This window comes from Ochotona curzoniae, unplaced genomic scaffold, assembly GCF_017591425.1.
Source record: "Ochotona curzoniae isolate NIBS_2020 unplaced genomic scaffold, NIBS_Ocur_1.0 contig_2404, whole genome shotgun sequence".
Classification (NCBI taxonomy): Eukaryota; Metazoa; Chordata; class Mammalia; order Lagomorpha; family Ochotonidae; genus Ochotona; species Ochotona curzoniae.
Window position 1 is genome coordinate 6,070,403 of NW_024465451.1, and position 143,557 is coordinate 6,213,959.

The 143,557-nt window shown below is 43.4% G+C and overlaps 5 protein-coding genes across 5 annotated transcripts; 3 read left to right on the forward strand and 2 right to left on the reverse strand.

Moving 5' to 3' along the window:
* The first annotated feature begins 4,165 nt into the window (after nucleotides 1–4,165).
* On the forward strand, nucleotides 4,166–107,278 carry AGO3 (argonaute RISC catalytic component 3). Its single transcript, XM_040974199.1, has 19 exons — nucleotides 4,166–4,518; nucleotides 19,747–19,918; nucleotides 32,813–32,933; nucleotides 39,099–39,307; nucleotides 40,454–40,590; nucleotides 67,842–67,976; nucleotides 72,854–72,941; nucleotides 73,060–73,207; nucleotides 73,612–73,731; nucleotides 76,801–76,923; nucleotides 77,241–77,374; nucleotides 78,299–78,483; nucleotides 83,043–83,202; nucleotides 85,115–85,205; nucleotides 88,873–89,067; nucleotides 89,378–89,512; nucleotides 94,026–94,127; nucleotides 99,745–99,944; nucleotides 100,769–107,278. The coding sequence occupies exons 1-19, from the start codon at nucleotides 4,500–4,502 to the stop codon at nucleotides 100,875–100,877; spliced, it is 2,583 nt and encodes an 860-aa protein (XP_040830133.1). The 5' UTR covers nucleotides 4,166–4,499; the 3' UTR covers nucleotides 100,878–107,278.
* A 14,458-nt stretch (nucleotides 107,279–121,736) lies between these two features.
* Nucleotides 121,737–124,575, reverse strand: LOC121152361 (magnesium transporter protein 1-like). Its single transcript, XM_040974415.1, has 2 exons — nucleotides 124,522–124,575; nucleotides 121,737–122,856 (listed from the first exon to the last, which is right to left on the reverse strand). The coding sequence occupies exon 2, from the start codon at nucleotides 122,839–122,841 to the stop codon at nucleotides 121,840–121,842; it is 1,002 nt and encodes a 333-aa protein (XP_040830349.1). The 5' UTR covers nucleotides 122,842–122,856; nucleotides 124,522–124,575; the 3' UTR covers nucleotides 121,737–121,839.
* A 695-nt stretch (nucleotides 124,576–125,270) lies between these two features.
* Nucleotides 125,271–128,915, forward strand: TEKT2 (tektin 2). Its single transcript, XM_040974416.1, has 9 exons — nucleotides 125,271–125,505; nucleotides 125,592–125,717; nucleotides 125,869–126,074; nucleotides 127,156–127,299; nucleotides 127,640–127,754; nucleotides 127,946–128,053; nucleotides 128,171–128,314; nucleotides 128,477–128,556; nucleotides 128,702–128,915. Exons 1-9 carry the CDS (start codon nucleotides 125,350–125,352, stop codon nucleotides 128,913–128,915), a joined length of 1,293 nt encoding a protein of 430 aa, XP_040830350.1. The 5' UTR covers nucleotides 125,271–125,349.
* Nucleotides 128,916–128,934: 19 nt separating this feature from the next.
* ADPRS (ADP-ribosylserine hydrolase) lies at nucleotides 128,935–134,667 on the forward strand. The gene is made up of 7 exons (XM_040974041.1): nucleotides 128,935–128,960; nucleotides 129,311–129,723; nucleotides 131,567–131,663; nucleotides 132,572–132,779; nucleotides 132,863–133,047; nucleotides 133,237–133,337; nucleotides 133,791–134,667. The coding sequence occupies exons 1-7, from the start codon at nucleotides 128,935–128,937 to the stop codon at nucleotides 134,081–134,083; spliced, it is 1,323 nt and encodes a 440-aa protein (XP_040829975.1). The 3' UTR covers nucleotides 134,084–134,667.
* Nucleotides 134,668–137,557: 2,890 nt separating this feature from the next.
* Nucleotides 137,558–139,572, reverse strand: COL8A2 (collagen type VIII alpha 2 chain). The gene has a single exon (XM_040974417.1). It carries the CDS (start codon nucleotides 139,568–139,570, stop codon nucleotides 137,654–137,656), a length of 1,917 nt encoding a protein of 638 aa, XP_040830351.1. The 5' UTR covers nucleotides 139,571–139,572; the 3' UTR covers nucleotides 137,558–137,653.
* Nucleotides 139,573–143,557: the final 3,985 nt, after the last annotated feature.

Genomic DNA, 143,557 nt, shown 5'->3' on the forward strand with positions numbered 1-143,557 from the left:
TATGGGATCCCAGGCGTGCAAGGCGAGGACCTTAACTACTGTGCCATCGCGCCGAGCCTTACCCTATCTTTTTAAACGCACTTGGTGTTTGGTAAACCATTGTGCTTCTCCTTAATGACAGTGCTCACTGTCCTTTTGCTTTCTCCATATCTTCTTTTTGTTTTTTCTTAAGATTTATTTATTTTTATTACAAAGATATATAGAGAGGAGGAGAGACAGAGGAAAATTTTCTGTCTGATGATTCACTCCCCAAGTGAGCGCAACAGCCAGTGCTGCGCCGATCCAAAGCCAGGAACCAGGAACCTCTTCCAGGTCTCCCATGCAGGTACAGGTTACCAAATCTTTGGGCTGTCTTCGACTGCTTTCCCAGGCCACAAACAGCGAGCTGGATGGGAAGTGGAGCTGCCGGGATTAGAACCGGCGCCCATATGGGATCCCGGCACATTCAAGGTGAGGACTTTAGCCGCTAGGCCATGGCGCTGGGCCCCCTCCATATCTTCTTTATATCATGTTCCCTTTTTTTTTTTTTAATTAAAGATTTATACAAAGAAAAGGAGAGCCAGAGAGAGCTTTCCATCCACTGGTTCACTTCTTAAATGGCCATAATGGCCAGGGCTTGGTCAGGCCAGAGCCAGGAGCTTCTTCCATTTCCCCATGAGGGTGACAGACCATCCTGTGTTGCTTTCCGAGGTACATGCACAGGGAGCTGGGTTGGAAGTGGAGCAGCCAGTGCTCATATGGAATGTTATTGCAGGCAGCTTCATCCGTATTAGTATGCCAACCCCACTTGCCCATTATAAATTTTTGTTGTCTTACTGATATGTAAAATCTCATAAGTTTTGGACACAAGACGTTTATTTGATATATGTGGTGCAAATATATTCTCCCAGCCTGAATTTTAAATTTTGATATCCAGTTTAAAAATTTTGATTGAAAAACAAAGATCTTTCTGCTGGTTGAGCCAAAGCCAGGCTCCTTGGACTCCCCTGTGTATGGCAGTGACACAAATACTTGAGCTGACTTGTAGATGTGCATTAGCAGCAGGCTGGAAGTGAAGCCAGGCACTGCAACTTGGGATGCAGGTGGTATTTGCATCTGTGCAAACACCTGCCTCCTGGACCACTGTAGTTCTTCCTTCTCCAGTGTTAACAGGAATGAGAACAGTTTTATCCTGCCTGCTAAGTTCTGTTCCTGAACCCCATTCTGTATTTATGCATGCAAAAGATAGTCATTAGGTGCTGCCATGTGTTGGACACTAGTACTGCTTTATTTTTATCTGAAGCAGATTCAGAGAGAAGAAAAGAGAGTGCTTCCATCCATTGGCTCACTGCTCAAGTAGCTGTAATGGCTGGAGTTGAGATGGTCCCTAGTGAGAAGCCAGGAGCTTCTGGGTACAAGAATCTGAACCATCCTGGGCCCGGCGCGGTGGCGCTGTGGTTAAGGTCCTCCCCTTGCACGCCCGGGATCCCATATGGGCACCGGTTCTATCCCCGGCAGCCCCACTTCCCATCCAGCTCCCCACCTGTGGCTCGGGAAAGCAGTCGAGGACTGCCCAAAGCTTTGGGACCCTGCACCCACGTGGGAGACCCAGAAGAGGCTCCTGGCTTTGGATCGGCATAGTATTGGCCGTTGCGCTCATTTGGGGAGTGAATCATCGGACGGAAGATCTTCCTCTGTGTCTCTCCTCTCTGTATATCTGCCTTTCCAATAAAAAATAATAAAAATAAATCTTTAAAAAAAAACTCTGAGCCATCCTCTACTGCTTTTCTGCGCCATAAGCAGGTAGCTGGATCCAAAATGGAGCAGCTGTGCCCTGAAGCACCTTGGAGGCAGAAGATGGTGGCCAAGTGCTTGGGTTCCTGCTACTCAACCTGGCATTGTGCATGGAATTCCCCTCCTTGTGTCTGCCTCTCCCAGCTCTAGATGTTGTGAGCATTTGGACAGTGAACCAGCAGATGGAAGGCCTTTTCTCTGTCACTTTACCTTTAAATCTGTTTTTTAAAATTTATTTATTTTTATCGCAAATCAGATATATATACAGAGGAGGAGAGACAGAGAGAAATATCTTCTAATTCACACCCCAAGTGACTACAACGGCTGGTGCTGCACCAATCCAAAGCCAGGAGCTCTTCCTCCAGGTCTCCGATGCAGGTGCAGGGTCCCAAGGCTTTGGGCTGTCCTCAACTGCTTTCCCAGGCCACAAGCAGGGAGCTGGATGGAAAGCGGGACTGCCAGGATTAGAGCGACATCCACATGGGATTTCAGAGCGTTCAAGGTGAGGACTTAAGCTGCTGGGCTACCGTGCAGAGCCAACCTTTAAATCTTTTACAAAATGTGTTGAATGGGGTTGAATCAGAGGGTTCAAATTCTGCTCCATCCATACCAGAAGGGCCATCATTGTGGCTTCTGGGGAAAGCCAGAGGAGCCTGCATTTGTTTTGGGGAGCAAGTTTCAGGACTGGGAATTAAGGACGTGATAGACCGTTTCATCATGTTGGTATTTACCCTGTATGGTGCTGCTACCAAGATTTGGGTTAGTACAGATTGAAAATGACCTTTATGATGCTTTTGGTGACATTTGAGATTTTTTTTTTACTATAAAGTCAGATATACAGAGAGGAGGAGTGACAGAGAGGAAGATCTTCTGTCTGATGATTCACTCCCCAAGTAATTCCAACGGCCGGTGCTGTGCCGATGCCAGGAGCCAGGAACATCCTCCAGGTCTCCCACACGGGTGCAGGGTCCCAAAGCATTGGGCCATCCTCGACTGCTTTCCCAGGCCATAAGCAGGGAGCTGGATGGGAAGTGGAACGGCCGGGATTAGAACTGGCGCCCATATGGGATCCCAGCGCGTTCAAGGCAAGGACCCCAGCCGCCAGGCCACTGTGCTGGGCCCGACATTTGAGATTTTTTAAATGGGCAAGGGGAGGTATTTGCAGTCACGGAACTAGGGATGTGAGGGGAAAAGAGACGAAATTGGAGTCGGGGTTTTCAGTTTCCTCCCAATTTTATGGATTTATTTTATGGCAGATTGTATTTAATAAGTGCTTCCAGTTTAAGGCTAAATAATTTCGTTACTTCTAACATTTAGGAAGAGTTTTCTTTGGTGTTTATTCCCCAATCTCTTATGTAGGGTACCTCTGTTCTTTCCCTTTTTTTCAGATGAGGAAACTTAAATCTCAAAAGGTCACATGATCCAAAGTTTCACAGTGAATGGAGGGAAAGAGGATGGAGTTAGGTACTCCCTCGCTTTTTTTCCTTTTAAAAGACATTAAGTGTTGGCTAAACAAAGTCTGAGCAGTATTGATGCTTAGGGATGCTTGGAAAAATCGTCAGTCATTGCTTAGTATCGGATTTCATTAACGGCATGATATTAACGATCATTTGCCAGCAATGGACAGACCTGGTTTCCTTATAAAGCACATTTTAATGCGGCAAGGGAGGAGCTCAGGATAAGGTGAGCCAATCACCGAGTAGGGGGAAGCGTTGCCAAGGTGATACTGGGACTGAGTGAGAGGGGTGTTCCAGGTGAGGAGCTGCAGTGACCGCGGGTGGCAGGGCAGGGGACAGAGAAGCCAGAGGCTCCAAGACAGACGAAAAGCAGCGCCCGATCCCACTGAGGAGCCGGAAGCCGACGTGTAGCTACTGCCTATCACCAGGCTGAGTTCCGGCAGAACGGAGTTTTACCCCCGGAAAGGAGCTTAGGTCACACAGTGTGACGAGGCTTTAATAAAGAGGTTTAAACACGGAAATTATGTAATAGCTTCTTACTCATTTTTTCCCCCCAAACTACCGTACCCGCCCCCTTTTTAAAAAACTGAGGGATGCCTGCGGGCTTAGACATCAGTCTCGCAGGTCACTTGGCCGCCCGTGAGGCGGCCGGCTCCTCGGCGGGCGTGGCGGGAGGGTGGCCCCGCAGCTGCAGGCAAAGGGCTTCAGTCGGCCGGGCAAGGCGGCATCCAGGTGGGCAGGCGAGCCTCAGGTCAGCTCGGGGCCGCCGCATCGCCTCAGCCCGGGAGGCGACCTCCCGAGGGCAGCGCGTCCGCACCCGGACACACCCTCGGAGGCGTCCTCCGCGCCGTCCGCTTCCCCGTACCGCTCGGGTCCCGGAGGCGAGGCGAGGCGTGGACGTGGGGCGAGGCGGGCAGCGGAACTGACGCCGGCGGGCTTCCGGGGCGGCCCCCGCGGAGGTCGGCAGCTGCCCGCAGTTGTGGAGGGGCGGTGGGAGCGTCGGCGGCTGCGGGCGACGCCAGTTCCGGACGGGGCTCCTCTCAGCTGTCCAGAAGCGTCTCCTGCCTCGCATCTAGCCCCGGGCCGCCTTCCGACAGCGGCTGTTCCGACTGACAACCTAAGGAGTGCGGGCGCTGAGGGGAAGCCGTCGCCGCCCCCGCCTCGGGGCCGAGGAAGGGTGCCTGTGGCGCCGCGTCGCCCAGCTGCGCCGCCTCCTAGCCCTCAGTGGCGGCCCGGTTCTCGCTGGAAGCACTCCCCCCAGCTCCATGAATGGAAATCGGCTCCGCAGGTGAGTGAGTCAGAGCCTCCGGGCAGACTGGGGACCGATGTCCCTCCACTGCCCTAGCCGAGGTGCGCCAGGTGAGCGCGGGGCCGGTGTCTCCTGTGCAATCCCTCCGGGGCCGCCGAGTTGGCGGCTGCGCTTGGAGCATTTGAGAGCGGGGCTCGGTGACTCCTTAAGTCCACAGAGACTTTCCTCTGGGCTCCAGAAGGCTTGGCCATAGCGGTCACTGTTCAAGCTGACAGTTGATCGGCATGCGTGTCCCGTCCCCGGCGTCCCCTTACGTGCCCCTGAAGGTGGTTGGCAGGGCGCAGTGGGATGACCTGGGAGAGTTGGGTTTGCAGTTGAGTGCAGCCGCCAGCGCAAGGTGGCATTGCAGGCATCCACGGTTTCCCTGCCGCTGTGGGCGGCAGCACCAAGGGGAGTTTGCCAGGAGCCTGGGTCGCTGCTTGTGTGAGGACACGGAGCTTAAAATTGCTGACAGGATGTTTTCCCCCTTCAGTTCTCCATTACCTGGAGATGCGCTTATCATATTGTCAGAAATTGGAATTTTAGGAAAACTGCTTTCTCTCCCAGGGGGAAAGCCGGCACTCTGGAGGGAAAATTGTAACAAGGGTGTTCCTTTTAAAAAGCAAAAAGCACTCTCCAAGGTTCTAAAGTAACTAATTAGGAGTATAAAGGAGGTATTACATAACGGTTTGTTTACCAAATGATCACGCTTTGGGATGCCAGTTTTACATGCATGCTTCATCCAGATGATAGGTTTATAAATTAATGTTCAGAAGAGTATCTTGAATTTCACGTTTCTTTTTTGCCAATTTGAGAAGTACCTGCATACTTACATAAAAGGAACCAGTGACATAAAGACACATGAAGCGCTTTTATGAATAGGTCATGTAGTACTAGTGGCAAAAGGTTGTAGTGGGACTGGGAGAGCTTGTTGTAACTTTGAATAAATGGAGTTTTCTTCATATCTTCTTGAGAAGAGAAAATTTGTTCTGGCTTCTCACTCATTTATTGTTGATTTGCTCCTGAGCCTGTGTACCTCTCTTGATTTGAAATTTTCTTCTGCAGTATTGGTTTTACCGTGCATGAAATGTGATTGGGGCCTAGAGCAGATTTTTCCATGACTGTCCAGTTGTCAAGCCTTTAGAAAAAAATGAAAGTTAAACACTATTAATTTTCCTAAAACTTTTTAATATTAAAGCATTTTTGTCGTGTTTTCCGTTTTTTTTTTTTATTTGTATGAAATTTTGCACAAATAACATGGCAACATCTTGGGAGACACTGCTGTCAAACCACCTACATGACTGGCTGAGCCTTCTAGAAATGACTCTGAAAATAAGTTTTGCCTCTTTTTTGGGGGGGAGGGGGAATGTCCCCTTGCTAAAATAGGTATCCATATAGCTATCCCAGAAAACAGAGTCAGGTTGATTAGCCATATGCTCCACCATCCTGAAATGTAAACTTTATTCTTCAGTGCAGTTTATATGTTATCCACTGCATAATCTGATAAGGAAGATAAGCTTTGGTGTGGCTCAAGAGTACCTTTTTTTTTGTTTTTGAAACTTATGTGTAACTGCTTTCACAAATGGAAAATTCTTAGCATACTGAACAAAAACATATAGCTAACTTACTTTTAAAAAAGGTTTATTTTTACAGAGAAGAGAGACAGAGACATCTTATATCTACCACTTCACTCCCTGAATGACCACAGTGGCTGGAGCTGAGAGAGCTTCTTCTGGGTCTCCCATGCCAGTGCAGGGTCCCAGGTTGCAGGTTTTGGGCTGTCCTCCATAGCTTTACCAGACCACAGAGAGCTGATTAGGAAATGGAGAATCTGGGACTCAAACCAGCACCCATATGGAATGCTGAATATCACAGGCCGAGAATTAACCTGCTATGTTATGGTACCGGCCTCACCAAAACTTTTAAATCTGGAATTTGACAGATACATATTTAGTGTAAAATTTTTTAGATGTAAATGTGTTCTAATAGGATGTTGGTTAGTATTAAATCTTGGTGGCTTTTGGTGTGTGGAAATTTTCAGATATGATAATAGGATATTTTAAATTGTAGTTGTTACATTGATACATAGAAAAGTATTTAGCACATTGGGGGACTTTAGATACAAGTACCATGTAATTGTTTCCTTGTTTATTTGAAAAACAGAGTTACAGAGAGAAAGCGAGAGAGAGGTTTTCTCCAGGCTAGTTGACTCCCATATGGCTGCAACAGGCAGAGTTGAATCAGGGCAAAACCAGGGATCTGCAGCTCCATCTGTCTCCCACACCGGCAATAGGCCTCAGGCTCTTGGACCATCTTTTTTCGTTTGTTTGTTTTCTTTTTTCTTGGACCATCTTGTACTGCTTTCCTAGGCACCTGAGCAGGGAGCTGGATCAGAGAAGGAGCTGCTGGGACTCTAACTGGTGCTTACAGTGGGGGGATCCTGTTACCCAGGCCATGGCTTAACAGTGAGCCACAACATGGAGCCCCATGTGATGTGTTTTGGTAATCATTTCTGACTAAAAGTTAATTCTTGTGTGTTCTTCCGTTTGAAATATTTTAAATGATTTTTTGAAAGATGTACTTGTGGGGGGCCTGGTACGATAGCTTTAGTGTTAACATCTTCGCCTTTTATGCACCGGAATCCCATATGGGTGCTGGATCTAATCCCAGTGGCCCTACTTCCCCATGGTCTTACATCCAGCTCCCTGCCTGTGGCCTGGGAAAGCAGTCAAGGATGGTCCAAAGCCTTGGGACCCTGCACCCACGTGGGAGACCTGGAGGAAGAGCTCTTGACTCCTGGCTTCAGATTGGCTCAGCTCCAGTTATTGCGGCCACTTGGGGAGTGAACCATAGGATGGAAGATCTTCCTCTCTGTTTCTCCTCCTCTCTGTATATCTGATTTTCCAATAAAAAATAAAATACACATAAAAAAAAAAGATGTACTTGTGGGGGCCCTGTGCAAAGCCTAGTGGGTAAAGTCCTCACCTTGAACATGCCGGGATCCCATATGGGCACTGGTTCTAATCCCAGTGGCCGTACTTCCCATCCAGCTCCCTGCCTGAGGCCTGGGAAAGCAGTCAAGGACGGCCCAAAGCCTGGGACCCTGCACCCATGTGGGAGACATGAAAGAACTCCTGATTCCTGACTTCAGATTGACTCAGCTCCAGCCATTGCAGCCACTTGTAGTCAATCAGCGTGTAAATCTTTTTTTTTAAATATTTATTTTTTGTAATTGCAAAGTCATGTATACAGAAAGGAGGAGAGACAGAGAGGAAGATGTTCGGTCCGATGATTCACTCCCCAAGTGACAGCAGGATTAGCAACAGCAGAAATGTTCTTGGAGATGCGTGTCTACATAACTTTTCTAGAACCATACTGTTAAATAAGGTTAAATAAGACTGGTTAAGGATGGAAGGAGTTATGTTTAATAAAAAAAAGACAATATTTTTGCTCTAAATTAATGAAAGAATTGATTTGACATTTGATGCTTGAAAAAGATAAAAATGTTTATTTGGAAGAGATCTTCCATCTGCTGGTTGCTCCATAAATGGTAGCAATGGCTGGGACTAGACCAGGCTGATACCTGAAGGCTGGAACGCCTTCTGGGACTTCCAGGATCTGAAGTGAAGCAATTACATTCCAATGGAGAGTCCTGTGGAATGCTGGTGTGGCAGGCAGTGGCTTAACCCACTGTGCCATATTGGCCCCTTTGATAGTTGTTTCACACATGGTCATACAAAAGTAAATTAGACAGTTTCTTTAAGGTTTGTTTTATTTTTGTTTGAAAGGCAGAGTTACAGATCTCCTGATTTAGTTCCGAAATGACTGCAACAGCCAGAGCTGAGCCAATCCAAAGTTAGGTGCCAAGAGCTTTTTCTGAGTCTTCCACATGGGTGCAGAGGTCTAAGGGCTTGAGTCTTCTTCCACTGCTTTCCTAGACCATAAACAGGGAGCTTGGTTGAAAGTGGAGCAGCTTTACCCAATACTATGTCAATTAATTCCATAATGTTGTATATTGATACTGAGGTTTTGTTGGGGCTTTTAACTGACCGGATCTTTACTCTGTTAGCCCTATCTTCAGACTAGAGAAGGTCTCCCCAAGAGGCCACTGAACTTATCTGGACAATAAGACGCTGGACTTTATGCTAGATATGTGTTTGCAAGGAACGAATCTCAACTGAACTTGAACTGTGGTTATGCAACAAGGTGGAGGAATCCACCATGGGGGGAGGGGTATGGGAGGGGTGGGGGGAATCCCCAGTGCCTATAAAACTGTATCACATAATACAATGTTAACAACAATAAAAAAAAAAAAAAAGAAAGTGGAGCAGCTGAGACTTGAACTAGCACCCATGTGGGATGCTGGCACTGCAGGTAGGGGTCTAGCCTACTATCCATGGCTCCAGCCTCAATTTTATCATTGGAAAGGCAGATTTACAGAGAGAAGGAGAGACAGAGAAAAATTCATCCACTGGTTAACTCCCAAGTGTCTGCAACAGCCAGAGCTGAGCCAATCCAAAGCCAGGAGCTTCTGGGTCGTCTTTGCTGGCACAGGGTCTCAAGGCCTTGGGTCTTTCACTCTGCTTTCCCAGGCCGTAAGCAGGGAGCTGGATGGTAAGTGGAACAGTCCCAAATGGGCTCCTGATGCTTACAAGGCGAGGATTAAACTACTAGAGTATTGCACTGGGCCTAGTTTTTAAAATACTTATTTATTTTTATTTGAAAGGCAAATTCACAGAGAACAGGAGAATCGAATTGAGATCTTCCAGCCATGAGTTCAGTTCCCAAATGGCTGCAATGGCTGGAGCTGAGGTGTCTTGAAGCCAGGAGCTTCTTCCAGGTCTCCCACATGGGTGCAGAGTCCCAAGGATTTGAGCCATTCTCAACTGCTTTCATAGGCATAAGCAGGAAGTTGGATTACAAGTGGAGCAGTCAGGGCTAGAACTGGCATCCATATGGGATGCCAGCACTGCAGATAGATGAGTTGATGTTGAGACACTGCGCCAACCTCCTTTTCCAGTCATGTCTGTAGTCATGTTTCAGTATAGTTGTATTACAGCTTGCATTTCTTTAATATCAACTGAAAAGGTCATTTGGGATCAAGTTTCAAAAGGATAGAAATTTCTTGTGTGGGAAACTAGAAGTATTGAATGAAATGGAGAAGTTTTTGTTTCATAATGCTGAAATATACATAGCATATGTTTATTATTTAAAATAATCACTAGCCATTTTAGGAAATGTCTATTGTTAATTTTTTTGTTTGTTTTTATATTAAGGGAAAAATGTCACATACTGCTTTGCCTTGTGGGCTTGAATTTTGAGAATAGTGAAATTTTTCTGCTGAGTTATTTCTTACAATTTTACTTGTGCTGCTCTGGAGTGATCATTGTAAACTTTTTTTTTTTTTTTGCAGTTGCCACTTGTGACTGACAGACTTAAAGTGTGCCAGACTATTTTGATTTTTTTTTGTCAGTGATGGAACACCCTGGGAAACACCAGGGACAAAAAAATTTATTCCTCCTGTAAACAAAGAGCTAAAAGTGAAGAAAAGAAAAAGCACATATGTAACTTTTAAATATAATTTGATTGATGTGACAAAGACATTTAAAACATCACCCTTCATTCCATCACCCTGATATAACCATTCGTTACATTTTAAACCTAAAGAAATGTTAATTGTTTTTTTCAAAAACTAAGTTATTTTGGAAATCAGTAAAATGAGGAGGTATTTAGAAACTACTTTCTTTTGCTTTTTTGGAGAACTTTATAGATAATACATTGATAATCTAGAATTACTTTTTATTACTTTGTGTTTTCCAAAGGGAACACTGCGTTTGTATGTGTAAGCCTGGCCCGACAGCATGTGGAGAAGCCTGGGGCCCTGCAAAGGGGACATTTCCTGGAAGAATACTCTTTTGTATATGGAAAAACCCTGGCTCAGAGTCGATATCCTGCCAACTTGTCATAAGCTGTTGAATTATAGTTGAATACCATTTGGGGTTGTAACAGAATCATCTAGTTTCACATTGGAGTCCATGTTCTTAAAATATTTATGGGTTTACATAAAAAACAAATATAAAACCATTGTTTTAGCCTTACAAAACACAGTCTCTTATGGTACTTATATCTTAAAAAGTAATGTATTCAATTTATGGCAGCTATTTCATAAGGAAAAAAAGGCCAAAGTGATAGCTTTGTTTTCAAGGATATAAAAGTGAAAAGATTATTTTAAAACATCAGTATCCTTTCTTGTCCTGTTTAGTCTCAGAATGTAGGGATGAACAGTCTCCACCAGACAGTCCTACTTGCTAATTCAGTTGTCTAGGATACTCAATAGGCCCTCATTCTTGGCTTATTAACAAAACAGATATGAGAAAGAATCATGTGTGGTTTTTCAACCATAATGGTTATGCTGTTAGGACTCATGAACAACCTTTCTGTATTTAGAGCTTCTGTGGTTTTCTGTCATTATCTGTGTTAATATTAATGACTTTTCTGGCTAATCATGGCTGAAAGGGAAAAAAAAGCTGAGCTTTAGCAAAACCTTGTCACACAACTGATGGTTTCTAAATGGGGACTTTTGGTGGTTACAATAAAAAAATTATGTGCACTTCAGTATCATAATGAAATATTCAGTTTGATGAAATATTCCAGAATAATTCTGTTTTACATTAGCCAGTTACTTAATGCACTTCCTAGTTGTTAAAATCCTAGAAAATTTTTAAAATTATTAAATATAGGTGAAATGTTTTTAGATTTTTCATTTGCAAAGAATTTTTGCAAAAATATTCTTAATATAGGATTATGTAATACCATTTTTGAGTCATTACTAATCCTTGATATTTAAAATTATTTAAAAATCTTCGAACAATGCAAGAGATACATAGTGTTTCTCTAGATTTTCAAAATGGTAGAAGGGAGACTGGCATTGTGATAGAGTGGGTTTAGCTGCTGTCTGTGACAGCATGTTGCTGTCTGCTTCCCGTATGACACTCATTCGTGTCCAAGCTGCCCCACTTATAATCCAGCATCTTTGCTGATGTGCCTGGGAAGGCAATGGAGGATGGCCCAGATGCTTGGGGTGCTACCACCTGTGTGAAAGACCCAAGTGAAGCTCCTGGCTTCTAGCTTTGGTCTGACTAGGCTGGTGGGGCTATTTGGAGAGTGAACCAACGGGTGAAGATCTCCGTCTCTCCTTTTCTCTGTAACTGTTTTGAATAAATAAATAAATTTTTTAAAAAATAAATAAATAAAAATGATTTAAGACTAGATTACAAAATGAGCTACTTTAGGCAATGCCCACTTTTTATTATTTATGTTAATTTATAAGTATTTAATATTTATGAAATTTTAGTTAGTTGATAGTAGCCAGTTTAAGTATAGCTGCTTACAGAAAAGTTTGAGCTGGAGAGAAATTCTAAACAGTGCTTTGTATTTTATATGTAATTAAACTTCTGGTTCTAGTGATCAGTGTACATATTTGTTTTTTGTTTTGTTTTTTTTTAAGGGTTTATTTCTTTTCATTGATAAAGCAGATATACTGAGAGAAGGAAATACAGAGAGAAAGATCTTCCAAGAGAAGGAAATACAGAGAAAAGCATCTTGTGTCCTCTGGTTCACTCTCCAAGTGGCCACAATGGCTGGAGTTGAAGTGATCCAAAGCCAGGAAACAGAAACTTGCTCCCAGTCTCTCACGTGGGTACAGGGTCCCAAGGCTTTGGACCATCCCCTACTGCCCTCCCATGTCACAAACGGGGAGCTGGATGGAAAGTAGAGCAGCCGGGATTAGGACTGGCACCCCTGTGGGAGTCTGGGCATGCAAGGTGAGGATTTAACTCTAGCCCATCCTGAGGGTCCCATCCATATTTGTTAAGCAGCAGTATGTTTCATTGGAAGTATCCATTTGTTGATAAAATTGCTTAATCTACTTGTAACTGTGGAGTTCTGCTCATTACTAATTCATTAATTTTGCTTTAATCAGCTTGAATAAAAAGCAGAAGGCAAAATAATTATTATGGAGGAAAGAATTGGCACTATGAAATAGTGTTTAAAAATGTGGGTTTTGGAGACAGATTCTGGTTCTTAAATTAACTGAGATATATTAATGAGTTAGTAAATTTAATTGTAGCAAATAAATTATTTTGGTGAGATATGCTATAGGTATATAGGGGCAGAGAAGAGTATATGAGAAACCCCTACCATTTGTTTATTTTACCTTTTTGAAAAAAAATTTCAAACTTTCTTTTTGTTACATCGTCCTAGTCCACTGGCTTACTTTCCAGGTGTCCAATGTGCCAGGAGTCAGAACGCCAGCCTGAAATAGACGTCAGGAATCCAGCCCCAGGGACCATTACCTCTGCATCTCAGGATCTGTGTTAGCAGGAAGCTGGAATGGAATGCAGGCATCCTGGTGTGGGATGTGGGCGTCTAGATTGCTAGGCAAACACCTACACTATGTACTCTGTTTACATTTTTACTTGTCATTATTTTATTTGAAAGGCAGAGAGAGAAAGATCTTCCATCCACTGCTTCACTCCCCACATGCCCACAACAGCTAAGGTGAAGCCAGGCTGGAGCCAGAAGGCCCATCTTTCCTTGAGGTTGCAGGGAACCAACCAGCTATGTGATTCATCATTGCTGCCTCTGAGCATGCACGTTTACAAGAAACTGGAATCGCAAGTGGAGCCAGAACTGTAGCCCAGATACTCCAGTATAAGGGCATGTTCCCAGTCAGCATGTTAACTGCTGCCCCAAATGCCCCTGCCAGGTTATTTTGAAATGTAGACACAGTGCTATTATCATAGCAAAAATAATCTAAGCAGTACTTTCTATTAAATACCTAGTCATTGTTTAAATTTCTACTTATCATCTTCAAATACACTTTAGCAGTTTTCCGTTTTTCCCCATGTTTTAAGAAAAAAAAAATGTTTTTATTTGAAAGGCATTGCTACAACGGAGAGAGAAGGAGAAACCAATCTTACATCCACTAGTCACTCAATGGCCAGAGTTGGGCCAGTCCTAACTCAGAAGCCAGGAGGTTCATCTGGATCTCGCATGTCGGGGGCAGCCCCGAGGACTTAGGCCCTCTTCCACTGCTTTTCCAGGCTGCTCGCAGGAAGCTGGATCAGAAGTGGGGCCACCAGGACTCAAACTAGCAGCCCTATGGGATGCCAGTGCTGTGACACCAGCCCCAATTTTTTTGACTCAGGAGTCAAATAAATTTTAAACCTTGTGCTCAACTGATATGTTTTTCCAGTGTGTGTTAATCTATGAATTTCTTCTTTTTGTCATTTATAAGTTGTTTATTCTTTTGAAGTTTCTCAGTTTGGGTTTTACTGATTCCATCTTCACAATGCAGCATGTTCTGGAGTTTCTCTGTAAACTGCTAGTGAATATAAGGCTTGTTGAGGTTCAGGCCATTTGCTTTGAACTTCAGTTGAGTTTTTGACCTATGTGCCTCACTGAAATTGTTTCTATTAAGATCACTGAAGACTTCCCTGAATCCAACAGTCGTTTCCTGGATCTTCGTTTGACATTTTAGCCTCATCCGATTTTGTTACTGTATTCCTGAAACAGTATTTTTAAATTGGTTTTTCGGATACCCCTCCCTCTAGGTCCTCCTCCAATCATGTTGGCCATTACTTTCCTCATTCTTTTGCTTCATTCTCTAAACGCTAGAAGTGTCTCAGGGTTTAGTGTTCTTCTGTATCCGTGTCTTGTTCTGAGTGATCTCCCCTAAGCAAGGGGCTTTAAACGCTATTTACATGCTGAGCGTCCCTGCGTTTGTGTCTCCAGCCTGTACCTCTCCTGTGAACTCCTCCACACCAGTCTAATTGTCTGTTAGAAACCTGTGTTTATAGAGATTTCAAATTTAACATATCTTAAAAACCTTGTTGAATTCCTGCTCAAGTCTGATGCTCTCACTGAGTCTTTCCTATCTCAGGAAATGACACTTTCAGTTTTTTCAGCTATGTAGACCAAAAAGCCTTGAGAACCCTCTCATACTAACATCTAGTCACTAGCAGTTTCTTTCAGGCCTACTTTGTAATATTTTGTCACAACCACTTTGTTACTTTAGTCCTAGTCAACTTTATGTTTTGTCTGTACTGCCAAATAACCTGCTAACTGGACTTTCTGCTAGTTCTTACGTGTTTAATATTTCATAGAGCAGCTAGAGTGATCCTCTAAAATTTTTTTAAAACTTTAATTTAATTGGGTGTTTGAAAGGCAGAGAAATAAGAAGATAAAGATCTACTTGTGCATTCCTTAAGTGCCTGCAACAATTAGGGCTGAGCTAGGCAGTAACCTGAAGCCAGAAACAAACTGTGTGAGTTGGGCCCCATGGTAGCCTAGCAGCTAAAGTCCTTGCCTTGTGTGTGCTGGGATCCCATACCAGTGCTGGTTCTAATCCTGGTGGCCCCACTTCCCATCCAGCTCCCTGTTATGGCCTGGGAAAGCAGTCGAGTACAGCCCACGTGGGAGACCTGGAGGAGGCTCCTGGATCCTGGCTTTGGATTGGCTCAGCTCTGGCTGTGGCGGTCACTTGGGGAGTGAGTCATTGTCTTCTTCTTTGTCTCTCCTCCTCTCTGTATATTGGCCTTTCCAATAAAAAAAAAATAAATCTTTAAAAAAAATGTGTGTGGCAGGGACTTAACTAGTTGAGCCATGACTGCTGCCTCCGGGGGTGCAGACTAACAATAATCAGGATTAGAAGTGGAGGTGAAACTCGAACCCAAGCACTTTGTTGTAGGATACAGGCATCCAGAATTGTGTTTTAAGCATTGCATTGAACACCTACTTCCCCTTAAAAAAAAAAGTCAGGTTGTAATACTTATTGATTTAGTTCCCAGAAAACTTTGAGGACTGATAGTTCCTGACTTTAAGACTTACTTACTAATAAGCTATAATCATCAAGACAGTATAGTTTTGTTGAACCAATAGGTAAACAGATCAGTGGAACAGAATAGAGTTCTACCATGGTGGGTAAAAATATGAGTTCTGCTAGTTATGAAATTTTAGGCAGGTTCCCCATCTGTAAAATGAAATTTTTTTTGAAGATTAGGTGTCTGCCGTTGTCCCTACCTGCAATGTCAAGATGCACTTAAATAACGGAATGATGGACTTCTGACTGTTTCATGAAGGACCATGCTATTGTAATAATATAGGAATAATATAGGGGAAACCAGCTGGGGGAGGGGATTTGAGGCGGTGGTAAGAAAAATCCCAGAGCCTATGGAACTGTATCGTTAAAAAAAAGAAGAAAAGAAAAGAAAGATTTCTTTTATTTGAAAGTCAGGGATACCAGAGAGAGAGAAAGGAAAAAGGAGAAATGGAGGGAGACAGAGAGATCCTCCATCTGATGATTTACTCCCTAGGTGGCCTCAATGACTAGTGCTGGACCAGGTTAAAGCCAGGAGCCAGGGGCTTCTTATGGATCTCAGACATGGGTGGCAGGGTGGCAGGGTCCCAAACACATGGGCCATTTTCTGCTACTCTTTCCCAGGCCATGAGCAGGGAGCTGGATTAGAAATAGAAAAACTGGGACACAAACCAGCATCCATATGAGATGCTAGCATTGCAGGCAGCAGTTTTATCTGATGTAGTATAACTCTGGTCTCATGATTATTTTCAAGTGTACAGCTCAGTTTTGCTAAGTACATCCACATCATTCTTCAACAGATCCCCTAAATTCTTACCTTACAAAATTGAAGCTATATCCATTGAACAATTTAACACTTGTTCCTTACCTCTGCTGGCAACCATACTTCTACTTTCTGTCTTTTACTAAATTGACTAGAAACTTTATATAAATGGAATGACACAGTGTTTGTTTGTTTTTCCATTGATTTGTTTTACTCAGCATGTTGTATCTTAGGTTTAATTCATGTTGTAACCTGTATCAGAATCTCCTTTTAACACTGAATAATAATCCATTGTGTGTGTATACTACATTTTATTTATTTTTTTTAAGATTTATTTTATTTTTATTGCAAAGTCTGATGTACAGAGAGCAGGAGAGACAGAGAGGAAGATCTTCCATCCGATGATTCACTCCCCAAGTGACCACAACGGCTGGTGCTGAGCCGATCCAAAGCCTGGAGCCAGGAGCTTCTTCCGGGTCTCCCACGTGGGTGCAGGGTCCCAAGGCTTTGGGCTGTCCTCGACTGCTTTTCCAGGCCACAAGCAGGAAACTGGATGGGAAGTGGGGCTGCTGGAATTAGAACCGGCACCCGTATGGGATCCTGGGAGTGCAAGGTGAGGACTTTAACCGCTACGCTATCGCACCAGGCCCTACATTTTATTTATCAGTGTATATTTAGGTTGCTTTTACCTATTTATAGTTATAATTGTGCTGTGAGCACTCATGCACCAATATTTCCCTTTTTCAGTTCTTTCTGTATATACTCACAAATAGAATTATAGATCATAAGTCAGTCTTTCTCAGGGGTCTCTCTAGTGGGGACCAGGACTTGAGGTGTGATGGCCACGCCCAGAAAAATTGGGACGCAGGGGATGCAGAGGCAAGAGGCAAAGGCATACTTTATTGAATTTTTCTGGGCAACTTATACCAATTTTGCAGGGCAAGCAGGTAGAGAAAAGTTACTCATTAACTAAACAATATCATACAAGCTATTCAAATTGTGGATCATAAGGGATTAGGGGAACAATCACCAGGTCTCAGGCAGCAGGATAAGTAAACGTGAGTTACAGGAACCAATAGCAATAAACAAACAGATCTAACTAGAAATGGAAACTAACAGAACTTTGTACTCAGTGACGTTCAGGCCACAGTCACTAAAGGAAGAGGAAGACGATAATGAAGATGTTTCGTGCCTCCCCAGGCACGCTTTGTCAACAAATCTCAGCAGAAAGTCTGCCTTCTGCAAAATTCTCAGTCTGCTGAGAACGTGTGAGATTTGGGGTCCGTTGGACATTTGGTGGTCTGGGTCAGCAGGCAGTTTACACAATTAATAAACCTCACAAGTCTTAATTTTTTTGAGAAGTCACCATGCTATTTTTCAAAGCTGCTGTATCATTTCATATTCCCATCAGCAAAGGACTTTTTATACTTCCTTCTCTCTTTCTTATTTATTTATTAGTAGTAGTAGTGTGATAGTATTTTACTTTGAGATATAGAGAGACAAAAAACAGAGAGGTCTTTCATTTCTTGGTTACTTCCCGAAAGCATGTGGAAACTTGGGGTGGGATCAGGTTTCTCATGTGAGTGGCAGAAACCCAACTACTTCAGCAGTCACCACCAGCCCCTATATCAACAGGAAACTGGAATTGGAAGTGGAGCAGGTACTCAAACCCAGGCCCTTTGACAGGGGATGTGGCCGTCCCAGGCAGTGTCTGAACTGCTGTGCCAAACACCCGTCCCCAGATTGTCCATACTTTTGTGTTTCAGTAAGTCATATCTCTTGGAATTTATCTGCTTAAAATTCATTAACATAATGAAATTGGTATCTATAATGAAATTTTTTCACTTCTGATATTGGTTATTTAAAGCCTTTTTCTCCTTTTTAAAGCCAACAGTGTTCTATGATTTTTTTTTTCCTTATAGAATAAATAACTTTTCTTCAAGAAGGTTTTTGATTTCAGGCCTGGTGTGGTGGCCTAGCAGCTAAAGTCCTCACCTTGTACGTGCCGGGATCCCATATGGGCGGCAGTTCGTATCCTAGCGAACCCACTTCCCATCCAGTTCCCTGCTTGTGGCCTGGAAAAGCAGTCGGGGACAACCCCAAGCCTTGGGACCCTGCACCCACGTGACCTGGAGGAAGCTCCTGGCTCCGGGCTTTGGATCGGCTCAGCACCGGCCGTTGCGCTCACTTGGGGAGTGAATCATCGGATGGAAGATCTTCCTCTCTCTCTCTCCTCCTCTATGTATATCTGACTTTGCAATAAAAATAAACCTTAAAAAAAAAAAAAGCAAGTTTTTGATTTTGATTTCTTCAGTGACACATTGGTCGTTCAGTAGCATGTTATTTAACTTCATGATGTAAATTTTCTATTTTTCTTCCTATTGATTTTGTTTTGTGGCTTTTCACTTAAAGAGATGTATAGTAACTGTATGATAGAAACTGTCGTATCCAGATATGAAGATAAAATGCAGTATTCAACTCTACTTCCAAATTAAAGATGGACTGCCAGTGAAACTGTTAAATATATATCTTAACAATAGGATGCTGGACTCTTTGCCATTGTCCATACCTGCAGTGTCAGGATACACTTAAATTACAGAATGATGGGCTTATGTCTGTTTATGAAGGACTATACTGCTATAATAATATAAGGGAAATCAGTGGGTGGGGGAGGATTTGAGGAGATGGGAAGGGAAATCCCAGAGTTTATGGAACTGTATCATAAAGTCATCAAAGTAAAATATTTTAAAATGGCAGGAGAAAAGATTCTAAAAGGTAAGAGTTGAGGAAATTAGGTACAGAAGAAAACAATGTATGCCGAGTAGTGGTTGGAGTGCCAGTGACAGCAATGTTAGTTGGTGCACTAGTGAAGACAGTGCTTGAGATGCCTGCGTCCAGTATCAGAGTACCTAGGTTCAAACCTCTATGCCACTGCCACCTTCAACCCCAGCTTCCTGCTAACGTATGCCCTTGAAGGCAGCAGGTGGTGGCTCAAGCACTGAATCCGTGCCACCCACAGGAAACACCCACATGGAGCTCTAGTCAACTTTGGATATTGCAGGCTTTTGTTGAGTGATTAAACAGACAGGAATTCATCTGTTTGTCTGACCCCGTGTGTTTCAAACATATGAAATCAGTCAATAGAAATTTGAAGATATAAAGAAAGCTAAAAATAAATTTTGAAAAGTAGCAATGTTGCCTAGAGCTCATCAGTTTTATCTTTTCAAATAATTGCGTTTTTGCTTAACTGATTGTGGTTTTCATTGTATATCACTTTTTATCTTGTTAATTTTTGTTCTTTATTTTGGTGTTGATCTTGCGCTCTTTGACTCATCATGCTTACCTGGGTTTGATTTCCCCTATCTTTTTCTCTTGCAGAAATTTATACATTTTAAAATTTTTAATGAAAAAAGGAAGTTGGGATGAAGGAAGATAAAGTACTAAATGTGTTTAAGTTGAAATTTGTCATCTTTCAGTAGTAGGCTTTAGACACTAGTATCTGTGCTTAGAGTTTTAATATGCTCTAGTTGAAAAGATTATTAAGTGTGGTTTATAATAGTGTGACTCTTTTTGTTTTCCTTGGCAGGACCTGTTGGGGCCCAGCCCCTACTCATGGTGCCCAGAAGACCCGGCTATGGCACCATGGGCAAACCCATTAAACTGCTAGCTAACTGTTTTCAAGTTGAAATCCCAAAGATCGATGTCTACCTCTATGAGGTAGATATTAAACCAGACAAGTGTCCTAGGAGAGTGAACAGGTAAGAGTGGTGAATCCGGCCGCATCTTTGACCGTTTGTCTTTGCTATAGTTATTGCGTTATATTTACTTTGTATCTCTGAATAATGTGACAGCACATAACAGTGTGACCAAGAACATGTGGTAATTTGTTTTTAAACTGATTCCTTCAGACACATGGTAGTGGGGAAAATCTGCAAACAGCCTTGAAATTATAACATTGTAGCATGAGCTCACTTAGTTTCTCTGTGATAATAGAAAGGACCCAAGTCATTTTTTATATACTTTGAAACAAAGTTGAGCATCCTGAGCATATCTTTTTCCTTGCTCTTGGGTGGTACATCTGTTTCTTTGTTCTCCCCACCCCACCTTAGCTGCTACTCTCGTATTTCCTTTAAGGTGATGATGATCATGGTAGACTATGATGCTGATTGTCATTCTTTGTGATCTTGTCCTCAACTCCTGAGTGTTTTTTATTGTTACGTAGAAGTTGTTATATATTCATGTAGTAAGTTTCTCTCCCCTCCCCCAAGTGACACATTTGTAACTGGTGGTGGTTTAGATAATACAGAAAATAGAAGAGAAATTTATGAAGTAACATATATATTCTGATTTTTAGAAAGACATTAAAAAAAAGAACAAAGTGGTATTCAGTATAGCATTTGGGCTTGTGTTAATCCCAGACTTTTCCTATTTGATCAGTATTTTTCCCACACTTTATTTGGAAGGCAGAAAGAGACAGAGACTGAGCACTGCTTAACCATTGTTTTGCTCCTTAAATGCCTATGATAATCAGGGCTAGACTAGGTCTAGATCTTCCACATGGGTGGCAGAGACCCAACTAGTTGAGCCACTGTCTCCTGTATTCCAGGACACACCTTACCAGAAAGCTGGATTTGAAGTGAGAATCTGCATCCCAGACCAGGAATTTTGATATGAGATGTGAAAATTCCAAGTATCAACTTATTCCTGAGCCATATGTCTACCCTTTAGATAGCTATTATTAAGGGGCTCCATTTAAGACAGATGCAGGCATTTGGCCTACTGGTTAAGATGTGCTGGATCCACTGTTGGAGCGCCTGGATTCAGTACCACCTCCAGCTACTGATGGATTGAGTTCCCAATTCCTTGCTTTGACCAACTGAAATACGTAAATGGTTCTTATCATTTAGTAAAAGATCATTGAAAAAAATATGAAGGCCTAGTAATGTTTTCTTGGATTTAATAGCATAATTGTTAACATCTGTTATACTTGAGATTGAAGCACTATGAAATTTTGTGGTAATATGTTTGAAAAGCAGGAATAACTATTTGAATGCTATATTTAAAGTATCATAAAGAGTTCTGTAAAAGGTCAAGAAAAACTGTTAAAATTCAAGGAACCTTTGAAGAGTAGTCTAATCCAGTATCTCCTTTATAAAGAAAATAGCAGACCCAGCATGGTAGCCTACTTGCTAAAGTCATCCCCTCACACAGCCAGAGCAGCTGAACACAATCTGGTGCCCATATGGGATACTGGCAAATGCAAGGTGAGGACTTCAGCCACTAGGCTACTGCATTGAGCTCTAAAGACATATTTTTTACTTGAGTCAGATGGTAGCTTATTTTTCTGTGACCCACAGTACTTCATATACATTTCTATTACAATATTTATAGTACATTGTGGTAATTTATTGTGCCTCCTTCTCCCCAATATATACCTTCATGAAAAGGAATGTTCTTTTTCATAATTTGTAGCCATGGTCTCAGTCCAGTGATTAACACAGAATACACAGTACAATGAACTTTAAAAGTAAATAGAATGAGTATGACGATAGAAGGAAGTGAAGAGAACTAGGTAAGTGGATTAAGCCACTGCTTGGAATGCCAATATCCCATGTTGGAGAGCTGGTTTGACTCCTGAGTCCCCTGCTTCTGATCCAGCTTCTTGCTAATGTGTCTGGGAAGGCAGTGGGTGGTGGCTTACGTACTGGGATTCTGTCTCTCATACAGGAGACCCTTATGAATGTGTAGGTTTGTGGTTTGAACCTGGCCCAGGCCTATCTGTTGGGGGCATTTGCAGAAGAAACCCAGGAGGTAGAAGATCTCTGTTTTTCCTTCTCTCTCTGTCACTCTGCTTTTCAAATAAATAAAAATTTTTAAGATGAGTACTGGGTTTGTGAATCTTAGGAAAGCACTTACCTGTTGGGATGTCTAATGTAGCTCTTTCTGAGCTGGACTGCTTATTGCTACCTCTCCAGCTTACCTGTGTGAAAGAATTAATTGTTATCCTTGCAATACATAGTGGAGAATTATTATGTGTTGCTGAATAGGAGAATTATATTACAACAATGTCAGCAAACAAAATCGCTTGAAACAAAATGGTTTAGAATCGAGGAATGGTGGTCAACTGAAGCATGAAGTATGCCCTTTAAGATGTCTTTAATATTTCTGATCTTATGAAGGACTAATATAGTGACAGCAATTTAGGTGAAAAAGAACTGAATTGTTCATTATATTTGTTTTTTCTCCTACCTGTTTATTTTTGGTGGACTTTAGGAGGTTAAGGGAGAATTTGTGTTTCATATATGTGTATATAAAGTTTTGTAACATAATTTCACAGGCTCAGTATATTGCATTTGAGATAAATATATTTAATAATGAAGTGTGGTATATTTTGGATTTCACTTGTGATTTTGTTGACATTTGGTCTTTAGAATATTTTGTTTTCTAGCATGTGTAATTTAGATGTTTTCAAGTGGAAAGTTCTCTTGTATTTTCTACTTGAGTTTTGATAGGAACTATCAGAGTTGGGACACTTAGGAAAAGCGTAAGTCAGCTTGATGTAGTCATTCCCCAGAATAAGTGTGGGGTTTAGCTCCAGGACACCCTGTAGATACCAAATTCTTAGATGTTCAGTTCTTTTATATAAAATGACATAGTATCTTAATATAACCTCCATATACTTCAAATCATCTCTAGATTACATATAGTATCTAGCACAATTTAAATAGCTATTGTTCTGTATTTTTTAGAGAGTGATGATAAGAAAAAGGTATTCATGTGTCCAGTGCATACAGGATTTTTTCCTGAAGGTTTTTAATCCATAGTTGGTTAAATCTACAAATGTAGACCCATGGATAAGAGAGCATCAATCATATGTTTAATAATATTTTCTTGATTTAATGTCAATATCTGCAGAACTTATTTCCTTTATTTTTTTCAAACAGGCTTGTATTATGTAACTATTCAGTTAAAACAGTTTGTGGCCTTCCAAAATTGGCAATTCAGGTGCTTTACTTCAACAACTAGAATTGTAGAAATTAGAAAGAACTAGGTAAAATTTTACAATTCCTTTTGAGTAAAACTTTGAGTACCAAAATGAAGCAGTTCAGAAAAATGTAATTTGTGCCAAATATTAGAACTGTGAGAAATTTTTTTATTAGTGTACAAGCTTTTGTCATTGTTTTCTGTATAGTCATGGTGATTGTATTCTAGCAACTTATAATATTTGGATCACCATGAGTGATGTTTCTCTTGTCCAAATGCCACATGAGCAAATATTTGGCATTGAGCATAATAATGGAGTATGTATTACAGTGATGTGTGTTTCCACTTTAGTCAGAAGAGTTTTCTTGGACAAATTATCAGAAAATGTTTTGAATCATTTTTTGAGTCAGCCTCTATATGGATTTACTCTAGATTTTATGCCTGCTGCTTTTTTTTGTCTTTTGATCACACGATCACACGCCACTTTTTAGTGGAGAGATCCTTTTATTTTTTTTCCCTATTAAGTGCTTTTGATTGCAAATGATAATTTGGTAAAAAATTATGTTACTAAGCAGATTTCCAATGTTATTCTTTTAGGATTTTTTTTTTTTTTTTTTTACTGAGTGAATGATCTCAAAGCCAAGTGTTTTTTTTTTTTTTTTTTTTTTTATTGTTGCTTACATTGTATTATGTAGTACAGTTTTATAGGCGCTGGGGATTCCCTCCACCCCTCCCATACCCCTCCCCCCATGGTGGATTCCTCCACCTTGTTGCATAACCATAGTTCAAGTTCAGTTGAGATTCATTGCTTGCAAACACATGCCTAGCATAAAGTTCAGCGTCTTATTGTCAATAGTTTTTGAAACTATTCTGTCATAGAACATAAATTTGTATCTTAAGATTTTATGCTAATTTATTTACTGCTAAATATACATGGGGTTAAAACCATCAGAATGTTAGTGATTTATACAAAATCATTAAATGATGGAATAGATACTGGTGAAAAAGTTATATGGACCACATGATTATAACTACAAATCTATTTTATACATCAATAAATATTTTTAGGGAATTTTGAAATAGTTGGTGATAGGTTGAGAGATCTTGCTGCAATGACCAGGCCCCAGAGTGAAACCGGGAGCCTGGAACTTCAATTGGGTTTCTCACTTGGGTAGCAGGGGCACAAGTACTCATGCTGTCTCATGCTGCTTTCCCAGGCACATTAGCAGGGAGCTGGATCAGAAGTGGACAGCTAAGACTAAAACCTTGCTCCAAAATGGGATTCCAGTGCTGTAGGTGGTGGCTTAACTTGCTGTGCCATAATGCCAACCAACCCCAATAAAAAAATCTTCTACCAAAAGTAATTTAAATCTAAGACAGCATTTACATTATGGTAATTTTTACTATTATTGCTGTTACATTTCTATAATGATTAATAGCATAGTGCATAATCATGTAATACTAAAGATTGGATTTTAAAAAGGGAAGAAATCTAAGTAAGTACTATTGTGGCTTTTTAAATGGGAATCTTAGATCAGCAGAATATTTGAAAAAGATCTATGCTGCATTAGGAATATTGTTGGTACAGTGTTACTTCATAATTGCTGAAGTATATTTCTATAATTATGACATATAATTTCTATAATTATATAATTTGTATAATTATGAGATAAAAAATAGTATCACACATTTGCTCCTTTATCCAGTTACTATTACACTAGTTTTCCATTTGATCCCTGAGACCATTTTCCTAAAATTGAAGTCGAAACACTGAATAACTTGCATTAACAAGTTAGTGAAGAATGAGGCTAAAAGCTCATGTCTACTTATTTATTTCTTACCTGCTTCGCCGCATATTTAAAAGTTTTTCAAGTTTGCACTTTCCCAATTCTAACTTTGTTCATAATACAGTAATACTTTTGCTGCTATAGAAGATAAATTAACTGGGTATGTTATTGTTGCAGAGTTGTCTCTCAGGTTTCTATGCCTGGCTGATAAACTACCCTTTGCCCTAGTATCTTCTTAGATAAGGAATAAGAACGTGGGATCCGTGCAGTCGTGTGGTGAGTTAAGCATCTGCCTGCAATGCTAACATCCCATGTGTATGCCAGTTGGAGTCCAGCTGCTCCATTTCTGATCCTGCTCCCTGCTTATGGCCTGAGAAAGCATCAGAGGCTGATCCAAGTCCGTGGGCCCTTACACGTAGGTGGGACCCCAAAGAAGCTCCTGGGCTCTTAGCTTTAGACCTGCCCAACTCTAGCCATTGCAGCCATTTGGGGAGTGAACCAACAAATGGAAAATTTCTTTTTTTCTCTCTGTTTCCTTCTGTCTCTTTCCAATAAAATTTTTGAAAAAAAACTTAAAAAAAAACACAAAAAACAAAACATGCAATGCCAAGATTTGTCATTTTGTTGATTTGCATACTCAAAGTTCACTAAAATTTTAAATGTGTCGGATAATGTCGTTATCTCAGCTAGGAGATTAGAGTGAAGGCATGCAGTGATAACCACTGATCTTCTGAAAGTTTGCTCACCTTGTAGCTGAGTGATAAAATTGTCCAGTATATTACAGAGTTCTATTGCCATCCCCCTAAGGCTCTGAAGTAAATTATCATCAAATATATTCATAAAAATGTTTGTGTATCTAATGTGCTCATCTATAGTTTTTCATTAGTTGTTATTCACTTATTTAATTTGACTGTCAGAGAGGATTGCAGAGATTATCCAGTTCAGTCTTAAACTTACGTCCTTCCAGGGCTGGTGTTGTGGCATAGTGGGTAAAGCTGCCATCAGTATCACAAATGACTTGAAAGAAGCCCCTGCCTTCTGGTTGAAGCTGTCTGGGGAATGAACCAGCAGGTGGAAAAATCTCTCTCCCTCTCTCTGTGTAATTCTTCCAGATAAAGTTTTTACAGTCTTAAGCATAACGCTTACATTCCCTGACATTGGTCACATAGCAGCTCCTGAATTATTCTAGGAAGAATGAACTCAGGTTCTCTCTAAGGCATACATTTTTCTATAAGGCATACACAATAATTTTTTTCTGTATACTTTTTAATAACTGGCTGTTAGAAAACTCAGAAGGCTTTGCTTGAAATTATAGTTCCCTATATTTTTGAAACTATTTTATCATTTTAAAAGATTTATTTAAAAAAAAATTTATTTGAAAGAGACAAAGAGGAGAGACAGCGTGAGAGATAGAGAGATGTTGATTCTGCTGGTTTTACTCCCCAAATGGCTAGAATAGCCAGAGCTGAGCTGATCCAATGCCAAGAGCCAGGAGCTTCTTCCTTGTCTGCCATGTTGCTATATGGGCCCAATAACTTGGACCATCATTCTCTATCTTCCCAAGTACACCAGCAGGAAGCTGGACTGGAAATGTAGCATCTGGTACTCAAACCAGCAGCTAAATGGGATGCCAGCATTGCAGACAATTGCTTAGACTGCTTTGCCAACTACACCAGCCCACTAGTTTTATCCTGAATACATGATAGATTTTCTACTGAATTCTTCATAGCAATCCATAAAAGTGGCTGAAGATTTCCATAATTTCTGTTGATTCTCTCCTATTCCAGGCTAAAAGTTACACACACAAAGAAAGAATGTTTCATCACTGGTTCATTCCCTGATGTCCAGAACAGCCAGAGCTGAACCAATCTGAAGCCAGGAGTTTCCTTTGAGTCTCCTGTGTTGATTCAGGGTCCCAAGTAGCTGAGCCATCTTTTGCTGCTTTCCCAGGCACAGTAACAGGGAACTGGATCAGAAGTGGAACAGCCAGGACATGAAATCACCCGTTAATGACACTGGTGCCACAGTCAGAGTATGCCCTAACACCAAGCCCTTCTGATCCAATATTCTGATAATGCACCTGAGGTGTGGCAGATGAAAGCTCAGTTACTTGGGTTCAACCATGCATATAAGAGACCAGAGTTCTTGTTTCCTGGCTCTAGCTTGATCTAGCCCGGGCTACTGTAGGAATTTGAAAAGTCTCTTGCCTTTCAAAATTTTTGTTTGTATACAAATGGACATGGACATATAAAACATGGACATTTTGGTAGAAATTACTTGTAAAAGCTAAACTACCAGTGAATTAATATCTTGACTAGACTATAACATCTTCAGTAAAGCAGAAAGACTGGAATACCAAAGAAAAATGGGCAAAGAGGGGTCTATTGCTGGGAGCATGTATGGCCCATATGGTGTGCCCATTCAAGTTCCCAGCCGTTTTGCTTCTGATTCAGCTTCCTGCTAATGCACTTAGGAAGGCAGCTGATGAGAGTTCCGTTATTTGGGCCCTAGCACCCATGTAAGAGATCCAGATGAAGTTCCCTGGCTCCTAGCTTCAGCTTTACTCCGCCCCAACTGCTGCAGCCATCTGCAGAGAGAACCCAGGGATGAAGGATCTCTTTCTTACCCTCTATTTGTCACTCTGCATTTCAAAAAAAAGTAAATGTTCTTGAAAATATTTTTAAGTATTAAGATAAATCTAAATTAAAATAAGCTTTTAGGAGGTCAGTATCATGGCAAAGCAGGCTAAGGCTTTTCCTGCAGTACCAGTATCCCATATGGGTGCCAGTTCAAGTCCCACCTGCTCTACTTCTTATCCTGCTCTCTGCTGCTAATGGCCTGGGACTGCAGTCGAGGCCCCGTATGGGAGGAGCCAGAAGAAGTTCCTGGTTCTTGGCTCCTGGCTAATAATGGCCCAGCTCCAGCTATTGTGGCCATTTGGGGAGTAAACCAGCAGATGAAGACTTGTCCTTAATTGTTCTCTCTGTTAAGTGTGCCTTTCAAATAAAAATAAATTAAAATAAAACAAGGCCCTGGCACAGTAGCCTAACACCTAGCGTCCTCACCTTGCAAATGCCAGGACCCCCTATGGGCCGGTTCTAATCCTGGCTGCTCTACTTCCAATCCAGTTCCCTGCCTGTGGCCTTGGAAGGCAGTACAAAATGGCCCAAAGCCTTGGGACCCTGTATCCTCCCTGCCTGTGGCCCGGGAAAGCAGTTGAGGACGGCCCAAAGCTTTGGGACCCTGCACCTGCGTGGGAGACCCAGAAGAGTCTCCTGGCTTTGGACCGGCATAGCATCGGCCGTTGTGCTCACTTGGGGAGTGAATCATTGGACGGCAGATCTTCCTCTCTGTCTCTCCTCTCTGTATATCCGCCTTTCCAATAAAAAAAATAATAATAAAAAATAAATCTTTAAAAAAAATTTTAAATGAAGTAGAAATAAATACTTTAAAAATTAAGCTTTTGGGCCCGGCGCAATGGCGCAGTGGTTAAGGTCCTCCCCTTGTACGCCCGGGATCCCATATGGGCGCCGGTTCTATCCCAGCAGCTGCGCTTCCCATCCAGCTCCTTGCTTGTGGCCTGGGAAAGCAGTCAAGGACAGCCCAAAGTCTAGAGACCCTGCACCCACGTGGGAGACCCAAAAGAGGCTCCTGGCTTCAGATTGGCTCAGTTCCAGCCGTTGCGGCTGCCTGGGGAGTGAATCATTGGATGGAAGATCTTCCTCTCTGTCTCTCCTCTCTGTATATCCACCTTTTCCAATAAAAATAAATCTTTAAAAAAAAATCAAGTTTTCAGTTTTTGCCTAGTAGGGTACTAAATTTAGCCAATTTGGTAATGCCAACTCTTTCTTGGGATTTAGGGAAATCAGAACTTCAAGGAACATGGATTAGTGTAGTACTTCTAGAGAGAAGCTTAGCTGTTTATCATCTAGCTAATAAGATTCATTTTGACTTAAGTCTGTTTCTGAGGCTGTAACCAGAAATTAATTCTCCTGCAGGCTCATAAGAGGTTGTGTAAGACCGATAATGACATTGTAACATTGTTTTTCTAATTGGAAGTTAAAGATACTCTGAATGTGCATTGCTAGGAGAATGGATAGGCAGATTATGGAGATCTTTATATCAGAAACCATAAACCATTTTTTTTTTTTAATTTGAGAGGTGGAGACAGACAGCTCTCATCAACTAGTTCAGTCCCCAGACAGTGGCTGGGGCTAGGGCTGAACTAGGCTGAAGCCAACATCCAGGAAGTCTGTACAGGCCTCCAGCATGGATGTCCAGATCTAACTACTGCTTAAGCTGTCACCTGCCACTCCAAGTGTCTGCTTTTATGGAGAAGTTGCAGTCCAGAGCAGGAGCTGGGACTTAAACCCAGGGCATTCTGATACTGGATACATGCATCTTAACATCTTAACTGCTAGAATAAACACTAGCCTGTTAAGTTACTTCTAAATTGTATACAGGGTTTAATGTTGAGCTCAGTGATTAAGATGTACTTATCCCATATTGGAATATTTGGGTTCAGTACCCAGCTCCAATTCCTGAGTTCAACTTGCTGCTAATGCAGCCCTGGGGAGTGATGGTGAAGGTGCAGTGAGTACCTGCATTGTATCATGGCTGTGGATTCCGTTCCATGCTCCTCTTTTGGCCCCATCCCTGCCCCCCAGCTGTTGTGAACATCTAGGTAAAATAAAGACTTTTTTTAAGCAGTAAAAAATATTTTTTAAAAAAGAAACAAGGAAGTAAGCATGCTATAGCAACATGATTAGATTCTAAAATAGTAGTGCAGAGAGTAAAGGTAGGAATACAAACATGTTATTCACTAAACGTATTACATGGATTAACTTCCTGGCAAGGGGATTGGGCATAATGGCAATGGAAGGAAAGAAATCTGTTACAAGGGGTGCTGTATATATTCCTTTAGTGCCTGAGGAATAGAAGTTGATTTGTGGAGTCTGTGGCAGTGATGTATAAGTTGGTTGGTGAGGGGGAAAAAAGCTAGGAACATTAAAATAAAAAAGAAACTAAAAAAACTGAAGGTAATGGGGGAATGGAGGGGAAACTAGTTTAAGAAAAACACTGCAGGGAGATGGAGTCAGCAATTTACTTGAGAGAAGAAATGAGTTAGGTTTTGAATATGGGTAACTGGGAATATGGAGGCACCATTACAGTAAAGTAAGAAGCGGAAGATAACCAGGTTTAACTAGGGAAGGTATGTTGAATTTAGCTTTAGATCCATGTTCTGTTGGAGTTCTAACAGTTCATTGAGATAGACTATCCACAGTTATCAACAGGGCATACTGTGTGCTAGGCATCAAAGCAGGTATTTTTATCCTTAGATTGATTTAGCTGACTTTCCAAGAATTGCTAAGCTTGTGGGGAGATACTGTGATACAGTTGCTTATGCTGCCACTGGCATCTCAATCTGGTGTCAGTTTCAATGAAATAAAGCAATAGTCAAAATATTATGGCCAATTTGATCTGTAAAATGTCACCTGAGAAATTGGATTTAGAAGAAATTGCCACAAAAGGAAACTTTGAACTGGTAGAAAATCATTAAGATTATTTTAAATACAAAAATTAAAGGAGGGCCCGGCGCAGTGGCGCAAGTGGTTAAGGTCCTCACCTTACACGCCCGGGATCCCATATGGGCGCCGGTTCTAATCCCGGCAGCCCCGCTTCCCTTCCAGCTCCCTGCCTGTGGCCCGGGAAAGCAGCAGAGGACGGCCCAAAGCCTTGGGACCCTGCACCCACGTGGGAGACCCGGAAGAGGCTCCTGGCTTCGGACCGGCATAGCATCGGCCGTTGCACTCACTTGGGGAGTGAATCATCGGACGGAAGATCTTCCTCTCTGTCTCTCCTCTCTGTATATCCACCTTTCCAATAAAAAAATAATAAAAATAAATCTTTAAAAAAAATTAAAGGAGAATTAAATATTTCCTATTAAATTTACTCTAAAAAATTTGCAGTTAGTTTCAGCAAAACAAAATTTAAAAGGAAAAGTAGAAATTTTGTATCATATAGAAAAAAATTGCTCTGAGTTTGACACATTAGCTAGAAAGTGCTGGTTTATTTTTTTAGTCTTCCTCAAATGGCTGGGCTTAATTTGGATTTATTTATGGGGCCCAGCATGATAACCTAGTGGCTAAAGTCCTCGCCGTGCATGGGCCGGGATCCCATATGGGTCCCAGTTTGTATCCCGGATGCTCTACTTCCCATCCAGCTTCCTGCTTGTAGACCCAGAAAGAAGTCCAGGTCAGCCTAAAGCTTTGAGACCCTGCACCGCATGGAAGACTTAGAAGAAGCTTCTGGCTCCTAGCTTCAGCTCAGCTCAGCTCCAGCCCTTGCAACTACCTAGAGAATAAACCGGTGGATGGAAGATTGTTGTCTCCGTCTGTCCTCTGAAAATCTGCCTTTCCAAAAATAAATAAATACATAAATAAATCTTTTTCTTAAGATTTATTTAATTTTTCTTGAAAAGATTTACAGAGAGAAGGAAAGACAGGGATCTTCTGTTCGCTGCTTCATTCCCCCATGTAGCTGCAACAGCCAGAGCCTAGCTACTCTGAAGCCAGGAGCCAGGAGCTTCCCTTGAGTCTCACTCGCAGGTGTAGGATCCCAAGGCTTTGAACCATCCTTTACTGTTTTCCCAGGCCATAAGCAAGAAGCTGGATGGGAAGTGGAGCAGCCGGGACACAAGCTGATGCACATTTGAAACCCCAGCATTTGCAAAGTGAGGATTTATCCACTAGGCCATCATGCTGTGCCCAATTCTAATGCCTTAAGTATATTTTAAATTATATTAGTGAGTTACTCTTTTTGTGTTATATTTAGATTTCAGAAACAAAAGTCACCCTGTGACCCCATTACTTTCCTCTCCAGAGATGACAATGTACCTGTTTAGTACATGTTTTATAGATATCTTGTTTTAAAATATGATTTATGGAAATTTGGGGTCATTCTCTACATAATCTATAACTTTTAAAAAATATTTTAGTTTCAAAGGCAGAATTATAGAGCAAGGGAAAAGTAGAGAGAGAAATCTTCTATCCAGTGGTTCACTCCCCAAATGGCTACAATGGCTAGAGCCGAGCCAATTAGGAACCAGGAGCTTCTTCTGTGAGTGCACAAGGAGCCCAAGAACTTGTGCAATCCTCCACTGCTTTTCAAGCCATAAATGTGAAGCTGGATAGAAGTAGAGCAACCAGGACATGGACTAGCACCCATGTTGGACACTGAGACCTAGCCCAACAAACCATGATGTTAACACCACAGTCTATAATTTTTTTAAAAAAATGTGTAAATCTTGGCTGTCTTTCCATATTTGCTGGGTAAATGGAAGATTCATAAATATCCTTACTGGCTGGTTGCCATGGAAAGGACAGAGAAATCTGGAGATTTCTGGTGTGTGGATTGCTTTGCAGAAGCTTACTGATAGTAGAGATGAAGGGTATCAGAATTCACTGGACTGAGTTTTTAATGGCGATAACATGCTAGGTACTATTTTAGTTAAATGGAAAAAATATCTCTAAGAGAGGTAAACATGTCATGGCGTAATCCAAGAGGGTGAATGGGGATTTTGGATCAGTTTCTTAAGGGAATATGAGTACCTTTGTACACAGCTGAGTACCAGCTGTGTCCTGCAATAGTTAAGTTAATACACTAGTTTATTCTCTTGGGTGACACTCCTTTCGTCATTTGACAGTTATCAATATTTTTGGTAACCTGTGCCATGACTGTGAGGACAAAAGACTTCATCATATAGGAACAAATGCCTTTTAGATTTTTGATGGCTTTAAGTAGTGCTAGGATTACTTTAGTTAATATTTTTGTATTCCATCTTGCAGAAGGTTATATGAATGTATTTTTCCCCTACTTTAGGGAGGTGGTTGACTCAATGGTTCAGCATTTTAAAGTAACTATTTTTGGAGACCGTAGACCAGTTTATGATGGGAAAAGAAGCCTTTATACAGCCAATCCACTTCCTGTGGCAACTACTGGGGTAAGATATGACATTCTATCATACTTTTACATTGTCATCTTTTAAATGAATTTGTTATTTTAAATTGTGCATGTTATGAAACTCATAAAAATCTGTTTTCTAAATAAAAAAGACTATATACATGTGTATGTATGTGATGAAAGCTATTTCAGAGCTTTTGTGGAAAAATGTAATGTTTATTTTGGTGTGAAAAAATTGAAAACCATGTGATTTTCCATAGCTCACATTTTCATAAACTGTTTAAAAAAGATTATTTATTTGTATTGGAAATGCAGATTTACAGAGAAAAAGACAGAGAACAAGATCTTTCATCCACTGGCTCACTCCCCAAGTGGCTGCAACAGCCAGAGCTGAACCAGTCTGAAGCCAAGAGCCAAGAGCCTCTTATGGGTCTCCCATGTGGTTTCAGGGTCCCAAGGTCTTGGGCCATCCTCCATTGATTTTCCAGAGGCAGAGTTACTGAGAGAGGAGGAGAGACATATCTTCTGGTTTACTCTTTAGGTGGCCACAGTGGCTGGGCTGAGCCAGGCTAAAACCGGAAGCCTGAAATTCTGTGGGTATCTCGCCTGGGTGGCAGGAGCCCAAGCATTCTTCTGCTGCTTTCCCAAGTTCGTTAGCAGGAAGCTACATCAGAAGTGGAGCTGCCAGACTTGAACCAGTGCCCACATGGAATTGCAGATGGTGGTATTACCCACCGTGCTACAGTGCCAGCCCTAATGTTTAGTGTTTTAATGTTTTTTAGTAACAAGTATAAGAAGAGTTTATCAACTTCATTATCAATATTGATACAGTATTTCTATCTGGTCAGTCTATATTCTAATTGTCACTTTTTGCAATTGTGTTCTTGAAGGTTTTTCCTCTCTGATAAAAAAAATCAAGTCCAGGATTAAAGCAATAAATATCATGTCTTTTTAGTCTTTAATTGAGAACAGCTCCACAATCTATTTTTTCTCCTTTCATGATAGTAACATGATTATAGGCAAACTATTTTGTAAATTGAACCCCCATCTGAGTTTGTCTGGTATATCCCCGTGATTATATTCTGGTTATTTGTTTTTGACAGGAATATTACTTAAGTTTTCTTTCCTTACTAGTACATGGGGTCAAGAGGCATGTAATATGTATTTGTTTCAGGAGTGGTGATGTTAACTTTAAGCATTTAGTTCAGTTGGTATTTGCCAAGTATTTTTTTATCCTGCCAAGATATTTTTCTTTCTCTAGATAATATACACACAACATACACACAAAATTTTCCATCTTAACTACATTTGATGTACAATTGAGTGGTGCTAAACACATTCACATTATTGCATAGTCATTACCACTTTCCATCTCTAGAAATGTCTTTAACTTGCAAAACTGTAACTCCTTGTCTATTAAGCAATAATTCTCATTGCCTCCTCTTTTCACTCTGAAAACCACCTTCCTTGCTTCTGTCTTTGTGATTAGAGTTACTCTGGATACCTTATGGTGGAATCATACATTTGTTTTTTGTGTGTGTGATTAACTTATTTATTTTTGCATAATGTCCTCAAGGCTTTTCCATATTATAACAGTATCTTAAGAGTTTCTTTCTTCAGAACTGGATAATTTCCTGTTGTGTTTATACAAAATTGTATATGTTCATTCATCTGACAACAGATACCTTTTGGCTATTGCAAATAATCCTACTATGAATTGGGTATACATACTCTGGTTTCTCTTCAAATCGTTTAAATCTTTCGCCTAATGAGTTGAGTATACAAATATCTCAGAAACTCTGCTTGCAATTTTTTGAGTATATATCCAGAAGTGAAATTAGTTCATCATATGAATTAATGTTTGCTTTTTGTGTTTTTTAAAGATTTGTTCAATTATTTGAGATCAGATTTATAGAGAGACAGAGAAGGAGACGTCTTCCATCTGCTGGTTCATTGCCTAGATGACTGCAAGGGTCAGATCTGAGCCAGGCCAAATCTAGGAGCCAGATGCTTCATTCAGGTCTCCCACATGGGTAGCACAGGATCAAATGCTCGGGCCATCCTCCTCCGCTTTTCCTAATCAATTAGCAGGGAAATGGGTCAGGAGTAGAGCGCCTGGAACACAAAGTGCTACTTACGTGCAATGCTGTCCTGCAGGCACTGGCTTTACCACTGTTTTCGTTACAAATTTATTTATTTATTTGAAAGGCAGAGTTAGAAAAAGAGGTCAATCATTAAGGTCACTCCCCAGATGGCAACAACAGCTGGGACTGAACTCGGCCAAAGCCGGAGTCTGAAACTTCATCTGGTGCTCCCACATGAGTGGCTCTCACTGCCATCCCAGGAACATTAGCACTGAGCTGATCTAGAGTGGAACAGCCAAGACTGTAACCAGCACTCATATGGGAATATGAGGTGGCTTAACAAGTTGTGCCACACCACCAGCCCCAGAATTGCTGTTCAGAATTTTTTTAGGAATCCACCATACTTTTTTGCAAAATGGCTGCACCGTTTTACATTCCCATCAGTAGTGTGAAGTGGTTCCAGTTTTTCGGTATCCATTGCCAGCACTTGTCTTTTTTCCTTCATAGTGGCTGTCTTAATGGATGTTAGATGATATTTCATTATAGCTTTGATTTGTGTTCCCCCAGTGATTAGTGATTTTGAACATTTTTATGCATTTATTATTTGTCTTTAGAATATGTAAACTCATGTCCTTTTTCCATTTTTTTTAATTTTTAGAATTTTTCTAATATTTGTTTGATTTTTATTTAAAAGGCAGTTATAGAGAGAGGGAGAGACAGTTTTCTATTCATTAGTCCACTCCCCAAGTAGCCTAAGGGTTGGAGCTGAGCTGATCCAAAGTCCCCTTTTCACATTTTTCAATTGGACTCATTTTTATTGTTATTGACTTGTAGTTCTTTATATATTCTACTTATTAACCCTTTATCAAATATATGATTTGCAAACATTTTTCACACTTTTCTGAGTGCCTTCTCTCTCTTGATTGTGACTTTTGATGCATAGAATTTTTTGAATTTTTTTAAAAGTCTTTAATGAGTGGAACAAAAAATATATCTAAAATAGCATCTTCTGGAAGAACCACCTGTTTTTGCCAATCTTGTACCTCTCCTCAAACTTGATCTTGGCCTCCCCCCGGGCCTTGCATTTCAAAACTGGGTCTCTGAAGACATCCTTGTCCACCACAGTTTTGTCCAAGGGAATATCTACGGAGTACCTTGTGGGCGTGAGGTAGTTGTAGTTATAAACCTTCCCAAAGGACTTGATCTTAGAGCGCTTGGCAATCTTCTTCTTGCCCATGACGGCCGTCACTTAACGGGGATGGTGTGTTTATTTTCATCTTGAAAGAGCAACAGAAACAAAGAAAGCTAGATTTTCCATCTGCTAGATGGAACTCTATCCAGGCTGCTACATGGATGGCAGAGGCCCAAGCACTTTTAGTCGTGATTTTCTGTCTCCAGCATTCATTAGCAGGAAAGCGTATCAGAAGTGGAGATCCTAGAACTCAGACTAACACTTGGATATAGAATGTGAGCATCCCAAGTGCAGATTAACCTGATGTACCTCCACATATGCCCATCACAGGAAGTTTTAAATTTTTATATAAAAGATATTTTTAGGCATCCTGTGTCTCATTGGACTTTTTATAGCAGCTGACTCTTAAAGGAATCATCACTACTATGTATTAGTGCTGATTTTCTAATGGTGTCATTTTGACTACATTTTTAAAGTTGGTATTCTGCTATAAGGGAGAACATTTTCTTCTGCCTTATTTATTGAGCTGACTGCCCAAGTTGTGTCAATTTTGACCAGTAGGACCACTTTAAGCTGTCTCCTGGGTTTCATATGACCCATTTTCCCCACAAACAATTCATTACTTTCTGGCATTATAAGCTACCCCAGGCTAATCTTATTTCCCTTGCTGTAGCCCTGCAATAGCCATTTCTTTCTTTTTTTTTTTAAGATTTACTTATTTTTATTTGAAAGTCAGATTTACAGAGGAAGCGAAACAGAGAGGAAGATCTTCCATCCTATGGTTCATTTCCCAAGTGACCACCACAGCTGGAGCTGAGCCAGTCAATCTGAAGCCAAGAGCCAGACACTTCCTCTGGGTCTCCCACGCGGGTGCAGGGTCCCAAGGCTTTGGGCCATCCTCGACTGCTCTCCCAGGCCACAGGCAGGGAGCTGGATGGGAAGCAGGGCTGCCGGCATACGAAATGGCACCCATATGGGATCCCCAGCACATTCAAGGCAAGAACTTTAACCACTATGTTATGCTGTCGTACCGTGCCCGCAGTCATTTCTCAGAGGGGTCTTGGTTTCAGTTAGTTGGAGAAGCAATTTTGAAACCAGGCATGTTCGTTGCCACTAGAGTATGTGTATATGTAAGCCATCTCAAAGGTCTGAAGCCAAAAAGATAAATAAGTAAACATAATAGAAATAATACTTTTTAAAAAACATTTATTTTTATTAAAAAGGCATATCCATAGACAGAAGGAGAAACAGAAAAATTTTCCGATCGCTGATTCACTCTCCAAGTGCCCACAACAACCAGAGCTGAGCCAATCCGAAGCCAGGAGCCAGGAGCTCCTTCTGGGTCTCCCATGCTGGTGCAGGTTCCTAAGCCTTTGAGCCATCCTCAGTTGCTTTCCCAAAGCCACAAGCAAAGCGCTCGATGGGAAGCAGGGTCGCTGGGATAAGAACCAGCGCCCAAGTGGACTCAGCGTGTGCAAGGCGAGCATTTAGCTGCCGGCCTACCACACCAGGCCAGAAACAACACTTTCTATATTAAGAGTTATTTATATTTCTTGGAAACCTGAATTTATATTTTTTCTTCTAATTTTGATTTATATCCCCAGAATTCTTTCTTTCCTCATCCTTATTTGTGTCTTCTTTATTCTTTACTCAGTTTCCTGGTACCTCAGGAACATTCATTTTTTTTCTCATTTGCTCATTCATACAGTGCATATGAGGGGGTCCTCAAAAGTTCATGGAAAGTGTGTGTTGTGAAAAAAATGCATGAGTTTCAAGAATTTTCAACCCAAATAAACCATACCTTTTAATTCAGTTTTCACAAACTTTTTGGGATATGCTAACATAAATACTTTCTGGATTACTTTATACTACTGCATAAGACAGATCTACTGTTAAAAGTTTAAGGTTTTGTTTTTAATGTAGTTCTTCAAAACATGCCTTTTCTTCATCTACATCCCATAAATTGAGGGTAGAGAATTCAAGAATTTCTTGCATTATTTTTTTCTTCATCTGAAATACATTTTTGGTTCATTTGATTCTGTCTATATTCAGTTACAATTTTTCCTTCCATTCTTGCGATTATTTAAAAATGTCGATATGAAGTTAACTTTACTATGCTTACTAACATTAAAACTGTACCAAAGATATACTCAATATTGTTCCCCCTTATTTCTTCTAATCCATTTCTTCCCATTTTTTGAAAGTAACCCACTTTCTTTGTTTCCACTTCATACTTCCTGTTTGTCAAAATAGATAAGTGTGCTTTCTTATTACCCCCTTCTTTCCCAAACAGAAGATGTCATAATATTGGTAATCTTTTATGCTGATACATTGTATATTTAACAATATGGCTTAGAAATTATTTCATGGAATCTCCAAGAGATCTTCCTCATTCCTTTTTAAATTTTTATAAACGGGGCCTAGCACAAGATGGTTCAATGGCTAAAATCCTCACCTTGTATATACTGGGATCCCAAATGGGCACCAGTTAGTATCATTGCTGCTCCATGCTTGTGGCCTGGAAAGCAGTAGAGGATGGCCAAAAGCCTTGGAACTCTGCATCCACATGAGAGGCCCTAGAAGAAGCTCCTGGCTCCTGGCTTTGTATCAGCTTAGCTCTGGCCATTGCGGGTGCTTGGAGAGTGAATCAGTGGGAGGAGGCTCTTTCTCTCTTTTTCTTTGCACATTGCTTTCTAATAAAAATAAATAAATCTTTAAAAAAAAGTTGATTAGCCAGGACTTACTCCTGCGCCGTAAGGGATGGCAGGGCTGCAGGCAAAGGTTTACTGTGCTATAACCCAGCACCAGCCCTTGCCTTATTTTTCTTCAAACTTTTTGCTTAAATCTTAGATCTCTCTATAAGTTAAACTTGAAGTTATTGTGTTTGTCTTTTTCAACATTTACCAATTGACTGTTCTCCCACCAACAGGTAGATTTAGATGTTACATTACCTGGGGAAGGTGGAAAAGATCGACCTTTCAAAGTGTCAATCAAATTTGTCTCTCGGGTGAGTTGGCACCTACTGCATGAAGTACTGACAGGACGGACCTTGCCTGAGCCACTGGAGTTAGACAAGCCAATCAGCACTAACCCTGTCCATGCCGTTGATGTGGTGCTACGACATCTGCCCTCCATGAAGTGGGTTCTTTTGGCTTTTATTCCTCTTTAGATTCTAAATATGAAGATTTTCCTTTTAAGAATGAGTTGTACAGACCTCCCTTGGATAAATTTTTTTTTTGGTATTTTGATTATATCAGTTGAACAAGAATAGCATGCATCTATAAATTCATTGAGAGAAGTTGCAGAGTAGTTCTCTAACATCTGCAAATAGATACACATTATCGGCTTATTCTAATTAGCATATTCAAAGAAAAATGTCTGACCCTTTCTCTTAGTAGCTATAAAATTTGGTTGACTGGTATGTTTTCACATATTTTCCTCTAGATGAATCACCTTGCTTTTTAGTAAATGTGCTGCGGAAGCAAGCACAATCACCTTGCTTTTTAAAAGTAATTTTACTATTTGTATAGCAATCTCAAATTATTTTGAAGTCGCTACTCTTAATCACACTGTTAGCTCACATGTGTATGTGTTTACATGTGTATGTATACTCATATTTATACAGAGCGAGTGTATCTTTTTAAAGAAAAATACTGTGTCTTACAAACATACTTACAGAAATATTTTTTTTATAATGTTTATTTCTTTTTTTGAAACAATTATAGAAAGAGAGATAGAGAAAGAGAGAGATCTTCCATCAGCTTGTTCAGTTCCCACATGGCTACAGAGGCCAGAACTGGACTGATCCAAAGCCAGGAACAAGGAAATTCTTCCAGGTCTTCCACTGCTTTCCCAAATGATTAGCAGGGAGCTGGATTGGAAGTAGAACAGCTAGGAATCAAGTCAGCACCCATATGAGATACTAGCATTATAGGTGACAGCTTTACCTGCTATGCCATTATGTTAGTCCGAGAAGTAGAATTTTGATTGATAATTACATGTTCTTAAACTGGTGCTGTTGACATTTTTCAGTCTATTTGTAGGGAAGTGTTTTAAATTACTCTTATGCAAACTAACATTAGTTTTGCAAACCGAGACTTTCGGTGAAAGATACTGAGGGATGATTAATTTATGAAGGCTACTTCATGCCTTCACAGGTTTGAGAACTATGTGGGTTTCTAGAGTCATAATGGTAAACTGTCTGTGATTTAGTCCTCCCTGTTCTTCAGATTTAAATGTGGTATGAGACAGAAAGAATTAAACATGCTGTTTTAATTTTTGTAGATACACACCTGTGGGGCGCTCCTTTTTCTCAGCTCCAGAAGGATATGACCACCCTCTAGGAGGGGGCAGGGAAGTATGGTTTGGATTCCATCAATCTGTTCGGCCCGCCATGTGGAAAATGATGCTTAATATTGATGGTAAGAAAACTAAAGCCATATTCCATATTGGTCAGCTGATTGCTATATGGCCTATGAAAATGTTATACATAATTGCATGTACTGGTATCCTGTCATAATACTTTTCATTTTAAAAGCCTCTATATAGAACTTGCTCTGGGATGCTACTGAACCTGAAAAAGTACCTAAAAACAAATTTAAAAGACTTGACATAGTCATCTACACAGTTTTCTGCTTTAACTCATTCTTGTTACTTTAACTCTACAAATCATCATTTCATTTGAAATTTAAAGAAAGAACAGTCTTTTGGTCACAGAAACCTGACACCAGGTATTGTGTCTGCTGCTAGTGTGTGATGTGGTACCAGAAGCAATTGTTTTTAATGTGCTTTTTTTTAAACCAATATTTATATAAGTAGAGAGAATGATATGACATGTTGCTACATGTGTAGCCATTATTCAGATTGCCACAATTTTTCCACCTTTAATTTAGTGACATTTCTTCCCCAAATGGCTGGAGATGAATCCCAGACAGCATGCTGTTTTTCTCTGTTACTCCTCTATGTACTTCTTTTAATGCAGATGTTTTCTTACACAACAATGTCATTTTCGTATCAGAAAATTAAAGATATTTGGACCCTCTGACGTTCTCTTTATAATTGAAGTTCCCTGTTTGTGTCAAATGTCTTTTTTTCTTAATTGTTTGGGTCTAACTAGACTCTAAGTCTAAAACAAGCTTCACATCTTAAAACAAGTCTCATCTTCAGTTATAATTGCATTTTAAAATCTAGTCATTCCATTTTCTTCTCTACTGTTTATTGCTCTCTTTTCCTTTGGTATGCGGAACTGGCTTATTGCGGAAACTTTTGGTAACTCCACATTAAGAATATACTCAAATCTGAATTTTTCTTTTGTGTGTGTGTGTGTGTTGTTATTGTGTACCTCTATCACCTATATTTCCTTAGAAAATAGAAGTTGGGATTTAGAGGCTTGATTGACATCCGTTTTAAAATAATTCTAAAATGTTTTGTATTATTTTATGTTAGGAAGTATAGTATGCAGTATCTAGTGGTCCCAAATTTAAAAGGAATGCATAGGTTCAGACAATCAATAAATATAGGGATCTCTCCTGCAAATTTTGCAATCTTTTATTTATTCATGTTCTATTTAACAATCATTGTATTCCAAATAAACTTTCTTTTTTAAAATTTTATTTTTATTATTTTGAAAGGTAGAGTTATAGGGCAAGTATGGGAGCTAGGCAGACAGAGAGAAAGACCTTCCATCTGCTGGTTCACTCCCCAGATGACCACAGTGACCAAGACTGTATCAGGCTGAAACTAGGAATTTCTTTCAGATCTCCCATGTGGATAATGGGGTCCAAGTACTTTGGCCAGCCTCTACTGCTCTCCCAGGCCACTAGCAGGAACTTAGATCAAAATAGGGCAGCCAGGACTTAGAATGGCACCCACAGGGATGCTGACACTGCAGGCAGCCAGCCCTCAAATAATTGATTTAAATATGGATTATCAAAGGATAATTTTTCAGTTCATTAATGTTTGAAAGTTGATTTATGGCACAAGAGGATATTCCAGACTTGTCTTATGTTTCCTGCCTGACAGACACTCTGAACAAGCCATTCCTTTGCGGATCCTTGAATCTTTCCCATCAGTATATAATATGCTCATTGTATTCAGCTGTATCTGCCAGTGTGGAAATATTTTCAAGGTGGAGGGATATGCACTTCAAAAATTTGTTTTTAAAAGATTTATTTTATTTTTATTACAAAGGCAGATATACAGAGAGGAGGAGAGACAGAGAGGAAGATCTTCCGTCCGATGATTCACTCCCCAAGTGAGCCACAACGGCCAGTACTGCGCTGATCCTAAGCCGGGAACCAGGAACCTCTTCCGGGTCTTCCACGTGGGTGCAGGGTCCCAAAGCATTGAGCCGTCCTTGACTTTCCCAGGCCACAAGCAGGGAGCTGGATGGGAAGTAGAGCTGCTGGGATTAGAACTGGAGCCCATATGGGATCCCGGCACATTCAAGGCGAGGACTTTAACCGCTAGGCCACGCTGCCAGACTCTGTTTTTAACTTTTCTCTCTTAATTTCAGAGAACTTATATACAGTTCACTTTCCCAAATGGCTGGCTGAATCCTGGAGCAAGGAACTAATCCAGATCTCCCACACAGGTAGCAAGAACCCAGGCACTTGAGTTATCACCACTGCTTCCCAGGGTCTGTATTAGTGGGAAGCTGGTTTCAGGAGCTAAAGCTGGAGCTAAATGTCAAACTCAGGCACTCTATGGGAAGTGGATGTCTTAACAATTTAGCCAAATGCTCACACAAGGAGGGAGTATTTACCAGTCCCTAGATACAAATACTAGGACTGTTTAATCATTTTTTCACATCAGAACATATATATATATATGTTATATACATATATTTAGATATATTTAGATATATCTAACATAATTTCTTTGAAGTGAGATTGATGGGTTAGGGATAAAAGTAACTTTGTTATTGATGTTGTTGTTTTGAGAGACAGAGTAAAGACAAAAAGAGAAATGTTCTGTCTGCTCATTTACTCTCAAATGCACCAACACCCAGTGCAGGGCCAAGTCACATCTTGGAACAAGGAATTTATCCAGGTCTTCCATGTGGACAGCAAAGATCAAAGTGCTTGAATCATTACCTGCTGTCTCCCAGGGAATACATTTGCAGGAAGCTGGAGACAATAAAAGAGCAGGACCTGGGGCCTGGCGCGATGACGCAGTGGTTAAAGTCCTCCCTTTCACACCCGGGATCCTATATGGGCACCGGTTCTAATCCCAGCAGCCGCGCTTCCCATCCAACTCCCTGCTTGTGGCCTGGGAAAGCAGTCGAGGATGGCCCAACGATTTGGGACCCTGCACTCGTGTGGGAGATCCATAAGAGGTTCCTGGCTATGGATTGGTTCAGCTCCAGCCGTTGCGGCTGCCTTGGGAGTGAATCATCGGACGGAAGATCTTCCTCTCTGTGTTTCCTCTCTGCATATCCGCCTTTCCAATAAAAATAAAATAAATCTTTATTAAAAGAAAAAAAAGAGCAGGACCTGAACCCAGGCACTCCTACAGTAGGATGCAGATATGCCAAGTGTATACCACCACAACAGCTTCCAAGATTTATTTTATTTATTTGAATGTCAGAGTGACGGAGGAGAGAGAGTGTGTTCAGGCGTGAACTAGCTTTCATCTGCTGATTCACTGCCCAAATGAGCACAGCAGCCAGAGCTAGCCTAGCGCAAGAACTCCATCTAGGTCTCCCTTGGGGATGGCAGAATCCGTCTTCCACTACCTCCCTAGTGCATTATAGGGAGCAGAGCACCTGATAATGCAAGCAGCACTCCAATATTGGGCATAGGTATCATTGGCAAGGACTTTCACAGGCCCCTTAGGGTACAGTCTGAATTGGGCGATTACATGAGTTACAGATATAACACTTAAGTTGTTGTTTGTCTTTTGACCTTTGGCTCTGCGGAGTTTGGTTTATTTTACCATGCAGAAGTTTATCTGTTGTCACACACATATACACATATGTGTTAGTCGCTGACTTTTGTTGTGACTTTTTAAGATTTGGTAGGGCTAATCTCATTTTCTTTTTCCAGAATTTTCAAGGCCTCTCATACTGTAGCTTATGTATGTTAGAAACCCCTAAAGAGAATAGGTTGTTATTTTTATTTAAAAGTCATTAAATTTATAAATCAACTTAGAAATAAGAGACATTGTTAAGGTATTGAGTCTATCCAGAAACATATTTGTTCAAAATTATTTTTATTTCCTTAAGGCATTTTATTTATTTATTTATTTATTTATTTATTTATAAAGCTAGATTTATAGAGAAAAGTAGAGACAGAAAGAACTTCCATCCACTGGTTCACTCTCCAAATAGCTACAGTGGCTAGAGCTGAGCCTATCTGAAGCCAGGAGCTTCCTTTGGATCTCCCATCTGAAGGCAGGGTTCCAAGGCTTTGGACCATCCTCTGCTGCTTTCCCAAGCCAAAAGCAAGGAGCTGAATGGAAAATGGAGCAGCCAGGACTTGAACTGGAATCGCTATGGGATCCCATTGCTTGCAGACAAAGGATTAGCCAATTGAGCCACCTTGCACTGGGCCCTAAGGAATTTTTTTTTTTTAATGTATACGTGTATTTATTTGAAAAGCAGAGTTACAAATAGAGGAGGAGAAACAGAGAGAGTGTACTGTCATTCATTTGGTTCACTTCTTAAATGGCCCAGTGGAGCTTCTTCCAAGTCTCCCACTTGAATGCAAGGGCCCAAGTACTTGGGCCATCCTCAGCTGCTTTCCCAGGCATGTTAACAGAGTGATAAATGACAAGTCTCTCCCCTTTGTAAATCAATCTTTCCAATAAGAATAAATAAATATTTTTAAAAATTGTACTTTTGGGCCGGGCGCCATGGCCTAGCAGCTAAAGTCCTTGCCTTGAACGCCCAGGATCCCTTATGGGTGCCGGTTCTAATGCCGGCAGCTCCACTTCCCATCCAGCTCCCTGTTTGTGGCCTGGGAAAGCAGGTGAGGACGGCCCAAAGATTTGGGACCCTGCACTTGTGTGGGAGATCCAGAAGAGGTTCCTGGTCCTGGTTTCAGATCGGCATAGCATCGGTCATTGCACTCACTTGGGGAGTGAATCATCAGGTGGAGGATCTTTTCTCTGTCTTCCCTCCTCTCTGTATATCTGACTTTTTAATAAAAATAAATAAATCTTTAAAAAATTGTACTCTTGTATTTTAAAATTTTTTCTATCCACTGTTCCCCTCAATGTATCCTTTGTGGCTTTATTTTACAGTGCTCACTACAGTTTTTAAAAAAAAAAAAAAAAAAAAAAAAAAAACATTGTGATTTATTTCAGAGGCAGAGAGAAAGCAATCTTCCATTCTACTAGCTCACTTCACAAATGACCATAGCAGCCAATGTTGGGCCAGGCCAAAGCCAGGGGCCAGGAACTCCAACCTGATCTCTCACATGGATGTCAGGGGCCAAGTTCTTGGGACATTATCTGGTTTATTAGCAGAAAGCTACATTGAAGCAAGCGCCTGGTACTCAGAGGTGCCATGCTAATGTGAAATGCTGGCTTTGCAAGCAATGCCGTAGCCCACTACACCACAATGCTAGCCTCATAGTCTTTATTTTTAGATTTTAAAAAGTCCTTTTCATTCATCTTTTTCCTGCAAAGATGTTTCACTTCCTCCTGTTTACTGTATTTCTTCCGTGAGTTATTAAATTTCTGCTCTGAGATTTTCTTGTTTTGTGGTGCTAGTGTCTGTTGAGTTCTCTGTCAGAGATTTTGCCCTGCTTTTCTACATTTTGTTGTGGTATCTTTCTTTGGATACTTAACTACCTTTTTGCTCCAATTTGAATGAGATGTGTTTTACAAAAACTATTAGAAGGGACTTTAGGGCTATGACAGGAATAATAGGAAGTCTTTTTTAAAAAATGTTTTATTGTTTTTATTATCATTTTATGATACAGTTCCATATTTCCTTATCCCCTCACCAATTCCCTCCCCCCACTTAGTTCCTCTATATCATTACTAACATATAGTTCTTCATACTCAGTCATATGTCCATCATTGCGGGCATGGACAGTGGCAGAGAGTCCAGAATCCTATTGTCAAGATACAGTAAACAGTTTCATTGTAAGTTCATCTTTGGAAGCAAAAATGCATACTACACTGCATCCTCACATCTGGATGTTAGTCTCCATTTCACAGCTACTGTACATACCCTTAAATGCAAAGTCATGATACAAAATTAACAATAGAAAGAAAAATAGAAATTTACAATGCCATGAAGTTAAATAACATGACAGTCTCCATTACACAGCTACTATACATCCCCTTAAATGAAGAGCCACAAAACAAAATCAACATCAGGGAGAAAAAAGAAATTAACAACACCAAGAAGATAAATAACATGCTATTAAATGACTAACGTGTAGCTGAAGAAATGAAAATCAAGAACCTTCTTGAAGAAAATGATGCCACTGCATGATCTACGAGTCATTGAATGATTTAATCAGAAGAAAGTGTTTTGAAGAGATGAAACTAACAGAAAACAACAAAACCCATGTGATAGAGTTTCCGCTGATCTTTGTTGGAGTGTGTCTCCTCCAGACCATAAACAGATGGGTTTTGTTTTTTAATCCAGTCTACTAATCTATGACATTTGATTGAGCTTAAGCCATTTACATTCAGAGTTTAATGTGTATGGTGGAACTTTGGTCCTACATTTTAGGAATGGGTTGTTCATTGGTTTAGTCTTCTGTTGTCATTTTACTGGGATGTTCTTCCCGTTTGCCTTTGGTTTTGGTAGGTGCTGTTCTTCTTTGTCGAGAACATCTTGAAGTATCATTTGTATGGCAGGTTTGGAAGAGGCAAATTGTTTTAACTTTCCTTTACTATGGAAGAATTTTATTTCATTTTTGAAGACAAAGGAAAGCTTTGCTGGATATGTTATCCTAGGCCAACAATTTTTTTTTCTTTTAGAATCTGGAATATGTCACTCCATTCTCTTCTTGCCCGTAGAGTTTCCTGTGAGAGATCTCCTGTGAGTTTGTTTGGCATTCCTTTATATGTCAATTGATTTTTGTCACATGCACATTTAAGGATCTTTTCCTTATGTTCAATTGAAGAGAGCTTGATGATCATGTGTCTGGTGAAGATCGCTTTTGATCAAGCCTGTTGGGAATTCTGTGCCCCTCCTGCATCTTGTTTCCCAATTCTTTCTCTATATTAGGGAAATTTTCCTTTATTATTTCATTAAATACATTTGCAGACTCAGCTTCTCTTTTCTGTACCTTCTGGGACTCCCATAACTCTATATTTGGCCTCTTAATAGTGTCTTTCAATTCTTGAATACTTTCTTTGGCCTGATCCAGCTCTGCTTCCAGCTTTTTGTTTGCTTCCCCCTGATGACAGGAAATATCTTTCAATTCTGAGATTCTTTCTTCTGCTTGCTACATTCTAGTTTGGAGACTCTCCGCTGTACTTGTAATTTGCTCTACTGTGTTCTTAATTTCTGATATATCAGCTTTGATTTGCTTTATTGGTTGCTTAAATTCTTTGAACTCTTGCATGTGCTTCTCATTTTTGACCAGAATCTTTAAAATGAGTCTTATGGATTCTGTGTCCCCCAATTTCTCCATGTCTTCCTCAGTTAACTCTGAGGTTGGCATAGGATTTTGCTCCTTTGCAGGGGCGTTTTCAGTAATACTCATTGTGCCTTTGTTCTTCTTTTGCTCTTGGTCATTGCACTTCTGGTTAGCAGAGTCTTCTCCTTGGGACAGGTTTCAGAAGCTGTGTCACCCACAGGTCTACAATGTGATTTTACTTATTGCAGTTGATACACAACTTTTTGCTTGCAGCCACTTGTGCCACAACCTCCAGCGAGTTCCAGGTGTGGGTTCTTATGTCAGATTTCCACCGTGGTCTCCACAGCCCCAGCTCTCGGCTCACCACTCTCCACCCCCTGTGATACTGTGCTGAGGCTGCACCGTTGTTTCTGCAACCTTTCTCCCACTTCTGGTCGGAGCAGGTCCCAGGATTAGAGAGGCATCAGGTAGCCTATATAGCTAGGTTGTTGGTGGCGTTGATCTTGTCGGAATCTGTTGGACGTTATGTCTGGGTGCCACACGCACCTATTTTGACTTGCAGGATGCGACAGTTGGTATTATTTTCCTGCAGGACCAGTGCAGTCCATGGGACTCAGCAAGTTCGGATGAAAGATCTTCCTCTCAGTCTCGCTTCCTCTCTGTATATCTGCCTTTCCAATAAAAATAAGTAAATCTTTAAAAATAATAATAATAAAAGAATATCTCTAACACTTAACAAAATACAAAACATGAATGTAAAATATCAGTGAGCTTACTACATAAATTTGTTTGGTACAAGATGCCATAAAGTTAAAATACTAGAAGAAAGAACATTTCATACTGACAAAATCGAGGGCTTTGCAAAATTAATATATGAATAGAAAAATCGGTGGTTCTTAGAAGAGGGAACTTAAATAACCAAAAAATATGTGATAAGATTTCACGGACTCAGTAGTGTATAAGTAATGAAATCAGCAAGAAACCACTTCATGTATATAGCATTTATAAAAATGAAAGACTTATAAAGTACCAAATGCTGGTGAGGATGAAACAAAAGAATCTCACAAATCACTATTGGAAGAAGTGTAATTTGGCACAGATGTTTTGGAGAACAGTTTCCATTATATTGAAAAAGTGACATAACTTTTTTTTTTATTGGAAAGGCAGACATACAGAGAAAAGGAGATACAGAAAGATCTTTTGTCCGCTGGTTCATTCCCCAAGTGGCCACAACAGCCAGAACTGAGCCAATCCAAAGCCAGGAGCCTGGAGCTTCCTCTGTGTCTCCCATACTGGTGCAGGATCCCAACACTTTAGGCCATCCTCTACTGCTTTCCCAGGCCCCAAGCTGGGAGCTGGATGGGAAGTGGAATAGCTGGGACACAAACCTGCACCCATATGGGATTCCAAAAGAAGCAAAGCAAGGATTTAGTCATGAGGCTATTGCACCGGGCCTGAAACTTCACATAATTTATAACTCATATTTTAGACATACTTTAGTAGGTGCCTGAGGCACTTCATGTGTAGCAGAAATTTAGAAATAAACTCGCTTCATAGAAATAAGAGAATGAATACATAGTACATAAATTGCTACATAGCACTGTGCAGTGTACTTTAAATGGATGAACCAGATCTCTGTATCAGTATGGCTTATTAAAATAGTATTAGGGGGGAGAGTAAAGAACAAAAGGATACATTATTGTTTACATAAATTTAAAACAAAAAAATTATATACTTATTATAAAATCAGTGAAGTTATAAAAACATAGAGGAGGTAATACTGAAAATTATTTCATAATTCTAGTTCCCTTTGTGAAAATGGAGGGAGTTGGCTGATATAAGGAACAGAGATGAACAAAAAGGGTGGGTGTTGAAGAAAACTATCAAAGTATTTGTATGCACAGTGATTTGTGCTATTTTGAAGGAAACAAATAAGATCTTCTATTCAAAAGATGAGATAATGAAATGAAATTATAGTCTGAAATGTTTAGATGGGTATTTTTTCCCACTTTTGTTGGATATTATTGACACTTAAAACTGTGTATATTTAAGGTATACAGCATGACATTTAATAATATGTATACATTGAAAAAAATTACTACCATCAGGTTAGTCAAATGTATCACTTCACATAGTTACCTCTGAGTTGCTTTTGGTATGCATATGAGATAGGAATGCTTGAGATGTTGCTCTCAGCAAATAGCTAGTATTCAAAACATCAGTTATTCATTTTATTCATCTTGTTGTGCACTACGTCTCCAGAACTTAGAATGAAAAGTGTGTTCCCTTTCCCCAGCATCTCCCCATTTTGTACCTTCCAATGGCTTGTGACTACCACTCTTCTCTGTTTCTACAAGCTCAGCTTTTGTAGATATCTTAAAAGTGACATTATGAAGCATTTATTTTTCTTTATGTGCTTAGTTCACCTAACACAATGCAAATTCATTCATGCTGTCACAAATCGCAGAACCATTTTTTCCCCCACACTAATATCATTTTTCCCCTGTATCTGGGATAAGGGAAGAAACAAAGGGAAAAGCCCCACCCAGCCTTCCACCCATCCCTGGTCTCCTAGTCCCCTGTGTGGGCCATGCTCCAAGGGTCCTGCTCAAGCAATTTTGATAGTTCAACACTTCTGAATTGCTGTCAGTCTCGCTGTTCCAAGCACGATGAAATCTCTTCAGAATCCATTGGCTGACATAGTCTCTTCATGGTTGGGTTTCTGAGATCAGCAGTTCAGTTGAAGGTTCTCCAAAGAAACTTCGTCTGAGGTGATCCCAGAACTGATTCTTATATGTGCTTGCCAGTACATGGTCCGGCACAGCCCGTTGCCCCAATCACCTTATACACTTGCTCGTCATAGCAATTGCTGGGTCAGTTCTGTTTCCATCCCTGTCTTCCACTGGTACCAATGGATATTGCAGTCCAGCCCAATCCTGACCACTTCATACTGGGCCCTCACACAAACCAGTGGGAGCTACACCCTAGTCGGAGCGACACTCCCCAAATCAACCACCAGGCCAGCCCCCTGTCCTGGTTCCCATGCTTGCCACTATGTACTGCAGACTTGTTCAGTCTGTCCTACATCCCATTTAGCTGTCACACATGTCAGTGAGTAATGAAGCCTAGTTCAACCCAACCAACCCCACTATCCAGTCCACACACATACTGGTGGATGCCTTTCTGTCTAGCCACCCCTGTCCCTGTCCTGGTTTTCATGCTCTCCAATGGGAATGGTAACCCAAGAGGGAGGAGCCCACTATTTCCCTACTGGGCCACTCCCACTCCCTGACTATGCACTCTCCAGGTGGTTCTGGAGTTTAACTTGACAGATTTAGCCCCCAGTGCCAGCCTCTGCCAGCTGATGCTGTGGCAAAGCCCAAACAACCCTCACCCACTTTAATTTTTGCTTGCACCAGTTGGAGCAGTCAGCCCAACCTGGCTTTTCCCTGATTTAACTCACGTAAGGCCCACAGGTGTTGCAGCTCTGCCTGGTCTGTTCTGCCCCCATCCCAACCCACGCTCTCTAGTGGGAGTGGTTGTCCATCAAGGGAGCTCCCATTCCCCCTGCCAGCTTTGCCCCCTCCCTCCCTTGTTCTCATGTGTGCTGGTTGGGAGCTGCGGCCACATCTGATACGGCTCAACTCAGCATACCGTAATGTACGCTGGTTTTTGTTACAACGAAACCTGGTCCAACCCGTACTGTATTCTGGTGCTCGGATTCGTTAGCAGGTGATGTGAACTGGTTCAACCTGGTCTTTCCCCAACCTGTGCCAAATGTATGCTGGTAGGTATCTTTCTCTGGCCTGGTCTGGGTTGCTCCCTGTTGTGGTTCTTGTGCTCATCTGCAAGGACCATGACCCAACAGAGGAGTGTCTCAAGCTACTCCATCAGAACCTCTGTCTATGCCAGATCTTGTGCATAGTGGTGGTTCCATGGGCCAGCCCTCCTTGCTGCCCTTCAGCCCATTCTGGTTCTTACTGTTGGATGTTTCAGCCCAGCCAAGGCTTATCCATACCCAGGCACTGCTCACACATGGCTCAGTAGGGACAGAGACCTAGCCTAGTCCGTCCTACATCTACCCAGGTTCTCCAGAGCACCAGATGGTGCTGGCGCAGGACCATTTTTTAAGACTGAATAGTATTCCATTACATATAATAATACTGCATATGCTTTTGTCCACTTACCTATTGATGGACACTTGTTTCCATACCCAGCCATTGTGAAAAATGCTACGTGAACTTGGAAGAGCAGATGTCTCTTGAAGATGACAGTTTCAGATTTCCCTTGGAGGTAAACTCAGATTGCTGAATCATATGGTAGTGCTATTTTTAATTTTCTGAGAAACTGCCACCACTGTTTTCATTATGACTATACTAAGGGTTTATTTGCTTGTTGCCAGTAAAATGTAATACTGCTCTGACAAATAAGAAGAAAAAAAATATTCTTCAGAGCCCTTGTTTACATTTCGTTTATTATTTTTGTAACTTTGAGTTTGCAACCTTTGAATTGGTGTACTTAGCTAAACAAAATAATATTCTCTTCTGCAGCATATCAAATGCAGAAGAAACACATAACAAGAATCTCAGTGTTTGAGGACAGTTTCCCTGAAGGAGGAGGCAGATGGGAGTTGGGTGAAATTGGCAGGAGAGTCAAGCATGGAAACTGTTAAGAAAGGGAGTGATATTATTTTCTCCAGTTGTGACTTGTCTTGATAATAATTATGTTAATGGTAGTTAATGTATTTTAAACTTTGTAATTAAACTTGCTGGATTTTGCCAATGTAAGACTACTTCTTTTTTTTTTTTTTTTTTTTTTAATGTAAGACTTCTTAAAAAACATTTCAACGTTCCTGAATGGAAAGGTATCTTTTTTTTTAAATTTTATTTATTTATTTTTTTTTGTCAATTGATTTTTTAAATTTTTTTTAAATATATAAAATTTTATTTTGACAATCTTTACATAGTTAATTAGATTAAGAAGGTTCAAGGGCTACAGGAAAGTGGATAATACTAGTATGTTTTCCATATTGTTACCTTTATGTTTAAAGGGGGATATTAAGGGAAAAGGCCCACCCAATTTCCCACCCTCCCCGGGTCCCGGATGTAGGGCATGCTCTGAGGTTCTTGTTCAAGTGGCTTTGATATTGCAACAGTTATGAATTGCTGTCAATCTTGCCACTCCAAGCACTATGAGGTCTTTGAAAAATCCACTGATTGACATAGTCCATCATAGCTGAGATGGTTGGTTGACCTGTTCTGTCTTCTCCCTTTTCTTCGTTAGGGTTCTGAGTCCAGCATTTAGATTAGGGAGATCTCCAAAGAAACTTCTTGTATGTGCTAGCAAGTACAGGGCCTGGCACCGTCCATCGCCCCAATCAGCTGGTGGTTGCAATTGCTGGGTTGGTTCTGTTTTCAACCCCAACTTCCACTGCAACCAATGGATGTTGCAGTCCAGCCTGGTTGGAAAGATATCTTAAAATTCATAAATTGATAGATTTTTTTTATATTCATATTTTATTTATTTGAAAAGCAGAGTTTGAGAAATACACATGTAGACACAGAGAAAGAGGTCATCTGTCCACTGGGTCATCCCAAAATGGCTGTAAAAGCCAGGAGCCCATAGGGCTTCTTCCAGGTCTCTGGTCTTCCAGAGTGAAAAGTTCAAACTTAATTTACTTTTTTTTTTAGGATTTATTTATTTATTGGAAAGGCAGATATACAGAGAGGAAGCGAGACTGAGAGGAAGATCTTCCATCTGATGATTTACTCCCCAAGTGAGCTACAACGGCTGGTACTGCGCTGATCTGAAGCCAGGAGCCAGGAGCTCTTCCGGGTCCCCCATGCGGGTACAGGGTCCCAAGGCTTTGGGCCATCCTCACCTGCTTTCCCAGGCCATAAGCAGGGAGCTGGATGGGAAGAAGGGCTGCCGGGATATGAACCGGCACCCATAAGGGATCCTGGGCATTCAAGGCGAGGACTTTAGCCGCTAGGCCACGCTGCTGGGCCCAATTTACTTTCTTTTTAAGTAAAACAGACTCCCAGTAAATAATTCATTAATCACAATTATAGCTTATTTTATGATTTTCTTCAGTTCATTTATAACTAACATTAAGAAATAATTTTATTTTACAATGTTCTAATTAGCCATTTCAGAAGTAGCTTAAAACAAAACACATTGGACCCAGTGCAGTAGTCTAAGAGCTAAAGTCCTTGCCTTTCATGCACCAGGATCCCATATGAGTGCCAGTTCTAATTCCAGAGCCCCACTTCCCATCCTGTTCCCTGCTTATCACCTGGGAAAGCAGTCGAGGACTACCCAAAGCCTTGGTATCCTGCACCCTTGTGGGAGACCAGGAAGAGGCTCCTGGCTCCTGGCTTTAGATTGGCTCAGGTCCAGCCATTTTGACCACTTGGGGAGTGAATCAACAGACAGATCTTCATCTGTATATCTAACTTTCCAATAAAAATAAAGAAATCTTAAAAAAAAAAAAAAAAAGCATTTTTAGGAAGTATAATGAGAGTTACCAGAGGATTTAGGCAGGTTATTAGCATTTGGTCAGGCAAGGCAGCTAAAAATGGGTCAGGCTGGCTCAGGTAGTCTGCCCACACATTAGAAAAACAGTGTAAGGACTTGCTTCTTGTGATGCTGGCATCTGATATCAGAATGCCAATTCAGAGACTGGCACTGTCGCTCAACAAATCCTTCTCCACCTAAGGCCCCAGAATGCATTATGAGGGCTGGTTCATGTCCCAGCTGGTCCACTCCCTATCTAGTTCCTGCTTATGGCCTGGGAAAGAAGTAGAGGATGACCCTATTCCTTGGGCCTCTGAACCCACTTGGAAGACTTGGCAGAGGCTCCTGGCTCCTGCCTCCTCCCTCCTGGCTGTGGATCAGCTCAAGTATGGCCATTGTGGCCATTTGGGGAATGAACCAGCAGATGGAAGATCTCTTTATCGCTCCTTCTGTCTATAAATCTGCTTTTCATGTAAAAAAAAAAATACATCTTTAAAAAAAAAAAGTCCCAGCTTCTGCATACTTCCCATCCAGCTTTCTGCAAGTACTGGAAAGGCAGCTAGAAGATGCCCCAAGTCCTTGGGTTTCTGCCATCCATGTAAGACACTAGGATAGAATTTCTAGCTCCTGGCAGAAGTCTAGCCCAAACCTGGCCTTGTGAACATTTGGAAAGTAAACTTGTAGATGGAAGATTTCTTTTTATTACTCTGCCTTTCAAATAAATAAATTCATAAATAAATCTTTTTTAAAAAGTACAGGAAGAAATAGATAGAAAAACAGTATAATTAAGATCTCAGTGTTAGCCTTCATTCTGTCTCATTCTTGATTCATGCCATTTCGGTCTGGTTGGGTGTACCCTTGACATTTTGGGATAGAGTGGTCTAGAGATCACAATGCAGTGTCAGCCCAGGGAATTCCTTTTGTCTTGCTTCTGTGTTACTCTCTTTGCTTTTCTACACTTGCCCCTCCTTTTTCTTTAGTTTTCAGATGCCTCATAAGCAAAAAATTCAAATCGTGATAGCTTACATATTACAAAATTATTATCAGCAAATTTCAGTTGTGCATCAACTGAATTTCCATGTTGAGATTTTCTTTCAGACACTTAACAGCATTACTCCAGATTTTTAAATAGCTATATTGAGATTTGTTTAATTCATATATTATAAAAGTCATCCATCTTAAATATGTATCCAAGATCTTTTTATTTTCTTGGTTTACCTTCTGGAAAATTTACTCAACTTCATATTCTAACCCTTTTGGGGGGGGGGGTTTCACTGCTCCTATTTGCTGAATTTTATGTTTTTATGGCACAGTTGCAGTCTCTAGCTTAGTGAGCACACTATTTTGTGGTTATTGTACATGCTCACACTCCACCAGAATTCCTTTTTGTTTGTTTTTATCTCTCTCTTCTATTGTATAGCTGAAGCCTTTTGTCTGAGTTTCATTATAGGTGACTTCAGTGGTCTGAAGTTGGAGAATTCTCATTCCTTTCATCTCCTCTTAGCTGATTAAGTTGTCCGTTGGTGAGTCTTCCAGACTTCTGCCCGTAGGGTAGCATTCTGGTTACCTATCTTCTGGAAGCAGAGTTGGTGATTCTGGCTGGTAGAACTTCTGAATTCAGTGGTCAGTGTGTTTACTGTCATTTAATCCTTTGTTTTTGGTACTGTTGAGAGGGTGTGTACAGAGGGCTTTTATTGTACTTTTTTTACAACATAAACGTTTCAGATTTATGCAAAGAAGGAATTCTGCAGCGTGGAATTAGTCACGAGATCTAGGGTCCTATCTGCTTCTCAAACTACCACCCCCATCCTTCGCCCACCAGCATCAAAGGTACCTGGCACTGCCCCTTATGCCTTTTGAGGGTTCAATTGTGTAAGTATAGTGGTTCTTGATACCATTTTCATGGATCTGTTTTGTCAGTTACAACTTACCCGCTTTCCATCTTCCAGAACACTGATGATTTTCCTATTTTGTTCTCACATCCTTCTGTTTATATCTCTTTTTTTATTCTTTTAATTTCTTAATCATAGTTTAGTGAAGTTTGGGAAACAGTGTAATGAGATGCTCATGTTTCATGCGCTGTGTTAATCTGGAATCTGCTTTTAGAGCTCAGCTTTGGTCTCTAAATTCTAAGCCAGAAAAAAAGAAAATCTCTGATACAGTAGATACTTAATAAGGTTTAAGTGAATAATTAAAATCCTATTTTATTTTATTTATCGCTGCATTTCAAATTGCCCCCCAGACTTAGTGATTCAAAGCAACAATAAATGCTGACACATAGCTTTTATGAATTAGGAATTGACAAGAGCCTTATCTGGCTAGTTCTGATTCATGGACTCTCATGAGAATGCAGTTATCTGATGTCCTTACTGGGACTGGGAGCATCCAGTTGCAGGATGATTCACTCAATTAGTAACGAGTTATTTCTGGAATCCTCATTATTTTGTCATGAACCTCTCCATAGGGCTGGTAGTCTACACAAACTTACAGCAAACGTTTCCAGTGCAAATAATCCATGAGAGAGCAAGACAGAAAAAAAAAATAAATATATAAATAAGTAAACGAAAAAACAGAGAGCAAGACAAAAGCTGTGAGAGCACTAAGACCTGGCAGTGGAAGTTAAGTCTACCGTTTCCATAGTGTTCTCTTGGTTACAGCGGTCAGTTATGTTCATGTGAAACAATGCAAAACTGTGAAGCTCGTAAGGCGAGGGTTATTTGGAACCATCTTGGAAGCTGATGGCTATAGAGTTTCCATCTTAAGCTAACTGGAAAAAGAAAAATTAAGCACAAAGTAAGTAGAAGGTAAATACTAAAAACTCAGTCAAAATTAACTACTACAGAAAAGCACTGAAGCCAACTGTTTCTTAAAGAGTAATTAATAACTCCAGCTGTAGGCTACTGCATAAGCTTCCTTGCACTTCTGGGAGAAAAACAGCCAGTAGCTGGCAGGCATTCTGGGCCTGGTTCATGCCAAATTTGTGTTACCTGTACCACTATGCCATTATAGTTGCCTGTTCTTTTTTTTCCCTGGAAATATGTGGGGAATGCCAAGCTGGAACATGCCACCGTGAGGACCAGGCCAGAAGGCTGGGGGAAAAACTGCACATAGCCAGGGGAAGGGGTCTGGGGATGCATTGCAATGGGAGCAGCTAAGGGCATGTTTGACAGGTGAGGAGTGACTTCTGAGGTAGTGGGTGAGAAAGCTGAGACCACGTGATTTAGAGGAAGAAAACTGCAGGGCATCTCAGCCAGGCCAAGGCATCTGCTTATGTGGGAGACCTGGGCTGAGCCAAATAGCATTACCCGCCACCCATTGGCACATGCAAAAGCTGGGACTAGGAGGTATGCCTGGCTGGGCATCCTCTCATGTGTGTTGGAGCAGAGATTAGATCGCGAATGCAAGAAATCAGATCTAGGGGCAGATTCTGTAGGGGACTTATGGACTTACCTCTGTGCAACTCAGCACCCGCTGATTTGTGCAGAGTGTGGGGGTGGCAATGGGCCAAGCAGGTTAGACCACAGAACTCACCCGATACTCGCCAGAGTTGAGACTAGGAAGAGACCAGACTGGGCAAGGCTGCTGCACCTACTGGTACACACAAGAGCCGGATTGGGTACAGACCAGCAGGACTAGGCCGCAGCACCTGCTGGCAAGTAGCAGGACTGGATGCAAGTCATACCAGGCTGGAACACAGTTCTCCCTGGTGGGCACAGGATCTGGGACTGGGAGTGGCCCTGGGTAGGGGGACTGTGAGCCCTCCCCTGCTGGGCTGCAGCTCCCACTAGTGAGTGTGAGAGCCAGGGATAGGGTAGCACCAGACTGGTGAAGGCAAGAGTATATGTCTGCACACATGTGGGCTGGGTCTGGGGCCTGGTTGGTCTGAGCTAAGCCGCAGTACCCATGAGTGTACATGAAAACCAGAGCACATGCCAAAAAGTCAGGGACAGACCTGGTGGAGGTTATTAGGGATCACCCCAACTAGGCTGCAACAGCTACTGGTATCCACAAAGACAAGGGGCTGGGCTGGGCTGGGCTGGCCTGGGCTGGGCTGGACTGGACTGAGCTGAGCTGAGCTGAGCTAAGCTGAGCTGAGCTGAGCTGAGCTAAGCTGAGCTGTAGTACCCATCAGTTCGCATGAGACATAAGATTGGGAGCCGAACTGACCAAGCAGCGGCATCTACCAGTATGTGCATTGGCTGATGCAAGTGACAGAACAAATCTGACCCTTCACTGGCTGGGACTCACAAGAGTCAAGTCTGAGGTCACCCCAGGCAGGTTTTCTTGGAGGATTCTCCAACTAGACCACTGGACTCAGTTGCTGGCCACAGTGAAAATCCCCTTTGGGACCTGTAGCCACATGGGAAATGAGAAAGAAGCTCCTAGCTCCTGGCTTCGGAAAGGCTTCTGGCTTCAGCTCTAGGCTTTGACCATTGTAGCCACTTCGGGAGTGAACTAAAGATCTTTCAGAATTAAAGAGAATGAGGAAGGGGCAGGCATTGTAGCACAGCAAATTAAGCCACCACTTAGTATGTGCCCATTCCATATCAGAGTGCTGATTTGAGCCCAAGCTGTACCACTTCCAGTCCAGCTTCCTCCTAATGCATCTTCAAGTGATTTGGGCCCCAGCCATGCTTGCTACTGGGGAATTTAGGGTGGTGAATCAGCAGATGACAATCTCTCTCTGTCATTCTGTATTTCAAGTAAATGAAAAGAAAAAATTTAAAGCATGTGCAAATAAGGAAATGTTGTGAACAACTTATACAATATAATTTGATATTCTAGGTGAGACAGATTCTTTGACAAGTGCAGCTTTATTGAAATTGACTCAAGGGGGGGGGGGTCTCAATAACCCTGTACCAAAGAAATTTAATCATTATTCCTCTGCCCAGTGACAACTCCAGTCCCAAATGACTTCACCTGAAAAATTGTATCTTAACATTTACAAATAATGTATTACCAGCCTTTCATGAATTCTTTGAGAAAATAGAAAAAATGCCTTCAAACTCATCTTTCAGACTAGTCTGTGTGTTATGTATCTGGCAGACATAGAAGCCTCTCAACAAAATAGAACATAAATTTTATTTTTTCTTACCTATTATAGTCTGCTATTTCAATGGTTAAAGTTTTAGCTTTCATACAATGGAAAGCAAAGTGAATAACCCTGATGTCTTCCTCATGGAAAATTCTTGCATTCAACCTCTGCAAGGAATTAATTTGCTTTGGCAAAATGATTCTCCCTACAGTTAAAACCCCAGTAGGTCACTGAGCAAATGACACAAGTAGCCAATTCTTTGAAAATGGGAAAAGGCCTATGTTTCAGCACAGGTACCTTGCAAATCTCTACTCCAAAGCTGTGAGGTTTACAGATAAATGAATACAAGCTCAGAGAAGTGGTAACCAGTAAGTATTTAAATCTACTTGATTTTTTTATTATTCTAACACAGCTACCCATTAAAACAGTAAGCCAGATTAAAATAATAAACATTCAATAATTAAGTTAATAAGTTAAAGGATACATTTACTACAGAGACAAAAATATTTTTACCAATCATTTGTAAATAAATCTAATAAAAACAAGACACATGGGTTTTAGGCTATATTATAAAACTTCAATGGCTTTAATAGAGTCAGGTATGCAATGTTCATGAATTGAATGACTATCTCACTGGTATTCTGGAAATGTAGTTTGTATCAGTAAATCTTTCCTGAATTTATATTTATCTAAATATTAGATAGTTAATACATTCTTTCCCCAGATTCCTCTGTAGAAATATCTGCATTTTATTTCTCTAAATTCTAGTGTCTGTCCATTCATTTGAATTTTGGAATGTGCTCTAGCTTATCCATTCTATTGATGGCATTTTTAGGCTATATCCATTGTTTTTGCTCTCATACGTGTGCTGCCATAAACATTCTTACTTATGTCTCTTCTTGCAAAGTGGGATTTTTCTAGACTATATAGTCCAACATAGTGGAATTTCTGGGTTAAAAACATATACATCTTCAAATTATATATTATGATTTGCTCCCCTGAGAGACTAATTAGTTGATATTTAAACAACCTAAGATCATTCATTCTTCCATTGGCCTGTCAGTCTGTTTTAACAGTTGAAATTTTCTGCTAACCTTGATTGATATAAAATGGAAGAATGAATTTTTGTTGTTGTTTTGAACCAAAGAAAGCATTCCTGTCCACATTTCAGTCCCCAGATGCCCACAGCAGCTGGACATGGGCCGGGACCAAAAGGTGGGAATACAATCCATGTATTCTACACGGATGGCCCGTACCCAGAGCCAGAGTTAGGAATGAAATCCCAGGCACTCTAGTATTCCAATTTTAACAGCTATTAACAGTTTTAACAGCTATCTAGTATTCCATCTTAACAGCTCTTTTAATCACTAGGCTAAATTCTTGCCCCAAAATATTTTTAAAGGAGAGTGATTCAAAAAGTTCATGGACAGACCAACATTGTAGTGCAACAGGTTAAGCTGCCACTTGCAGTACTGGCATCCTGCATTGGAATGCCAGTTTAAATCTCTGCTTCCTGCTAATGCACCTGAAAATGCAGCACAAGATGGCCCAAGTACTTGGGCCTTGTTCACAAGTATGAGAGGACAGAATGGAGATCCTGACTGCTGGTGTCAGCCTGACCTAAGCCTAGCTATTACGGACATTGCAGGAGTGCACTAGGCAGAGGAAGGATCTCTCCCTCTCTCGTTGTCTATTTGCCTTTGGAATAGTAAGCAAGCTTTTAAAAGTTTGTGAAAAGTAGGATTAAGGAAAGTTTATTTTGATACAAAAAGGTTTTTTGGGAATCCATGTATATACGTGGAGTCCTCAAAAAAATGGAAAATGTCTATTATGGAAAAACTATGCTTGTATTTCATTTATTTTGCCCACAAGTAAACCTGTTTTGCTTACTTATTTGAGAGAGAGATTTGCAAAGAAAGACAACTTTTTCCTTTTTTTGGAAGACAACTTTCATGCCCTGGTTCACACCCAAAATGCCAGCAGTGGCTAAGGCTAGTCAGCTCAAATTAGGAATGAAGAACTTAATCTAGGTCTCCCACGGATATAGCAGCAACCCAGTTACTTGAGCCATCATCACTAGTAACTAAAATATGCATTAGCAGGGCAGGCAGGTATGAAATACAGGCATTCCAATATTGGATGCAGATGTCCTAGGAGTATTTTCAGCATTAGACTGGATTTCCATCTCATTCACACACGTTTTGAGGTACTCTCATATCTATTTCCTTAATTATAAATATTAGTGAAAATTTACATTCTTGAAATTTGGATGTTCTATGAAATGTCTGCATATATCTGTTGGCTTTTTTAAACAGAATTATTTGTTTGAACAGCAGGATTCACTTCTCGAATAGCTGCAGTGACCTAGACTGGGCCAGGATGAAGCCAGGAACCAGGTCCTCCATTCGCTTCTTCCACATGGGTGGCAGGGTCCAGCCCAAGCACTTGGGCCATTTTCCACTGCTTTGTCTACTATGTTAGTGCAGCACTGGATCAGAAATGGAGCAACTATGACCCAAATGAGTGCTCAAGTGGGATGCTGGTATCAAAGACAGTAGCTTAACTCACTGTGCCACAGTGCCATCCCAAGGTGCCTTTTTTTTTTTTTTTTGCTTTATCTTATTTTTGGGGGACTCTTTATATATGCTAGATAACTAATTATTATATGTATTGTACATACCTTCTAATACATAGCTTCTTTTTTAAAAGTTTTCTCTATGGCATTTTTTTTCTAAGAATTTTTATGATTTGTAGTTTCTCACTTGAATTCTTTACCTCCAGTTTCATATTCTACATTTTGTAATATTTTCTTTTTCATATTTAGTTATTTGAATTGGTACTTGTTTTTGTTTATGCTATTAGGTAGGCTTTCAAATCTGTTCATTTGTGTTTCTAATCCCACAATCCCTTAATTTGAATAGGATTAGAAAAATCCTGATGAATGACAAACCAGGTCTTATTTTAGAATTTTTTTTGTTGGGACTGTGAATAGTGAATAAAGTGTGGCCTGCAGTGCTGCCGTCACATATGGTTGAGTTTAAATCCCAGCTACTCCACTTCCCATCTGACTCCCTGTTAATGCACCTGGGAAACCATCAGATATAGCCCAAGTCCATGGGTCCCTGTACTGCTGTGGGAGACTTGAACGAAGCTCTGGCTTTGGCCTTGGCCCATCCAGAGTCATGTGGCCATTTGGGGAGTGAAGCAGTGGATGGACAAGTTCCCTCTGCCTCTGCTTCTCCCTCTCTGTATATTCTACACTTCAAATAAACGAGGTTTTTTTTTTTGTATGAATTATATTCACTATTCTTGTTTCACTGTTGTTTCAGTTTTACTTAGAATATCAGCTTCTTAAATTCCAAGGGGGTGTGGAGGTTGCTTGCTTCCTGCTGGTATTTTGACCAAAATTGTTTAGCATATTCAGATTCATTTTTGGTAATTTATATTAATAGGGTATGTTACTTTGTTAATTTAGATCTTCTGCAATATCTTTCAGTGATTCAGATACTTGTTACTCCTGTACTTCAATACATCCTGTGTTTGCAGTTCATCCTAGTGCCTCGTGTTTTTAATGGGATTGTAAATGGTATCTTCTTTAAATTACATTGCTAGTGCATAAGAATAAATTTATTTTCAAATATTGATCTTAAATCTAGCAACATTACTGAACTATTAACTAACTCTATAATTTGTCCATAGATGTAATGTCTACGGACAATCATTTTGTGCATAGAAATAACTTTGTTTCTCCCCTTCCAACTTTTTTTGCCTTTTATTTTTCTCGGTTTGCTTTGCTTGTGAGGGCTTGATATTAAGTTAAATTTATCACAGAGTTTTGGTAAATAACTTTAATGAAATAAAGAAACTTTTTTTCCTATCCTGATACACTAAGAGTATTTGTTAATAGTCTTACCTACTTTCCTGTAGCCCTTGAACCTTTTTACCATAATTAACTATGAAAAGATTGTAAAAAAATAATAATAATTTTAAAAATGGGGGAAAAAAAAGGAGTATTTGTGGGCCCATCATGATAACCTAGCAGCTAAAGTCCTCACCTTGCACACACCAGGATCCCATATGGATGCTGATTTGTGTCCTGGCAGGCCCACTTTCCATCCAGCTCCTAGCCTGTGGCCTGGGAAAGCAGACAAGGACTACCCAAAGCTTTGGGAAGCTGTACCCACATGGGAGATTCGGAAGAAGCTAATGGCTCCTGACTTCAGATTGGCTCAGCTCCAGCTGTTGCAGCCACTTGGGGGGTGAATCAACAAACAGAAGATCTTCCTCTCTGTCTCCCCTCCTCTCTGTGTATCTGACTTTCCAATAAAAATTAAAAATAAATCTTAAAAAAAATATTTGCCACAGTACTGAATTTTAGCAAATGCTTTTATCAATGGAAATGATGGTATGCTTATTTCCTTTATAAGCTAATATAATTTATTAGTAGATTTCTAAAATATTAAATTTAAACACTACTTGTTCACAATAATTAGTTAAATTGTGAAAGGCAACAAAGCAATAACATAAAAATTTGTTGCATGTTAAGGTTCAGCCAGTGAGAAGAGAGACAGACCTTTGGACATTAAAATTCACTCTTAATTTAAAACTATAGTCAATTATTTCATACCTTTATAAGAGCTTTCATTATTATATTTAGTTTTCAGTTTTGTAACAGCGATGGTAAAACAGTAAAGTGATTGGCAGTACAAAAAGATTAACAGAGGAAAAAGGAATGTTAAACAGGACAAATAGTTCTAATCTGTTTATTTAGTGATTACATCCCAGCAGTATGTGAAACGTTTGTTGTGAATGTTAACATTCCAATGAGGAGAATTTACTTGTAACATTACAAAAAAAAAGAATACGGGGGTAAGTGGGCCCAGCACGGAGCCTAGTGGCTGAGGTCCTCGCCTTGCATGTACCAGGATCCTGTAAGGGTGCCAGTTCGTGTCCTGCACCCCCCATGAGAGACCCAGAAGAAACTCCTGGCTTTTGATCAGCTCAGCTCTGCCTCTTGTGACTACTTGGAGAGTGAACCAGCAAACACAAGATCTGTCTGTCTCTCCTCTGTGTAGATGTCTTTCCAGTAAAGAAAGAAATATTTTTTTATTATTTTTTAAAGATTTATTTATTTTTATTGCAAAGTCAGATATACAGAGAGGAGGAGAGACAGAGAGGAAGATCTTCCATCCAATGATTCACTCCCCAAGTGACCACAACGGCTGGAGCTGCACCAATCCGAAGTCAGGAGCCTCTTCTGGGTCTCCCACGTGGGTGCAGGATCCCAAAGCCTTGGGCCGTCCTCGACTGCTTTCCCAGGCCACAAGCAGGGAGCTGGATGGGAAGTGGGGCAGCCAGGACGTGAACTGGTACCCATATGGGATTCACATGCAAGGTGAATATTTAGTGACTAATCTATTTAAAGGTCAGAATTAGAGAGAGAGGGATAGCTAGAGAGATCTGTCAGCTACTTAGCCCCCAAGTGGCTGCAGTGGCTTCATCCTGGTCTTACATGGTACAGGGTCCCAAGCCTTTGGGCTATGTGGAACTTTTTTTCCAGGTCTTCAGTAGAGACCTGGATTGGAAATGGTACAGCTGGAACTTAAACTGGCACCTACAAGGCATGTTGGTGTCTTAGGTGGTAGCTTTATTCACTAGACCACAGTAACCTCACCACTCAAGTGAATTCTGAAATTAACTACTGAAAAAGTTCTAGTGAATGTCCTTGTTGATGTGGAAGTATTTATGGTAGATATTTAATCCTAAACCAAACAGAGAAAGGGAGAAGAGTACTACATAAACAGTTCAGCACTCAGTAGGCATGTTTTTGAGGGTATAATATTACGATAGGTAAAGTGAGAATAAAAAGTGTTAAAGTAGACAAAGTTGAGAGTAGATTAATTGCTTTTATTTGGAGTTGCACCAATTTTTTGGCTCCTAAGAGCCAGCAGATGACTACCATCCTTTAAAAGCTAAGAAAGACATGTTATTACATATGGTGGCAGGAAGTAGCAGTTCTTGCATACTTTCTCAGTACATAAGGAGCTATTAACCTCTATTGCTATTTCACAATCTAGTGTTTTGTTTAAACTATACCTACAGTACATAATGCCGAGAATGATTTTAGGGTTGATTGATAGAAGAATTAGAGGAACTAGGTGGAATCATATTAGGGAGTGTTCACGTGTAAAGGATGGGGTTATGTTATTGATGTGATACATAAGTTTTCCTCGTTGGGTGGTGGAGCGTATGTAAAGAGTATAAAAGGCAGTGATTGGGGCCCGGCGCGGTGACGCAAAGTGGTTAAAGTCCTCCCCTTGCACGCCCGGGATCCCATATGGGCACCGGTTCTAATCCCGGCAGCCCCACTTCCCTTCCAGCTCCCTGCCTGTGGCCCGGGAAAGCGGTCAAGGATGGCCCAAAGCCTTGGGACCCTGCACCCGCGTGGGAGACCCGGAAGAGGCTCCTGGCTTCGGATTGGCATAGCATCGGCCGTTGCGCTCACTTGGGGAGTGAATCATCGGACGGAAGATCTTCCTCTCTGTCTCTCCTCTCTGTTTATCCTCCTTTCCAATAAAAACATAATAAAAATAAATCTTTATTAAAAAAAAGCATAAAAGACAATGATTAATATATTCATTCCTGCTAAGATAATTGTAAAGTTAGATCAAGAGAATGATGAGATAATTACGACTAGTTCTCCAGTTAGGTTAATTGAGAGGGGGTAGAGCTAAGTTTGCCAGGCTTGCTAGTAGTCATCATGCAGCTGTAAGGGGGAGAATGATTTGTAGTCCTCGGGCTAGAATTATTGTTCGGCTGTGAATACGTTCATAGTTAGTGTTGGCTAGACAGAATAATATAGATGAAGTTAGACCATGGGTGATTATTAGAGCTATGGCCCCTGTAAAGCTTCATGGGGTTTGGATTAGGATTGCAACAATTACAAGCACTATATGGCTGACGGATGAATATGCGATTAGAGACTTCAAGTTTGTCTGTTGTAAGCAGATAGAGCTTGTTATGATCATCCCTCATAGTGATAGGAGAGAAAGTGGTAGGCTGTGTACTCTGTTACTGGGTTTAGGATAACGGTTAGCTTTAGTAGGACTGCTGCTAGGACTATGGAGCCTGCAGTGGGGGCTTCTCTGTGGGCTTTGGGGAGTCACAGGTGTAGTCCATATAGGAGTATTTTTACTAGGAATGCTGTCATGCAGGCTAGCCATAGGAGGGAGTTAGATCATGAGTTGGTCAGGGGGTGGACTAATATTGGAATAATTAGAAAATTTAGTGTTCCTGTGGTGTTATGAATATAAAGTAGAGCTACTAGGTGGGGGAGGGATCCCACTAAGGTATAAAATAAAAAATAGGTTACTGCACTTAGTCGTCCCATTTGGTTACCCCAACAAGTAATGATAATAAGGAATAAGGGTGTTTTCAAATAGAATATAGAATAAAATCAGTTCAGTGGCTGAGAATGTTATAATTAGGAAGATTTGTAATAGGACTAGTATAGAGATAGCTTTTTTCGTGGTAGGCTTTGGAGAGATGGTTTTGGCTGGTTTAACCTATGATAACACATAACTTATTGTCTATTTTAGACTTTTTGTTCTATTCCCCAAGTTTTTTTTTTTTTTAAGATTTATTTTTATTGCAAAGTCAGATATACAGACAGGAGGAAAGACAGAGAAAAGATCCTCCACCTGATGATTCACTCCCCAGGTGAGCGCAACGGCTGGTGCCGAGCCGATCCAAATCCAGGAGCTAGGAACTTCCTCCAGGTCTCCCACGTGGGTGCAGGATCCCAAGGCTTTAGGCCGTCCTTGACTGCTTTCCCAGGCTACAAGCAGGGAGCTGGCTGGGAAGTGGGACAGCTGGGATTACAACTGGCGCCCATATGGAATCTCAACACACTCAAGGTGAGGACTTTATCAGCTAGATAAAGCTAGGCCACCCGCCCCAGCCTTCCCAAGGACTTTTTTAACCTGGAGAAGTTATCAGTATTTGTTTAAGGAATGAGTGATGATGATCTACTAACCCTTAGTGAAAATTTCTTAAACTGTCAAAATCCAGGTTTAAGAAATAATGATTGACAGAAAACCACCAACTGTTGCTTTAGTTTTGAGAACATATTCCCTAGTGTTACCACCTGTAACTTGTATTAACACCAACATCCAGTGCCATTGTTTTCTCAATTACAAGGCAAGAAGAACTCATTGGAATAGAACAGTGTGAAGTTGCATAGAAGCCTTATTTAGCCTAACCTTTTCATCTGGGATGATTCAGTTACTCCTTATGAAAGAAAACTGTAACAATTGTAATATGTGACCTTTTTAACACTTTAGAGATCAAATTGAAACTTTGTTTTTCAGTTAGGATATATATGTCTGTAATTGATATGTTAATAATTAATATGCTTGCATCTAATTTTATGTACCTGTGTACATAGATGTGTGTGTATAAATGTACATAAGGATTCATTTTAACTCTAGTTACTTAAGTGTCATGAAACCTAAAATGAAGCTTTTGAATCTTTTAGGGAGACACTAATTTGTATTATTTGTGTTTTTCTTCTTAGTTTCTGCCACTGCCTTCTACAAAGCACAACCTGTGATTCAGTTCATGTGTGAAGTTCTTGACATTCATAATATTGATGAGCAACCAAGACCTCTGACTGATTCTCATCGGGTAAAATTCACCAAAGAGATAAAAGGTGAATTAATTAGCATTTAGAACAACTTACCCATAAATTACATGCATATTATATCCTTTCTTTGAAAAGTTTTTGTAATTTATGTTGTAACATTACTTGTAGAAATTTAATTGTAACAAATTCATTGCTATCAAAAAAATTCATTTTGATCACATATTGGATAGTGTTTGAATGAAAGATATACCAAATAATGGAATTAATGTCACTAGCTAATTTTTTGTTATGCATTGAAAATGTGCCTATGATACTATTAAAAAAGGAAACTTATAAAAATATCGTTAGTTCAGAACTAGAATTGTTCTTTGAACATATTCTGGCAAAGTGACTTCCTTGTTTTTCTGAAATGCTGGATTAATTTTATTCCTTTTAAAATTTATGAAAATAGGGTAGCATGCTTAATGTGTATTTAAATTATGTGTATTATAGAGTTGATCATTGATACTCTAAATTTAATAGCTAAAATTGATCAGTGGTGCTATATCACATGTACATTTAACTCATGTAAGTTTGATTTCCCAAAATGAAAAAATTTTAATCGTATTCTAAAACTTACATTTTATATACTCTTTATATTATACATTTAGATACATATATATGGCTTTATATTCAAACCGATATAAGTTGTACTTTATCTGCAATTTTGACAGGATTTTAAAATAATTTTTGATAATGTGCAGTTCTTGCCTTATTGATGACTTTAGAACCCATAGTGATGATTTAGACATGAAGGGAAATTAGATGTTCTCTAATCAGGATGAGTAGTCTAAAATCCTCTTTAAGTATTAGTTCTTAAATATCTAGAAATAATTATGCTGTTTTATTTTAAAAAATGACCTATTTATTGCAGAAAATGTCCAGCTTGTGGTGTGAATGAAGCATTCAAGCTTGTTCCCTGAACATCCTCAGTTCTCCAAATTAGAGTAGCAGAATGGTTCAGTAATCAGTTCATTTTTTTGTCATTCAATAACCAAGAGAGAGTCATTGTAATAAAACCTTAGAAGGAAAATTTTTCCTTCTTACAAATAAGCATCCATTTATCTCAGATTATTTAATTGCCCAAATAAGACGCTATTAAATGTAACTGTTTGCAGTCACAATCATTGTCTGTTCATAATCTGTGTTAACTGCACAGTTGACGTCAGGAGGGTAGCACATTATCTCCCGTTAGGGTGTGATTATCTAAATGCCGCCGTACCCAGTAGAGTTGCTGCTTAGTTACCACCTCTGCTTTCATGAAGTCACCTAGTTATTTCGCGGTAACTATGCGATCAACTCATATCACCACTCTATCACCGAGAGCACGAGATGTACCGAACCAGGGTTCAGCTGCCTCCCGAAGAGCATGGACTCGAGCTTAACTTCAGCTGCTCAGAGGCCCAAAGAAATGACTGAAAAATCACTAGAAAGCATGTTAAAGTTGATGTTATAGTGAAGGTAAAGCCAAGTTTTTAGGTTAAATATTTATTAAAACCAAATTTTTTTTGGTTGGATGGAAGGTTTTGGGAGGGACTTGGGCAGAGTTTTAAAGTCCCAGCTTTTTCCTAGTCCCTGGATTTTATTCTAATTCTTAAACTCCTATAATACTAAATTTGGTGTGAAAATATCTGAATTGTATCTTTTTAGTAGGTAATTTTCTTTTTTTTTTTAAAGATTTATTTTTATTATTTTTGTATTGGAAAGGCGGATATACAGAGAGGAGAGACAGAGAGGAAGATCTTCCGTCCCATGGTTCACTCCCCAAGTGAGCGCAACAGGTCGATACTATGCCGATCCGAAGCCAGGAGCCTCTTCTGGGTCTCCCACGCGGGTGCAGGTTCCCAAAGCTTTGGGCTGTCCTCGACTGCTTTCCCAGGCCACAGGCAGGGAGCTGGGAGGGAAGTGGGGCTGCCGGGATTAGAACCGGCGCCCATATGGGATCCCGGGCGTGCAAGGCGAGGACCTTTAACCACTTGCGCCACCGCACCGGGCCCAGTAGATAATTTTCTTCTCCATTCAGAGTCCACAGGGCCTTTTTTCAAAGAGGGCTCTTGAATATATATCATGTATTCCCAGCTCAGCAACTCAAGAGCATCAGAATTTTGAATTCTGTCCTGTATACCTGGGTTTAAATTTTAGCTGGCATGAGAAATTTACATAGAAAGTTTGTATGTAATGAATAGGTTTTTAAAAAATCTCCAAATCCCAGTTGAACTTCTCCCTAATCATTTGCTAATAACTTTATGATTTTTTGTTTTTGTTTTTGCTCAGTAATTCATAGTAATTAACAACAGAAACAGAAAGGGTTAAAGTACTACAGTATAAAAAAGTGCCAATTTATTTTTTATAAAAGCATATTTAGTAGGTAGTACAAATAGCAAAAAATATTTTTAATTTTTCTATTTCATTTTTTCCCCTAAACATAACATTATTATGTTGCTTATTTTATTTTTTTAAGGGTTATTTTATTTATATCGCAAAGTCAAATATACAGAAAGGAAGAGAGAGAGGAAGATTTTCCATCCAATGATTCACTCCCCAAGCGGCTGCAATGGCTGGTACTGCACTGATCCAAAGCCAGGAGCCCAGAGCCTCTTCCAGGTCTCCCACACAGGTACAGGGTTCTAAAGCTTTGGGCTGTCTTCAGCTGCTTTCCCAGGCCACAGGCAGGGAGCTGGATGAGAGATGGGGCTGCTGGGATTAGAACTGGCACCCATATGGAATCCCGGTGTGCATAAGGCGATGACTTTAGCTGTTAGGTTACTGCGCATATTATTAATATTTTTGTTTTTTAAAGCCTTCCCACGGATTTTCTATTATCCTTTGCAGAATAAAGCCATAATTATTTAATTGATATTAAATATTAATTTTATAAAGATTGTTACAATAAAAAAAAACTACTTCTTACTGATTAAATTAAGAGTATATCTCAAGAAAACTCTATATCCTATAGTAGAAGCACAGTATGTCCATTTAATGGCTAGCTTGGGCAAATAGAAGAAAATACTACTTACTAGTTAGTAGTTAGATAAACTGGTATATTCACTAGCAGGATTTCTCAAACTTGGCACTATTGATATAGTGGACTGGATAGTTCTTTGTTGGTGTAGAGGGTAGTACTGTTCTTGCATTGTAGGCTATGCACTAGATACCAGTAACATCACCCCTTCCCCCACTTGTGATAATTTAAAATGTCTTCAAATATCACCAAATGTCCCCTAAGGGCCAAAATTTCTCCATTCAAAACACTGCACAGTAGGAATCATAAATATAAAAAAGAACTTGGGCCAGGTGCGATAGCATAGTGATTAAAGACCTCACTTTGCACATGCCAGGATTCCATATGGACACCGGGTTTAATCCCGGTGGCCCCGCTTCCCATCCAGCTCCCTGCTTGTGGCCTGGGAAAACAGTTGAGGACAGCCCAAAGCCTTGGGACCCTGCACCTGCATGGGAGACCCGGAAGAGCTCCTGGCTTCTGGCTTCAGATTGGCTCAGCTCCAGCCGTTGCAGTCACTTGGAGAGTGAACCATGGGACGGAAGATCTTCCTCTCTGCTCCTCCTCCTCTGTATATCCACCTTTCCAAAAATAATAAATAAATAAATCTTTTTTTTAAAAAGAACTAATACAAACCCTAATAAGTATAAATATTATCAGAGAACTTAACGTGTCCTCCATTTATCCGTTTTTCAATTCTCATTCTTTGGAATCTAGATCAAACTTCAAAAATGGAGGTGCTTCTTTATGACCAGTAGTCTTTATATGCCTGATTGCTAACTTGTCTCTGTTTAATTTTTAAATAGCATAATAAAAGAGCTGTCACGGTATTATACTTCAACAAAATTGTCATTCACTTTTGTTAAAAGTTCGTGGCTTCAAAATTGTACTTGTGTACACAAGTGTGGTAGCCATTGGTCTTATGTAATTATTTCAACTTTTATTAGAAATTTCAGTTTCTCAGATGTTTAAGCCACATTTCATGTGCTCATTAACACATGTTACTAGTAATTGCCTGTTAGCACGGATGTGGAACATTCCATCATCTCAAAACTAATTGTGTTTTATAGCACTTCTTAAGCAAATTCATTCACAAGAATGTCAGCAGATAGTTGAAAGCCCATTTCTTCACTTTCTCTGTAGAGCAAAGCTCGGATCCTCAAGTGGCTAGTCTGTAGATGGACCACAGGACTCCTTAGGAACACCTAAAATCATCTCTAAGCTGTGTCTCTGCACATAGTTTACGTCTCTGAGAGTTTATTGCTTTCATCGGATTCTCAAAAGGGTTAGTGACTGTAAGAAGAAAGGGATCACCTGCCTTAAGAATTATTTTGGTTATATTTGATTTCCTGTAATCAATATTGTAAAAGAATTATATCATTATATTATACTTTAAAAAGAATAAAGGAGGTGCTGTCATTTCTTTCTTCCTGCATTGTAAAACTTTGAAGGGATTTCTCCTTGAACTTTAGGAACTTCATTCACTATGTGATGCCTAGGCTATTAAAATATCACATACTCTGAAGGTTATAAAATGCCTTGAGTATTGTTGCAATTCCTCTTTTATTTCCTTTTCCTGGGATAAATACCTGACTTTATTTTGTTATAAGCAATTTTTTTAAACTAATGAATAATTTTGTTTCTTGATATATGAGCTTTGAAAATGTTATGATTCTATTTTTATTTAATGGAGCTTGATAGAGTAGAGGAAAAGTGTGAAGTCTAATTATGATTGCAGCTGCTATTTGCAATATTATAAATAAAACCCTTTGTTCATTTCACATGGCCTATATCACAGATTTTCTCTATCAGAATTGAATTTTATAGCAATGAGAACAGGCTTTATTAATATAAATATTTTACATGTGACAATTTGTAACTCCTGCTTATTTATTGGGTACAGGTCTGAAGGTTGAAGTGACTCATTGTGGAACAATGAGACGGAAATACCGTGTTTGTAATGTAACAAGAAGGCCTGCCAGTCACCAAACGTAAGAAAAGCTGGTATTTGTCAGAGCAGGGACAATGGGAAGCACCTTGCTGTAAGTGGGTTGGGATTTTTGCTGGCTCATGAGTGGGTAAGAGTTAATGCTCACTTTGTTTTTTCAGCTTTCCTTTACAGTTAGAAAATGGCCAAACTGTGGAAAGAACAGTAGCGCAGTACTTCAGAGAGAAATATACTCTGCAGCTGAAATACCCACACCTCCCCTGTCTGCAAGTGGGGCAGGAGCAGAAGCATACCTACCTGCCCCTAGAAGTAATGCCTTTATGCTGCTTGTTAAGATCTTCTCCTTCACTCTCCTTTTAGGGTTTTTCGTGGCCTGTAACCTACCTCATATTCTCACATTTATTTCAGAATATAAACTATTCTGAAAATTTATTTAAATTTTTCTACAGTGAATAGATATGGAAAAAGTTCATTCATACTGTAATGTAATCACTGTTAGCATTTATCCTGTGTACTATTTTTATCCTGTGTACCGTTTTTCCTCTTTATAATCATCTTATCTAGAATTATGTTGACCTCTCTTACCTAACATGATATTGAAAAGCAGTTTAATGAAGTAAATTTAAAGTTTTTATTTCACATATAATTGGTATTGAACAAGAGCTCAAAAATAGATTTTTATATTTAGTGTAATACTCTTTTTCCTCTTGTAGGTCTGTAATATTGTGGCAGGGCAACGATGTATCAAAAAGCTAACAGACAATCAGACTTCCACTATGATTAAGGCAACAGCAAGATCTGCACCAGATAGACAAGAGGAAATTAGCCGATTGGTTAGTATTCAACTGTAGAAATGAGAATTTAAAACATGTTACGTGTAGAGGGATGGCATTTAACTAGTGGTTCAGTCCTGCCAGGGCCCCCTATCAGAGCACCTGGATTAAATCCCTGACTGCAGTTCCTCATTCATCCTCTCTCTTTATTTCTCTCTCTCTCTCTCTCTCTCTCTGCCTCCCTCCCTCCCTGTAACTGCATTTCAAATAAATAAAACTTTAATCAGTCCATACTGTATTACCATCTCATTGATTATAGAATCATAAAAATAATCTGGAAATAACCCATAGAAAAGGGCAAGATCCTCCTAATATAACTATAAACTCTTTCATTAGATCCAGGGAAGAGATTCTGTTTGAACTCATGTTTCAGTTAACTGAGTTGGCACCTCCACTTAAAGGAGGAAAGAAGAAAAGCCGAGGTGTTATGACCAGCAACACTGCAAGTCCTAACACAGTCTAAGGTTGCTTGGTTCCCAGCATCAGACTGGTAGTTGTACAGTCTAAATAAAGAAATGAAAGATATCTTTAGTTTTAATCTCTATAAAGGATAGATTGGGGTGTGTTTTTTGGTGCTACGAGTTAAACTGCCACTTGGGAGGCCTGCATTTTACATCAGAGTGGCTGGTTGGAGTCCCAGCTACTCCAGGCTTCTGATTCAACATCCTGCCGATTTTCCTAAAAGGCAGCAGTGATGGCCCAAGTTTCTGCCACCCACATAGGAAACCAAATGAACTTCCTGGCTCCTGACTTCAGTTTAGCCTAGCCCTGACTGTTGCAAGTATTTAGGGAGTGAATCAGCAATGAAAGATCTGTCTGAGGTACATTTATACTGTCTCTCTCTCTCTCTCTTTCAAATGAAAACAAGATTTTTAAAAAGTAATTTCCTAGGTATAAGATAATTGTGAAAATTAATTGCTAAGTGCTTTGCACTAAGCATGTCACACAGCAAGTCTTGGTAAACGGTTGGTTTTTTTAACCTTACCCTGGAGATACATACCAGAAATGAATGGTACTTAAGCCTTAAGAAACATATGCATTAGTTTAGAAAATTGGAAATTCTTGCTTATTGTGAGAGGATTCTGTTTACTTTTATTAATTCACTTTTATTAAAATTTAATTTATTTGTATTTAAAAGGTAGAGTTAGAGAAGGAAGGACAGAGAGAGAGACCTTTCATCAGTTGATTTCACTCTCCAAATGGCTGCAATGGCCAGAGGTGGGCTTGTCCAAAGCCACAAGTCAGAAGATTCTTTCAGATTTCCCATGTGGATGCAGGGGCCTCCGCTGCTTTCCTTGGCCTTTAGAAGAGAGCTGGATGAGAAGTGGAACAGCCCAGAGAGGAGCCGGCAGCCATATGAGGCACTGATGTCATGGATCCTGCCCCTGGATATGTAGCTTTTTTTAATGGACTTTGACTCACAGACTTGAACATCGACTTTTTTTGATAACCCTCTTTAACCTTCATTCTGAGAACAATTTGGTATGTTTTTTAAAAAAAAAAAATCAGTTAATGTAACATGAGTTATAATAAGATCCAATAAATTCTTCATCTTTAACTGGACTTACTGATACATTGTGTTAAATTGCAGCCCATGACTCATATAATTCTTGTTGTTTTTAAATTATTTTTAAAGGTTAATTATTTTAAAAAATAAATCTTTAAAAAACAGAGTTATAGGGCTCGGCATTGTAGCCTAGTGGCTAAAGTCCTCACTGGGCGTGCACCTGGATCCCGTATGGGTGCTGGTTCGTGTCTGGTGGCTCTGCTTTCCCATCCAGCTCTCTGCTTGTGGCTCAGGAAAGTGATCGAAGATGTCCCAGGCCTTGGGACCCTCCACCCACATAGGAGTCCCCGAAGAAGCTCCTGTCTCCTAACACTTCAGATCCCCTCAATCCCAGCCGTTGCAGCCACTTGGGGAGTGAATCAGCAGACGGAGAATCTTCCTCTATCTCTCCTCCTCTCTGTATATCTGACTTTCCAATTTAAAAGATAAATAAATATTTTTTCAAAAATTTATAGAGAGAGAAGGACAGGGAGAGAAATAATTCATCTGCTGATTCACCCCCACATAGCCACAATGGCCAGAACTGGTCCAGACCAAAACCAGTAGCCAGGAGCTTCTTCTGGATATCCCATGAGGATACAGGGGTCCAAGGACTGGGCCCTCCTCTACTGCTTTTCCAGGCTGTCAGCAGGGAACTGGATTGGAAGTGGAGCAACCATACTCACACCTATACCCATGTGAAATCCTGGTGCCTCAGAGGCTTAAAATACAACCCCATGGCACCAGCCCCTCATGTTGCTTTTCTTATCTGAAGTATACCCCATTAAGCATGCTTCATAGTATGTTACTTTTTATCTGAAAATACTAAATTTTATGTAAATTGTAAATCAAGTCATTAGAAAAGAAGCTTTAGGGCCCGGTGCCGTGGCATAGCAGCTAAAGTCCTCACCTTGAATGCACTGGGATCCCATATGATCGCTGATTCTAATCCCAGTGACCCCGCTTCCCAACCAGCTCCCTGCTTATGGCCTGGGAAAGCAGTCAAGGATGGCCCAGAGCCTTGGGACCCTGCACCCGCCTGGAGACCCAGAAGAAACTACTGGCTCCTGGCTCCTGGCTCCTGGCTTCAGATCAACTCAGCTGTGGCCATTGCAGCCACTTGGGGAGTGAACTAGTGGCAGATCTTTCTCTCTGTCTCTCCTTCCCTCTTTTGAAAAACAAAGCTTTAGACCAAATTTTTTAAGTGAGGTACTTTTATCTCCCTCCCAAATGTATTAGGCTCAGTTATGTAAGTTAGGAGTCATAAGTTGTTGAAATTTCTTAGTCTTCAACCTAATATATTCCTTAAATATTATAAAAATTAACAAGAATTTACAGTCTTCCTGTTAATGTCTTCATGATCCATGATCCTCAGGTTAAGAAATTGTGTTCTGTAGTTAGTGACTGTTGATTAAACCCATTGTAAAACATACAGTTGACACAGGGACAAAAGCAAAGATGATTGTCATGGTTAAAGATCAGGGGGGTTTTGAGAGTTAACTGCAAACTTTTACTCTTGATAGGTAAGAAGTGCAAACTATGAGACAGACCCGTTTGTTCAGGAGTTTCAATTTAAAGTTCGGGATGAGATGGCACATGTCACTGGCCGCGTACTCCCAGCGCCTATGCTCCAGTATGGAGGACGGGTAAAACCTCTTCACATGTTAATCACGTACATACAGCTTGTAAGTATGGAGATAAGGGCATCCTAGCTCAGTTTGAAATTTATAAAGGTATGTTTTACTTTTTCAACAGCACACGTTTTTGTTTTAAGATGAGAGTCTTTGCTAGACTGTAGTGAAAGCTTTAGTTTTTTATATAACATCAGCCTGAAAGCCCATTCTATGTCCAATATCAGAAACATATCAGTTCAGTGACTTTGACATGCTTATTTTTAGCTCACTGAAATAAGTGGCTTTTATTTTTATCTACCATGTTTTTTCTCTTTCTCTCTCTTTGGCAGAATAGAACAGTAGCAACACCAAGCCATGGAGTATGGGACATGCGAGGAAAGCAGTTCCACACAGGAGTTGAAATCAAAATGTGGGCCATTGCTTGTTTCGCCACACAGAGGCAGTGCAGAGAAGAAATACTGAAGTAAGGCATGTCATGACTTAGGTTTAGTGCTTTTTTTTGTGTTTGGATTTTAAATGACTCATCTAGTGTTCTAACATGTCTCAGTGTGTGGGATCGTTCATCACTGAACCTTTCAAAGCATTTTTTTTTTGATACTTTGATAAAGATTTTTGAATCCATTAGTTATATGAAGAATCATTAATTTATTCTTCTAGACATCCTGAAAGACTAACTTTTGTGTTGCAGCAGCATTATCTTTTGGTGACAAATAGGTTATATTTAATTCTCAGCTTTGCCACTTCCTGACTTTAGTGCTATAAATAATTTAATTCCTTCTTCAGGTTTCACCTATGTAAAATAGGGATTGTAGTCCCTGAAGCCAGGTGAGGATAGATCCTGATTTCTCAACTGAGGCTCTTGAAAAAGTGGTTAGACTTCTTTTTCTATTTACTTATTTTCCAAAGTTTGACCTTCACCATCACCACTTTTTCACTTTCCTCAGATTCCTATCTTGAATTCTTAGGTACTAAACAAACTTCTGTTAAAATTTTTTTAATCTGGAATCTTTAATTTATCTGACAGTATCTCGGGCCCCAAAATTCTACTCCTCCTCCTCCCTTAAAATCTTATGGCTCTGTTCTAACTGGTTCCTAGAGAATCTCCAAGATTTCTCTCTAGGCCACTGGTTTTCTCTAAATAGAAAAGTACTTGAAAAAGTTTGTGGAAAATGGGACTAAATATTTATTCTGGTACCCAAAAAAAAAATGTGAAATCCATGCAGTTTTTTTCATAAAATACACTTTGTATGAACATTTGTGAAGACCCTTCCTCTGTGAAGCACACAGATCTTTGTTTTGTCCACCGTTCCTTTCCCAAACTTTCCACTAGTGGTTTATGTGCATTTGATGACTAGACAGAAGTTTCATATCTAGTGGTTTCTGCTAGGGGCTTCACAGACCAGCTGCGGAAGATTTCCAAGGATGCAGGGATGCCTATCCAGGGCCAGCCCTGCTTCTGCAAGTATGCACAGGGTGCAGACAGTGTGGAGCCCATGTTCCGGCATCTCAAGAACACCTACTCAGGGCTGCAGCTCATCATCGTCATCCTGCCAGGAAAGACACCAGTGTATGGTAAGGATGCCTTAAGGCTGCATTTTTCCTCAAACACTTGATATTCCTTTTAGTAATATACTAAAACGTATTCTAAAACTTCTAAGTATTAAAACATATATTTTGTTATAGTAATTACTTTAAGACAAACCAGTACTAAATGATTCAAGAAGTTTACCCTGTGAAAAGAATTTCAGCAGCTAAAAATGGTACTTACGGGAATAATTATTCAGTAAAAACAGCTGAGATAATTTGAGTGTGGGAATCTAATGTAACATTTAAAAACATAGGTTCTGTTATCATGCTGCATTATGCAGGATTTTGGTATTCCCAGTTGTATTACCTGAGTGATTTGACTAAATTGCTTGGTAAACCTGTTTGTTCATCTGTAAAACTGCAATATTAATAATAACTTAACCTGAATATTCAATAGTTATAAGGATTAAATCTTACCTATACATATGTTAAGGGCTAGTACTCAGTATATGTTGGTTATTATTGTAAATTAATTTTTGTGAAACTTAAATCACTGAATCATAGAAGAACATGAAGAAAGCATTATTTTCTAACCACTGTGCAGTGTAAAATCATTTGATTCTAGATATTATGTAAGAAGTAACAAGAGAAAAGTAGGTGGTTTAAGGACAACAGCAGGTTCTGGGCAGCCTGTGTTAGACTGCCATTGCAAGTCCTCACTGCTGTGCTTCTCATCCAGCTCCCTGCTAATGCGCATAGTAAGGCAGTGGAAAACGGCCCACTTGCTGTGCTCGCTTCGGCGGCACATGTACTAAATGGCCCTCTTGCTTTGGACCTTGCTATCCATGTGGAAAACCAGGATGGAGTTATAAGCTCCTTGGTTTCAGGCGCAGTCCCAGCCATTATAACCATCTGAGAAGTAAATCAGTGGGTGAAAGATTATCTTTCTTTCTCTTTCATTCTGCCTTTCAAGTAAATAAATCTAGAAAGAAAAAGGAGAGGAAAGAGGAAATTCTGTAAGAACATATTGTATGTGCCACCACCCCCCCCAAAAAAATATGAGATTTATATTTTCTAGGGCTGGTGTTTGGCAAATTGTAAGAACCCTTGATATTCTGATTATTAATCTCATCATTAATATATCTTACAAATGTTTTCTCACATTTGGGGGATTACTTTTTTATTCTGTTGATAATGTCCTTGGATACACAAATGTGATAGTTTTCATGAATCCCAATTTATTTATTTGCTTTGTTATTGCTTAGGCTTTTGTTGTCATATTCAAGAACTATCATCAAATCCCATGCTGTGAAGCTTCCCTCTGTGTCCATCTAAGAGTTTTAGTTAGTTTTACTTTAGTTTTATTTATTTTTTATGTTGTTTATATAGTTGACTGTAAGGCAGCCCCATGAGGACCATCGAATAGGGTAGGGAGGGTCACTATACAGAGGAAGATGGGTCCATTGGCTGACAGAGTCAACCCTAGTGCTCTACTCATACACCTGGGCATGCCATCCACTGCACTGGCATCAGCAATCGAGGAGGCCCAGTCCTTGAAACATGCATTCCAAGGTCAGACCACAAATTCTAGGATTCTCCCTGTGACTAGAATTTTGAGTACAGTGGCCCATTTTGGGAGTCCTCCAAGAAACCTCACCTGGTCTGACCCCAGACCTGGCTCTTAACAAATGCCAGCCAATACAGGGTTTGGTTTAGTCCGTCATCCATATAAGCCTGCCCACATGTTTTTTATTGTAATTGCCTGGTCAGTTCCATCCCTAGCACCATATTCCATGCAAATCAACAGGTGTTGCAGGACAGTCCAGCCCAGTGTTCCACACACCTGGCCCCTTGCATACACCAGAGGGAACTGCAGCCTATCTGGGATAATCCTCAGTAATCCCTACCAGACTCACCCCCAGCCCTGGTTCCTTTGGATGCCAGGTGTGCAGCAAACTAGTCCAGTCAGTGCCTCATCCCAGGCAGGTTCTCATATATACCTATGGGTATTGTAGTTTAGCTCAGCCCACCCCATCCCAGGTATGCTAATGTGTGCTACTGTCTTATCCAGCCTGGCCTGCCCCCAGCCCTAGCGTTCATGCAAAGCTTCAGCCCAGCAGAATGCCCACAGTTTCCCTAGTAGGCCCAGTCCCAGATCTTGCACTTTCCAGGGGATACTGTGGACAGTTCTGACTCAACTTGCAGCCTGTCGCAGCACTTGCCTAGTGGTTTCTGCAGCAGTCTAGCCAGTTGACACTTATCCTGGCCCTTGCATGTGCCAGTGAATTCAGTGGCCTGACCTAGCCCAGCCTCCCCCCAACCTAGCTCACATGCAGGCCAGCAGTTGTCGTAGTGCTGCCCACAGTGTGTTGCAGCTTGGTGTATCCCCAGTCCCTGCTGTCACACTCACCAGCAAGAACAATGGCCCAGCAGAGGAATTCCACAGCCTCCCCATCAGTTCACTCTTGGCCTGGGGTCTTACATGTACCAGTGGTGTTGTGGCCAAGTCTGGCATGGCGCATCTCACCCCAGCATTCACCAGTGGGTGCTACAACCTGGCTCCGCTAAGCCTGCCCACAGTCCCAGCTCTTTCTGAGGGATCCTTAAGCCTAGCCAGCGCAGCCATTTCTGGCCTAATGTGTGAACTAATGGGTGTTGTGTCCCAACCTGGCTGGCCTGTACCCCGCTCTGACTCTCACACCTGCCAGTGGGTTTTGCAGACTAGCCCAGCCCAGTCCTCCCCCAGACCTGACCCACATGTATGTTGATGGATACTGTGGCCCAGCCATTGGGGCCATTTGGTGATTGAATCAGGAGGTAGAATACCTTTTTGTCTATGTCTCCCTGTATATGTGAATCTGCCTTTCATCTTTTAAAAAAATAGATAAATGATGAATAAAACATCTGTAGGGTAAAGCATACAGTTACAAGAAAGTAAGTAAGACTAAGGGTTGATCCTAGAAGTTGTGCATATCTATCAGGGTCCAGTATTTTATTTTTATTTAAAAGGTGGATCTACACAAAGCAGGAAAGAAAGATAGAGAGGTCTTCCATCTGCTGATTTGCTCCCCAAATGGCCTCAACAGCTGGAGCTGAGCCAGTCTGAAGCCAGGAGCCTTCTCTGGGTCTCCCACATGAGTACAGAGTCCCAAGGACTTGAACCATCCTCCACTGCTTTCGCAGGTGATAAGCAGGGAACTAGATGGGAGGTGGAGCAACCGGGACATGCACTGGCACACTATGAGATGCCCGCACTTGCAGGCATGCATTAGCCAGTCAAACCAGTATGCCAGCCCCAGTTGTTTCCATACCCTGTGGTATTGAAAATAGAATGACTGCTGCTGCTATCAATAGTAAAAGCAGCCTGGGGCTCAGCACGATGACTCAGTAGTTAAATCCTTACCTTGTAAATGCCAAGATCCCATAGGGGCACCAGTTCGTGTCCCATCTACTCCATCTCCTATATAGATGAGAGAAAAAGATCCAGAAGATCTTTCTCCTCCATAAATTTGATCTTCCTTTCGAATACAAATAATAAGTCTTTTTTAAAAAAAAAAAACAAGAATAAAAGTAGTCTGTACATAGAGATGGAGAACACATTGTATTAAGTGAAAATGACAAGCTGAAAAATAGCACAGGATCCTATGGAAATCTGTGGGGAAAAAAACAGGGACATTTTATTCTTTTATTCTGCAGTTTCTCTGCTTTCTTAAAAATAACAGGATTGAAAGCTATCAGTGTATCATAATTATAAATGCATTAAAAAATTAGAAAATTACTTGGCAAGAATACAGTAAAGTGATAAACAGAATTATGTATAATTTGCTTTATATTATTTTGATTACTGTGCTTATTCTATTTTTAAAATGGTTCTAATGGGAAAGAAAAATAATTTTCCCTGAGTCTACTAATTTATGTTTTGGACAGATTCCTGTAACAAAAATACAGATTTATAAAGAAAACAAAACCAGTAGATTAACACATTACTGTGTTCACATTATGTGTGAAAAAATTGAAGGCAAATCCTTAGGAGTTTGGCTTACACACCATATTTAATACAGAGCAATTAAAAAAAAATAGCAGTCCCAGGTTTTCAGAGATGAAAACTGTAGGAAGTTAAATGTGCAAGAGAATGCTAATGGAATAAAATTGGCTCCAAGATTCTTCTGAACTGATAAAGTTTAAAGAGGAATTTACATCCGGCCTTCAGTCTAGAAAAATAAGGGCAGATAAAAAAGGCCCTTTGCCATTGTAGCTCTGTCTTATTTTTGAACAAACTGAAAGAGAAGGCAGAACTCCACTCTGCATCTTAATGCTCTTCATTCAGTAATCATTCAAATTTGGGGTAGGCATATTCTGGTTTCTCTCAGTAGGAAAAGCACACTTTTTGATAGAAAAGAGGAAAAAATACAAATCTGTCATTTAACATATAAGTTAATCTTCATGGCAGTATATTTTAAAGTTTTAGCCTTATTTTAGTTTTGATGTCATTTTTAATGCCCGATGATGCAGTTTCAAGAAAGGTGTCTTTGTTTTTGTTTTTGCAGTTAGTACATTTATTTTTCACATCTTTTTGACAAGAGATATTTGCATTTGTTCCATAGCTGAGGTGAAACGTGTGGGAGATACACTTTTGGGGATGGCTACACAATGTGTTCAAGTCAAGAACGTAATTAAAACATCTCCTCAGACTCTCTCAAATTTGTGCCTGAAGATAAATGTTAAACTTGGAGGGATCAATAACATTCTTGTACCTCATCAAAGGTAAGATAAGCTTTTTAATAATTTATGCAAATTTTCATAGTTTTCATTTACGTTTTTCCAAATACAGCCATAACTACCTTAGAATGTGTATGAGACCTCGCATTAATTATTCCAGCCATGGGAGATAACCTAGACATTTTAATTATGAAAAATTAAGATAGTTTTGATTTAAAATGATAAGAGATTTCTTTTAAAGATTTATCTTTCACACACACACCCAACCCTTTACATTTAGTGTGCACAAAGTACCTCCTGCCTAGCAGAAAGTGTTGAGAATTTAATGATTTAATTTTAATTAAAATCAAGTTCAATCCAGTATCTTTCATAAAGCCATTCATTTATTTAGAATGTGAGAATGAAAAGAATTGGATGAACATTTGGTTAGTCAAGTAAGTAAACCATATTAACCATATCACAGTCAATGAGACAACAGCTGCTGCTGTTGGATGGCCTTCATAGAACTCTTAAGAAATATGTGACATTGTGACCTAGAAACAGGAAGTAGCCCATTCTTTAGGTCACTGGGGAAAAGTCAGTTATTTGAGAACTTGGAACAGGTTCTCTTAATATTTGAAACAACTGGGACTGAAAAAATTGTCTTGACCCTCTACAGCAGAAATGAGTTTCAGAATAAAGGTTGACCTACCTGTATTAGACACAAAGCCTTTTGCCCCTGCTTTTTCCTCCTGTCTCTGCTTCCTGTCCCTGTTCATATGAGATGAACAAATGAAGTGAATGTAGAACTGAATCAACAAGTCTATAAATTAAGGCAAAGTATTTTGGAACTTAAAGGCTACTTTTTTTTTTAAAGGGGAGAGCATCCAAGTAATTGGAACATCTTCCACTCACTCTCCCGAAATTTTAATAGGAAGCTAATCCAGGAACAGAGTACCTGGAACAGCACTCTGGGAGCCAGTGCTGTGGTATTCCTGGTGAAATTGCCATCTGCAACACTGGCATGTTACGTGGGCACCAGCTCATGTTCTGCTGCTGCACTTCCAATCCAGTACCCTGCTCATGGCCTAGGAATAGCAACAGAAGATGGCCCAAGTACTTGAGCCCCTATCACCTGAGTGGGAAACTGGAAAAAGCTCCTGGCTTTTGGCTTCAGCCATCTAGAGGATGAACCAGCAGATGGAGGATATCATTCTCTCTTCCCTTATGTCTGTAACTCTGACATTCAAGTAAATAAATTATAAGGTCTTAAAAAAAAAAGAGCATAGAAAGCAATCTGATCCTGCATGTCAGCATCACAGGTGGTGGATTAACATATTATGCCACAATGAAGGCCATAAAGGATCTAATTTTAAAACAAAAGGATATATTAGAGGGCAGACATTTGACATAGCAATGTTTACACCCCACATGAGATCCCAGCTTGTGCTTTCAATTCCAGCTTCTTTCTTACGCGTTTCCTGGGAGTCAGTAGATGAGGGCCTGGATACTTGTATCCCCACCAGTCACATGGGGGCATCCTGCTATAGATCCAGGCTCCTGGCTTTGACATGGCCCAGCCTTGGCTAATGTGGGCATTTGGGAAGTGAGCTAACAGATGGAAGATCTCTCTCTGCCTGCCTTGTTTTCTGCCTTTTAGGTAAAATGGAAAACAAATTTAAGAGACTAGCTACTTTTTGACTTTTAAATTTGTTACTCAAATTGGCACTTGTCTTTTAGAACCACCAACACCACTGCTTAAGACAAAAACCTCTAAAGAAGACATTGAGCAGTCCTGTTACAATTTTTATGTCTTTGGGGATTCATCAATTAATAGTAACCAGAAGCTCAGGCCTATGAAGTTATCCACAAACCTCTGTACTTGTCAGTAACTTGCTACTTACATTACAGTCTTGTGAGACAGATAAATGGATAATGAAAAGATAAATTATCTAACCCTTTTAAAAATGTGTTTAAGACCATCTGTGTTCCAGCAACCAGTGATCTTTTTGGGAGCAGATGTCACTCATCCACCTGCTGGTGATGGAAAGAAGCCTTCTATTGCTGCCGTGAGTACTATTAGACAGGTTTATCTTATGTTAAGATGAGACCAGAAACAGGCAATCAGCCTTGTGGTTAAGAAGTCTAAATCCCTGAGGCGGACATTATAGTCTAGCATAATAAGCCACTCAGGGTATCTGATTCCCATCAGATTGCCTGGAATGGAGTCTCACTTTCACTTCTGATCCAGGTTCCTGCCAGTTTACCTGGGAAGCAGCAGATGATGGCCCAAGTCCTTGGGTTCCTGTCACCCATACAGGAGACCCAGATGGGGCTCCTGCTTTTAGCCTGACTCAGCCCCCAGCTACTGCAGACATTTGTAAAGGGAACCAGCAGATAGAAGACTGACCTCTCTGTCACTCTACCTCTCAAATAAGAAAATAACTTTTTAAAAATCCAGCTTTAGAACAACTTTGGGGTCAGCTCTTTTAATTTTAACGATATTTCTGTTGTAGCAAACTTTTATAAATGTTCTTTGAACGTTTTGGAAGAATGCTTATTCTGGTTTGGGGGTCTGCAGATTCCATGTATAATTTTATCTATGTTTTGTTTTATTTTTATTTGAAAGGCAAAGTGACAGAATCATGAAGAAATAAAGAGATCTTCCAGGCAACTGGATTCAAAGCTAAGGCAGGACTTATCCCAAGCTTAATATTATGAAATGCCCGAGTACCAAGCAGCAGCTTAACTTGCTATACCACAACAGTGACCGCTGTACTTATATCTGTTAAATCAAGTTTGTTTCTCAGATATTCTGTATCCCATGTTAATTTGTCTATTTGACCTCTCCATCATTGTGCATTTTCAGTTACTTTTCCTGTGATTTCAAAGAGTTTATATCTCATAGCATATTTGCTACAAAATATACCTTACATATACATTTGGTAGATTGCATTTTCTTTAGTATACATTGTCTTCTATATTCATCTACTTCAATACTTTAGGTCTAACTTTTTTAACATTGTTGCTCCTACCTTTAATATCTTCCTGGCTGTATATTCCTGTTATTGTAAACTTTTTGTTATTTTGCTTTTTAAAACAAAATTATTTAGGGCCCAGAGCAGTAGCCTAGCAGTTAAAGTCTTCACTTTGCACACCCTGGGATCCCATAAGGGCACCAGTTCTAATCCCAGCAGCCTTGCTTCCCATACAGCTCTCTGCTTGTGGTCGGGGAAAGCAGTGAAGAACTGCCCAGGGGCCCGGCGGCATGGCCTAGCGGCTAACGTCCTCGCCTTGCACACGCCAGGATCCCATATGGACACAGGTTCTAATCCCTGCAGCTCCACTTCCCATCCAGCTCCCTGCTTGTGGCTTGGGAAAGCAGCAGACGACACCTCAAAGCCTTGGGACTCTGCACCCGTGTGGGAGACCCGGAAGAAGTTCCTGGTTCCCAGCTTCAGATCGGCGCAGCACAGGGCGTTGCACTCACTTGGGGAGTGAATCATCAGACAGAAAATCTTCCTCTGTCTCTCCTCTCTGTATATCTAACTTTGTAACAACAATAAATAAATCTTTAAAAAAAAAAAAAAAAGAAGAAGAAGAACTGCCCAAAGCCTTGGGACCCTGCACCCACATGGGAGACCGGAAGAAGCTCCTGGCTCCTTGCTTCAGATCAGTGTAGCTCCAGCCATTGTGGCCACTTGGGGAGTGAATCAATGGACAGAAGATCTTCTTCTGTGTCTCTCCTCCTCTCTGTATATCTGACTTTACAATAATAATAAATCTTTTTTTAAAAATTTATTATTTTTATTGAAGAGGCAGATTTACAGAGAGAAAAGTCTTCCATTCTTTTTTTTTTTTTCAAAGATTTATTTTTATTATTTTTTCATTGGAAAGGCAGATATACAGAGAGGAGAGACAGAGAGGAAGATCTTCCATCCGATGATTCACTCCCCAAGTGAGCGCAACGGGTCGATACTACGCCGATCCGAAGCCAAGAGCCTCTTCTGGGTCTCCCACGTGGGTGCAGGTTCCCAAAGCTTTGGGCCGTCCTCGACTGCTTTCCCAGGCCACAGGCAGGGAGCTGGAAGGGAAGCGGGGCTGCCGGGATTAGAACCGGCGCCCATATGGGATCCCGGGCGTGCAAGGTGAGGACCTTTAACCACTTGCGCCACCGCGCCGGGCCCAAGTCTTCCATTCTTTGGTTCACTCCCCAAGTGGCTGCAACAGCCAGAGCTAAGCTGATCAGAAGACAGGAGCCAGCAGCTTCTTCTGAGTTTCCCATGTGGGTTAAGCCAAGGCTTTGGGCTGTCCTCTTATGCTTTCCCAGGCCACAAGCAGGGAGCTGGATGGGAAGTAGAACAACCAGAACACAAAATGACACCCATATGGGGTCCTGGCACATGCAAGGTGAGGATTTTAGCCACTGAGTCATCATGCTAGGCACTGTTAATTTGCTTTTATTTGTATTTCTTACAAATTTTGAAAATCACTTCAACAAGTGCAGATGTTTTTAAAATAGCAGCATATTTTAGACATAGCTGACAGTTTTCAGGAATTACGCTGCAAGGCTGTTTGTTTTCTTCTATCATGCATGCATTTTAACAAACTGGTAAATCTTCTGTAACTCTGAAAATTATATTGGAATGAGAATTTAGAATACACTTGTGACATTCAAACCCTCTGTAGAGTGCCTGAGTTTGAGTTTTGATTCAGCTTGCCACCCAATTTCCTATTAATGTGCGTTTTTGGAAGCAGAGTGATGGCAGAAGCACTTGGATCCCTGCCGCTTAGGTGAGAAACTTGTACGGAGCTCCAATCTCTGGCATAGTTCCTGGCATCTCAGCCAAACTTGGGCACCTGGGGCGTGATCCAGCAGATGGAATATCATTTTCTGTATCCGTTTACCTTTCAAATGAATAAATCTTGCAACAGGCCTTGTGGTGTTGTAGGTTAAGCTGCCCCTGGGATGGCCACATACCGAACCAGTGGAGTGCCCAGAGTCAAGTGATGCCTGTGCTTCTGACGCAGCTTCCTGCTCTGCACCTGGGAAGCAGAAGATGATCCATGAATTTTGGCCCCTTGCAGCATCCAGGAAACCTGAATAGATTTTGCTGGCTCTTGACTGTTATAGACATTTAGGAAATGAACCCATGGATAGAAGATCTCTGTCTCTCCCTCTCTTTATCAAAGTCTTAAAGTTTTTGTTAAAAGAAAATGATAATAGTAAATGTTTCTGCTAGTTTTCCACAGATTTTATGGATGAGTAAAATTGATTTTATTAACTTGTATTAATTTTTCCATAGCTTTCAAATTGTTTTTGATTTATTTGAAAGGCAGAGAGAAGCAAAGATCTTCCATCCACTGGTTTAATCTGCTAGAACCCAATCCAGATCTCCCTCATGCATGGCAGAGGCTCAACTCTGTGGACCTCACCCTCTGCTTCCGGGATGTGCGGAAGCATGTAGCGGGCTCAGACCCGTCACTCTGACCGGAGACTTGGAAATCCCCAGTGCCGTCTTAGCGACCACACTGACTTCCCACCACAGGAAAAGAATTTTTGATCCTATCGTGTATATTTTATTCTATTTTTCACTGGAGATTAGCTGTTTTTGATTATTCTCAAAGAAAATGTTATAAAACAATAAGATTACAATTAAATACCAATGTAAATGAAATCCATATATTTTATGCTAATTATGTATAATTTTCTTGTTGTTATTTTTTCCCACCTAGGTTGTTGGAAGTATGGATGCCCACCCAAGTAGATACTGTGCCACAGTTAGAGTGCAGAGGCCCCGGCAGGAGATCATTCAGGACTTAGCCTCCATGGTTCGGGAACTTCTCATTCAGTTTTATAAGTCGACACGGTTCAAACCTACTCGTATCATCTTTTATCGGGATGGTGTTTCAGAGGGGCAGTTTAGACAGGTTGGTTGCCTGGAATCCCATCAGACTTTGCTTGAATCAGATGCTGGGTTTGTAATATGGTTTCTAGTTCTTAAATTCAAAACATCAAGTTCCCAAAGTTAAAATTTGATTTTGCAGAGATTTTTTTTTCCTTTTCAAATGAATGTATATGCCCTGATTACTAAACCATGTTGTCATAAAAGTTAAAATGGAATAGAGATATATTTAGCTATAAAATGATGAGTTTAAGCAATTATGAGACTATTTTATATTTTTCTTTGAAGTGTATAAAATGGAACAAGTGACTGATAATCTTTCCATTCATCTCTAGGTTTTGTATTATGAGCTGTTAGCAATTCGAGAAGCTTGCATCAGTTTGGAGAAAGACTATCAACCTGGAATAACCTACATTGTAGTTCAGAAGAGACATCACACTCGGTTATTTTGTGCTGATAGGACTGAAAGGGTAATCAAACATTTGTTCATTTGTTATGTTACTGTCATAAGCTAAATTTGGTTCACATAATTCACAGAGCATTTAATAAGGGTTCTCTCCCAACAGCAGAGTTTCCAACATAGAGTACCAAATTTCAACTATTTTAGTATGAATAAAGAAGTATCCAAATAGGTTTGCATTTACTTTTTATATGTTAGAAAGGCAGAGAGAGAAAGAGATCAATCAGTCTTCACTGCTGAGTCACTAACTAAATGCCTTCAACAGCTGAGACTTGGCCAGGCCCAAATCATGCTCCAGGGAGTCCATCTACATCTTCCGCATGGGTGGCAGGAGCCCAAGCACTTGAGCCATCTTATGCTGCTTCCAGGTATGTTAGCAGGAAGCTGGATCAGAAGTAGAGGAGCCAGGGTTTGGCATTATAGTACAGCAGGTTAAGCCACTGTCTGTAGTGCCAGCATCCCCATGTAGGCACTAGTTCAACTCTCAGCCTCTCCTGTGAAAGCAGTGTTAGGCCCCTGCCTCCCACATGAGAGACCTAGGCTCCTAGCATCAGCCTGACACAACCCCAGCTGTTCCCAGGTATTCAGTTGTGAGCCAGCAGATAAGATAGTGTTTTCTCATCTCCTTCTCTCTCTTTTTGCCTCTCAAATGTCATTCCCTAGATCACACAACTAGAAAATAATGAAGCTGTGATATGAATCCAGGTATTGCTCTGTGTATCTAAACAAAATACACTTCACAAAAATTTTAATCAGCTCATGCACATTTTTACTTTGTTTTGTTTTTTAATTAGAATCAGAGAGAACGCTGTTTCACTTCCCCAAATGGCTGCAACAGCCGGAACTGAGCTAGACCTAAGCCAGAAGCTGGGAATTCACTCCATGTCTCCCACACTGGTGAGAGAGACCCACTAAATTACTTGGTTTATCACCTGCTGCCTCCCAAAATTCACATTAACAGGAGGCTGAAATCAGGAACCAGAGCAAAGAATCAAATTCGAGCACTCTAGTATGGAATGTGTCTTAATTAGGAGGCCAAATACTCCACCCCCACCGAGAGAACAACTTGAAAAGCAGAATTACAGAAAGAGGAGAAATGGCATCTTCTATCTGCTGGTTCAGTCCCCAAATGACCACACTGGCCAGAACTGAGCAGGTCCAAAGTCAAGAGCTTTTTGGGGACTCCCTCACAGGTCAGGAGCCCAAGGACTTGGGCCAGCCTCTGTGCTTTCCCACACCATTAACAGGAAGCTAGATCAAAATAAGAGCAACCAGGACTCAAACTGGCACCCATGTGAAATGCCCATGCTACAGGTGGAGGTTTAACCTACCATGCCACAGTGCTGGCCCCTAGAATATATAACTTTTGATAAGAAGTTTCTGTGTTGCCAAATTTATTAAAGTTTGGTATTTCTTTCTTTCTTCTTTTCTTTTGAGATTAGGTATAAGTGAGTAGATTATTACTGTTTTATTTTTAATAAGTTAATTTTATTTTTTGTGATGCTTACATAGTTGAGTGGAATGCATGCCCATATGGACCTCCAGTTAAGGTGGGGAGGGTTGAGGAATGGAGAAATGGATGAGACAACTGCCTCCAATCTCCTTTTTGATTCTGATATCTCAGGGAAAAGTAGTGGGATAAGGGGAGAGGGCTGTTCTCGACAACCCAACTGCATCAGTACTCAGGAATTGGTGAAGACCACTGAATGTCACCCCAGGGTCTCCAATGTGGAGCATGTTCTGGCGATACTGCTTAAGTTTTTTTTTTTTAAAGATTTATTTTTATTATTTTTTCATTGGAAAGGCGGATATACAGAGAGGAGAGACAGAGAGGAAGATCTTCCGTCCGATGATTCACTCCCCAAGTGAGCACAACGGGCCGATACTATGCCGATCCGAAGCCAGGAGCCTCTTCTGGGTCTTCCACGTGGGTGCAGGTTCCCAAAGCTTTGGGCCGTCCTCGACTGCTTTCCCAGGCCACAGGCAGGGAGCTAGAAGGGAAGCGGGGCTGCCAGGATTAGAACCGGCGCCCATATGGGATCCCGGGCGTGCAAGGCGAGGACCTTTAACCACTTGCGCCACCGCGCCGGGCCCGAGTTTTGATAGTTCTGAGATGCTGTTGATTTTGTTGCTCCAAGGTTTAGGAAATTCTTCCGAAGTCCATTGTCTGACAGTCTTCCTTAGTCTCAGTTCACCCAGATACTTACCTAGGAGAGCAATCCAATTTATTCTGCCCTCTGTGGTACTAGACTTCCTCTGCAGTTCTTTGTGGCTAAATGGGCACAACTGGAAACTATAATGCTAAGGGAAATGAGTGAATCCCAAAAGATTAGATACCACATGTTCGCCTTGATTTAACCTGTAATTTATTGTTTGGTTGTTTGTTATTTTTTGAACGTGTCATTGATGCTGTCTCAACCCAGATGTTTCGAAGAATGGAACTTGCATTATTTTTAACATATTGTTTACCCAATACTATGTCAATTAATTCCATAATGTTGTATATTGATACTGAGGCCTTGTTGGGGCTTTTAACCGACCGGATCTTTACTCTGTTAGACCTATCTTCAGACCATAGAAGGTCTCCCCAGGAGGCCACTGAACTTATCTGGACAATAAGACGCTGAACTTTATGCTAGGCATGTGTTTGCAAGCAATGAATCTCAACTGAACTTGAACTATGGTTATGCAGCAAGGTGGAGGAATCCACCATGGGGGGAGGGGTATGGGGAGGGGTGGGGGGAATCCCCAGCGCCTATAAAACTGTACTACACAATACAGTGTAAGCAACAATAAAAAAAAAAAATAATAATAATAATAATAATAATAATAAAATATTTTTTAAAAATAGTACTTGAGCCCAGCACAATAGCCTAACAGTTAAAGTGCTCGCTTTGCACATGCCAGGATCCCATATGGATGCTGGTTATAATTCCGGCAGCCCCACTTCCCATCCAGCTCCCTGCTTGTGGCCTGGGAAAGCAGTTGAGGATGGCCCAAAGCCTTGGGACCCTGCACCCACATGGGAGACCGAAAGAGGCTTCTGGTTCCTGGCTTCGGATTGGCACAGCTCCGACCATTGCAGCTGCTTAGGGAGTGAAGCAATGTCTTCCTGTCTGTCTCTCCTGCTCTCTGTATATCTGACTTTCCAATAGAAATAAAATAAATCTTTTAAAAAAATAAAAATTTCTTAAAAATTTTTAAAATGTCTTTCACTTTTACAGGTTCCATAAGTTCGTGCACACAAGCTAGCAAGATTATGTTTTTAAATATTTATTTACTTGAAAGGCGTAGTTAAAGAGAGCGGGGCATGAAGAGAGGAAGAGAAAGAGAACTCTTCCATATACTGGTTGGATGAAACCAGCAGCCAGTAGCTTTTTCAAGGTCTCCCTTTTTCCAGTCTCCAGGTAGCAGGGATTCAAGTATTTGTGCCATCTTTTGCTGCTTTTCCAGGAGCAATAACGGACAACTGGATTAGAAGTGGAGCAACCAAGACTTGAGCCAGCACCCATATGTGATGCTCATATCACAGGGAGCGATTTAAACACTGCATCACATGGCCCTGACAAAATTATTTTAAGTGTCTTTCACTGATGTTGGAATGAACTACCAAAGAAGTAGAAGTTAAGACTCATACTAACAGCTGTTTATCAACACCTGGAGCCGCATTGATCTGGGAACTAGGAATTAGGAACTGTGTGAGGCAGCTCTTTAACTCTGCATGGCTGATTACATAGTGTTCCAAGCTGTGAGTAATGAAACATCAGATCAGCCAATATATGTGTACATTTCAAATTATCTGTAATTTGGATTTAGCATAATGGCCCCATTAGTTAAAGCCTCACCTTGCAAGTGCCAGAATCCCATATGGGCATCATTATGTTCTGGCTACTCTGGTTCCCATCCAGCTCCCTACTTAAGGCTTGGGAAAGCAGTAAAGGATGGCCCAAACCTTGCAATCCTTCATCCATGTAGAAGACCTGGAAGAAGCTCCTCACTCCTGACTTTGGATTGGCTCAACACTCAGTGTTGAGGTCAGTTGGGGAGTGAACCAGCAGATAGAAGACCTTTCTCTCTGTCCCTTTCTCCGTAAATCAGATCTGTCTTTCCAGTAAAAGTAAATAAATCTTTAAAAGAAATATCTATAGTTTATTTTACTTACTTGAAAGAGAGACAGGGAGACTTCTCCCATCCACTGGTTCACTTCCCACAGCAGCTGGGGTTGGAGCAGGCTGGAACCTGAAAACAAGACCTCAGTCCAGATATTTCCCACATGGATGACAGGGACCCAGCTACTTAAGTATCAGTCACCTGCTGCTCCCCAGGGTACGCAGTAACAGGATGCTAGAGTTCAGAGCAGAGCCAGAACTCTAACCCAGGTACTTCATTGTGGGATGTCAATGTCCCAGTCAGTGTCTTTACTAAGCCAAATACCTGTGCCAATTTATACCTTTTTTTTATGGCTCTCATATAAGTTATTTACTTTTCTCTTGTCTATTTAAACTTTGACCAAACACATCTAGGTTGGAAGAAGTGGCAATATCCCAGCGGGAACAACAGTTGATACAGACATTACACACCCGTATGAGTTCGATTTTTACCTCTGTAGCCATGCTGGAATACAGGTAAGCCTTCCCTCTGAGTGAAATGTTTGAATGCAAAAATTTTCATTCTCATGTGAATTTTTTAAATCCCAGAAAAAGGAGTACTCTTCATCTTTTCCCTTACCTTAGGAGGAGCTGTTTTGTGAGAACAGAATTAGATTAACAGACTATATCTGCCTAAAATAAGCCCTTAATTTAGCCTAAAACTTTGAAAAAAAAAAAACACAAAAGCAAAAACTTAAAGTAACTTAGAGTTCTTTTGACTATTCCTCTCTTTGATGATATCATATAAAAAATTTTCACACTTACTGGTAGCTGTTGACCATGGGAAGGAGTTTGATTGCAGAATTAACACTTAACTGTTTCAGTTAAACTATTTTAAGAGCCTATTCTTATTTCCAGAGTTTTTTTTATTAACTTTCTGATTTTACTTGGCAGTTAATTAGTTAATTATTTCTCAGACTTTGCAGCAGTAGGATATGCAAGGATATCTAAGAGGGTATAGACCAAAACTCAGAACTTACTGGAAATTTCAGGATGATGTGCCATACTGCTGTCTTACAGTTTAATGTGCCTCACTTTTACTAACTCCTGTCAAACTCCATCTTTAAAGTTGTATTGCACTCTTTTATCCATGGTTCTGCAGTAACAATCCACAAAAAATAGTTCATGGCTAATGGTATTTTGGCTAATGGTATTTTCTAGGGCTAAAGTCTATATCACTGGAGTACTTATTTTTTTATTTTAATATTGCTTTTGTTTTTTATAAAAAGGAAACAAATTTCATATATGTAATTTGAAGAACATATTTCTTCCCCTGGAGTATGTATTTCAGCCTAGTATTTCTCCTCCCCACCCATGTTTCCTCAGGAACACTACTGCTGTGGCTAGCTAATAAATGCCATGGAGAAGGAAAAAAATATCTGTTTAAATAAGTTTGCTTTTTTTTTTAAAGATTTATTTATTTATTGGAAAGTCAGATATACAGAGAGGAAGAGAGACGGAGGAAGATCTTCCGTCCGATAATTCACTCCCCAGGTAACCACAATGGCCGATGCTATGCCGATCCAAAACCAGGAGCCAGGAACTTGTTCCAGGTCTCCCATGCAGGTGCAGGGTCCCAAAGCCTTGGGCCGTCCTCAGCTGTCTTCCCAGGCCACAAGCAGGGAGCTGGATGGGAAGTGGAGCTGCTAGGATTAGAATCGGCGCCCATATGGGATCCCGGAGCGTTCAAGACGAGGACTTTAGCTGCTAGGCCTCACCGCAGGGTCCTGAATAAGTTTTGTAAATATTGGCTTAACAGAGTGTTCAGTAACTTTTAGAGGCCGTTTATATGCAAATGGCCAATATGAATCTTGAGGAATATTTCTCTAAACCTTAAGAAGCAGTTTTCCTTTGGGACACCAATGTCAGGTTTCTGCTCTAGTAAGCAAATAATGAGAACTTTTTCAAAGGAACTAAAAACTCTTCTGTTTATGTTTTCTCAACTTTATTAAGAATTTTCTTTTTTTTTTTTTTTTAGTTTATTTTTATTACAAAGATATACAGAGAAGAGGAGAGACAGAGAGGAAGATCTTCCATCCGATGATTCACTCCCCAAGTGAGCCCAATGTCAGTGCTGTGCCGATCTGAAGCCAGGACCCAGGAACTTATTTCCAGGTCTCCCACCTGGGTGCAGGGTCCCAAGGCTTTGGGCCATCCTCAACTGCTTTCCCAGGCCAGAAGCAGGGAGCTGGATGGGAAGTGGAGCTGCCAGGATTAGAACTGGCACCCATATGGGATTCTGGCACATTCACGGTGAGGACTTTAGCTACTAGGCTATTGACCCAGACCCTAAGTCTCCACTTCTAATTGGCTTTAATTTTTATGACCAAATCTCTTAGAGTCCCTTATTTGTCTTCAGGTGGAGAGAATGTATTTTCCTCACAGATAAAGTTTCATGCTCTCACCAAATTCAAAGCCACTCTTCCTAAACTGAGAAAATAGGAGTGAGGTGAGAAGAACCCAGACCCTAGGATATTAGTGGTAGGATATCAGTGGTAACACTTGTCTTAAAATTATTCCTTTCAGTGAGTCCATGGGGGACGATGGCTGCCTCTGGGTCTTTAGAATGGATGGTATTTTCCAGGCCTCTTCTCTCCGTTGAGCCTTATTTGAAGTTCCCTAACAGCAGAAGAAGGGAAAGCCTCAGTTGGCGCACTTTTAGAGCATGCACCCTCTCTTGCTGACCTATCAAAAAAAAATTCCAGAAAAGATAAGTGTTGCTCATAGAAGAATCGGAGTTGTCCTTGCCCTAAGTCTAGCTTCCTAGTAGGAATTGCCAAAGCTCCCGAGGCAGTCCTCACTGCTGTTTGCTAGTCCTTTGATGCCTCTTTTGTTAGCTCTTTATGCCACTTTTCTTGGACTTCTAACCTTGGCCTGTTGCCTCAATCTTCAGCACATGACCACTTTCACCACGCTCAGAAATTATGTTGTCAGTCATGCCTACTTTATTTCTTCACAACAAAGGTCAGTCTGCAGTGTTCTCTCTTGCCTGCCTTAGAATGACCTTAATCTAACAGCTTTTTTCTTATGTCTTCATTCACTTGGAAGCTTCTGATCCCATTATTTTTAAGAAAAAGATGGATTTATTCATTCATTCATTCATTCATTTGAAAGGCACAGTTATGAGAAAAGGAGGCCTTCCATTTGCTGGTTCACTCCCCAGATGGCTGCAATGGCCAGGGCTGAGGTAGGCCAAAGCAGGAGCCAAGAACTCCATCCTTGTCTCACATGGTTGGCAGAGGCTTAAGTATTTGGGTCATTTTATATTCCTTTCCCGGGCATGTTAGCAGGGACCTGGATTGGAATGGAGCATCCAGCACTCAAACTATTTGGTTCTTCCATATGAGATGCCGGTATCACAGGCAGTGGTTTAACCTGCTGCACCCAACACCAGCTCCCTGATTCCACTCTTTCAGCCTGTACTTTCTCCAATCCTGAAATACAGTCGCTTGATCCTGCTACACTGTGTTAAATTATTGCCTATGTCTTTATCCCATTTACGACTAAACTGTCCTTGCAAAAGAATAGTATAAATTGTCAGTATTATGGCACAGTGAGCTAAGTTTTTACCTGTAATGACAGCGTCCCAAATGATGGAAAAGATAGAGAGAAAAATATCTTTCATCTGATCGTTCACTCCGCAAATTGCCACAAGAACCAAGACCTAGGAACCCCCTCTGTGTTTCCTAGAGACCCAAGCACTGGAGCTGTCAAGTGCGTTAGTAGGGAACTGAATTGGAAATACAATAAGCAGTGTACAATGGCACTTTGAAATGTGATCCCAACATCAGAAGCTTAACATCAGATGCTGTGTCAAAATGCCAGCCCCCTATTCTGCATTTTAGTATTCATTATGGTCCAATTTCTGATGGTTTTGTTATATATTATCTTTCTCTTATCACTGTAATGTGTGTCTTATTCACTGGCATGTCCTGTACCAGTAACTTTTTCAGTGTGAGAATGTACAATGTGTGATATATACATTATAAACATATCATTGGGGGAGGTAGAATCAAGTAGAATTCAAGTTTTATCCTCAAAGTCTTCCACAGCTTCTAATGCTAATAAGAAATATGGATTAAAATAAAAATAAATAAATCTTTTTTGAAAAAGAAATATGGGTTCAAGTGTGAGCTAATATATATTCCTCTATATGTTATCACTGTCATTTTTTCAATTCAGCCCTTCATCCATTTCACCAGAATTAATGTAACATTTCCCAACTACTGCTGTTGCTTTCAGTCTATTTATAATCCATATTCTGAAATTGCTAATGTTAACTTTTAAAAAAATATTCATTTTGGACCCAGCACGGTGACCTAGCAGCTAAAGTCCTCACCTTGAACATCCGGGATCCCATATGGGTGCCGGTTCTAATCCTAGCAGCTCCACTTCCCATCCAGCTCCCTGCTTGTGGCCTGGAAAAGCAGTCGAGGACGGCCCAAAGCCTTGGGACCCTGCACCCACATGGGAGACCTGGAGGAAGTTCCTGGTTCCTGGCTTCAGATCAGCTCAGCACTGGCCATTGTGGTCACTTGGGGAGTGACTCATTGGACAGGGGATCTTCCTCTCTGTATATCTGATTTTGCAATAAAAATAAATAAATCTTTTTTAAAAATATATTCATTTTGGTATTTGAAAGATTTACAGAGAAAAAGAAAGACAGAGATCTTCTGTCTGTGAGTTTACTCCCCATATGATTGCAGTGGCTAGAACTGAGCCATTGGAAGCCAGGAGCCAGGTGCTTTCTCCGGATTTCCCACATGGGTGCAGGGGCCCAAGGACTTGAGCCATTCTTTGTTGTTTACCTTAGCCATAAGTAGGGAGCGTCATCTGGAAGTGGATCAGCTAGGTCTCAAACTGGGACCCAAATGAGAAACTGGCACCACAGGCAGAAGCTTAGCCTAGTATGCCACAGCACTGGCTCCTGACATTAGCTTATAAAATCCTAATTTCATCATGCCTGAAAGTTCTCCTAACTGCCCAGTGCTTTCCCTGAGGTGTGTAGATGAAATTCCAGAGTCCTAAGCGTGTTGTTCAGTATGATTCCCAACTTTGATTTCATGTTCCTCTTTGCCTTCTGTGCCACGCTCTGCTTAAACTAATCTGTTAATCCCTGGATGCACCATGAAATATTGCTTTCCAGTATTTTTTTAAGGCTGCTCATTCTGTCTAATGTCTTTTTCCCCTGTCTCCAAAATGCCAACTCTTACTTATTCCCTCTTGGTGAAGCGCCCCCAGTCTCTCTCACAATTACTTTCTTTTGCATTCTCATGTAAGACCAAATATGGCCAGTAATTCTGTAACTATTCATTTGTTGCTTTATACCTGTAGATGCTGTGTCTCCTCTACTGTACTAAATTGTTTTCCAGAAGACAAGAAATCCTTGGTCCTGTCAATTTTGTTTTGAATCCATAATACCTAGCATAATAATGATATCCTATGTCTGTATGTAAAATTTACCTTAAATTCATCATTTTAGCCATTTTTAAGCATGCAGTCCAGTGACACTGAATATATTCATGTTGTGGTGCATCCCCAGCACCCTCCCCAGGACTTTTTCATCTGTCCTAATCACTTTACTTATAAAGCACTGACTCCCTACTTCCCCCTTGCAGCCTCCTGACTTTCACCATTCTTTGTCACAATGAATTTGACTGTTCTCGCTATCTCATTAAATAGATTGTACACAGTATTTGCCATCCTGTGGCAAATACTTCCATTTAGTATGAGGTCCTCAGGGTTCATCTGTGTTGGCGTGTATGTCAGTTTTCTTCCTTTTTCAGGCTGAATGATATTCCAATGGATGTGTGTACTTCCTTTTGTTACCCATTCATCCACTGATGGACACTTGGGTTGCTCCTCCCTTTGGGTTGTTATGCATAAGACTGTTATGAACATAGATGTACAAGCATCTATTTGAGTCCTTCCATTACTGCTCAGTACATATCCAGAATCAACTAAATTCTTAGTTGACTATTAAATAACAATATGTTTTCCAAATGTACAAAGCTATTTTAAATTACTTGATCCACGCTGAATATGTAAAAGCTTGGCAGTCAACAGAACATGCCATTCATTGCCTTCTCCGTAGGGTACCAGTCGTCCTTCCCACTATCATGTTTTGTGGGATGATAACTGCTTTACTGCAGATGAACTTCAGCTGCTGACTTACCAGCTCTGCCACACATATGTGCGCTGTACACGGTCTGTTTCTATTCCTGCACCAGCGTATTACGCTCACTTGGTGGCATTCAGAGCCAGATATCATCTCGTGGACAAAGAACATGACAGGTAACGTAAAAAAACATTAGCAAGTACCAATTCTCTCCTAAGTCCAAATATGGTTTGGGTGTTAGGATTTTCTTAGTAAATTCTATAGATGCTTCCCTGTAACAATGGGCCTCTGTATTTACCATAAAGTATCACCATTTAAATTTAAAATTCCATGGTCTACTAGAGAAGTTGGTAATTGTGAAAAGCCATAAAAGTCAGAACTAACTATCCAAGATAATAAGTTTTCTATTGCAATATGCTACCTGGGCTCATAAGCAATGGAATAATATAGTAGTTTAGCTGCTTTTCAAAATTAGCTCAAGGAACAAATCATTGGTAATAGTAAAATGAAACATATATTGGTAGACAAAATTATATGTCTAGGATTTTCTTCTAATCCTGGGAAGGGAAAAGAGATGTAAAGAAAAATTGATCTTGAATAATATATTGGAGCTGGGTGATACACACATGACGTGTTATACAAGTCTGTAATTTGAAATGTTCAGATTTACTACATCAGAACAGAAGGTTTGCTTTTGTGTGCATTGCCACTTCTCTCTTTTTTTTATTGTTTTTTAATACAGTTTAGTTGGCACTGGAATCTCCCTTCCCCCTTCCCTAAGTTCCCAATCTCCTTGCCCCCATTCTCCCCTCCAGTCTCACAGTGGGTGTTTTTCATGTGAGTTTTCTCAAGCCCATCCTGGTGCCACTGGAGCATCTCCCAACCATGTAGGAGACTGTCAGCCATTCCATTGTGAGTTATTTCTTGTATCCCAGGACCCTAATGAAGGTACAGTGAGGACTAGATCTTCATTATTTATGCATTACCACTTCTCTTACAGTGCCGAAGGAAGTCATGTTTCAGGACAGAGCAATGGGCGAGATCCACAAGCTCTCGCCAAGGCTGTACAGATTCACCAAGACACCTTACGCACAATGTACTTTGCTTAAAGAGTCCAAGTATGTTCTCTGAGAGGAAGAACTGCATTGACACACAGCGTATGTTGAGTGAAGTCGATCGAGCAAGGAGGGACGCCTCCAGCCATATAGAAACCAACACTGTGGGGCCCAGGTCTGATCCTTATGTTGGTACAGTGAAGATTGTCTGCTTCATCAAGGAAGGCAGCACTATTATGCAATATGAAACCAGCCAACTGCTTTTTGTGCAGTCTCCGTAGGAAGTATTGCAATTGTTTTCTTTTCACTTCTTATAGTCTAACCGTTTTAATGCCTTTACCTCAAGTTGCTTGGCAGCACAGCTATCTTTGCAAAAAAAAGGTAAATAAGAAGAAAATGTAAATGATGGTTGAAAAAATACATACCTACAGGAATAATCAGCGATTGTTCACAATTGTGTGTGCAAAAAAATTAACATGCACTCATGTATTATCTTGTAAAAGTAGTCTGTATTTTTAAAATATATACATGCATACTTCATATGCATATGTATCTGGATCTAGACTGATAACAGATATATATGTATCTGTGTATATATTTTAGAGCTCATTCCATTGGGGAAGCCTCTCCCTTTATTCCCCCGTCTTTGTTTCCCCCTCACACCGCTTGCCTTCATCAGCTGTATTTTTTCTCCTCTGATGCTGCCAGTGACATTCAAATGTTCATGCATCTAATTCACTTGACTGTGAAGCATGGCAAACTAGATTTCTATATTTATTTTGCATACCCTACTCCTGTCTCCTGTCTCATACACAATTTTGAGTCCTCAACCCTAATAATGCTTTCTTAAGAAACAAAATTATTTTCTATCTGTATCTTTACACAGTGTTGTCATATGTCTCCAGACTCAACTTCACATTTGCCTCTTGGGCAATGTGTACATAAGCAGTAGCAACCTAGTATTCTTTATCTTCAGTGAGTTTATCAAAGCTGCTACAAATGTGAAACCTTGTCAGAAATTGTAACTCTTTCTCTCTGATAAGTGACATGTATTCTAAAGCCTTCTGCTCCTACAGGATAGACCCGAAAATCCCTTAAAGCTTTTATAAAGGATAAATATTTTAAAAAGTTGGAACTCTGTAGGGTTGAGGCCTCTGAAATTGAGTAGAGGAAAGAAGATTATGGAGTTTTTGTTTTGTTTTGATTTGCTTTTTGCTGGGTTACTTGCTGCCTCTCAAACCTTAATGTGATTTTCATATATATATTTTTATATATATGTATGTGTGTATATATATATAAACATATATGTATGTGTTTTGAATTATAGCTTCCTTTTCTTTTATATTTATTAGAATACTGCTTTAATAATTATAGGACCGTGTTGACAACATCTTTTATAGAAATATAATCATGTTTATTTTAAGAACTGACAACTTGTTTTTTGCTATCTTTTAGTGCAATAAGCAGTTTTAAAGGAAAGTTGTATCTTTTTGACATCTCTATCATGGGTAATGGGAATGGGCACCTCCGTAATTTTATAAGGATGAAGTACTACAGCCTTAATTTCAGAAGGGAGGTTTTATAATCTTCAGTTTTAAAGCATACCTTTAAAAATCATAGTGAAAATGAAGAAAGCCTAATTGCTTGCCTGAGTTTGACCTTAGATCTTAAAAATAAAGTTGAATGATAAGAAGTGACAGTAAACAACCCAAGACTTAAGAGATGTCTAAATTATTTGAAAATAGATTATGTTTATGGAAGAATCATACCAGCCAGGTGCCAATTTTTATTTACTAAGATAAATCAAGAAAGTGCAAATTGATATTTTAAAGAGAATTTTTGCTGATTTACCACCAATATGACTTTCCTTTTAAAACTAACGTGATACTGGCAAAAGAAGTCGAGACTTCGATCATTTTAAATTATTTAAATCACTGAAATATGGGATGGCGGGAGTTCTGCAAAACTTTCGTCTGTTGATTTCACTTTTAAGATGTTAAAAAGTACTGAAAAGCTGTCAAAACCAAGTGTGTAAATAACATTGGATTCAGAGGAGTTTTACGCCTTATCGTTCATGAAAATTGCATTTTGACTTTTTTTGTTTGTTTGCACTGGTCAAGAGTATACATATTTCAGATTGCTTCCAAAGGGCATTGTTATTAGCCTTTAGAATTCCATCTGCACATGAAAACTAATGGATTTAGATCTTTAGTTTGTCTCTTACCTTTAATCCATTAACATTGCCAATTTACTGTATTTTGAGCCTAAAATCTGAGCCGATGTCCTTCAGTAGGCATGAAATCTTTTGTCCCAATGCCAGAAAACTAAGAAAGTACTGTATTTTGTATCTTTATTATTTTGAAGCATCTGAAATGAGATTTACAATACTGTTTCAAAGCACTTTACATAATATTTATATAGTATATACATATTTTTTTTCTCCCAGCCTGCTCCCATCTTCTCAGAACAAAACAAACAAAAAATCCCATTAAAGTATGCTTGTTTTCTTACATTGAAACTTCACTGAATAGAGTCAGGAGTGTGAGCTAGAGAAGACAGCCATATACCCTGGGTGGTGCACGTTTTATTTTTCTGTGCTTGCTCAGTATGAATAAAATGTCTTCCTTCATTCGTGGGAGCTGCAGGGACTGATGTGGAAAATTTCAGGGAGCAATTGTAGCTACCCTTTCCCTACTCACTGCTTACCCTAATCTGCAGTCCCTTAGTGTCACTCGTGCTAGGGAGAATCCCTGAAGTTAAATGTACCGGGAAGGACATTTTTTAAGAGGAAAAGTATTTTTTCTAAACTATAAAGCTTTACCTTTTGAGTGATTTCTTTTTTAGAGACTTAACGCTATTCGACATTGTTAGTTTAAGGTTGATTAACTTGAAAGAATATGTATAGTATATTTCTATTTTGCTTACTAACAAATTGATGTATAAGCCTAATTATTAAAAAAGAAAACGTTATGCATAGAATTTTAAGATAAAGGCTAAGTGGCAAATATTGGAATTTGTTCTTATTATTATTGCACTTTTGGTGCAGAATTCCTAATTTTAAAATTTTAAAAAGGTGGTTTTGAGTTTCTTTGTAAATTTAAACATGAAACTCAGAATGACCTCTCTGCTTCTACCCTAGCTCGTGACTGAATGCTAAAGATCTGCTATTTTCTGTGATACGGCATATAAGAGTGACTTTAAAATGTCACCCCCAGCAACTGTTAAAAATGATTTCATGTGAAGAAGGGTTGGGAGTTTAATGTATATTCCTGTTGGCAATGTCTGTGAAAAGTGCTGATACATGTTCTTACGTTACAGCAGTGAGTTCCTGGCATTGAGAACTACATGTTTATAATACTGTAGCTGCTATATTTATTTAAGTAGGGTCTGACAGTTACTGCACTAAACCTTAAGATGAACAGGAGTCAAAGCTTGTATTATGCCTGTTGTTTTGTTTCATTTTCCCAAATTAGATTAAGGAGATAAAATACCAAGGTTAACAAAGGGTGCTGCCATTTAGTTACAATTTAATACCAGAATAATATTTTAGAATTGTGGATTTTCACTTCTGTGGTTTGCAAAAGGTTACCTCAGCCTGGTTTTCGGTACATTTTCTCAGAACTTGGTTTTTTCACAGATGCACTTTCTTTTTTCGTGAATTTCTTGGAAAACCTGTCCCATGGAAATACTCCTGCTTTTACCCTATTAATTTATTTCTCTTCCTAAAAGAGAATCTAGAAGGAATTTTCATAGGAAAACTTTAAAATTGGATGTTTTATAAAATATTTGATGAAGATTCATCTCCGCCTTCTAGCCTGGGGACTTAGATCCTCTGAAAGCCTCATCATAATTTCTCAGGCTAGGTTCTGTATGACCCACCACTGCTTCATTGTATTTGTTTATTGTCTGACGGACTTTAGGATAGCTGACAGAGGCGTCATGAAAGACTTAGGCAGGCCTCAGGAAGTAAAAGTTCCATAGAAATGACTGGCAAAGGAAAAAGTGTCAAAGGAATGAATGAGCCCCCGGAGCGCCAGGAAAGAGATATAACATACTCGTGTGGGTTATAGATCGGGCATTAGGCCGTACTCAAGGAACTTAGGGGGTCTTTTTAGACACAGACATGAATTTGTCAGAGGCAGCGTTTTTTATGAAATTCAAGAAGCTGGTAGCTTGCACACAGCTAAAATGTTTTGTAGTCTTCCTGTTTAAAATGTGAGAGTAATTCTCATTCAGGATTTATCACCCTGAGTGTAATGTGTGCTGAACTCCTCCTGGGAGGCATTGTGGTGAAGACGAAGGCTGGCATTGACAGGAACTTACTGCTTCAGTTCCCTTTTATATGTCAGCCAAGTTGCAAAAAGACATCATCAGTCTGGCATGTTTATTTTGGCTTTTTAATCTTTCTGAAGTATTAGACATTTTTATTCTTTTTGAGAACTTGCGGATGTCTTGAGCAGAGGCAGGCTGGGTAAGGCCTTGCAAAATCATTTGTTCTGGCTCTGCCAAGGCAATTGCAGGTGGAACTTGAAATTCAGTGAATCTCATTTTTAAATTGATTTTGTGTGTCTCGCAAATGATGTTTTAACTATCCCCAAACTCCTGGACAGAAAAAAGTATTCCCTCCCTGCCTTAAAGCATCAGTAATAGTGGCTGGGAGACTGCATAAGTGGGGTCTTCCAAGTGGTGATATAAACCTGATTTAAGATCTATCCTTTTTTTTTCATATTTTCCTTCCAATTGAGCATAAAAAGTACTTTTGTGATTCTGTAGGAGTCAAAAAAAGTAAGCTGAGAGTGGTTATGTTTAAAAAAAAAAATGCAGAAATTGGAAGGAGAATTTTCTCAAAAAAAGAAATATTTAAAACAAAAATTCTGTGAATCTTAAGAACATTCTTCACCAGTAGCAGTGTTAGAAGTGAAACTGTGATTAGCAGTGAATGAAAGTCAAACTAAGTCCCCAGAGCAGGAAGGAGGCCCAGACATACAGGGTGCTTCAGAGTTTGTGAAAGTGGAATTAAAAGATAAGTTTATTTTGGTGTAAAGCATGCATAATTCTTTTCATAATATGCAACTGTTTATGTCATGAAGTAAAAAGATATTTTGACCTGCTTTTGTGCTTTTGAAAATGTTACATTTAAGTTCATAATTTTCCATATCAGTAACAAAATTTTTAACGGGCAAAGCTTACATTAAAGTTATCTATTGCTAGCTCAAGTTTATTTGACTTGACCCGTTCAGAGTAGCACTTTGAGTTTACATTGTTGATAAAATCTTACTAAGTTTTTATTCTTAGAGTGCGGAAGTTACATATACTTTAGTCGGAATGAAAGATAGAAGGATTGTCCAAAGTTAAGGTTTACCAGTGAGGAAGCCCTGTTGAACTAGCAAGTAACTAACTGTGACAAGATTGGGACCCTGTCAATCATCTATCCCACCACTGGACTTGTTCCTACTGGAAGCCAGTGTCTGAGGGAGCCAAGGCCTGATGTTGCATTAGGGTCTCAGGATGTTCAGGTTCGACTCTAAATGAAATTTTAAGTCATTTTCTAAAACAAGCAGGTTCTTAGAAAGTGCCTTTACAGAGGATGGTGCTGTAAATTTTTATTTTTCAAATAGCATGAGGATCAAAATTTAGAGGTAAATTATTTTAGAACTCCGAGAGTGTGAGTTTCATACAGCAGGAATAATGTTTCATGTTGTCCTTAATCTAAGGAAGCCAAGGAAAGCTTTATTGCAGTAAGGATCCAAGAACGTGCTCACCAAATTTATTTTGTAAATTTGAAGACAGAAATTTTTTTAACAGAATTAGCCCTTTTTAGTGAAGTTAAGGGATGAGTGGCATGGAAAAAATAACTTGCAGGGAATTAATTACCTGTTATCTGCTAGTTCCCTCTGCCTTTTTTTCCCTTCAACATACTTTGACTGTAAAGGTTATAGACATTTTTTTTCTGACTCACCAGTGTTAGAGATGACTGCTCACAAACAAACAGCCAAGACGTTGAGAGATGATTTTAAGAAAGAAAATAAACTGCTAGATATCTCTATTTTAAGGAACTTTTTTTAGAACCTGATGAATATATTTTAAATGATTAAATGATACCTTTTCTTCTTTTTTTCTTAAAATAGGAAGATCTGTGAAAAATGTTGACAATGCATTTAAAAGAATAGTGATTTAAAAATAAAGCATGCATGATTGGGCCTTAGTAATCCCTGAGAAAGCAGTTTTCCCCCACACTGAGGCACCATAAACAGCAGGACATGATCCTGTAACTAGGTCTGACTTATGAATTTGGTAAGTATTCCTCCAGAAAAAAAAAAACTAAACTAAAAACCTGAAGCACCATACCTCAGTAACCTTATATGCTGCATTATGTAACAATGATGGTAAAATTACACTGATTGTTTGGAGTGTACTGTTTGCCGATATATATGCACATTAAACTTTCATTTTCATAATGTCTCAATAAGCGATTATAATTTTATATTTTAAGATTAATTTTTTCTATTGTGATGTGTATATTTATTGGTAATTTGTGTGCAATTTTATATTTTGCTAGGATGCTGGTTTAAGGTATTTTATTTAGTAGATATTTCTAGCTTTTCCTCTTTCTTTGTAATTTTAGCAGAATTTAAGATCAAGTATTAATATACCAAACAAATTACTACTTCTATAATTTTTAGAGTTGGATCTCTACCAATAAACCATTAACACTATTTTTTGATTTACAATATTTGATGTTGTTTATACTGTGGGCATTAAAGATAGTCTTTAGGCAGATTTCTATGTATGGAAGAGAACTTTGACTTTTCTAAAAAGTTAAATCTTTTTCTTCTTTCATAGCAAACTGATACTAACAAGTTGGGTTTTATTTTACCTAACAGCTGTTTTTGGAAAATTTATCAATTAAGTGGTCCTTGATATTTCTTTTTTTAACTTTAGGTGCATTGAAACTGCTTCAGTGGCCACATTGCTCAGTAGTAGGATTATGATACCTTTCTTAGCCTAGGAAAGCAAATAACCCAGAAATCACTGATTCCCTTTGAAGTGGGGCATTCCCCGCAACCAACCCAATGAGTGTGCTATACGGAAGATCTGATCTTTTTCTCTAGCATTCTTTTTAATTCCTGGATTATCAGTGAAGGAACCAGAGATAAAAGAGAGCCAGGATTTTAGACTGATTAAGAGTATTTCAACTAATTAAAATTTCCACTATTCCAGTAGTAAAAATTTATGAATGTGAGTTAATTAGAAGACAGTAAAATTGTGATAGTAGTATACTATTTTGAAGCCTGCATACTAACTCCAGTGTCCTGGTATGGATCAAGACTACTTGTTTTGGCACATGAACTTTTCTTATAAAAGTCCATGAGAAAATATATTCTCTTTAAAAGGAAAAATATTTCCGTTGTATTTTAACATGATGAATTTCTTTGGTAAGAAATCTTTCTGTAAGGAATTAAGTGATAAATTTTATCCCATTCTCTGATTTTTAAATTCTAAATTACTGGAGTTCAGTGAATGACACTGTGTTGTTCTGTGTTCTGTTCTTCCACTGAGAGGGAGGGAAATGGGGGAATTTTTTTCAAGTAATTGTAACTGGAACAACTTTTATATTGTGTAAAGTTTTACACTTTAAAAATAACCAGCATGCGATTTCGTGCAGATTGTAGCCATACCATTTCTTAACGCACGTTTGCGCATTACATGGATTTGCTTTAGTCTGCTACTCTGAGTCACTTCCTCCAACCCCACATCAAGAACTCATTGGAGACTTGTACTCTGACTATAGAAATGTATTACTTCTAATTAAGAACTAAGTATATTTCAAGCAGTCAGATACACTTTTGCTGCAAGAATGTCTCTCTTTCAAGGACATGTATTGTACTATGAGTTTTTATTCATCATATTTCCACATTTTCCTAGGTTGCCAGACAGGCAGGTGGTTCTTGAGGACCATCTCTAATGCTGTGTTTTCTACCTGGCATGTAGAGCTTATTTTAACCAATTGACTACACAGATTCAGATTCGTAGCATCAATACTCCATTAACACAGTAGAGTACTTGATGACTTGTTTTGGTTTGTAGTCCACCTCTTGAAAAAGACCCGTTTGTGCAGTAACAGGTCATTCCAAGAAAGAACTTTCAGGAACAATCTTTTGGGTAGAAGCCAGATGGAAGTGTTGATCAGTAGAACTTATTCTTATTCTTTCCACAGATGGAACTATGTGCACATCCATCATTTCAGATCTGCCGTGTAAAAGGCTGCAGTGGAGAGTAGAGAGGGAGATTACTGTGCTTGTTAGTGCCCAGGCCTTTCATCTTTAATCATGGCTTTCAGTTAGAACAAACAAATTCATTAATTTAACCCTTTAATGATCTTTTTAGACCCAAAGAAGGAAAGACTGGGGGAAATCTGTGTGCATTTACGTATCATGGTGTGACTCTGTTTTTCTCTATTATAATAATCTGTAGAAACAGGTCTTCCCAGAGAAGTGGGACTAATGGGGTGGAGCAAATATGTAATGAGAGGAACTGAAGCTAAGGTTTCTTGGCTGAGATCTTCAGACAGAAACCTTGTAACTGTTTCATGCTTGCCAAATTCCTATGTCTACATAGTATTAGAGCAGCTGCTGCTCTGTGAACCTGCAGGAGAGACTCAAGCAGAGTGCCTCTCTGTGTAAACTGTTCTTTGTTGTTCCACACCCAGCTATTCTCGTTTATATTAAGAAGTCCTAGAGACTGCTTCTGAATGATAATAAGGGAATGAAATGATGTATTTACCTTACTCATGGCACTACTATCAACACAACCTTAAGTAAAACAGTCTTTCTGTGAAGAAAGTATTTTTGGTGACTTATTTGTAGAAAATGCTCGTAGGAGGTCATACAGCAGGCATGTTCAGCACAGTTTAATCTGACTAATGGATGCAGATAGTCCAAAGGAGTTTAACAAGAAGCAGCAATGATTTTAGTAGTACCAGACTAGATGTCCAGTGGTAGTTAAATTGCCAGTATCTTCCTATTTCAGACTGGAAATGACATAAAAAATTTTTCTTTCTTTGAAAAAGATACAGAAAGAAGGAGAGAAAGAGTGAGCTCCTCCATCATCTGTTGGTTCACTTCCCAGATAGTTGCAACGGCCAGGACTTCATCCGGGTCTCCCACACGGGAAGCAGGGCCAACCACTTGGGCCATCTTCCACTGCCTTCCCCAGGCCATTGGCAAAGAGCTGGATTGGAAATGGAGCAGGGGAGACATCAGCCATCACCCATAAGCAATGGTGGCATCACAGACAGTAGCTTTACTTATGCCACAACACCAGCCCTGCTAATTATTGCCCTGTAAAAAAGTGTGTTTTTGTTTCTCTCTAACTAAAAAACCAGAAACGGCAAGCACTAACTAAAATGTTCTGATAGTTTGTTCCTATAAAACTATTTGAAAGCTTTCCAGGAACATTATTGTTCAACCACAGGTATAGCCACTTTCCCTTCTTTGAAAAAGAAGTTAGAGGGGCTGGTACGGTAGCCTAGCAGGTATAGTTCTCACCTTGCACACGCCAGGGTCCCATATGAGCACCAGTTCTAATCCCAGCAGCCCTGCTTCCCATCCAGCTCCTTGCTTGTGACCTGGGAAAGCAGTCGAGGACTGCCAAAAGTCAGACTATCTGACTTTCCAATAAAAAATAAATTAATTAATAAAAATACTAAATAGGAAAATATATACTTTTTTAAAAAGCTACAAAACTATTTATATAGAATTCTGTGTGTGAATTACTTGGGTGCTTTTAAAGCACTTCAAAAATACATGGGAGGGCCCGGCGGCATGGTCTAGTGGCTAAAGTCCTCGCCTTGAATGTGCCAGGATCCCATATGGGCGCCGGTTCTAATCCTGGCAGCTCCACTTCCCATCCAGCTCCCTGCTTGTGGCCTGGAAAAGCAGTCGAGGGCGGCCCAAAGCCTTGGGACTCTGCACCCATATAGGAGACCTGGAAAGAAGTTCCTGGTACCCGGCTTCGGATCGGCACAGCACAGGCCATTGCACTCACTTGGGGAGTGAATCATCGGACGGAAGATCTTCCTCTCTGTCTCTCCTCCTCTCTGTATATCTGACTTTGTAATAAAAGTAAATAAATCTTTAAAAATACATGGGAAAGGAGTATCACATGTCACAAGACTGAGTCCTGGGGAGAGCGTCTGGCAGAGCAGTTCAGACGCAGCTTGGGACACCCGTGTGTGTATCTGAGTGCCTGGTCCCAGTTCTGCTTCAAGCTTCCTGCTGCTCTGCAACCTGACAAGCATGGGAGGGGTCAGGCAGGAGGGTCCCTGCCATCTGAGAGAGCTCCACATTGAGTTCCTAGTTCCTGGGTTTGGCCTGCCCCACCTCAGCTAGTTTAGGCATTTGTGGAGTGAGCAGGCGAATGGGAAACCTCTCTGTCTCTCTCTCTTTTTTTTTTTTTTTTCTTTTTTCTTAATTGGAAGCAGATTTACAGAGAAAAGGAGCGACTCTGACCTTCATCCGCTGGTTCACTCCCAAGTGGCTGGAGCTGAGCCGATCCGAAGCCAGGAGCCTGGAACTTCTTCCAGGTCTCCCACATGGGTGCAGGGTCCCAAGGCTTTGGGCTGTCCTCGACTGCTTTCCCAGGCCACAGGCATGGAGATGATTGGGAAGTGGAGCAACCAGGGTATAAACTGGCACTCATATGCGATCCCTGCACTTGCAACAGGAAAATTTAGGCCCTGACTTTGAAATATTTTTAAGAAAAGAGTAAGGCTTATACCATGTTTTGTTTTGTGAAGTTTTATCCTCTAATACACCATTTTTTTATTTACTTGGGTGTCACCATTTTTGTGACATAATGCATTTCTTCTGTCCCACACACATATATTCATAACACACAGTTAGATCCAAACAGGAAAAAACGGTAAAGTAGAAATGTAATAGGAACGATTAATGTTTTAATATAGATGAAAAGAAATCCTAGCTCAGTTAAGTGGGACTGAAAGTTCTGAGTATGAATACAGCAGGTGTTCCCTGCAGCCATTGAATGTGTTTCTGACTGAATGCACCTGTGTGAATGGAGAATGGACCTGGAGTATGATGTATCATAGCAAAGTGATAAAACCTTCTACCACAAAACTCCCATAGCCCCGTAGGTGAACGTGTTTGTCCTGTCTTCAGGGTCGTGACTGTGATGTCATAGATCAGCCTTGACAAATACAAAATCCCATCCTAAAAATTTGTTAAGCCAGTTGTTTAGCCTGAGTTATAATGAGAAAGGCATAGGGTTTTTTTTTTTTAAGATTGTTATTTATTTTTAATGGAAAGGCAGATATACAGAGAGGAGGAAAAACAGGAAGATTTTCCATCCGACGGCTCACTCCCCAAGCGGCCACAACGGCTGGAGCTGTGCCAGTCCAAAGCCAGGAGCTTCTTCCGAGTTTCCCACATGGGTGCAGGATCCCTGAGCTTTGGGCCGTCTTTGACTGCTTTAAGCGGAGCTGCTGGGATTAGAACCGGCGCCCAAATGGGATCCCGGCACATTCAAGGCAAGGACTTTTAACTGTTATGCTATTGCGCCGGGCCCAGATGTTTTCAAATGTAGGCATTTTTTTTAAAAGATTGCAAACTGGAAAAGGGCTATTGAGAACTGCGTTGGGTCTAAGAAGGGGCTCGGAATTTGACTGGAGATAGAGTTTTGTCCTGGCTCTGCTGCTGTCACCCAGAGCAGGTTCCTCAAGTTCTGTGTGCCTCATTTCCCTTGGTAACCTGCCCTCACCTACCTCAGTAAGTTATTGTAGGAATAAGATAATGTCTGTGCATGAAAATATTTGCATTCTCCAAAGGAAAAGCTATTCAGAAGTTCAAGATACTTCGATGAAAGGTTCCTTCCCATTTTGCCTCTGTGAATGTGTCTTAGATTGCTGTAAATCATTTTGTTTTGTTTTTTAAATATATATGTGTGTGTTTAATTTATTATTTGAAAGGCAGAGTTATGGGGTTGGGAGGACAGAGAGAGAGGTCTTTCATTTGCTGGTTCACTCCCCAGATGGCTGCCACCACTAGGACTGGGCCAGACCAAAGCCAGGAGCTTCTTCCAGACGTTCCATGTGGGTGCAGGGGTGCAAGCACTTGGGCCATCCTCTGCTGCTTTCCCAGGCGTAATTGCAGGAAGCTGGGTCCAAGTGGAGCAACCAGGATTCAAACTGGCACCCATATGGGATGCTCGCACTATAGGTGGAGGCTTAACCTGATATGCCATAGCAGCGGCCACTGTTTTTTGTTTTTGTTTTTGTTTTTTTAAGTTTTTTGTTTGTTTGTTTAATTTATTTGAAAAGCAGAGCTGGAGAGGGAAAGACAGAATTGTCTTCCCTCTGCTAATTCACTCTACAAATGGCCGCAATGGCCAGTGTGAACCAAGCCAAGCCAGAGCCAGAAACCTGGAGCCTGGAATTCTGGCAGAGAGGCCCACACACTTGGGCCATCCTCCACTGCTGTCCCAAGGGTGTTAGCAGAGCTGGATCAGGAAGCAGTGCATTCAAGACTGGAACAGGTGCCCCAGTGGGAGGCTGTTGTCACATGCAGTGGCTTATCGTGCTGCACCACAGTGCCACCTCTGTAGATCATCTTATGAAATAGGCATGAGAGAAGCATGGGCCTCACCATCATGTGATCTTCACGCACAGATCTGTCCTGTGTTCTTCCTACCAGATATCCACACACAGGTTGTGCTTTTCTTCAAGAATAATCCCTGTAAAAATATAGGCTTTTCACAAGCCAGGCCCTTTTAATGGTGCTGTGCAGCTGCAGTACGTTTTTAGAGTCATGTGCTGAAACCACCAATTACTCAGAAACTAACTATGCCTTCTGCCTTCCACCACCTTTGTACGTGTTGGACATCAGAGCTGTTTTACAACCAGATAGCCGTTCCTTTGTTTATTAGTGGATTCTTGGTCCCTTGCTTTGGATTAAAAGGATTGGTTGAAAGAAGAAAAATGTGCTTTGCAGAATTGAACTTTGCTTTCCTTAAACAATTCCAGTTACTAGGGGCCTATAAAAATTGAGGTGGAAGTCTTCACTTCATGTTAAGTCTCTTCTGAACACCTGCAGGTGGCACCAAGTATCTGACCCAGTTGTCTTTACAGACCTTACATTTCAACAGGTTTATGCACTTCCCATGGGGCTGGGTGTCCTGTTTCTAGGAAATCACAAAGGGCACATCATCACAGGAGGGTAAAAGCAATCCCTTGTTACAAGCAACAAGAATTTTTTTTTCTTTTTAAGAAAAAGATGCATTTTAGATACACAGGGTATTGAAGCATTAACATTGATCTCACCTGCCCTTGTTGCAGGCAGCTGGGCTTTTCTAACCTATGGCATTGGCATTAGTTTTATGGGACAGTGAGACTATTAAGTACTAAAGAAGAGGTGGAGAGACTCATGCTTGAAACAGAAAAACAAATATCCACCTTGCACAGTGAGATAGCTGATACTGATATGTCAGGAATACTTCTAAACAAATTTTGATGTACTGTGTAGCTTTACTGTCTGTCTTCAGTCATGGACCACCAAAAGTATTAACTGTATCTTGCAAATAAAGATCATTTTGTGGACTAGTAAATACGATGCATTCCCTAAGCCGTGGGAAGCAGCAGTGTGTGTGTGTGTGTGTGTGTGTGTGTGTGTGTGTGTGTGTGTGTGTACGTACACATACGAATGCTTTATAGCACTAAGTGTGATCCACAAATTTAAATAGGAAAAATGCTGCTTTCATGTTTTCAGACGCTAAAATTGATATCATTCCAGTGTAACTCATATGCTAGAGAAATTTCTGCTACATGCAATGCACACACACACATACCCCCTAAACACTGCTAGTTGGTTCCCACTTGAGATTAACTGCTGCCTTTTCTAAATCTTAACCAATGGAGAAAGAAGTAGTGTCCTTTTTTAAAAAAGGGTCTTTTCTGAAGGGTGCAATGTAAACACAGGACATGTGGGGAGGGTGGGGCCCCCCTGAAAAATGTCCTGCAGGTGGACAAACGGCCTTTGTAATTTTACTTTTTAATCACTTTGACCGTGTGTGCCTATTTGTATTGCAGATGTGAACTATTTGGGGGGATTGATAAGGGTATGTTCTGAAAATGAATTACTACGTAAAATCAGACTAACCTCTTTGTCCATTCTCCTTTTCACACAAACTGTTCTTGCCAAATATTTCTACTAACACCAGGTTTCAGCAAGGCAAAATGATGGGACTCAGGCCTCCCTCCCTATCCTCCCCTGCCCTTGTGTCTTCTTACGCCTGGCCTTATATATTTTCTATTGGCTTTTCCTAAGCAAGGAAATTTAGTGTTTTATGATGTTGTCTTTTACAATGTCTAGTTACATGGTAACAGTTAAAACAGTGGAATGAATTCGAGTCTGTAATATGCTGTGGGACCAGGGTTAGATACCAAACTTGGCTGCTGTGTTTTAAGAAGAAACTAGAACTTTCTGGTGGGAAATAGATGGGAGAGGAAGTCTTGGAGATGGATGTGATCACTGTGTAATTAGAAACACCAAATGCTGAATCCTATCACTGTGTACTTGGAGGCCAGGTTTTGGATCTGGTTGTCATTTTAATTCCTTGTAGATGATATGTAATTATGATTAACAGAGGCAAATAAAGTTTTTAAACAAAAGTGCTTGTTTTCAATATTTGAAAATTGATGGTAAATTTTCTACTTTCAGTTAAACTATCTACTCTCACAATCCCCCCCCCCCCCAAGAAAAAGTACTACTACTACAACAAAAACGTAAAGGATATGCTTGGAAAACTTTTAAAAAGTGGATTCTTAAGTGATTCAGTCACTAGTAATAATTAACTAAATAAATGGTCCTAATTCCTTCTGAGCCTATTTCCCACTAACTGTCCTGTGACAGAACCACTCTGCTTTTCTCTGCCATTCTGCATAGGACAAGTGCTCTATATTGTGTTTGCTCTTAAACCTTGATTTAAAGAAAAATAATAGTCTCAGTATTGCTTAGCTTCACTTTGAGGTGTGCCCTTCACTGATGACTGCAATAAAAGTAAACGCTTTGCTCCACACTGTGTGTTTGTGTGGTCTTCGGTCTGGGCAGGGGGAATTCTGGCTGCAGAGCTGTGGCATCCTGGATTCAGACCTTGGTGTTGTGCAGTAACAAGGAAGATAATACAGCTATTTGGGCCTTAAATGAAATAACAGTGCTGCTCACGTGAGTGGAGTTTGAATGGCTTGTTGGATTATTTTGGTTTGTTTTTTGCTTGGATTTTTGTTTCTTTGGTGTTTCAATGGTTTATTTTTATTACAGGGAGAGATCCATCTATCCACTAGTTCACTCCCCACATGCCCACAGTAGCGAGGACTGGACCAAAGCCAGAGCTGGGAATTAAGAACTCAATCCAGGTTCCTCAAGGAACTCGCTCACACGAGCATCTCTGCTGCCTGCCATGGACTGTTAGCAAGGAGCTGGGATCAAAAGCCCTGGCTCCTCTTCTGTTCCCAGCTTCCAGCTGCCATTTGCTGATATTGGCATTTCAGGAGTGAACCTGCACAAGGGTCTTGGTCTCTGTCCCTCTGCCTTTCAATATAAAAACAAAACAAAACAAAAAGTTCACATAAAAATCCAGATTGTCTTTTCTTGTAGAATGAGGTCCCCGGGGCTGCTGTGGTGCACCTGTGGCGCTGGCATCCCATTAGAACACTGATTTGAGTCCTGGCTGCTCCAGTTCCCATCCAGGCTCCCTGCTAAAACACCTAGGAAAGCACCCGAGGGTCTCTCTCTTTACCTCTCCTGTCCCTGTCGCTCTGAAACTCCAAGAGATCTGGTAACTTAGCCGGTATTTCGTCACAGTTTCCTTCAGCAATGCACTCATAGCTGTCCCCTTTTGGGTGAGGCAGACTCCATAGCCAGAGCTCCTCTTCTGGGTTTGCAGAGCTGTTTGTGTGCCATTGCTGGGCACAAAGCAATCTTGAAGAGATGAGGGCTCCAACAAACGCAGGAATCCCTGTGAGGACATGCTGCTTTCCTGCAAGCCACTGGTTTTTAAAAATTGTTTTATTTGAAAGAGTGACAGCAGAATGGGAGATTGAGAGAAAGAGATTTCTCATCCACAAGTTCACTCCCCCAAATGCTGCAATAAAACCAGGGCTGAGCCAGACTGGCTCCAGGTACCAGGAACTCTGTGCAGCTATCCCAAGCATTTGGCCATCAACTGCCGCTTCCTGGAATGCACATTAGCAAAACGTTGCTTAGGAGGCAGAGGCAAGACTTCAATCTGAGCGCTCTGATGTAGGGAGGGCAGGCTAAGCACTGTGCTATGATTCCGAACCCTAGGGGTGACTAGGCCCTCCAGCTTGTTTATATTTTTTAATTCCCCTTTATAGTTAGTTTGCCCTATATAGGTTCTCGAGAACATCAGAGAAAGTGTTGTACCTTCTTTCTGATATGTTTGCAGCAACACTACCACCACCCGTTGTTCTCCCTGCTTGCTGTCCCCCGTGTCTGCACAGTCCCAGCAATACTGGTCATGTTCCATGGCTCATAACACTAAAGCATAAGTAAGCTGCTAATAAATGACGGTTTGCAAAAAGTGGTAAGTTTGACAAACGGAAGAAAAAAAATTAGATGTACCCATTCATTGGGCCTGGCACTGTAGCCTAGAAGCTAAAGTCCTCAGCTTACACAAGCCAGGGTCCCATATGGGTGCCAGTCCTAATTCCACCAGCCCTGCTTCCCATCCAGCTCCCTGCTTGTGACCTGGGAAAACAGTAGAGGACAGCCCAAAGCTTTGGGACCCTACACCCATGTTGGAGACCTGGAAGAGGCTTCTGGCTTCAGATTGGCACAGCTCCGGCCATTGCATTCACTTGGGGGTGAATCAATGGACGAACAATCTTCCTCTCTGTCTGGATATGATCCAGTGCCCATCTTGGATCCTTGCAATGTGAGGATTAAGCCACTGAGCCATTGTGCCAGACCCAACTTTCAAATAAATCTTAAAAAATAAAAAGCTTTTAGGCCGTAGCATAGTAGCTTAAATCTTAATTCATGTGAAGTTGCTGTTTGTGCTAATTCGGGGGGCTATTCTGATTGAGTAGAGTATAATCGTGCTATGAAACGGTGTGGATGGTAATCTTATAAACATAAAGCTGTAATTACTGTCCACCAGTGTCACAGTTCTTCCATAAGTGTAGTGATTACTACTTGATGCTCCGGGGAAGATAGAAATGATAGGGCAGCAGAGGAACCATAACTGAAAAATGAAGCAGAAATAGCTCATGTATGCAACAAAATTCAAATGCTGCTTGCATTCCTTCTATCCCTGAATACTTAAACAAAATGCTCCAGGGGCCACTGAAATGTCTCAACTATCCTTCACCTCCAAGTGCCAGGATTCCACATGAGCATTGCTTCATGTCCCAGCTGCTCCACTTCCCACCCACTCCCTGCTTGTGGCCTGGGAAAGTAGCAGAGGATGGCCTAACGCCTTCACACCCATTTGGGAGACCCGGAAGAAGCTCCTGGCTTCAGAGCAACTCAGCTCCAGCCATTGAGGCCACTTGGGGAATGAACCAGGGGAGGGAAGAACTTTCTATCTCTCATTCTCTCTATAAATCTGCATTTCCAATTAAAATAAATCTTTTTTTAAAAGTAAGAATATGCTCCAGAGGGCTGACATTCTGACTAGCTGTCTGATATGCCAGCATCCCATATGGTTCCCATTTCAAGTCCTAACTACTCCAGTTCTGATCCAACTTCCTGCAAATACACCTGGGAAAGCAGCAGAAGGAGTCTTAAATTCTTGGGCCCCTGCATTCACATGGAAGACTCAGATGAAGTTCCAGGCTCCTGGATTCAACCTGACCCAGCCTGAGTCACTATGGTCGTTTGGGGAGTGAAGCAGTGGATGGAAGATCTTTCTCTGTATCTCCCTTTATGTAGTTCTTTCAAATAAACACATCTGGGCCAGCAAGGGACACCGACTGCCCTATTAGACGATGGAAAACAGAACCTGTTGGACAATTCACCTGGGCAAGCTTTGCAGCATGTTCCTGGGTCTGTGGATGCATTAAGGTGGACTTTATTAACCGGTAGATCTTAGAAAGATGTTCTCAACCCTGGTACAGTAAAACTGACAACATCTCAGAACTATGACAGCCACTCAAGTAACATCCTCAGAACACTCTTCCCCTCCTCAAGGTCTCTAAGGCTTCGTTAAAGGACTGCCCCCCACTGCCAGGTGCTGATATAGTTTGATCAGCAAGGAGCAGCCCCTTCCCCCATCCCCTCCCCCGTGGGCACTACAAAAGAAAACAAAGCAAAAACAAAACAAAACAAAAAACTTTCATCTCACCCACCTGCTTCCACACTTGACCCTCCCCACCCTAATCAGAGGCTCACATGGGCATGCAGCCCTCTCAACTACATATACGCAATATTAAAAACAAAAAGTTAGAAACACAAATATGCTCTAGTAGACGGATTGGGTCAACAATGACGTCAGAGTTAATTCCTCCAAACTCCGCAGGGATAGGGAGCTGAGAGTAGCCATGTGGAAGCCTCGGTTCCAGTGTTCCAGGTGTGTTAGCCTTTGGCACTTTGTCCTAAGCTGGGAAGACCTGGTGACCCTTGCAGGTGTTGTTAGGAAATGAGTGAGATTGGGGCCGTGGCTGAAGCTGCTGCTTGGGATTCTCACAGTTCCATCCTCCCTTCCAGCTTCCTGCCAAGGTGTACCCTGGGAAGCTTCCTGCAAGGGCCCTGCGGCCCTGGATGCTGCAGCCCTCCCTCTCTTCTCTCTCCTTCTGTCATGTTCCCTTTCAAATAAATACTTTAAAAAATTATTATTGGGGGTCTGACTTGGTAGCGTAGTGGTTAAAGTAAGTCCTTGCCTTGCATGTGACAGGATCCCCATGTGGGTACCAGTTCATGTCCTGGCTGCTCCACTTTCCATCCAGCTCCCTGCTTGTGGCCTGGGAAAGCAGCAGAGGATGACCTAAAGCTTTGGGACCCTGTACCCACGTGGGAGATCTGGAGGAGGTTCCTGGCTCCTGGTTTCAGATAGGCTTAGTCACTGCGGCTGGGTGGGGAGTGAATCAGGAAAAGGGAGATCTTTCTCTCTGTATCTCCTTCACTCTGTATATCTGCCTTTCAAAAAAATTAACTTTTAGGGCCTGGTGCTCTGGCCTAGCAGCTAAAGTCCTCACCTTGCACACGCCAGGATCCCATATGGACACAGGTTCTAATCCCGGCAGCTCCGCTTCCCATCCAGCTCCCTGCCTGTGGCCTGGGAAGGCAGTGGAGGATGGCCCAAAGCCTTGGAACTCTGCACCCACGTGGGAGACCTGGAAGAGGATCTGGACTCCTGGCTTCAGATCAGTGCAGCCCTGACCATTGTGGTCACTTGAGGAGTGAATCATCAGACAGATCTTTCTCTCTGTCTCTCCTCCTCTCTGTATATATCTGACTTTGCAATAAAAATACATAAATCTTTTAGAAAATAAATTTTTAAATATATTGTGAGCCATTATGATGAATGCATCATTTCTAAAGTCAAGAAAGATTTTTGCTGAGCCACTGAGCCAGCACCCAGCCTGCCCAGCCTGCCGCCATCCCTGACTTTCACTACTGCAAGTGCAGGAGCCTAATCTGGTGTAGCTCCATCCTGGCTCCCAATAATGCCAGTGGGTGCTATAGCTTGGCCCAGCCCAGCCTGGCCCCCGAGCCACCCACACACATACTGCACCTTGCCTGACCTGGCCTGGCCCACCCCCAGCCCTGACTCTTGTGCTCACGGGTGGGAGCTCTAGCCTTGTACAGGAGTTCCCGAAGTTCCCCCACCAGGCTCACTCCCAGCCCAGATCTCCTATGTGTCAGCAAGTGCTAGGCTCCTGCCCAGCATAGTCTGCCCCAGGTCCCAGCCTTTGCATGTGCTGGCAGGTGCACATCGGCCCTCACCAGGTACAACTGTCATGCAACCCAGGAGGCTCTGCAGTCCCACAGGAATGAACCCACAAATTCTCTAAAGAATCTGCCACCAGGGCCCGGTACAATTAGCCTAGTGGCTAAAGCCCTTGCCTTGCACGTGCCAGGATCCCATATGAGCACCTGCTCTAATCCTGGCATCCCTGCTTCCCATCCAGCTCCCTGCTTGCAGCCTGGGATGCCAACATCCCATCTGGGTGCTGGTTCATGTCCTAGCTGCTCCATTTGCTACCTAGTTCCCTACTTATGGCCTGCAAAAGTAGCAGAAGATGGCTAAGGTCCTTGGGTCCCTGCACTCCTGTGGGAGACTCGGAGGAAGCTCCTGTCCCCTGGTTTTAGATCAACCCAGCTCTGACAATGTGGCCACTTTGGGAGTGAACCAGAAGATAGAAGGTCTCACTGTCTCTCTCTCCCTATCTCTCTTTCTGAAACTCTAAGTAACATAAATCTTTTTTTAGAAAAAAATTTTGAATAATACACTTCACTAACAGGTAAATCTAAAATTAACAGGAAAATTAGGCCCGGTGCCGTGGTCTAGCAGCTAAAGTCCTTGCCTTACACGCGCTGGGATCCCATATGGACACCAGTTCTAATCCCAGCAGCTCTACTTCCCATCCAGCTCCCTGCTTGTGGCCTGGGAAGGCAGTCGAGGATGGCCCGAAGCCTTGGGACCCTGCATGGGAGACCTGGAAGTTCCTGGCTCCTGGTTTCGGATCGGCATAGCACCAGCTGTTGCGCTTACTGGGGGAGTGAATCATCGGACGGAAGATCTTCCTTTCTGTCTCTCCTCTCTGTATATCTGACTTTGCAATAAAAATAAATTAAATGTTTAAAAAAAATTAATTTACCAGGAAGAAAAACTAAGACCACAGGCTGCACAAGCATAATGCTTGGACAAAGCTTGAAGGTTTGTGATTTATTTCAATCAAGACATTTTGTGTTCCTTGGGAGGGATCGTGTCTCCCATGATTTCCAATGCCTTGTTCCACTCTGTGACTCGTTTTTCCTTTTTAATCCATGGTAAAACCGTACGGATAGTCAGCTTGCTTAAACTTAAACAAAGAGAGCAAGCAGCCGAAGAAGATCACGATGAGGCCCATCCCAGTCACACACATCGCCGTCGTCTTGACGGCGCCCCAGCGACACGTGGCAGCTTTATCCAAAAGCACCATGCCCAGGGTGACGCACATGTTGAGCAGAGAGACGAGGTACGTTTCTGGGATAAACTGTACGGAACTCCTCCAGGCAACGTAACGCATCCGTCTTGTGTAACGGTCCCATTCGCCAAATGACGCCCCTCGGATCTGAACCCACATTAGGCCGGATGTCATCACGATCACAAAATGCAGAGCCACAACTGCCCAGAAGACGTTGCTGCAGAGCAGCTTTCGACTGCGGCGACAGGACAGCACACAGCCGCCCAGCAGGACCAAAAGCACCCCCGCTGTGATGCGGCCGTAGGGTACAGGCTGTCTGATGGCGATGTTCACCTTCACTTTCTTGGCCACCCACTCGGCTATTTGCTCGGCCGTGATGCCCTTTTCACCCACGTGAAGGATGTCATCTGTGGACAGTATCCTTTTGTCAGGAAAGTAGAAGAACTTGGGGACACTTCTCACTTGGAACCTTTGAAAGACCTCAGGGCTCTCCCTGTAATCCACTAAAGCGAAGAACACTTTGGTTGTAAAGGCACTGGGGTGCTGCCAGGAGCTGACCAGGAGCTGAAATGCTTTGGCAGCCTGCGTGCACAGGGAACACATCATGAGCTTATCACCCATGGTGAACAGCACAATCATAGAGTAGTTGCTTGGCGCTTGTAACACGTAGTGATGAAACATGCTGGTACTCATTCTGATGACCCCCTCTTTCTTGGCCTTATGCGTCAGGTAGTTCACCTTCATGGTTAGAGCTTTCTTCCCTCGCGGGTTGTGCATGGAAGCCTCACAAGCCATGAATGCCAGGACTAACACCGCAATCAGAGGTACACGCCCAAGCCATCGCACTACCACCATACTTGCTACTTGTTTCTGGTGGAAAACATTTAAAAACACGGGAGTCAAAGTTGTGTGTGTTTTTCCAGCCATTGTTGTCCAAGATCTGGCCTGCCCCCATCCCTGTTCCCATTAAGCATAGTGAAGGAGCTACACCACAGACTACTGCGCATGTCTGCTAGATGAGACGTGGTCGGAGGAGTGGAGAAGGCCAGGGAACCTGTGTTAGACGAACCTCAGCCTTCCGGAATTCAGGCTGGGGGTGCGGCCTGCCTGCTGGACAGCCCCTGCCTCCACCACACAGCACCTGCAGCTCCTCAGAGGCCAACCCCTGCTTCCTGCCGGGTAGCAAGGTGTGAAAGCTGAGGGCCAATTTTCCCTCATCTGTTACACCTGAGCTTGACCTCAGGGTCAAGGCTGCCCAGGTGTGACTCCATTGGTCAGTTCTGTGTTCCTGACCCCATTCTTCACTGCCCTGTGTCTCACCTGGAAGACCCCCATGGAAGGCCATCTACCTGGGTGTCCATCCTGCTTCTCTCTTTCTCCCTCTCTTCTTCCCCCTTGCCTCTTCCTCTCTCATATGAAAAGGAGAGACAGACTTCCCATCCCATCCACTGGTTCACACTCCAACTGCCTGCAATGGTGGGACTGGGTCGGGTCAAAGCCAAGAGACAGGAACCTGGAAGGGAAGCACAGCAGGGGCACGAACCCCCAAAGCGTTCCCACAACAGCTTGGGCCTCTTAAGCCTGACATTTCCACTCCTAAGTCAGACCCTCTGTCCTCTCCAACATACAGTCCTGCCCACAGCCACATAACAGTTTTCAAGATCCAATGTGAACATTTCCCGAGGCACAGACAGCACTGAGCCGGCAGACATGGGTGAGTTTTTCCTCTTTTTTGAAGAAGTGGTAGAGGCACTGACTGGGCTGTGGTGCAGCACGTTAAACTTCTGCTTGCTAAGCCAACACCCCCTGTTAGAGCACCAGTTCTAGTCCTGGTTGCTCTGTTTCCTGTTCAACTCCCTGCTAATGTGCCTGGGAAGACAGCAGGAGATGGCCACCGCATGGGGCATGGGAGCCCCTAATGAAGTAGCTGGGGACAGACCAACCCTGGCTACTGCGGGCATTTAGGAAATGAATGGACAGATGGAATCAGCCTCTCTCTCTCTCTCTCTCTCTCTCTCTCTCTCTCTCTCTCTTTCTGTCTCTCTGTGTCTTCCCCCCCCCAATATTCTCTCCCATCATCCTGCCTTGTAAGTAAATACATCTTAGAATAAATAACAACAAAAAGAGAAATTATTGGATTTTGAAGGTTGCTTCTAAGACCTCAGTTCGCTGCCCTAGGAATGAGCAATTCCTGACTCCCTTCAAGAATGTGAGGATGGTGGGAGGGAGATGGGAGCAATGTGTGACTAACGCTAGCCCACCCCACCCCACCCCCCGAGAATATTCGCCTCTGAAAGGTGCCCTGCACTTGGCCGGCGCGCCTGAACAGAAAACTCGCTTTTCCTAAGTCCCAGTCCCATCTACCATCACGGTGACAGAACTTTTCTCAAAACGCAGATGTTTCATTCGTAGAGGCAGGAGGTGCTAGTCTCCCGGCCCAGCTCCTCCCGCCTGGGACCCTGGGCTGTCCACTCCCCCTCTCCCCCCCAGACCACCCACCCCACCCCAGGCGGGTCCCCGCTGCCTGGTTCCTACCCTACAGGCTTTTGTGGACGCTGTACCGCAAGCCCACGCTGCGGTTGCCAAGGTAAACATAGGGCCTGGCTCCGTGCGCACTGGGAAGGGCGGTTGCCTAGCAACAGGCGTGCCAAACAGGCAAGGAGCTGGGCGAGGGGGGCGCCCGGCGCGCGAGCCTGAAAGGAGGTAAGGGGCCAGGGCGGCGGGGACCCAGGGGCGCGGCCTGCCTCCCTCGCTGCCCGGCTCCCTCCGCCTCCCACCTCGGAGCCAGGGCGTGCTCCCACGGCGGGGAGGGGCCGGGCGCAGCGCGGGACTGGGCTCCTGCTCCCCCAACCTAGGGCGATGCAAGCCAGGGAGGCGTTTCCCGCTCCAGCCCGCTCCGTCCCGCAAAGCTTCGGGCATGAAAGAACTGGGTGTTTTGATCCCTTAGAGCCCTCGAGGCCCAACTCCCATCCCCCCTTTCCCGAGGGAGCAAGAAAAACAAGCTCGGGGACCTGTGTTTGCTGGCAGCCCGAGTGGGAACTGGAGTCGGACTCTTCCCTTGCCAGCCACGCCGTCTTCCACACACATTAGGCCCCAGGGGCTACCTCCTTGCCCTGTGCCAGGCCCCCACGATGCAGCCAGGGTAGGTGGGTGAGATGAGGAAGGGGACCTAGAGCTGTCTCCAAGGAGACCTCTTGCAGACGTCTCTTAAGGCGTCCAGCGGAGGGCGCCATCGAGCCAGGAGGCTTCTGGTGGCTGGGAGTCTATAGGCCAGTTTCCTCCCATCTTCCCCCACCCGCAGGTGGTGCTGCCTTGGACCAGGCTTTGGGGAGGGTTTGAGACGCTTCGGACCCCTTTGTGGCCATGGCCACCCTGAGCACCAAGCCCAGCCAGCGCTTCCGGCTGTCCGACTGGAACACCAACAGTTACCTGCTGTCCACCAACGCCGAGCGGCAGCGGGATGCTTCGCACCAGATCCGCCAGGAGGCCCGGGTCCTCCGCAATGATACCAACAACCAGGTTGGGGTGACAGAGCCCTGGCAAGTGGGCCGAAAGGCAAGGGGAAAAGGGCTCCCCCAAGCCACCAACACCCCTGCTTCTTCTAGACCCTTTGGGATGAGCATGACAACCGGACTCGGCTGGCAGAGAGGATCGACACGGTCAACCGCTGGAAGGAGTTGCTGGACAAGTGTCTGACGGACTTAGACGCCGAGATCGCTGCCCTGGCGAAGGCACAGCAGGGGCTGGGTGCCGGGACATTGCAGAGACCCCCTCCTGCCCTCCATCTAAGGCCCTCACTGTCCCCTCTCCCCAAAGCCAGGCTGGAGTAACTCCACCACAGATGGACTCACCACCAGCCTCCCTGACCTTTCTTTATTCCAGATGAAGGAATCAGCAGAGCAAAACCTGCAGGCCAAGAACCTCCCGCTGGATGTGGCCATTGAGTGTCTGACCCTGCGGGAGAGCCGGCGAGACATCGACGTGGTGATGGACCCAGTGGACGATGAGCTGCGCAAAGAGGTGGAGGTCATTGAGGCCACCAAGAAGGCCCTGCAGCACAAGATTGGCCAGGCCTTTGAGCAGCTCTGGTAAGGCAGGGGGAGATGGCGGCACCTGCTGCCAGGGCTCATGGGCCCCAGGGACCTTGGGCCTTAAACATGGGGACTGAGCCAGCAGTTACAGGATACCGCGTGCCTGCGTTCAGCACCCTCCCCTGGAGCCTGGAGCCTGATGCCAGCTCCTGCCAGAGCAGACCTCAAGAGGCAGTGGTAATGGCGCAGGCAATGGGACTGCTGCCAGCTACATGGGAGATCTGCCCATGAGTTCCTTGTCTCAGCCTTGGTCCTTGGTCCAGTCCCAGATCCTATCTGGGAATGAACCAGGAGATAGAAGATCCCATTTTCTGCATCTCACACAGAAGTACATTTAAAAATGTATTTTTATTTGAAAGACTGATTAAAAAAATAAAAATAGCAACAACAAAAAAAGAAAGGCTGATTTTATAGAGAAGCAGAGACAAAGAACTTCCATCCACCGGCTCACTTCCCAAGTGGCCACAAAGGCCAGAGCTGAACCAACCCAAGCCAGGAGCTTCTTCCAAGTCTCTCATGGGTGCAGGAGCCCAAGGACGCAGGCCATCCTCCACTGCCTTCCCAGACCCTAAGCAGGGAGTTGCACTGGAAGTGAAGCAACCAGGACTTGAACCAGTGCCCATATGGGATGCTAACCCTGCAGGCAGAGGATTAGCATGCTATTCCTACCATACCAACACCCATAAATACATTTTTTTTTAATGTGGAGCACAGTTATGGAAGATAATAAGCAACTAGCTGGCTTCTACACACCACTCATGTTTATATCCACGGGCAAATCCACCCTTTGGCGGTAGCACTTGAACATTGCCCGGACAGTGTCCGGGTCTCAAGACATTTGTCAGGGCCCTGCACTAGGCGTCACGACCAACCGATCAGAAGCCTGTCCACTACCACCCCGAGTATCTTACTGTGTGAGGGTCTGGGTTAGTCTCTGGGGTTGTGGCTACCCCCCCACACACACACACACACAAGTCCCCAGAGACGAGTATCCGCCCTCGCATGTCACCACTCTGTCCATAGGAAGCTCACCCAGCTGTGTCTCAGCTGCAACCCCAGCCCCTCCTCTCCCTCTCAGCCTCCTGCAGGAAGTCCGACAGCAGCTCGGCTCCGACCATCGGGGCAAGATGGAGACGCTGGAGATCGACAGGGGCTGTCTCTCTCTCAACCTCAATTCTCCAAACATCTCTCTGAAGATCAACCCAACCCGTGTCCCTAAGGAGTAAGAAGGCAATTTCCATCAGTCTCCTACAGGGCAGGTGGCTAGGTTAGGGTCCTTCGAGCTCCTTTGACCCACCAGTCAGTCAGATGTCTCCCCTCACCCGGGACTTCCCCTCAAACACGCTCCTTTCCAAACTCCTGAGAAGCCTGGCCTGCGGCATGGCCTCGCCCGTGTGCCAGGCCACCCCGTTCCTGACCACAGCCCACAGGTGTCTGAGACGTCCTCGCCCTCTTAATGAGCTGTCGGTCGTATTTGTGCTGGGATCTTGCTTTTCTAAGAGGCAAGAACCGGGAAGAGGGACTTTAGACCCCACCCGCCTTAGTATTTCCTGCCACCACAGCTCCACCACACTGCAGGAGTGGGATGAGTTCAGCCAGTTCAACAAGGACCGAGCGGAGGCTGAGATGAAGGCAGCCACAGAGCTGAGGGAGGCCATCGTCTTAACGATTGCTGAGGTAACCAGGCTGCCCGCCCCACCTGTGCCCACCTGCTCCATCTGCTGCCCACCTGCCCCACCTGCTCCCGCACAGCTGGGGGCAGCCTTTGACCCCTATGAAGCAAGTAGCACCCTTTTCCCACACCTTCAAGATGGCCCTGTGCTGAGGGATCCTCCTCCCCTCTCCCTGCCTTCTCCTGGATCCGTCAGACCAACAATGAACTCGAAGCCCAGAGGGTAGCAACAGAATTCACCTTCAGGAAGCGGCTGCGCGAGATGGAGAGAGTGTACAGTGAACTCAGATGGCAGGAGAAGAATGTGAGCCTCCTGGGCTTTGGGGGGAGGGGGGGAGGGGGCAGAGGCCTGGCAGTGAGAAGCCCTGGGCTGGGGTCACCCTGGCCAGTCCAGCGGCAGAGGCCACCCTGTCCCCGGCAGACCCTGGAGGAGATCACTGAGCTGCAGGCGGACATCCGGCACTTGGAGGAGGATCTGCGCAGGAAGCTGCTGAACCTCAAGCTGGCCCACACCCGGCTGGAGGCCAGAACCTACCGGCCCAACGTGGAGCTCTGCCGGGACCAGGTGCTGGGGGCTTCAGGGACGGGGACATAGTTCTTCAGTACTACCTCCCAGTACAGACCCAGGGGAGGAGGACAAGGGGACTGGCCAGGGGCAGCAACCACAGGCTGCAAGACAGCACAGCTGGCCTGGAATTCACACACACACCTGCCTCTTGGCCTGCAGGCCCAGTATGGCCTCACAGACGAGGTTCACCAATTGGAGGCGACCATCGCCGCCCTGAAGCAGAAGCTGGCACAGGCACAGTACGTTTGGGGACACACCACCACCGGGGGAGCCTCCTGGCTCTCTTGGGCTGTGGTCCTGCCTACGGGCTAAGGAGGGGAGGGGTTCACCTGGACCCTCCCAGGCTCATGCAGGAATGCTGGGCTGAAATGCCCCCCTCTGTAGGGATGCTCTGGATGCCCTATTCAAGCACCTGGCCCGGCTGCAGGCTGACATCACTTGCAAGGCCAACTCTATGCTGCTGGACACCAAGTGCCTGGACACGCGACGCAAGCTGACTGTGCCGGCCGAGAAGTTTGTGCCCGAGGTGGACACCTTCACCCGGACCACAAACCGCACTCTAAGTCCGCTTAAAAGATGCCAGCTGGAGCTGGCCTAGCTTCCAGGGACGAGGGAGGATGGGAAGGCTAGGCGAGACAGGGAGGTCGGGGCAGAGGATGAATTTAATAAAGACTGCTGTTTCCAGACCAGATTGTTCTGTTACCCTTCCCACACCCACTGCGAGTCCACACCCTCCTGCATGTGATGGGGGTGCTGGGTACACATCGTCTTCCCACACTATGTGTTCCAGATCCAGTTCCTTCCTATTGCTACCCCCGCCAGGGAGCCAGCCTCTAGGTAGCTTTAGCTCTGCCCCTCTGGTGCCCAGGATGGCACTTGAGGGAGAGAAGAGGGAGGAGAGGGGAGCATGGCCCAAGCCTGAGCTAGGGCTGCCGATTCTGAATTGTATGTCCAAAGCATGTGGCCTGAGTGACCCCGCGGGGTCTGGCTCAGTGCCTACTACTCGCGTCGGGAACCTAAGAGTGTCCAGCCAGTTGGCGAGGACAGAGAAGCAGAAGCGAAGCAGCGGCGGACCCCGGCTGCGGGTCGCCGCGACTCCAAGCCGCTGGGTGGCGCTGTGGGCCGGGGAGCGCCGCCAGAACCCCGGGAAAGCAGCAGCGCCGGCGGCGACACCGGAAGTGGAGGGTTGTCCAGCGCGCGAACGGCGGCGGCAATGGCGGCTGGCTGCGGTGGGGCCGGCCCGGCCCGCTCTCTCTCGCGCTTCCGAGGCTGTCTGGCTGGAGCGCTGCTCGGGGACTGCGTGGGCGCTGTCTACGAGGCGCACGACACCGTCCACCTGACGTCAGTGCTGCGTCACGTCCAGAGCCTGGAGCCGGACCCGGACGCGCCGGGCAGTGCGCGGACAGGTGGGCGGGGCCGGCGCACGTGGTGGACGCGGGGACACTGCGCGGACACGGAGGGAGGGACGGAGGGAAGGACGCGGGGCCGCCGCGCCTGTCGGAGACAGTGTCGGGCGGAGACGCCGCGGCAGTCGGGGAGGGCGTCGGGCGAGCCACGTCCGAGCTCCGCCTTCCCGGGTCTCCGCGACAGCGTCCTCCGCCGTGCGGGCCGCAGATCGGGACGTGGTGTCCACCCCGAGCCGGTTCACGCGCCCTGCCCACAGCGGGGAGGGTCCTTCCTCCTCAGCGCTGAGCCTGCGTCCCTAAGGTGTGGCACCCGGCACCTGTCCACGCTGTGCCTGCCCTGCTCTGCCCGGGAGGTCAGCAAGAATGTCCTTCGTAGAAGGATCGCACCCTTAGTCCTGGGGAGAAGTCAGTGTCGGCTCCTGGAGCGACGTTGTCAGCCCAGAGGGGGACATGGAAAATGAGCATACGGAATGGTTTGGCCTGAAAGCGAAGGGGCGATGAGCAGCGATTGCTGTGGTGGAGGCCAGAGGCATAATGGGGAATCTTTAAAATTTCTGGCTTTCATGCTAAGATGAACGAATGTGTTATGGCTGGACAGTGTTTTTAGAACCCTTTCGATGTGATAGAAAAGCCAACTTGTAATGGGCCCACGCAAAGGGGCCTGTTCTGGTCCAGTTCCCTGCTGATACACCTGGGGAAGCAACCGAAGAAGGCCCAAGTGTTTGGGTCTCTGCTACCGGTGTAGGAGATGGTGGGTGGAGTCCAGACGCCTGAGTTTCTGCCAGGCCCAGTCCTGGCCACTGCAGCTGTGTGGGACATGAACTTGCCCCTGGAAGATCTCTCTCCCTCTGTCTGGCCCTCTCTCTTTAACTCTACCTTTCAAATAAATAAACGTGTGTGTGTTTGTCTGCTTAAATGGCCTACACAGAAAGAAATCATGTCAGTAGACATAACTGCCCTCGAGTGAGAGTGTAGCTGTGGATGGGGCCAGCTAAGAAAAGAAAGGAGAAAGTGGGCTTTGGAGCTGGGATGTACCAAGTGGGGTGCAGTAGGGGTGGGGAGAGGGGGGCTCTGTGGAGGGTTCTGCACCCTTTTCCATAACCGTGCCTTCCTCCACGTGAAAAGTCACAATCCATGATGCTCCTGGCAGTGCCAGGGCAGCATGCACAGGCCGACAGAGGAAAAGGAAATGCAGAGTAGGGGCCAGTCCTGGAGGGACTGCTCTGAGATGGGTGCTGAGGGTGTATGGGCAGCAGATGGCCATTGAGAGGAGAGTGGGGTGGGGGGGGGAAGTGACCTGCTCAAGGGAGGAATTTTGTTTTCAAGTTGAGAGAGAGATCTTCCACCTGCTGGTTTACTCTCCCAAGTGCCAATCCCAGGAGCCAGGAACTAAACCCTGGTGTCCCACAAACGTGGTAGGGACCAAGGACCTGAACCATCACGTGCTGCCACCCAGGGGAAGCTGGAGACAGAAGGGAGCCCAGCCTTGATCAGGCATCCTGAGTGCCATCTTAGCACTGTGCCAAGTGCCTGCTGTCTTCCAGAAAATTCCCTGGCTGTTCATCTATGCTGGCTGAGAGGTGTGGATATGATTGGGAGGGTGGTGCCCTGTGGGCTGGAGCCATGGCATTGCCAGCCCTGGAGAGGGTGGGAGGTCTTTATGCGGGAGCCAGCAAGACACGGCAGTTGGTGAACGTTTGCGAGTCTCAGGGCTGGTTAACTGGAGGAGCTTGGCGTCCCACTGCCCCAGGGTACTGAAGGACATGATGCTAAGAGGCAGCAAGCAGCAGGGGGGCTTTATCCCAGAGCCCTGTGCTCGCCCTCACCCATCCTCTGTCCACAGAAGCCTTGTACTACACAGATGACACGGCCATGGCCAGGGCGCTGGTACAGTCCCTGCTGGCCAAGGAGGCCTTCGACGAGGTGGACATGGCTCACAGGTGAGGGGCTGGGGAACAGCAGGTGGGCAGAGCCCCCTTGGCTAGAGGGATGTCTGCATGACTAGGACACCACCCCCAGCCCAGCAGGCCTCCGTTCCTCAGACTGACCCAGCCTCCCAAGCTAAAACAACAGTGCCACCATTGCCACTGATGTGTGCCACAGCCGCCTCCTAAAACACGTGTCCCGTGTGGGCACCGGATTGAGTCCCAGCTGCTCTGTTTCCATCCAGCTGCCCACTAACGCACCTGGGAAAGCAACAGAGGATGGCCCACGTGCTTGTGGGAGACCTGGATGAAGCTCCTGGCCTCAGCCTGGCCCAGCCCCAGCCATCGTAGCCAGCTGGGGAGTGAACCAACTGACGGAGGGTCTCTATGCCTCTCCCTCTCTGTGTAACTCTGCCTTTCAAATAACGTGTTTTGTTTGTTTGTTTGTTTGTTTTGATTTTTTTTTTTTTAAGAAAATCAGTACTTCTGGCATCAATTCCTCAGGTCCCCCTACTGCCTCTTTTTGCAAACCAATCAGATTTCTCTTGTAATCATGAGGAATAGCTTCCTCCTTTTAAACAGATTTCTTATTTACATGAAAAGCAGAATTACAGGTAGAGATTTTCTATTTACTGATTCACTCCCCAAGTGGTTGAAATGGGCTGGGTAAGACCAATGCCAGGACCCTGGGACTTTTTCCAGGTCTCCCACATGGATGACAGGGGTTGTGCACTTGAGCCATCTTCTGCTGCCTTCCCAGGTAACATGAGCAGGAAGCTAAATGAGAGAGGTGGAACAGTCAGGACCAAACCAGCTCTCACATGGGATGCCGGTGCTGCAAACGGCAGCTTAACTGGCTGTGCTGCAGCGCTGGCCCCGAGGGGAATCTTAAACCCCAGTTGTGGCTTTCTTCTCTCCCCTAGGTTTGCTGAAGAGTACAAGAAAGACCCTGACCGGGGCTATGGGGCTGGCGTCATCACCGTCTTTAAGAAACTCCTGAACCCCAAGTGTCGTGATGTCTATGAGCCTGCCCGTGCCCAGTTTAATGGGAAGGGCTCCTATGGCAATGGGGGTGCCATGCGGGTAGCTGGCATTCCCCTGGCCTATAGCAACACCCAGGATGTGCAGAAGGTACCCCGGGGCGGGCCGCCCTCAGGGTTCCGCGTGCTCTGCTGCCACGGGGGCCCTGGGACAGCACCTCTTCTTCTCCCTAGTTTGCCCGGCTCTCGGCCCAGCTGACCCACGCCTCCTCCCTGGGTTACAATGGGGCCATCCTCCAGGCCCTGGCCGTGCACCTGGCTCTGCAGGGGGAGTTCTCCAGGGAGCACTTCCTCGAGCAACTCCTGGGCCACATGGAGGGGCTGGAAGGGGATGCCCAGGCTGTCCTGGATGCCAGGGAGTAAGTCGGGGCTGGAGGTGGGGCTGATAGGGGCTGGGGAGGGCAGGGAGCCCCTTGAGTGGGTTTGGAGCCTCTCGGGGTAGCAGAGAACAAGATGACCTGCTCTTACCTAACGCCCCCGCCAGCCCCTGGTTCCCTGGCAGGAACCTGCAGGCTGTCTTCCCTGACCCTGCCTCCCCCTCCCCCTAGGCTGGGCATGGAGGAACGGCCATTCTCCAGCCGACTGAAGAAAATTGGAGAGCTGCTGGGCCAGGACTCGGTGACCAGAGAGGAGGTGGTATCTGAACTAGGTGGGTGTACCCTGCCCAAGGCTTATCCCCTAACACTGTTTTCCTTTAGGGTGGCCTCAGGCCTTGGGGGCGCTGAGGGTGTGAGCGCATGGCATCCCTGCCATCATACCTCTGTCTGGCTGCCAGGCTCCATGGCATCCTTGGCAGGGAGCAGCAGCAGCTGGCCTGCAGTGTTTATGCCAGGGCTGGCAGTGGGCACTCTGACCATCCCCCACAGTCTCACTCTATCCTCTCAGCAGCCCCTCTGGGGGCTGTCTACATTGAGGAATTGAACCTAGAAATAGAAATCCCCGTGATGAGGTAGCTTGCCCAGTCGCACAGCCCTGACCATGGTGGGGTCAGGCGTTCCAATCAGAGTCCAGGTCTGTGGTCTAACTTGCACCCCTGCTTTCAGCTGAGCAAATGGGAGGAAACCAGGGGTGTGGGGCAAGTTAAACCCATGGCTTCCTGCAGGCAATGGCATTGCCGCTTTTGAATCCGTGCCCACCGCCATCTACTGCTTCCTGCGCTGCATGGAGCCTGACCCCGAGATCCCGCCTGCTTTCAACAGTCTCCAGAGAACTCTGATCTACTCCATCTCACTCGGTGGGGACACAGACACCATTGCCACCATGGCTGGGGCCATTGCCGGGGCCTATTATGGGATGGATCAGGTGCCAGAGAGCTGGCAGCAGAGCTGCGAGGGCTACCAGGAGACAGACGTCCTGGCCCAGAGCCTGCACCGGGTCTTCCAGAAGAGTCTGTGAATGCCACAGCTGCTGGATTCTGCCGTGTCCCCTGGGACCAACTCCCGCCTCGAAAGTCCTGAGGTCCTGAAGGCCTGGCTGCGCTGGCCGAGTATGTGCTGGGACACTTCCTGGAACCCTCAGCAGAGGCCTGGGCCACCAGCTCCTCAGACATGGGAAGCGCCAGGCAAGTCTTATTTGAGGGAATTACTGAGGCCATTTTCCTTTTGCATCCAGGACATGGAATTTGGGGAGGTGCAGTGACATCAGTTCTCCAAGCTGGATTGTTACAAACTTGCCAGAAGCCTGTTCTTGCTGGGGTCAGTTGCTGAGCAGTAGGTTGGATCAAAGGCTGGGTACCATGTCCAGCCATCAAGTCCATGCCTGACCCTTGGCCATCCTGGGCTTGGCTAACAGCCTCTGGTGCAAATCACAGCAATAAACAGGCCCCAGCAAATCCTGTCCTTATTTGCTATGGTTCTCTTCTGTCCTGAATGCCTCCCCACTCCCACCACAGCAGCCTGACCTCTGGAGCCTAGTGGCACCATCTGCACTGGGCCCCCAGGGTAGAGAGCCAAATCCTGCGCTCCTTCCCACTGGCTGCATCCTTCAGTCAAGAAGGCCCTGGCAGGCATGCCATGTCACTTCCTGCTGAAGATCACTCCAGTGAGCCTGGGCAGCTATGCCAAGGCAGAGGGCAGGACCAAGCCAGGTTGTCCCCAAGCAGGACCCAGCTCTGGCAGGGTCAGAATAGGAACCGAGTAGGAGGCCACCCTTCTTACAACAGATGGGCAGCCCCTCTGGTGCCTCCCATTGTGTCTCAGGACGCAAGCAAAGGGCCTGCCCTGGGACAGCACTCACTTTGAAGAAAAGAGAAGGAAGAGGAAGGGCTGCCTCCCTCTGCTGCAAGGATGTTCTGTGTCTGGAGGTTTTGCCAGGGAGCCTAGTGTGCCCAGCTCTGCGGCTGCCCTGAGGGTTCCCAGCGGCTGGGGTGGGGTCGTTCAGGTCCACTAACCAATCCCCAAGGCCAGGCCTCGCTGCTGAGCATGATAGCTGGTGAGCTGATTGGTGGGTCCGCCTGGGACGGCTCCCCCAGCCCTGGCAGAGTGGGGCCAGTCAACAGCCCCACCCTCGGGAGTAAGAACGCACAATTTCATTCATAATTCATCTCAGATGTTGAAACTTGGCCCTCAGGCCTGAGCCAGCTGTCATGCTCCACTGCCCCCAAGATCCTGCAGGAATGTTCCAGCAAAACTCAGTCCTGTTCCTCTCCCCTTGCTCCAACCAGTGCAGGCCTTGGAGCTCCCAGTGTGCCCAATGGTGCCTGCTTGCTGCAGAGCCCAGGCAGCCAAGGAGCATGAGACATTTCTAAGGTGGGGGTGGCAGAGCCCTGGGCTGGCTGGGGAGTTGGTGAGGAATGTGACACCCCCGGCAGGGGTACTGGTACTTGAGCCACCCCCAGAGGGCTCTTGGGACAATGGCCCGAGGCTGACCTGCCTCTGCACCTACGCCAGACCCAGCACAGCACCCTTTTGTACAACAGGTTTTATTGAAGTTGCGTCAATACAGTCATATTGTTTTTCTTTTCAGAAGTCCTGTTTCCTTTGATTTCCAAGTGCATTTTTTTCCCCAAATCTTGCGTGACACAGAAGTATGTGGAGAACGAAGCTTCCTCTACCAATCACTAGTGGAAAACATTTGAACTTTAGCCTTTAAAAAAGAAATTAGGAACTAGAGTATAAAAATGCACAAAGTAATGCAGTTCTCATAGTTCCCACCTGACACTGTTTGTCCAAGCCAGTCCGTTAAGTGAACACCTGCAGCTCAAATCCCAGAAACATCTCAGAAATGCCAGCCACCCTTCCTCAGGGCTCCGGGAGTCAAGCTCGGCTCCTGTTTTGTTCTGTCTTGTTTGGGGGTGGGGGTGGGGTGTCCCATCAAGAGGCAGTTAATTTCTGCCCATCCAGATTCTTCTCTGACATGGGGCTGTGGTGGCTTTGACCCGGAAAGGTGGTGGCTGAGCAAAGGTGCCCCATCAGGTGTAGCTGGAGCCTTCAGCTGCTTTTCCCAGGCAATAAGGAAAAGGAAATGCACGCTGGGCCCCAGCTGGAGGCTGTCCCTCAGGCATCACTGGCAAATCTGGGCTTTTTCCTCAACAGAGTGAAACTGTTGAAATGGTGTCCTTTGTCTGGAGAAGTCTTGGGCATGAGAGGAGCACTGGCACGTAGCCTCAGGGGACCACAGCTCAGCTGGGCACCCATCAGCAGCCAGCCTCCCTTTGCAGCACGGGCACTGAGGAGTTGGCCACAATCACAGCAATGCACCCAGATCGCCTACCAGCAAGGAGGGCTGGGGAAAAGCCTTGAGCCCCTGGGAAGCTGTCCTTCATCCCTGCCCCTGTCCCAGTCCCAGCTTGGAAGAGGGGTCCAGTGCCTGGGCTCTCCTAAGGTTCTTGCAGAAGGGCTGTGACCTGGCAGAAGGACCCAGAGCCCACTGCTGCAGGGGGCTGCTGCTGGCGTCAGCTGGGGTCCTAATCCTGCTTAGAACAGGAAATTGGAACCAGAGGGTGAAAGAGAGGAAGCCCCCAGACTAGCCCGGCTGGTAGACACAAGTACACACCATGTGGTTCTTATTAGGGAAAGGCAAGCAGAGTCTTCTCCATCCTAGGGCTCGTGTGCTCCCTGGTCACAGAGCCAGACAAGTACCTCTCTGCCCAGGGCAGCGTCCACATGGGGCAGCATGCCTGGCAGGGGAAGAAAAATGAAGCAGCAGTGAGGTCTGTGGATGGACAGTCTCACCTCGGGCCATGCTTTGGGCATCTCCAGCTGCTTCCCAGAGCTCACACTCTGACCGGGAGCATCCCCCTGCAGATCTCTGTGCTCATGCCAAGGCAGAGCCCAAGCTGGGGAAGGGACATGGGCATAAATGCCCGGGCCCAGCTCCTCCTGAACCGCCTTCCCTGTGGCCATGGCTGGAGCAGTGAAAAGGGCTCGTCCTTTCCAGGATCCTGCAGAGAAGGTACCCGGCTGTACCTGCTGTGGATTGGCCTGATGCCACTGTAACACCCCTGGGGCCACTGCGGTCCTGGCAATGTCCCCACTGGCCACCTGCACTGTCCTGTTCACACCCTGCCCCCTGGAGGGAACAACAACAAAAGTGCAGGGAACCTATCATTCATTGTAGGCGGTAGGAACCAGGGAGCCCAGCCAAGGGCCACAAGGGAGGCCACATCCTATAGCCTGAGCAGGTTGCCTGAGGGCCAGCAGAAAGGATTGTCTCCCATGGTGGCTGGGGTGGGGAGCTTAACACCCCCTGAGCTCCACCACAGCCAAGACAAGTCCAGGACTGACTAGGCAGGGTGGGACCCAGGGTTCAACCCTGACACTACACAATCATTTGAGGGTGGGAGGCCAAGGCAGGGAGGAATTCAGGCTAGCCCCTTCCACACACAGTCTCAGCCAGTTAGTCACCCCGGGCCAAGGCCACGGTCACAAGCCTTGGCCTCTTCCTTTAAATGGAGCTTGTCTGTAACTGAAAAGGTCACTCTACCACTAAGAAGGCGGAGGCCAGGGCGGCAGGGTCCACCACGGGTTATGTGGGACACAGCAGGAAGCCCGAGAAGGAGGAGTGGATGTACTCAGTGGAGTAGAGACCGTTGGCCTGATCCGAGGGCATCTGCACCCAGACCTGATCGTTGGGCCGTAGCTGCAGCACTGCCCCGCCAGACGCCTGGTCCAGGTAGCCCTTCTTATACTCATCGTAGGTGTATGTGGCCGGCACATTGTTCTTGTACAGGGCCACCCACACGTTGGTGCCCTTGACATGCACGTGGTATGCAAAATAGTAGACGCCACCCACGGGGCAGGTGAAGATGCCAGTGGCTGGGTTGTAGCCGCTATGGCCATTGTAGAGAGTCCGGTCGAACTTCACGGGCGCTCCCGAGGCTGGGAAGGGCGAGGTGAGCACAGCGGTGAAGGCTGGCGTGGCATGGGCTGACAGCTCACCCAGCCCGAACTGGGGCTTGCCCCCCTTGCCCAGCACAGCCCCCTCCACACCTCCATCAGGCAGGTGCAGGCCTGCAATGCCAGTCTCATCAAAGGTGCCAGGGGCACCAGGAGGACCAGGAGGCCCAGGAGGTCCAGGTGGACCTGTGAGTCCTGGGGAGCCAGGGACCCCAGGGGGCCCTGTAGGCCCTACTGAGCCGGGTTCCCCAACTTTGCCCTCTCCCGGGGGTCCCGGCAGGCCAGGCTCACCCTTGAGACCTGGCAGGCCTTGGGGTCCAATAGGCCCTGCTGGGCCCTGGAGCCCTGGGATTCCCGAGGGGCCCCGCAGGCCAGGCTGCCCGGGGAGCCCCAGCTCTCCCTTCTGTCCCAGGGCTCCCGCTGCCCCTGGGCCACCTGGGCGGCCAGTGAACCCCGGCTCACCCTTGGGCCCAGTTGGTCCAGGAGGCCCATGGGCCCCAGGAAGCCCCCTCTCACCTGGGAGACCAGGCTTCCCAGCCAGGCCACTAGGACCCTGGTCACCCCGCAGACCAGGAACTCCTGGGGGCCCACCAGGCCCTGTCTCCCCTTTCGGCCCAGGTGGCCCCCGGCGGCCAGGCAGCCCTGCGGATCCAGGAAGCCCAGGGGGTCCTCCCAGACCCTGGGGGCCCTGCTCCCCTGGCTCACCATCCTCCCCCGGCTCCCCCCTGTCTCCCAAGAGCCCTGGGACCCCCGCTGGGCCCCTGTCCCCCTTAGGGCCTGGCAATCCTGGCATCCCATAGCCAGTGGGACCTATCAGGCCAGGGGGGCCCCGGCTACCTGGCTCCCCTTTGGCACCTGCTGGGCCCTGTGGCCCTGGCACCCCTGCTGCCCCTGGCACCCCCACACCATCTATCCCTGGGGGACCCTTAGGACCCACAGCTCCTGGCTCCCCTCTGGGGCCTGGAACTCCAGGGGACCCAGATTCCCCCTTGTCTCCGGGAGCTCCTGGAAGTCCATCCATGCCAGGTTTGCCCAAGCCTGCTGGACCCGGGAGGCCAGGTGGCCCAGGGGCTCCCCCCTGCCCTGGGGCCCCCGGAAGCCCTGGTTGGCCCACTCCATTATCCCCCTTGAGACCTCGATCACCTGGGGGCCCAGGCTCCCCCTGAGGCCCTGGCTCCCCCCGGAATCCTGGGGGCCCTGGCATCCCCTGAGCACCTGGCTTTCCAGGGACAGTGATGCCTGAAGGCCCAGGGAGGCCAGGGGGTCCTGGCGGGCCCCGAAGGCCCTGGTCCCCTCGTATTCCTGGCTCTCCCCGAAGCCCAGGCTGCCCCGGTGGTCCAACCTTGCCAGGGAGCCCCGGGGGGCCTGCCTTGCCCATCCGAGAGAAGCCAGGTGGTCCAGCAGGGCCAGGCTGCCCGTGGAGTCCCGGCTTGCCTGTGCCTGGTTTGCCTGGGAAGCCGGGAGGGCCAGGAGGGCCTCGCGGCCCGGGCTTCCCAGGGGGCCCAGGCTCTCCTTTCAGGTCCATTGGCAGCAGCGGCAAAGGCATTTCTGAGGGAGACAGAGAAAAGCAGACAGTCAGAGTCCTGGACGGAGGGGACAAAGGACATGTCTAGCAGTTCCCCCCAGAGCTCCTTATCTGATCTTAAAGGCGTTTTCTTCAGGCTGGGCCACTCTGCTCCCATGGCTTGTGGGCTGCATGGCATCTTCACTCAGGGGTTGTGGCTGCCCCACCCCCATAACCACCCCATGAGTTTAGTATGATGCACATCCCCGAAAGATCTCAGGGCAATGGCCATCAGGGGGCACTCGCGGCCCACCTTAGTGCCAGCACCCTCCCATTTCCCCTACCTTCCCTGCCCTACACCAGTGCCAGCCACATCTGCCCACAGATCTTCCAGGATCTGAGTGGTGCTCACTGGACCAGTCACAAGGCAGGATGGATATGGGGAGAGCTGTGGTGGGGGCTTGGGAACTCCAGGGAAGGGGAGTCAAGGGGATACTCACCCAGGTACTGGCCCTTGCCTTCGCGGAAGGGCGGCCCCACAGGTCCTTTCTGCATGGGCTGCACGTATTTCACAGGTGCGTAGCCAGCTGCCCCGCCGCCACAGGCTGCCTGTGGCCCCCACCCCAGCAGCAACAGCAACAGCAACCAAGTCGGAGGCCCCCACATGGTGTCCGAGCGCTTCCTGCAGGGAAGAGCATGGAGCTGTCAAGCCCACCCTCTGGGGAAGAGGGGTTAGCAACAGATCCGAATTTAGGTAGGATCCCTAAGCAATTCCCAAGACCAGAAATTACCGCCTGAATAGCATCTGGCTTTGCCCGCGCCCCCCATCCCACTGCCACCTCCTGAGACCCCTTGTCCTTAACTGTCACTCTCCATGGCTGAACTGCCCTTTCAGACTGTTCTGGCCTCCTTTATAGCTTCCCCGGAAATCCCTTCCATATCTTGTGGGGACTTTTATTTTTTTTCCCCCTTAATTGCCAGGTAGAGTGACTAACACAGCGGGGTAGACTTCTTAAACACTTGTTGAGCCAGGTGGACACCAGGCCCTGGGAACTCAATGCAGCTCTCCCACATGGGTGGCAAGGACCATCCACCCAGGGTCTGCATTAGCAGGAAGCTAGATCAGGCCCTGGGGACTCAGGCTCAGCCACTCCAGACACAAGTGTCCTAACACATCATAGGCCCATGGAGGCCATTATAATCCCCCACAGCAGAGGGAGCCCACATGTCTTAACCAAGCAGTGACCGCTACAACTGGGAGAGCCATGCAGATGAACATGCTTTAGCAACAAAAAGGAGGAATTCTAGGCACAGCTACAGCATGCAGCAATCTTGGAAACCTCGCGCTAAGTGAGAAACCAGGCACTGCATCATATGCCACGATCCCACGCATATGCAGTAACCAGAACGGGCAAGTGCCGGCACAAAGAGTGGGTTAGGGGTTGCCCAAGCTTGGAACAGGAAACTGAGGGTGCCTGTTAACTGGCATGCGACTTTGGTTAGGCTCAGGGTTGCACAACTGTGAGAAAGCAGTGACTTGTACACTGACATGGGGCAGGTGTCTGAGCTGTAAATTCTGCAATCAAACCGTCATTTTAAACAGGCAGGTTGACAGTCTGTGTCCCAGGATGCAACGAGGGGGAGCACAGCACACCCGGGACAGGGTGGGCTCCTGTCTTTTTTCACATCCAAACAATGTCACACCTTCCTTGGTATCTGCTCTAGGTTCCGCTCTTGCCACCCAGCATCCCCTGTGCACCAACGCCCGGCAGCAGGTGGGACTTGATGGGGGAGGGGTTTTGCTATCAGAACCCTGTGGGGAGCGAAACTCAGCCTGCTGCTAGCTGGGTCTGGGGCCACAGCCAAGGGTGCTCAGGTTCACAGAGAATGGTGGCAGGACTCTGAAGAAGGTCCAGGGAGCTGCGAAGGCCAGCTTCCAGGCTCAAATCCCAGCTCCACCACCGGCCTGTGCTGTGACTTTGGACACATCTCCTGCCCTAGCTGAGCCTCAGCATGCTGGTTATACCCATAACACCTGCCACCCCCAGGGCGCCCATGTGCCTGGCTCATCTCAAGCCATCTTCTCCATCAGCCACTAGGCTCACCCCATGAAGCTCTCTTTTATAGTTGTAGAAGTGGAATACAGACGGCAGGATCTTGCCTGGGTCCTGGGACCCGGCCGTGTACAAACGGGGCCATCTCCACTGCCTGCCCTCAGCACACACCCCTGCTTCATCTCGGTGTGACTGACACCTGGACTCAGTGGGTGGGGCTACACAGGCCTACCAAATCCTGCCAGGCACCACCCTTAATGTGTTCTTGTAAAAGTTTCAGTTACAGGATCTGGCACGGTAGCCTAGTGATTAAAGTCCTCGCCTTGCACATGCCAGGATCCCACATGGGTGTCAGTTCTAATCCCGATGGCCCTACTTCCCATTCAGCTCCCTGCTTGTGGCCTGGGAAAGCAGTCCAGGACGGCCCAAAGCCTTGGGACCCTGCACCCGTGTGGGAGACCTGGAAGAAGTTCCTGGCTCCTGGCTTCGGATCAGCTAAGCTCTAGCAATTGCGGCCACTTGGGGAGTGAATCAATGAATGGAAGATCTTCCTCTCTGTCTTCCCTCACTTTCTGACTTTCCAGTAAAAATAAAATAAATTTTTAAAAAATGTTACTGCTTATTTTTATTCAAAGAGTGACACAGAGAAACTGATTTCCTCCCACAGTTCACTCCTCAGATGCTCACGAGAGTTGGAGCTGGGCTAAAAGCCAGACTCATGGAACTCTGTCTCAGGTCTCCCCCTGGGTGGTGGGGATCCACTGCTGGAGTCCTTTACCTGCCGGCTTCCAGCATGTGCGTTAGCAGGAAGCTAAGTCACAAGCAGAGCAGGAGACCTGAACTCATACGGGAGAGGGTATCCCTAACAGCATCTTACGTGATGTGCCAAACACCTGCCCAGGCCCTACTGTTGCAATGCAATCCTCAGGCAACCCCATGAGGTGCAGTATGCCTGTGAGACAAAATATCCCTGCTTAAGAAATGATGAAGTCTGAGGGGGAAGGGTTGTCACCTACTAACAAACACCACAGCAGGTAGAACCAAACCCTTGAGCTGCAGCCCCTCACTCACCTCTCCTAAACAGTGCAGGGCTGAGCTGAGGGGAGCCGGACAAAGTTGCTCACGCTCTTTCTCCCCAGAGCGAGGGTGTTCTTGGCAGGTGGTTCTTGGCAGAGAGCTGGGCAGCAGGTGGAAGGGGGAAGAGCATGCAGCAGGAAGCAGAGGGATGGGAGGGAGTCACTTCCAGGCCAGGGCCAAGGTCATGGCATCACTCCAGGACACGGGACAAACTGGGATGTGTGAGACTCACAGGGCTCGTGGAGGTGCAGGTGGTAGGAGCTGGGAGCACAGGCAGGTGCCATGGGCAGGCCCCAGTGAGCTGCCACCTTTCCTTCCTCCTCTGTAACCCTCTCAAGGGCATCCCTACCCAGCCGTCTGCCCTCTGCAGCTCCCTAAAAACTTGACCCTAGATGAGGTCAAGACCCCCCGCAGACCCTCAGAGCAGGAGTTTCTGGGAATGAGCAGCTAGAAGAGGGCCCAGGGTCAGGCATGACCACAGTAGGCAGGGAACGGGGTGTGTGTGTGGAGGGGAGTTATCATGGGCCCCCACTCTGCAGAGGATACGAGAAGCCAAGAGGGGAAAAGCCACGGACACGCGGGCCAGGTGGTAGAACTGGGCGGAGTTTGGTCAGGAACAGGTAGAGGGAGGAGGCAGCCATGGGAGAGGGAGGGAGGGAAGACGGACCAGGAGGGAAGGGATGGGGGGGCTCTGGCAGTAAGCAGGAGACTCCCCACTACCCTTGCAGCTGAGGCGGGCACATGTGGAGGTGAGGGCCTGATGAGGAGAAGGGTGGACCAACATGCCAGGTGTGGGGAGATGGCCCCAGACCAAGCTCAAGGCCCTGGGTTGCCTGAACTCCCTGAGCCCTCCTGCCCTCCACCTCCCTCACAGCTTTGGCACAAGGCTCCACCACTC

Coding starts and splice junctions, on each gene's coding strand:
- AGO3 (XM_040974199.1), top strand. Junction 32,934..39,098: donor TTCCTGTGGCAACTACTGGG/GTAAGATATGAC, acceptor TCCCACCAACAG/GTAGATTTAGATGTTACATT. Junction 67,977..72,853: donor ATTCACCAAAGAGATAAAAG/GTGAATTAATTA, acceptor TATTGGGTACAG/GTCTGAAGGTTGAAGTGACT.
- ADPRS (XM_040974041.1), top strand. CDS start 128,935: ATGGGAAGGCTAGGCGAGACAGGGAG. Junction 129,724..131,566: donor GCCGGGCAGTGCGCGGACAG/GTGGGCGGGGCC, acceptor CTCTGTCCACAG/AAGCCTTGTACTACACAGAT. Junction 133,338..133,790: donor GGAGGTGGTATCTGAACTAG/GTGGGTGTACCC, acceptor GGCTTCCTGCAG/GCAATGGCATTGCCGCTTTT.
- LOC121152361 (XM_040974415.1), bottom strand. CDS start 122,841: ATGGTGGTAGTGCGATGGCTTGGGCGTGTACCTCTGATTGCGGTGTTA.
- TEKT2 (XM_040974416.1), top strand. CDS start 125,350: ATGGCCACCCTGAGCACCAAGCCCAGCCAGCGCTTCCGGCTGTCCGAC. Junction 125,718..125,868: donor AGATCGCTGCCCTGGCGAAG/GCACAGCAGGGG, acceptor TCTTTATTCCAG/ATGAAGGAATCAGCAGAGCA. Junction 128,557..128,701: donor CAGAAGCTGGCACAGGCACA/GTACGTTTGGGG, acceptor CCCCCTCTGTAG/GGATGCTCTGGATGCCCTAT.
- COL8A2 (XM_040974417.1), bottom strand. CDS start 139,570: ATGCCTTTGCCGCTGCTGCCAATGGACCTGAAAGGAGAGCCTGGGCCC.